This window comes from Anolis sagrei, chromosome 1, assembly GCF_037176765.1.
Source record: "Anolis sagrei isolate rAnoSag1 chromosome 1, rAnoSag1.mat, whole genome shotgun sequence".
NCBI lineage: Eukaryota > Metazoa > Chordata > Lepidosauria > Squamata > Dactyloidae > Anolis > Anolis sagrei.
This window is the reverse complement of record NC_090021.1, coordinates 37,778,565-37,900,460: the sequence shown is the minus strand read 5'-3', so window position 1 is coordinate 37,900,460 and position 121,896 is coordinate 37,778,565. Positions and strand designations below refer to the sequence as shown.

The 121,896-nt window shown below is 40.1% G+C and overlaps 2 protein-coding genes and 1 non-coding gene across 3 annotated transcripts; 2 read left to right on the top strand and 1 right to left on the bottom strand.

The window, feature by feature from the left end:
* The first annotated feature begins 357 nt into the window (after nucleotides 1-357).
* On the top strand, nucleotides 358-23,095 carry TAF1A (TATA-box binding protein associated factor, RNA polymerase I subunit A). Its single transcript, XM_060754219.2, has 11 exons — nucleotides 358-550; nucleotides 3,456-3,605; nucleotides 5,352-5,521; nucleotides 7,599-7,712; nucleotides 8,509-8,707; nucleotides 10,185-10,315; nucleotides 11,824-11,982; nucleotides 13,815-13,881; nucleotides 15,660-15,783; nucleotides 17,961-18,121; nucleotides 22,794-23,095. The coding sequence occupies exons 2-11, from the start codon at nucleotides 3,458-3,460 to the stop codon at nucleotides 22,913-22,915; spliced, it is 1,395 nt and encodes a 464-aa protein (XP_060610202.2). The 5' UTR covers nucleotides 358-550; nucleotides 3,456-3,457; the 3' UTR covers nucleotides 22,916-23,095.
* A 4,161-nt stretch (nucleotides 23,096-27,256) lies between these two features.
* Nucleotides 27,257-50,051, top strand: HHIPL2 (HHIP like 2). Its single transcript, XM_060754220.2, has 9 exons — nucleotides 27,257-27,890; nucleotides 35,991-36,643; nucleotides 38,519-38,662; nucleotides 39,709-40,040; nucleotides 41,347-41,473; nucleotides 42,608-42,753; nucleotides 43,119-43,200; nucleotides 46,464-46,546; nucleotides 48,996-50,051. The coding sequence occupies exons 1-9, from the start codon at nucleotides 27,501-27,503 to the stop codon at nucleotides 49,355-49,357; spliced, it is 2,319 nt and encodes a 772-aa protein (XP_060610203.1). The 5' UTR covers nucleotides 27,257-27,500; the 3' UTR covers nucleotides 49,358-50,051.
* A 3,027-nt stretch (nucleotides 50,052-53,078) lies between these two features.
* TRNAT-UGU (transfer RNA threonine (anticodon UGU)) lies at nucleotides 53,079-53,151 on the bottom strand. The gene has a single exon. It is a non-coding gene; the product is annotated as a tRNA-Thr (tRNA).
* Between the last annotated feature and the right edge of the window lie 68,745 nt (nucleotides 53,152-121,896).

The following is a 121,896-nucleotide window of genomic DNA, read 5'->3' as shown; positions in this document are numbered from 1 at the left end:
GGGCTGGTCCATGAGGTCACGAAGAGTCGGAGACGACTGAACGAATGAACAACAACAACGCAAAGACTTTAGAATAGTCAATAAAACAGAAATAGATGTTTTCTGAAACTCTGCCTTTCTTCATTATCCAGAGGATATTGGCAATTCGGTCTCTCGTTCCTCTATTATACCCTATTTCAATGTAAACCTATTTAGAAATGCCAGAAACAACTTTTCATGGCCACTGGGGGCAGAAGGAGGGAAGCAAGATGCTGAAACTTTAGACCAAAACATCCTGTCCTGACTTCACCCAATCATCAGCCTGCCCAGGTCGGCGCATGCGCATGAGGCGCGAAAGTTTTCTCCCTTAAACGCCTCCGCATCACGTGGTATCACCAAGGAGGACGTCCACGACGCCCGGAAGGAAGATGGCGTCCGCTCTGGCGTCGTGTCGGAAGTAAAAGGAAACGGCCTCAGGGACATTCTATTTTTTGTTGCAGTTAGTTGGCGCCAACAAGGACTGGAAAGGGAAAAAAAAGGCTGGCATTTGGCTCAGCTGGTTGCGGAGACGGTAAGAAGCGAGATTAGTTATGTTTCAAGGTTTCTCCCCAGGGAAGGGATGTTTGATTGCGTCACGTTTCCGTCTTTGCACACAGAGATAGGAAGCTGTAGAGTGACATTCACGTGGTTTCAATGTTAGACTCGAGTGTGTTTTACAAAAAAAATAAAAATACATGTGTTAGGGCTAAAAGACAGGAGAGAGACTGTGTAATAATAACCTACTATGGACTGATGGGACGATTTCCCGTTCCGTTCTGATAACACTACATTTCCTCTGCTGTGAAGCTCTGGGGATGAGAAGTAGCACTTCTGATCTGTGATGGATTGCTTCAAGGCATAGGGCTGCCCTTGGAGACTGTAAAGAAGCTTCTGTTCATGCAGACTAGTTGTTAGGACTTTGTATCTAAATAGTAGAATAATGCAGACTAACTACTATGGGTCTGGAGAACAAGCCCTATGAGGAGCGGCTTAAGGAGCTGAGCATGTTTAGCCTGAAGAAGAGAAGGCTGAGAGGGGATATGATAGCCATGTATAAATATGTGAGAGGAAGCCACAGGGAGGAGGGAGCAAGCTTGTTTTCTGCTTCCTTGGAGACTAGGACGTGGAACAATGGCTTCAAACTACAAGAGAGGAGATTCCATCTGAACATGAGGAAGAACTTCCTGACTGTGAGAGCTGTTCAGCAGTGGAACTCTCTGCCCTGGAGTGTGGTGGAGGCTCCTTCTTTGGAAGCTTTTAAACAGAGGCTAGATGGCCATCTGTCAGGGGTGCTTTGAATGCAATATTCCTGCTTCTTGGCAGGGGGTTGGAATGGATGGCCCATGAGGTCTCTTCCAACTCTTTGATTCTATGATTCTATGAATGCTATGCAGCCCTGGGGGCTGTAGTTTCACAAGGTCTTAAGACTCCCCTGCCAAAGAATCCTTGTGAATGCCTCAACAAACTACAACTCCCAGGACTTCATAGCAATGAACTGGGTTGAACAATGCATTCTGTAGGATGTAGAAGGCCAATTGTGGTCCCTTCTACACTTCTATATAATCCAGATTATGAAAGCAGATAGCCCAGGGCCCTCCCACACAGGCCCTATATCCCAGGATCAGATCCCAAGTTTTCTGTTTTTTCTGATTATCTGGGACTCGTATAATCCAGTTTAAAGCAGAAAAACCTGGGATCGGATCCTAGGATATAGGGTATGTCTGGAAGAGGCCCCACATTATCTGTTTTGTAGTGGATTATGTGAGTTGACACTGCCATATAATCTAGTTCAAAAGCAGATTATCTGCTTTGCAATGTAGAAGGGGCCTGTATTTCCCTTTCAAAAATATCACATGTTCAGTTTCCAGAGGAAACAATGTGTGTTCATTTGGGTTGTTGTAGGTTTTTTGGGCTGTATGGCCATGTTCTAGAAGTATTCTCTCCCTGGTTTTCACCTGCATCTATGGTGCTTCATTTGTTCGCATGCACATGCACTCTTATTTTTAAATATCTCATAAGAAAAATGTACCTCCACCATTTAAAAAAAAAATGTCAAAAGCAACTTGAGAAACTGCAGGTCGCTTCTGGTGTGAGAGAATTGGCCATCTGCAGGGACATTGCCCAGGGTACGCCCGGATGCTTTACCATTTTGTGAGAGATTTCTCTCATGTCCCCACATGGGAAGCTGGAGCTGACAGACGGGAGCTAACCCTGTCTTGCGGATTCGAACAGCCAACCTTCAGGTCAGCAGTTCAGCATTGAACACCTTTGTTTACCCTGGCCTTTGGGAGATTCTTATAACATGCTAGGGAACATACCAATAGGTGCATAAAAATCCAGGCTTTAGTCTATGACTTTCTACACAGTCACCTTCTACACGGCTATATAATCCAGATTATCAAAGCAGATAATCCACATTATCTGCTTTGAACTGGATTATATGTGTCTACACTGCCATATGAACTGGATTATATGTGTCTACACTGCCAGTTCAAAGCATATTCTGGATTTTATATGACAATGCAGAAGAGGGCAGAGTGCTCTCACATCTGCTTGGAGCCTGAAAAAGTTAATTTTTGACTGCTAGAATCAGCTTCCAAAACTTTCAGCTAGTTTGGCCAGTGGGAGTTGTAGTCCCCAAAGCCCTAACTTGTTGAAGCTGTGTCAGAGGGAGGGACCAGAAAGTAGCATTCAGAATTAAACTGGAAGATGAATAATTCACAAGAATCTCAGTCTGTGCTGTTATTACAGCTGCTTGAAAAATTGGAAAGTGCTTGGGAAACATCGGTTCTCTGATGCCATCTGGTGGTTTCATAGGTAGATTACTATTAAAAACCACAATAAAGGAGACAAATCAAAATGCTACATAACAATAAGCAAACATTTATTGTTGCAGATTCTCAAGCCATTTCTGATTTATGGTGACCCCCAAGGGCCCTTACATACATTTTATTTAATATCCGATATTTCTACCCCGTTTCTTCTCTACCCCCAAAGGGGGACTCGGGACGGCTTACATTAGGCAATTATTCGATGCCGCTTCATATAATAATTTTACAATAATACAACACAATTAAAATATATAAAGCATTAATTAAAACAGCCATATAACCAAGAATATCAAGGCAGATAATTCACAATATCTACTTTGAACTGGGTTATCTAAATCCACACTGCTATGTAATCCAGTTCAATGTGGATTTTATACAGCTGTGTAGAAGAGGCCTAAGGCAAATCTATTGTGGCATTTTCTTTACAATATTTTTTCTTCATATCTCTAGCTCACTCTGAGGTCGAGAGAGAGTGACCTAGCTAAGGTTTCTGTGACTGAGTGCAGATTTGAACCCTGGTCTCCAGAGTCAAAGCCTGGTGCTTAAACTGGTACATCTTGTTGATTCTCCTTAAATAATAATTTATTCTTCAAAATAATTTCACAGAAATGGACAGCTTTGTTGAAGGCTTGGAAGATGAGGAAGGGCAAGAGTCCCCAGAAGAAGAAACAGATAATATCTCTGCGCTGAGAGCAACAGATGTTCCAGTTGCAGAACTCTATTTACCTTCCCTCCCAAAGAATTATCACAGCCCAAGTAAGTGTGTCATCCTAGGTTATGGAAACATATTTCCGATTCTTGTCATGGACATTTAACCATGTATACTTGTCTAGGATAATGACGAATGGAACGGCTCTGGAATATGATTTTGGACTACATGGTTTTAATGTTGATGTTTTAACATTGTGGATTTAAATTGTATTTGTTTATTTTATTGTATGTACTTTGCAGGATTGAATCATTGCTTATTGTAAGGCCACTCTGAGTCCCCTCTGGGGTGAGAAGGGTAGGGTATAAACGTGGTAAATAAATAAAAGTTTATCTCTTGTATAAGTCGAGGGCAGGTTTTGTTGCTAAAATTATGGATTTTGCTTTACCCCTCCCTTTAAAAATACATAGAGGGAACATCCTTGAGAAGAGCTAAGGAGAAGGAGAGATTCTTGTTTATTCGAGGGATTACAATGGAGGGATGTAAGTTGTCTACTAAATCTATACAAATACAGATTAGAAATGGAATATAAATGTGGAAAAAGAATGTGAATGTAGCTGGGGGGGGGGGGGGGAAGGCGAGAAGAAGAGCAAGAAAAGCAATCTGCTTCTATTTGGGAACCAGCCTGAATGCAGTGACAAGAGGCAAATGCGGGAAGCTCTGCCATTTTTAATAGGGATCTACTATATAGGCCTTGAGCCCCCTGATGGCGCAGTGGGTTAATTTTATTTTATTTATTTATTTTGGACTTTTATATCCTGTCCTATCTCAACCTCCGCAGGATTTTACTTGTTTCTGAAAGGTCAAGAGGGATGCAGCGGATCTAATTTCACTTGGGAGGGAGTTCCATACCCGGGGGGCCACCACAGAAAAGGCCCTGTCCCTTGTCCCTGCCAGATGCGATTGCGACAATGGGGAACAACGAGCAGGGTCTCCTCAGATGATCTTAGGGCCCTAGGTGGATCATAGCGGGAGATACAGCTCTGAGCTGTTGAACTTGCTGACCAAAAGGTCAGTGATTCGAATCCGAGGAGTGGGGTGAGCTCCTGCTGTTAGACCCAGCATCTGCCAACATAGCAGTTCAAAAACATGCAAATGTGAGTAGATCTTCCCACTTCTGCGGGAAGGTAATGGCACTCTATACAGTCATGGTGTTTAAGGAGCTCCATTGGCTGCCATTCATTTTCCGGTCCCAATTCAAGGTGCAGGTTATCACCTATAAAGCCCTAAACGGTTTGGGACCCACATACCTTCATGACTGCATCTCCTTCCAGAAACTTGCACGTTCCCTTCGATCCTAATAAATGCTGCAGTATTTGTGGTGGAATAATTATTTATGTGTTTATTTACTGTATTTATACCCCGCCTTCAGAGTGGCTTTACAATAGGCAACAATTCAATGCCACATAAAACAGACATATGATAAAATTAAAAAGTACATTAAAAACATAAAATTAAAAAAAACATATAAACATTAAAACCAATTATTTAAAAAAAACATATACACACAATCTGAAGTCATAGTCCAAGAGTCGTTCCAGTTGTGATTGCACATATTCCATCCTCATTTATTGTACTTCGTTACTATCCAGAGGCTTATAAATGCAGTTAAGAATATTTTTAACTTTGGTTTGAGCATTTATAATTGGAGCAAATGAAATACAATTGTTACTTCCACCCATGCTATATCCAGCTTACATGTTGTTGTTTTTCTCCCTGTAAATGCCATCCAAATCCATCATTGCATTAAAACGTATGCTTTTGACATCAAATGTATTTCTTTTTGACTGTAGCAATGATGGGTTTGGAGCCTTCAGAATTTCATAAGTCAAAAGATGACTGCTTACGGTGCATCCATGATGCCCTCTTACAGTCTCAGTGGCAGAGGGCTGCAGAATTAATGGTGAGCTATCTAGAGATGTTGGAAAGCACTAATTGGGCCCGACAGCGAGAAGCATCTGAGGTAAGCAAGCTAAGTTGTCTGACTCTCAAATAGCATGAACGGCTATGAAAGGGGGCATTATTGAAACCTGGAGGCCGCAATAACATTACTGCTGTGATGAAAATCGACATCATGCCACCTTTTGTTTTGTTTTCAGCCAATTTATGGAGTTTTTGTGTGAATTGAAAATATTTAAGGTAATTGTGTCTTGGGTGCATCTACACTGTTGGATCAATAATAATAATAATAATAATAATAATAATAATAATCTTCATTTATACCCTGCCACCATCTCCCCCAACGGGGACTCAGGGCGGCTTACATGAGGCAAGCCAGAACAACAGATTACAGTAAAATAAGATACAATTGCAATAAAATAAACAACATAGCATTAAAGTATAAAACATACATTTTAACACCACTTTTGCTTTGGCTCAATGCTACAGAACCATGGGAATTGCAGTTTTACAAGACCTTTAGCCTTCTCTGCTAAAGAGTGCTACTGCCTCACTAAAGTACAACTGCCATTGACTCCATAGCATTGAACCATTGCAGTTAAACAGGTGTTAAACTGCATTAATACTTTAATGTGCGAGGGTTATCCGGAAAGCAAGGTTTCAAGGCACGTAGCTCTCACAGGGAATTTTCTCAGGGGAAGTTGGTATCACTGCCATGTAGCGGGAAGCCAGCGGAAGTGAACGAGCAGTGCCAGTCATCGGAAGCTCATCGACTGGTGTTGTGGTGAAGGTTAGAGTTGAGCCCTCATTCAATTTCTCTCAAAGTGCAAAGTACTGAAGGGCATGAACACCGTTGTGGTTCATCGCGAAATCTTTCGGGTTTATGGAAAGGATGTAATGTCAAGACAGCATGTGACAAAATGGGTACGGAATATATTGTGAGACCATGAAGAAACTTCAAAGAGCCATCAAAGCAAACATCTTTGGATGCTGACGGTGGGAATCTTGTCTCCTTCATGACAATGCATATCTGCACACCACTCATGCAACACAAGAGTTGTTGACTTCATTTGGTTGGGACATTTTAAGCCACCCCTCTCATAGCCCTGATCTCACACCCAGTGACTATCCTCTGTTCACTAAATTAAAGGTACACCTAGGTGGAAAACACTTTTCTGATGACAATGAGATGAAAATTGGAGTGACAAACTGGCTGAAAAAGGTGGAGGGAAACTTCTATGGCACAGGCCTCAAAAACCCGTCCCATGGATGACAAAATCGATTGAACTGAATTGTGATTATGTGGAAAAAAATAATGTAATACAATACAATCCATGTAAATTTTGCTAAAATATATTCATTTTTTGTATTTTAGAAAAATCTTGTAACCTTACTTTCGGGATGACCCTCATAGATGCACCCATGGTGGAGAGTTTTTAGTTAAATGTCTTAGTGGGGAAGGAGCAGGGTTCTGGTAGGTTTGCAGTGGTTTTGAGTTGTTTTTGATACATTAGGGTGAATGATTGCTGGTTCAAAATATGGGAAATCAGGTTATTGAGAGGATTCTGGAGGTGTCAGGGGCAGCAAACTAGGGGCAGGGGCTGCATTCACCCCTAGGCACACTTTCCCTACTCATGCTCTACACCAGTGGTTCTCAACCTGTGGGTCCCCAGGTGATTTGGCCTACAACTCCCAGAAATCCCAGCCAGTTTACCAGCTGTTAGGATTTCTGGGAGTTGAAGGCCAAAAACATCTGGGGACCCCAGGTTGAGAACCACTGCTCTACACAAAGAGATATTGCACTGACTTCTCTAGTCCTAAAATTTTTTGACATAAACTGAGGTGGTGGCATGTGACTCCCAGATATTATTTGACTGCAGTTCCCATGGCCTTTCATCATTGCCTATGTTGGTTAGGGCTGATGGGAAGTACAGTCCAACAATACCTAAGGAACTATATTTTACCCACTCTTATGAATGGGCAAAAAAAAAATTTCTGTTGCACAACAGGGCCTTTTACATTATGTAGTCAAAATGCCTCTTTTCTTGTTGAAAATTTGTTGATATGTTCATACTCATTTCAGCAGGCCTATTTGCTTTTGTAGCTTTGAACGTGTTTTTTTTTTTAATTCTCTGTGACAGGAGATCTGGAGAATAGGAACTGAAATTTTGCAGCAGCATCCACAGAGTACTGTAGAGGAGGCCAGTCACTTTGCAGATCGGATGAAAAATTTAGGAGTCATAAAATATTTAAAGGTGAGGATAGTTTTGAAGAATGTTTTGTGTGCATATGATTCCTTTTTAAATCCAGAATGCTAATGTTGAGGTTGTGCTGTTTGTTCTTGAGATCTGTAGCTATAAAGGACTTTTCTTCTTAAGCAATATAAACTTTAAAAAAATGTTACAAGAAGAAAGCCATTTAGTGAAACAAGTTTTGTACTTTTAAAGTATTAGAATAGCTTTATATTTATAGCCTTGTGGTTTGAAGCAAGTTATGCTGATGTAATTTGTGTAAGCTGATTTACTATTGTGCTAAATCCAATATTAGGCCACTTTTACACTGCCATATAAAACCCAGATTATATGCTTTCATCTGAATTATATGACAGTGTAGACTCATATAATCCAGTTCGAAGCAGATAATGTGGATTATCTGCTTTGATAATCTTTATTATGTGGCAGTATAGAAGGGACCTGAGTCTTATGTAGGGTAAATCCATTGAAATCAGTGACACCCAAATTACCGTTGTTTTGACCAACAACTCCTATGTATTTCAGTGGACCTGATCAAGGTGGATGTTGTCCATTGCAATCATATATGCCTATAGCTCCAGACTCTTCCTGTGTGCTCAAGTGTTTCCTATTGGTTTTAATGTTATGATTCATTCTGAAGTAACAGTGCTCTGCTGGAGGTAGAAGTGCCATTTGGCACTGAAATTAATTGGGAAGTCTGATGGTATATTGCTGTGTACATACCGTAGATCTATGTTGTAGCATGGTTTTCAGAACTGCTGCTAATAAGGAGTATAACCTAGGCTTAAAATCATTATAGGTTTCTTTGGAACATGCCTTCCATCTTTTGTGCAATGGTTTTCTGGAGGAAGCCTATCGGGACTTATCTCTGGCAGAAAGCTGGCGCTATGGAGAACTCACAGTTGCCCAGGAAAAAGAACGGAAACTAATTCAAGGCTATAGAGGACTGTTGGATTATTATAAGTGGTTAAAGAAGAGGACAGAAATGTTGGAGCTTGGTGAGTTTGTGCCTTTCAAGTAAGCAGGTAGTGCCCAGAACTCTTGTAGTCAACCATGGTTTTAATATTGAGTTTTTATTTATTTAGTTATTTAGTTATTTCTATCCCACCTTTCCCCCCATGGGGGAACTTAAGATGGCTTCCAATAAACCCTGACAAAACCCAATAACTTTAAAAACATGGCAAATGCAAAAAATAAAATAAAAACAATGTAATATTTGTGTTATGGATATAAGTTAAAATACAGTTAAGATATAATAAAAATACTTGTACATTTAAATTACATTTAAAACTAACTATTCTCACAAGGCCCTGTGAGAATAGTTCCCACCAAATGTGCTTGAGTGGGTGATGGGACAGAAATCTGAAACTAAACTGAGAGACTTGTGCTGCAACCTTACATATATTTTACTAGGAAATAAGTTGCATCAAGGTTGATGAGACTGACTACTCATCCTTAGGGTTATGGTATCAGCCTACTTTCCTCTTCCCAAGAGATGGTTAGTCTGTTTTATGATACTGTAGAAATTCTGGGCCAAGATCCTAGTGAGACACTATGTTAGTACAGTGATCTGTTATGCTCATGAAGAGAAGTGATGATAGGAGTTGGATCCTATTCCTAATGTCTTAGGATCCTTCCACATAGCCATATAACCCAGAATATCAAGGCAGAAAATCCCACAATATCTGCTTTGAACTAGGTTATCTGAGTCCACACTGCCATGTATTCCAGTGCTGTTTGGGTTCAGGGAACAAAAATGGCCCAACCCTGGCATGAGCTATGGATACTTAACAGATTAGTCTGTAGTTCAATTTCTTTTGGACCAGAAAGAACCTAGAACAGAGATAGGCATCTGTTCCAAGCACTAGCTTTGGGGGCTTATGGGAGATGTATAAACTGCCCAAAAGTGCACCTCCCTGAAATTTCTAATTTTCAAAATCAGAAGTTTAGTTTTGAGAAGTGGCTATTTTTAATGTTAGATAGCACAGGAAGACTAACTTAAGTAAAAGATGTATTGTCACATGAGGAGGCTTCCTGGCAATTTATCATTTTGGGGCCAGAAAAAAGTGGACCAGGGATTCTGGAGGGTTTAAGGGTGTGGAAAATAGGTTTGCTTTCATCTCAGGGCTGCATCATATGTCTCTGCTTTAGAAGTCTAAAATGCAAAATATAGCAACTATATTTAGTATTATGTATATGCTTATTTTACCATGTATGTATGTCTGCATGGCATTGAATCGTTGCCTATATATGTAAGCTGCCTTAAGTCCCCTATAGGGTTGAGAAAGGCGGGGTATAGATATGGTAAACAAATAAATATTAGATATTTGCTATTTGTATCTTCAGTTAATATTTACTTCCCTCTTTGTTTCTTCTCTTTTTCTAAGCTTATGTCGAAGGTTTTTGAAACAGAGGCTACTGGCTAGCTCATGATTATGTAATTAACATAAGAGATGAACGTCTTGTTTTTTACAGATGAAGACAGCTATGCAAGAACTTCTGTTCAGCAGGAAATGTACAGATTGTACCAGCAGGCTAAAGGCTGCCTTAAAGAGATAATTAAAATCCCTGGAGTTTGGGATCCATTTGTGACCTGTTACATAGATGTAAGTGCACATTCTTCTGATGTAACAAACTTAACCACTTGTTTTGAACTAAGTATTGCTGGCAGTTCAAGATTTTGTGGCACTGTGAGTCATTTTGACATTTTCATAGTAGTTTGTTAAGTAGGCTCCTCAAAAAAAAAAAAAAAAAAAAGCTTAACAAAGATTGGACAGTCCTTACCATTCCTTGTCATACAGTGTTTTCATAGCTCTTGGTTTTGATTTCAAAACGTATTAGGCCATTTCCAACCTACTTAATTTCCAGTCCACGTAGACCATGAAATATCTTGGGAAAATCTACAAACCACTCAGGGCATCTCCACAAAGAGGGCTGTGGCTAATCACAGCATTGCTGTTTGAGGGAATGAACAGTGGGTTATTTCAACTGAGAGTAAAAAGAGAAAAGACGACTAGAGTCAGAGTACCAACCTGTTTATCAAATCACATTTTGGCACTTTTATTCACACCATTGAATCGTTGCCTATATATGTAAGCTGCCTTACATACCCAGACACAATGCTAATTTAGCTTGGTGTTTGTTCTTTGATGTATATCTCAGAGCTGCTACTTCTGGCCCACAGTCTCTTTCAGTTGTAGCTTTTAATTTGAACTACCGTATATACTCAAGTATAAGCCAATTTGAATATAAGCAGAGGCACCTAATTTTACCACGAAAAATTGGGAAAACATATTGACTAGAGTACAATCTCGGGGGATGGGGGAGGGGGGGAATGCAGCAGCTACTGGTCAATTTCAAAATAAAAATACATACCAATAAAATTACATTAATTGAGGCATCAGTAGGTTAAACTGTAATTTAAGTAAAGACTGTCTGAGTAAACAATCATTCTAACCTTGTTCAGTGTAAATGTGCTAACGTATCATTCCAATAATAATAAAGAGAGTAAAATAATAAATATTCCGAAGAAAACTTAAGACCTGGCTTTGGGGTCAAGCCTTCGAATAATAAATATGGCATTGGAATGTGATGGGCTTATGCAACGGGCAATGGACTGATCCTGGATCATGATTTTAAACTGGCGATTTTAATATTTTCAAATTTTGGTGTATTTATAATTGTTTTAATTGTTGGTTAGTGTTAATTGTTATTACTATGTTTGGCATCTAATGGCTGCCTTCTGTAAGCCACCATGAGTCCCTGCCCAGGGGTGAGAACCATGGGGTATAAATGCTTGAAATAAAATAAATAAACAAACAAATAATAGAGTAATAATAGAGTAAAATAATAAATGTGATAATAATAATAGAGTAAAATAATGTAAATGTAATAAAAAATAATAATAACAGAGTAAAATAATAAATAAGTTTGACTCGAGTATAAGGCAAGGGGAGCTTTTTCAACCCAAAAAAAGGGCTGAAAAATTCAGCTTATATTCAAGGAAATACAAGATTCATTCTGCAGAAAAAATTAAGTATCTACAAGAAAGAATACAGTTAGCAGCTTTCAATCACCAGGTTTCTTATGCTGGAACGTTATGTATTTCCCTCAGATGCTGGAACATTATGAAAAGTTTGAAGAAGCAAGAGAAACATTAAATGAGTATGCTTATAATTCCAAATTTCCTTCTAACCCCAATGCTCATGTCCTCTTCTATCAGTTTCTTAAGAGAAGGGGTGAGCCAAAGAAGGCACAGATCTCTGCCCTCCAGGTATGATCTTTAGGCCTTATTTCATGTCTGTTCTGATTAATTTATGATGTATAAAAAACACAAACCAGGCAGTTTGAATTAAAAGCATTCATTCTATTGAAAGAAATCTGGCAATATGCTTTACTTGTGTATTGGAACCCAAAGAATATATAATATTTTAACTGAAGGGTGAAAGTGAATGAAGTACTAGTTTAAAAACATAAATAGTACCTTGCTGAATTGGATTGAAGACCCGCCTGTTCCGACATTATATTTCTATTTTCCAAGAGTGGCATAGAATGCCTGAATATTGTGCATCTCATTGGAACTGTTTACACCAGAAAAAAAAAAAGTGTACCCACTTCTATTCCAGTGTTGTAGGAGGATGCAACATATTTCTGTTTTAACAGAGAAAGCTCCTTTTACATTTTAATGCATTTTTCCAGTTGTGTGAAAGGTGTAAAATGGTTTCTTTTTCCTTGTTTCACATTTCTGTAGTATGATTCTGACCATTTTACTGGAGGGGCACAATATTTCATTTAAAATCACATTTTTGAAAAGATCCCACAGGGGTGACTTGGGAAAGAACTGAACTGCCAAGATCCCACATATTTGATCTCGTGGCTGGGTGCCTCTCTCTTTCTGACCTCAAAGAAAGTGACTTCACAAGTAGGGCTCTTCTTGGGCTCTGAGGAGAAAGACACAGTTTATTTTACTTTTTTTAATGGTGAAGACCCCAATCTATACCCACTTCCATGATTAGTTTCATTTATGGCTGACCTTGGCAGAGGTGTGGATGGCAGCCACAAGAGGAAGGAAGAAGAAAAGTGTTCCCAGTCTGAACATGAGCAGGAGAAATGTGTGGCCATCAATACAATGTCAATGCAGTGTATTACAAGTAGGTGTAGACAACCTCATAGATGAATGTAAAATATAACTAAAGAGTAGTGGTCGCGCAGGGCCCCTTGGTGGCGCAGCAGGTTAAACCGCTGATCTGCTGAACTTGCTGACTGAAAGGTTGGTGGCTCGAATACGGGGAGCAGGGTGAGCTCTCGCTCTTAGGCCCAGCTTCTGCCAATCCAGCAGTTCGAAAACATGCAAATGTGAGTAAATCAGTAGGTACTGTTCTGGCGGGAAAGTAACAGTGTTCCATGCAGTCATACCAGCCACATGACCTTGAAAGTGTCTATGGACAACGCCGGCTGTTCAGCTTAGAAATTGAGATAAGCACCAACCCCCAGAGTTGGACACAACTGGACTTAATGTAATTCCTACCTATATAATATTTAGTCACAAGTAGCTGACTAATACATAATTTTTAAAACATGTTCAGAATGTTTGATAGAAAATATATAGCACAAAAGCATTAATGACACATCGATCATAATACATTTCTGGGAAAACTGAGTGTAAAGCAAGTGCTCCCTGGTTTGGTGGATGTATGTAGTGCTGCCTTCAGTGTTCATGAACTACAGGAATCTAGTTGATCTTTCATAGGGGTAAAAAGGAAAATATGCAAGTGCCTGGTTAAGTGTGCCTTAGTATCTTTGTCTATATATTTTTGGTTAATTTCCGTTTCCTGTATAGTTTTTTCTTTCTTCCCTTTAGTGGTGTCATGCCTCATGCCCCCTGGAATTTTTTTTGTAATTTCCTTTTCTGAAATCGTGGCCTTAATGCTTATGCATGCTTACATTTCACAGTGAAGCCGGTGGCCTATCTAATTCCATGCTATAATTAACTGGGACATAAGCTTCTGCTAATGATTATTCTATTGAAATCAGTTGTGCATGAAATTACATACCTGCCCTCAGATTATCTACATACGTTGACATTTGTCTGTATTTTTTTCTTAGATTTTGCATGAGCTTGTTCCTTCTCATGAATTAATGTTGGAATTTTATACCATACTTAGCAAGTCAGGTAAGACTTCCAAAGTACCATATTCCTTCCTTTAACTTGATTGTTTTAGGGTGTAACTGGCAGCTGTTTCTCAGGGAGAATAGAGGAAAACGGGAATTTTGGCCCCATCTACACTGACGATTTAATGTACAGTATTCCCTCACTTATCGTGGATGTTCCGTTCCAGGACAACCCGCAATAAGTGAAAATCCACTAAGTAGGGATGATATATTTATTTTAATATTTATACATTACTAGCCGTACCCTGCCATGCGTTACTGTGGCCCACATGGGGGTTCTGTGTGGGAGGTTTGGCCCAATTCTGTCGTTGGGGTTCAGAATGCTCTGTGATTGTAGGTGGACTATAAATCCCAGCAACTACAACTCCCAAATGTCAAGATTCTATTTTCCCCAAACTCCACCAGTGTTCACATTTGGCCATATTGAGTATTCGTGTAGAGTGATCCAGATCCATCATTGTTTGAGTCCACAGTGATCTCTGGATATAGGTGAACTACAACTCCAAAACCAAAGGACACTGCCCACCAAACTCTTCCAGTATTTTCTATTGGTCACGGGAGAACTGTGTCCCAAGTTTGGTTCAATTCCATCATTGGTAGAGTTCAGAATGCTCTTTGATTGTAGGTGAACTGTAAATCCCAGCAACTACAACTCCCAAATGACAAAATCAGTTTTTTTGAGTGAAGGGCATGCATCAGGTTGTTAGGTGTCTTGTGTCCACCTAACAACCCAATTCGTCCAGTGGTTTTTGAGTTCTGTTAATCCCACAAATGAATATTACATTTTTATTTATATAGATTTTAGTATTCAGGGGAAATCCTTTTCCTTTACGTTATAAACAAAATCCTTCAGTCACTTTAGTTGCGCAGGAACTTTTAGAAAGCCCTCCACTTCCACTGGGCATATATAAGAAGCGGCATGTACAGTCTAGCCCTCATGCTTCCTTACCCGCCTCTACTGAGAGTCCACCCAATAAACATCTCCGGAGCCACCTCCGGGGCCGCGGTAGCACAGTAGGCCATACTGTGCTACCTTCAGGCCTGGCCCGCACACCAGCCTCCCTTTCTGAGGCCTGTTGGCCGCCAGGTGGAGCTGCTCACCATCCGCCACTGTGTAAATAATGTAATGTAAATATTTTAGATTAATATTTATTAAAAATCCACAAAACAGCAAGTCTGCAAAAAATGAACTGTTAAGTAGCGAGGGAACACTGTAGTTCAAAGCTAGCTTCAAATTGCAGTGGCCAAAAAATAAACTTCCACAAAATAGTGCAAAATAAAGCCCTTAATGTGCATCAGTGATCTGTGGTTTGTGTAATCACTATCCTGGCCTTAAACTGGTTCCAGGATTTCCTATATAATCATCTGTGTGCCAAAACAACTTTCTTCAATACCAGTTTGAAACTGCATTAAATGGTCAGTATAGACACAACTTCTTTTAGCATGAGAGTGATTTTTTAAAGCATGTGAGTTCTTGGGCTGTGTTACAGTGGCAGCAAAATGGCAGCACATTTTATCTTAAAGCTCTTGCTGCCAGTAATGTAACCTTAAGAGAATACTTTTGGCCCTTTTGAAATGGGGAAACATACAACGCTGGGAAACCATCAATCAATCTTGTCATAGGGAAGGGGAGCTCTCGCTCCTGTGCCCCAGGATATCTGCCAAACAGTAAGGCAAATTTGCCATTCATGTTAACCTTAGTGATTGCATTCTCCTCTGAACACATTGAGACTTACTAATGAATACAGAACACCTTAAAACAATGTATTTTAATTGCAGACAAAAATAAACACCACAGGCAGTGCCTGACAGTAATTTTTTCAGTCTTGGACTTTGCTGGATGGAAAGAAAATGTAAAAGCATGGCACTGTTTGGCAAAACAGATTGTGAAAATTCTGCAAAAGTAAGTAAAGCATTTACTATTCATTGTTTTTAAACTTTATTTATATTCTACCTTTCTCCCTGTCAGGATTTAAGGTGACTTTCTTTCACCTGTCTCTCATGATTTCATATTTACCTATGCATCCATACATCAATTGTGTGTGTATAGGTAAAATATATTGTAGACTATATTGTGTCTTCCTACAGAGTAGAGAGCAGTATGTCAGTGTGCAACCCCCCCCCCCCCCCAACATTTTCAAGATTAGTGGAGAGAGTTCTGGTCCCTTACGTTAAAAAACCTTCATGGGAAAAATAAGACACATAACATCTTTGAAAGCCATGGTTCATATTTACAAAGAATAGCTAATCGACTAACTTGTTTTTCTAGAAAAGTATGCTACAGTGGTTCATGAGCAATCAGCTCCATATCCAAGAAGATCTCTTTGTACCTGGTTAAATGTGCATAAAAGTCAGCACTACAGCTCTTTTTTGGCTTCAGGTCCACTGGGAGAGGGGAAAATGATATGCTTTTATTTGATCTGGTTTTATTTGTCATCAAACATACCTTTATGTGTTTGCAAATAAGGTGTTTTTTCTGGGTGAAGGATAGGGGTAGCGAGGCAAAACAAGAAGTGTATGATAGAGCTGCTAGAAGGGGGTCCTCCTTTATAGCCATTAAAAACCTTTACACAAAGGGGTAATGTATATCGCACTGAGAACGAAAGGACAGTGGAGAGTCTGCTATTTCAAGAAAGTTAAAGCTTTGTGTCCAGGTTGTCACTGACTCATACCTTGAGTCTCCGCTAATCTACAACTTTTACAGATAACAGGAATAAAGATAGTTTTCAATATCAAGAAACATGATATGTGTTGTCGAAGGCTTTCATGGCTGGAATCACTGGGTTGTTGTGAGTTTCCCAGGCTGTATGGCCATATCCCAGAAGCATTCTCTCCTGATATTTTGTCCACATCTGTGGCAGGCATCTTCAGAGGTTGTGAGGTTTGTTGGAAGCAAGGCATAAAACCCCACTGAGGATGCCTGCCATAGATGTGGGAGAAGCATCAGGAGAGAATATTTCTGGAACATGGCCATACAGCCCGGAAAACTCACAGCAACCCAGTGATACTGAGATCTTTGTGGTTGTTCTGGTGTTTCATCGTATCATTCATGCGAGCAACTACTGTTGTTGTTTATTCTTCTATACAACCATAAAGGGAAAGGAATCTTGTCATTTTATTTTATCTGACAGCTCTTTGGTGCATGTGTACATGCAAGAGGGGGAAAAGGAGGAAAAGAAAGAAAGAAAAAAAGAAAGAAAGGGTATTGGAATTAATTTTGGTATCATAGTAATAGAGCTCGCTGTACCATCGCACAAAAAATCCTCTCTGTTTATGCAGAGTGGATGGAATTCTGCTCAGGAAAGGTAAATCTCCTTTCTTAATACTGGTAGTATAATTTCTGTTAGAGTTTCTTATTTGTTGCCATCGCCCAGAGTTTTACCATTAGATACTGATATATCTTGTATGTAGACCTACTACATATTCTAAGGTACCTGTCCGAACTAATCTCCCTCTGTGAACCATCTTGGAGGTTAAGATCATCCAGAGAGGCCCTGCTCTCAGTCACACACCCCTTGCAAGTGTGACTGGTGGGGAAGAGAGACCGGGCCTTCTCAGTGGTGGCCCTTCATCTATGTAACTCCTTCCCCAACGAAATTAGATCAGCGCCCTTCTTCTTGGCCTTCAGAAAAAAAGTGAAAACATGGCTGTGGGACCAAGCATTTGAGCAGTAAGCAATACAAGGAACAAACAGGGATTACGTGCAATTGATATTTGATATTGGAATGGCCTTGGACTAGGATTTTTGGATTATGTAATTTTAATGTTTATATTAATATGTTTTTAACTCCATGTTTTAATGTCTAAATGCTGTTACATTTTATGATTTTATTGATGGTTATGTTATCGTTTTCTTGTAGGTTTTCATACGTTTACAAGACATTAAATTTTGCTTTGAATATGTTGGAAACTGCTTTGAGTCCCTTTCTGGGGTGAGAAAAGTGGTATACAAACAAACAAACAAATAAATAAGGGAGCTCTGCAATTTTCTGATAAAGTACAAGATTTCTCATTATCGGTTCATGATTTAAAATCTCTTTGGGCTTCTGCCTCATTTCGTCTTTTCTGGTTTTCCCTTAGCCCTGACAAGCAGCTTCACTGGCTCAGAAAGGAATGGAGTTCCAGAAAGGACTGGTGGCCAGCTTTCCATTTCAGCCTTCATTTGGCAAAACGGAACTGGCAGGAAAATGAGGCTCTAGTGTATGAAAAAGCATTGGTGGATGGAATTCTGCTAGGAACAGGTAAATCTCTAAAAGAAATGTTCTCTCCCTGTATACCAAATAGATCATGACTGGCCTCTTGTTTAGTAATTATGATGTCATATGTCTGATTTTACCTTTATAATCATTGCACCACCGCATTGACCTAAAGTTGACTCCACAAAACCTACCTTTTCAACTGCACAGCCCACCTAGCACGATCAATTCCAAGTTGCCAGAGAGCAGAGGGCAGAGTGATGACATATCAAGCCCTCTTCCTCTAGCTGGGCATAGTGACAGGTGATTCCTGTGGCTGGCTGTTGCAGAGCACGTCATGACAGGCATCCCCTGCTTTTCAAAGGCTTTCATGGTCTATTTTTCAGCAGATCAGAATAATAGTCATGTCTTCTCTTTTGACACTATTTTTTGTGTACTTGGGTTGCTGGTGGTTTCTTTCCCTACCTGTTGACTGGGCGCCATCTACTGTTCAGTCTTGCCCCTGTCTCTGCTTTTCAACAATTTTCACTACTGTCATCCTTCCAAGAGCCTGGAAAAGTGAAAAACTGCAAATACTAAACTTGTTTTTCATTTCACCTGAAAGGACACCTCTTTAGGAATATCTAGTATTACCAGCATGACTCTGGCAAATTTCCAATGGATTGTACTGGAGTTTCTAGAGGTCTTCAGAAAGGTGTTGATAGATTCTAGCATGAGTCTATCATCAAACTCCAGCAAAAGCTGACCATGAAGTTGTGCTGGAGGACCTAGAGATTCCCAGAGAGAACATTTTTATCAAATTTGTGAATAATCAAATCCACAGAAGTGGAGGACCAACTGTGTTTGCCAATTCTTGTATTTCTGACCCATCAGATCAGGGGTCCCCAAACTAAGGCCTGGGGGCCAGATATGGCCCTCCAAGGTCAATTACCCAGCCCTCACTCAGGGTCAACCTAAGTCTGAAATGACTTGAAAGCACACAACAACAATCCTATTTCATCAGCCAAAAGCAGGCCCACACTTCCAACTGAAATACTAATAAGTTTATATTTGTTAAAATTATTCATCATTTTAATTATTGTATTGTTTTAAGTGTTTTTTGCACTACAAATAAGATATGTGCAGTGTGCATAGGAATTCAGTCCTTTTTTTTTTTTTTTTTTTTTTTACAAATTATAATCTGTCCCTCCAACAATTTGAGGGACTGTGACCTGGCCCTCTGTTTAAAATGTTTGAGGACCCCTGCATCAGATAAATGGAATCTTCCTGTATAGGAAGAGGGCCGAATGCTTCTGGACCTTGTTGCATGGCAACTTGGAAATGGCCTTGTTCAGAGGGCTGCATTGTTTGAATCATAGGTTTTGGGATATAGCATCTGTAAACTTAATAGGAACTTGCAGGATCTTGCCCAGCAATGGAAAGGGATAAAATTAGGAAAGTAGAACATAACCATCTTGATGACTTGCTGTCATTGCCAGTGATATCCTCAATGGATCTGTATCATACACTTTTAAGGGCATCTGTGTTTGTTTGATATCATAATCAGTGCTTGGAAATATTCGCTTTTTGGACCACATGATCTTGAAAACACACACACGCTGGTCATGTTGGCTAGGGAGATTTCATGGTGTTGGAGTCTAGAAAAGGTTCCACATTCTGATCATCAGATCAAGTAAATTTCAGAGTTTAAAAGAAGAGTGAGGATTATGGAGAGGCCCAGATGTTTTGGATTGTAATTCCTTTATAATCAATGGTGAATTCAATAACATCTGGAAGGCCATAGAATTTCCTCCTCCTTGGGTTAAAAGAATACATCACCTTGGGTTAAAAGAATACTTTACTCTCCATATGTCACAGTTAGCACCACTGCCATGTCTTGCACTCCTGTCCAATCAGAACAGTAAAGGAGATATTTAAATGGTCAGAGCCCTTGGGCTTGGGATGGGTGTTATTTGTTACTTCCTGCCTTGTTAGCATTTAAAATCCATATAGCTCTAAAACTCTAGTGAGACTGTTTTAGATATTAAGGTTATTTTATTTCCAAAAATCACCATCACAAACTATGCCCCCCCCTCTTTTCTTTTTTTTTCTTGAACTGGTGCCATGAAACAAATTGCTTCCATATGTAGAATAAGCCTTTTAGATTAGTCATTCTGTATTGTAAAGGGAGCACCAGTTCCTATGTGTTTTCCTATACACTTACAGGAGAGATAATTGCTAAACCTTGAGGCTGGCATATGTGTGGTGATCTGTGTAGGCTGGCAGAATTTGGCTTTTCACATAGGAGAACTTCATGCTGTATCCTTAAAGATTGTGAAGCATCTGCAGTTATCCTAAAAGCCCTGAGGAGGTTGTTGGACGTTTGCCCAAACCCCAATTGGTTACACTGGTTTGATCATTCATCCCCAGCCCATAGCAAGTACCAGAAGTCTGAAAATCATGTATATGTTTTCAGTGCTTTCCTGTTTGGTTTGTGTGTGTGTGTGTGTGTGTCAGGAGTGACTTGAGAAACTGCAAGTCACTTCTAGTGTGAGAGAATTGGCTGTCTACAAGGACGTTGCCTGAGGGATGCCTGAAAGTTTTGATGTTTTACCATCCTTGTGGGAGGCTTCTTTTATGTCCCCTCATGGACAGCTGGAGCCAACAGAGCAAGCTCATCCGTGCTCTCCCTGGATTTGAACCTCCAACCTGTCAGTCTTCAGTGCTGCCAGCACAAGGGTTCAACCCATTGCGCCACTGGAAGTATCAGGATCATTTGGGTTCAATATGCACTGCTGTATTGCAGATCTAAACTAGGTTAAGAAACTGGGATATTAAGAAGTTGCTGCAATTTTTCCTTGAAAAAAGTATGTTACACTTCTTGGGTTTCCTTCATCTGGAGATGTTATGATAGCTTGTAGAGCATACAAAAGGTCTATGCAGTTACCTGGCTGCAATATGAATAGGACTAAAATGATTTTTTTTATGTCAGGAGCAACTTGAGAAATTGCAAGTCACTTCTGGTGTGAGATATTTGGCTGTCTACAAGGACGTTGTCCTGGTAACACCCAGGTGTTTTACCATCCTGTGGGAGGCTTCTCTCATGTCCCTGTATGAAAAGCTAGAGCTGCCAGATGGGAGCTCACTCTACTCCCTAGATTTGAACTGCCGACCTTTTGGTCAGCAGTCCTGCTGGCACAAGGGTTTAACCCATTGCACCACCAGGGGCTCAGACTAAAGTGATGGGACTTTTGCAAGCATGTGTTTCTCATTTCTAAATGCTTGATAGACTCTTGGGCACGGAGTGCAAAGATCTGTATAGGTGCTTATCAACCCATTAAGCTCTTCAATAGTTCAGAAACAGGTTGGTGGAGGAGGGAGAATGCTAAGGGTGGGATATGCAGTCTAGTACACACCTTCCTTTAGTTTTTTGTGTGCTTTGGGCAGATGTTAGCCCAGGACTTCCTGTATTGTTAGACTGCAGAGATATTTTTGGACCAAAGAGGCTGTGTTGTGCAGTGGTTGAGTATTAGACTAGGATTTGGGAAATCCAGTTTTAAGTTTCACATAGAGCAAAAGCCTGTTAGGTGATGCTGAACCAGTCATGCCTACCACTTCTCAGTTGTGAATATATGAGGTGGTGGAGAGTTCCATAGATGTCACTATGAAAGCTAAGGCAGACCCACCATTCCACAAGACCTTCCACAGAAATATAAACCCAATTTTCCTAGTTTCCAACAACCTCACAACCTCTGAGGATGCTTGCTACAGATGCAGGTGAAAAGTCAGGAGAGAATGCTTCTAGAACATGGCCATTTGTTGTTCATTCGTTCAGTCGTCTCCGACTCTTCGTGACCTCATGGACCAGCCCACGCCAGAGCTCCCTGTCGGCTGTCACCACCCCCAGCTCCTTCAAGGTCAGTCCAGTCACTTCAAGGATGCCATCCATCCATCTTGCCCTTGGTCGGCCCCTCTTCCTTTTGCCTTCCACTTTCCCCAGCATGATTGTCTTCTCTAGGCTTTGCTGTCTCCTCATGATGTGGCCAGAGTACTTCAACTTTGTCTCTAGTATCCTTCCCTCCAGTGAGCAGTCGGGCTTTATTTCCTGGAGGATGGACTGGTTGGATCTTCTCGCAGTCCAAGGCACTCTCAGAACTTTCCTCCAACACCACAGCTCAAAAGCATCGATCTTCCTTCGCTCAGCCTTCCCTAAGGTCCAGCTCTCACATTCGTAGGTTACTACAGGGAATACCATGGCTTTGACTATGCGGATCTTTGTTGCCAGTGTGATGTCCAGTTTTAAAGAACATGACCATACAGCCCGAAAAACCTACCACAACCCATTCCTTGCCACTATTTATGCTGGCTAAGGACAGTGGGAGTCACAATTCATCAACATTAGCAAGACTGTTGGACAGCACCCATTTTGTTCATGCTTTTTAAATGGCAATGAAGAAGGACAGCTTTCATAATCGAGATTAACATCATATCCACCCACCCCCCATGTAAACAAACACCTGGGAAGATCCACTAGGTTATATTCAGAGCAGTAAAGTGAAGCCTGAAAGATGAAATGGAAGCCAAGTGTCTGTTTCCTTCACATATCACTGTGGATTTGAATCAAATCAAATGGGCCTTTGTCCAATAGAATCCTACTTGCCTTAAATTTTCTCTTTTTAATTTTTCCACTCATACTAATGCTATCTCATTTTTGTTTTGTGTGTGTGTGTGTGTCTAGATTCCAAATATTCAAAGTACATAATTCAACAGAGCCATAAACTGAGGAAGAGGAATATCAAACCACTGAAGAAATTTGTGAAAGAACACAGCTGGGTCAGTTTGAGATTGTCTGATGTTTGATGTTTGAGATTGCCAAGTGTTTTTTTAAAAATATATATATTAAATTATTTTTCCAGATTGTATGTGTGCTAGTTTTTATACAAATCTTCTCCGTAGTGCACAAGGGTGGTACAAAAATGAGACTTCATTTGAAGAAGAAAAAAATAGGTTCCTATCTTATAATAAATCTATTTGAAGAAACACATTGTTCTACTTTGAATTATAGCTAAAATAAAAATCCAGACTCAAACTTTTACAGGAAACAGGTTTTATCACTTACATTTCAAAGTCTTCATGTTCTATATTTCCAACATGCTCTCGAAGTGAGTAGAGGACATATACAGTGTATCACAAACACATGTGCAAAAATCTAAGTGCAAAATGAGTTGCTTCAAGAAATACCTTCTACTCCAAGACTTTTGAAATTAGGTGAGATGGGAAGGATCTATTTCAATAATAATAATAATAATAATAATAATAATAATAATAATAATGATGATAATAATGCAGATTATTATTATTATTATTATTATTATTATTATTATTATTATTATTTCTAGACCACCCTCTCTCCCCAGAAGGACTCAGGATGGACGGTTTACACATAAAAAGGCAAACATTCAGTGCCTCAAAATAGGTACAGACACATCAAAATATTACAAAATAATGAAGAGTAACAACAGAAAACCTAGAACAAAGGAATTAAGTATCAAAAAAGAGAACAACCCCTTAAGACATAACAACTAAAACATAAATAAACTTTACAATGAACACCCTAAAGACAAATTATGAGATATTACATTTAAAATGGCTGACAATGGTGTTTCATTTAAGATGTATCATTACAACCATCTAATACATGTAGATTAGCCAGCAGTCCTAATCCTCTCCATATGCCCAAGTGCATTGGTGCATTTTTAGAAGTTTCTTAAAGGAGAGGAGGGTGGGGGCTGTTTTTATTTCTTTGGGGAGGGTGTTCCGGAGATGAAGCAATCACAAAGAAGGCCCCCTCTCTTCCACTAACCAAGCTTGTGACGGGGTGGGACTGAGAGGAGGGCCTCCTCTGTAGACCGTAGTGCATGTGATGGTCTATACAGAGAGATGTGAATTGAAAAATAGCCTGGACCCAAATTTCCTTCATGTCAAGTGTAGTTTTGTGTGTTGGCTGATTGTATGTCATGAATTTTGGGGGGAAAAATGTCCTAAATTTACCTAAATCCTAGTCCCAACTAGAGTAATCCCATTAAACTGATTGGTGAATAGTGTGCCAATGGATAGGTCTGTCCAGCTGAGACAGTGGCTCTATTCTAGTTGGGACTAACCATATAATTTAGATCTCGGTCATCAGGTAATAATTACTGTTGCTGCTATACATTAGAATTGATTTAAATTTTTGTCTTTTGGCGACCCCAAATTAAAGTGGAAGGCCAAAACATCTGGGGACCCACATGTTGAGAACCATTGGTTTTACCTGTTGGGGGCTCCTATTACTATATTATAAAAGTGGAAGAGAACCTTCAGACTCTGATCTGTTACTGTATTATAAAAGTGGGAGAGAACCTTCCCCACACTGTACCTAATTTTATACATCATTATCATGTTTCCCTTTGCCTGACTTTCCTCTGGTCTAAGCAGCCCCAGATAGTGTGACCTTCCAATTCCTTTAGGAGTTTGGCTGTCTTTTCCCCACTTTACAAAAACAATCTGGTGTCTGGATTAAGGAGCCAGGCTAGAGCTGATGTTATTTATATTAAAATGCAACTCTTAAGCACAAAAGGAAAATCAAGTTCAAATTCAACTTGCTGAGAATTCAATAGCAAAGCACAAAATGTACTGCTGGCAATTGAAAAAAAAAAGAAAAGAAAAGGTTAATTACTTCCAAACTACAATCAAGTGTTTTGTGTGTATGTGATGCTTTTATCTTTCTGAGGCTTATAGGATAGTGTGGGCTTCCTTTGATCACTTGATATCTGCTGGACCTGCAATGTCACCTTCTATCTGTCAGCAGAGAGGGGCCCTGCATCAACGGAGAGAAGCAAGACACTTCCTCTCCTGGCAAATAGCCATGGTATCACACAGGACCCACTGCTTGTTCTGTCCTTGGTTCAATATCGCAGTGTCTGTCACAGAGCTGAGTCTCCTTGGCAAAAATTCAAGGGCATCTTAGATTAAGATCCCATCACTAAGGCTCTGACACGTTCTCATTCCTAACCGCTATGATGGAATGCAGTTGGAAAGCACATTAGAAATTGCCCATCCCAGATGTGATCAATGTGGCCCTCTAGATTATATGTCTTTAATTCCTCACATTTATCACCACTGGCTTGCTGGTAGATCTGATGGGAATTTCAGTGCAGCAACATTTATTGGGCTACATTGTACCCAAACTTCTTACTTCCCAATTTTCTAGTTAGTTGTCAGGGGTTCTATTCACTCATAAAAGTCCTGTTCTTATGGAGGTGTCTCCATTAAGGAACCAGGTATCCAAGAACACAGTTGTAATGGGCTTCTATTCGAATAGAAAAACACGCAGAGACGCTTGTTCTTTCCCAAATAAGCAGGAAGATTTTTCCTTCTCCTTTGTTGTAGCAGTATACAATGTGTATACAAAATATACACACTTTACAGCTTCTTCTCACTACTCACAGCAGCAATTTTCCAAAGTCTCCAAACCATGAGTAACCCTAATCAAACTTACTCAGTATAACTACAACCTATATACTACTCAAATTGCATTAACCACCACACACGAATTACAGTGGCTTAACTCTTTAACAGGTGGTTAGGCCAAAGGTATTAACTCTGCAATCACTTAGAAAATGCCAGGTAATATGAAAAATCCTGACATTAGCATGGCTTACTTTCATAAATAAGTATTAGAAAAGTGCTTTTCAAACTATCTGATGTGGGGGCCTGATATCCCCCCTCTCTCACACACACACAATGTGCTAGGCGCTGATACTATATTTATATTAAGGGGATGCAATGGTTCCTTCATTTCCTGGAAGCTTTCCAGGGACTGGCACTGGTCCACAGACTGTCACTTTGAGTAGCACTGGGTTCCAGTTGTAAAGTCTGCATTGCCCTGAATGCTAATTTGCTGTCTAAATACCAATCTATATATATATATAGGGCACAAAGTAGATTTAACATAATGGTGATTGTGCCTATTTTTTCCTTCTCCAGCCACAAACAATTTTTCCATTATTTCACTTTTTATTGCTAACCATGGTGCTGCATTATGTCTACATCAGTATTGAGATACCCCATGATTACCATTTTTGTGGTGGTGTCAGGGCATAGAAACATTACTATGAATGTAAGTTAGGGTACAGCCAGTTTGCACTTGCATTTCTCATCCTCTTCCTTACTAAAGATATCCTGAACAGACTCCTGTATTGATTCCAGGGTCAAAGGTGGTGCTTTTGATTTGGGAGAGAGACTATTTCCTCAAAAGAAATTGTGAAAAGATACTTTTAAAAAGCTCTCTATCCTTCTCTGTGCCCCCAGATTAGCAATATTAATTACAACAAATGGGACATACAAAGCAGTATTTACACATTTTCTTTGTGTCCGGAGTGGCTTGGGAAACTTCTGGTGTGAGAGAATTGGCCATCTGCAAGGACGTTGCCCAGGGGGCGTTCGGATGTTTTCGATGTTTTACCTTCCTTGTGGGAGGCTTCTCTCATGTCCCCACATGGGGAGCCTGTGCTGACAGAGGGAGCTCATCAGTGCTCTCCTCAGATTCAAACCTCTGACCTGTCGGTCTTCAGTCCTGCTGACACAATGGTTTAACCCATTGTGCCACCAGGGGTTTCTATACAGTAAAATAATTATTATTTCTGCAAACAAAGAAATTATAGCAATACTGATGATTTTATAGCTTGCCTGGATAGCTTCTGGTTTGCATGTTCCATTTTCAAGTGGGTAAAAAAGAGGCTACTGTTAAGCTGTTTTTATTTAAATACCATTGCAAAGATGGAGATGTTACATTGATGTGAATCCAAAGCTGGTATAATGGGAAATGTATTGCTCTGGCCTGCTGATTACCAAAATCCTATTCCTTCCTTCAGCATTCTTAGGAGCTGGGGAAATTGGCAGGGGGAGAAAATCCCACTTCTTTCCTTCAGAACTTGATCTGAGTTTGACTAAGCTCAAGTCAATTAGAGTGACTGAGTACGTAATGGGTGAAAGTGATTCATCTTCGTTCCCAGCTATTTTGCTGAGCTGTGGTATCTTGACCTTTTTTGAACTGGCAGAATAATCCTTTCCTACAGCTAGTCAACCAGATAATGTAGAATGCCTGCTGTATTTGTAACCATTTGCATAGTTGCTGTCTTGGAGTGCCTTCTCTCCCCTTTCCTCCTCCTTTCGCCTTACACACAGAGTGACCTATACCTCCTCCTGTATTGTTCAAGGGCCAGATGGATTTGCGAGAAGGAAGGCGTGGAGGCTTCTGCTGTGTGAGGCGTGGAATAGCAAAGAGGCGGGCTGGAGGCTTGCCTCTTAGCTTTCCAATAGTAAACTTAATGAGAGAGAGAGCGGGAGTGTGTGTAAGCAAAGCTGAGCAAACACTGTGATCTGTGCTAGCTGGGATGTTTGAAGTATGCAGGAGATGAATAACCCTAACCTTCAAGGTGGTCACTTCTCAGAACTCTGTGTCCTCAGAAGGCCTCCAGTCTACAAGACCAGTGTAGGCTCTCATAAGAGCAGTAGTTCTGGGATTTCCTTTCGACCTTCCAGTTTTGTTACCTATTTTGCCATAACCTTGTTGTGTCAAGCTGAGGTCTTGTTGGGACACCCCCAGTGCCTTGACTATGGGCCCCCCTTTCAGCCGCCTTTTCACCTGGAATTCTGCTCAGCCTACGAGAAGTTTGGCTGTTGTGACCAAGACAAGGACAACACGATTGCAGCCAAATATTGGGAGATCATGGATTATGTTGACCCCCAAGCTTACAAACTGTGTGGAAAGTACATCAAAGATATCTTGTGTCAGGTAAGACAGTGGTTATGTGCTATGTGATTGGGCTTTTGATTGTAAATTATTGGGCAGGCGGGTGTATCTATATTGTAGAATTAATGCAGTTTGATAACACTTTCAATGCAGTAACCCCATGCTATGGAATCATGGGAGCTGTAGCTTCATGAGGCACCAACACTGTTTGAAGAAGACCTTGTAAAACTACACCTCTTAGTAGCATTGAGCTATAGCAGTTAAAATGGTGTTAAATTACATTAATTCTTCAGTGTAGATAAGTCTTTTGTGTGTTTTAGAACAAAGATATTATTTTATGAGCAGGCATGTAGTAAAACTAAATGAGTGTTTTGCACCTGGTATCCAAATTTCTCACATATGAAGTTCAAGGTGCATCTACACTGACATCGCTATAACTGTAATGTCTCTATGGCTTGGAATCGTGGGAATTGTAGTTTTACAAAGTATTTAGCCTTCTCCTCCTAATAGTGTTGGTACCTCATCAAATTACAACTTCCATAATTTCATAGCATTGTAGTTTTACAAAGTATTTAGTCTTCTCCTCCAAGTACTGTTGGTACCTCATGAAATTACAACTTCCATGATTTCATAGCATTTAGCCATGGCAGTTTTCTGTTTTGTGTGTGTGTGTCAGGAGTGACTTGAGAAACTGCAAATCGCTTTTGGTGTGAGAGAATGGGCCTTCTGCAAGGACATTGCCCAGGGGACACCCAAATATTTGATGTTTTACCATCCTTGTGGGAGGCTTCTCTCATGTCCCTGCATGGAGTGCCGGAGCTGACAGAGGGAGCTCAACCCATGCACCCCAGATTTGAACTGCTGACCTATCAGTCAGCGGTCCTGCCAGCACAAGGGTTTTACCCATTGCACCACTTGGGGCTCTGCCATGGCAGTTAAAGTGATATCAGCACAGCTGATAAATCATCAGCAACTAGGAGATCTGTCAACCGAAGGTTGCAAGTTCAAAGCCCCGGGTCGGGATAAGCGGTCAACTGTAAGCCCTGCTCACTGTTTACCTAAGCAGTTCGAAACAGCTTTAGCTGTAATTAGAGAAATTAGGTGCTCCTAAAAGCGGGGGAGGTGTTTTATGATGCCACAAAGAAAGAAGATCAGAAAATGCTGGGTGACCAAAAAGGAAGTCCTGACTGCTCTTCTTCATAGAGAATAGAGCAACAGCACCCCCTGTGGCTGGACTCACCTTCCTTGACACCCCCCCCCCCCAAAATCAACAAAACCAGCTGGACACTGAGTCAACAACACCTTTCTGTTCTCTCTATCTGTGTATTGTCTATACAAAAGCGGCATTGAATGTTTGCCACGTATGTGCGCTGTGATCCACCCTGAGTCTCCTTCGGGGTGAGAAGGGCGGAATATAAATAAAGTGTTATTATCATTTGAAACACATCATCATCATCATTCTTATTATTTCTACTTTCTAGCTAGAGGGTAGTAGGGTGCATCTCTTATACCAGCGGTTCTCAACCTGGGGTCCCCAGATGTTTTTAGCCTACAACTCCCAGAAATCCCAGCCAGTTTACCAGCTGTTAGGATTTCTGGGAGTTGAAGGCCAAAAACATCTGGGGACCCCAGGTTGAGAACCACTGTCTTATACGTTTGAAGACATCTTGCAGGAGAGATTATCACTGGATAACAGTTTTTGTGGGCTTCCTAATTGTTGGAAAACCCTGAAAACCTATTTGAACAGTGATAGCCATGCAGAGGAAGAAATGGATGCATACATCATGAGAATTAATTTTTTTTCAAACGGTTTGAAAATCTTTTAAATCATATTGGCCATATCTTGTTGTCCACGCCACTGTTTAGCAACCTAGGTTACTCAAAGGTTGCTGTCATGCTCTTCACAAACTATAAAATATTATTCCCTTAAAAAGTGCTGCAGAAGCCATTCATGGTGAGAATCTGCTTCCAAGTAAAGAAGTGGAATTGTCTTCTGTTGCAGGTTTGTGCCTCGAAACAAAAGGATAATTGATTCTTCCATTTGTTTGGCAAATACAGACAGACTGGGTAACTCTTCAGCGTATAGCAGACTGAGGTTTTTTGTTTTTGTTTTTTCAAAACAGCCCATGGACCTTGGTGTTTTGCTTCTCAGATGCCATGAAGGATGTGTTTAGATTGCATTCCAACTGAGTGCCCAGCAAAAGCCCTGAAAGCAGCCTCAGATCTAACAGCTGGCATTCATGCTTGCGGTACAGTCTTCCTCCAGTTTCAGCTGCTCCTTTGCCTCCAGTTTTGCTTCTCGTCTGCCCAGTTTAGGCTGCCCATCTGGCCAAAGGGAGAAGGCAGGACAGTGAGAACAATAAGAGAAGAAAAGGGAGCCCTTCTTGGCCTCCTGCCTATCCTCCCAGCACCAGGCCAAGAGAATTCCCTTTTTAACACCGAGTCCTGGAGGTCTCTTTGAGCCATGCCAGCACAAAGCAGCCAAAATACACACACCAGGCAAACACTTAATATTCTCCTGGATTAGCTTCCTACAATATTATCTCTGCATACTGAATATGCCCTCTTTTAAAAGGGGAAATGCTGCTAAGACTGTGAAATCAAAATAAATGCTCCAAATAGACAGGATTTGGTTTTTCAGAAATCTTATTTTTTCATAGAAGGATACTGTGGGTAGGAGAAATTTGGAAAATATAGCGTGAGGAGGGGAATTAAAGTCTGCTTTGGTAGTGAATGGAGCAGGGGTCTGCTGGCACATGATAGTTCCGCCATAATTTTAATGTGCTTTGCTATATAGGATGCATTTGTAGGCATGCTGTTGAGGGACATAATAATAATAATAATAATAATAATAATAATAATAATAATAATTTGAAAAAGGAGACGGAGGGCCTGATTCTGGCAGCCCAAGAACAAGCCATTAGATAGAACCAATGCCATCAAAGCCAGAATTGAAAAGTCGACAACAGATCCCAAATGTAGACTCTGCAAGGAAGCAGATGAAACAATAGATCACATCCTGAGCTGCAGCAAGAAGATCGTGCGCCGCAGACAGACTACAAGCAGAGGCACAACACCGTTGCTCAGATGATTCATTGGAACTTGTGCCACAAATACTATCTGCCTGCAACAAAGAACTGTTGGGATCACAAGCTGGAAAAGGTTACAGAGAATGAACATGCCAAACTCCTCTGGGACAAACAGAGTTTTGGAGCATAATACTCCTGACCTCACAATCGTGTTAAAAACAAAGTATGGATCGTTGATGTTGCAATCCCAGGTGACAGCAGGATTGCAGAGAAACAACTGGAAAAGCTGACACGATATGAGGATTTAAAAATTGAACTGCAAAGACTTTGGCACAAACCAGTAAAGCACACTGGGCGCAGTACCTAAAGACCTTGGCCTGCACTTAAACTCAATTGGCACTGATAAAATTACCACCTTACTGTAGGCCACCTTACTGGGACCTGCACGCATTATTCGCTGAAACATCACACAGTCCTAGACACTTGGGAAGTGTCCGACGTGTGATTCAATTCAACAGCCAGCAGAGTGCCTGCTGTGGACTCATCTTGTGTTTCAAATAATAATAATAATAATAATCATCATCATCTTTATTTATACCCCGCCACCATCTCCCCAAAGGGGATTTGGGGCAGCTAACATGAGGCCAAGCCCAAAAATACAATACAGCAAAATAAAATACAAAACAACAGAAAAATTACATCACAACAAAATACATAAAGTAACAAAATAAAATAAAGAGTGCAAAATAACATAATAAAAGTCGAACACAGAGCGCGGGACAAATGCACAAGATAAAATGATAAAACCCTGGATGAGACAGGAATAGAAAAAGTGTATTTGTGAGGAAGGAGCCCAAGAAGGAGGAACAGCAGGGTTAGATCTTCATTAAAGACAGGGGAAAGTGCATCAGGAGGACAGCTGTAGATGGAACAGATGAATGGTCACTCTCCAAAGGCAGATGGGAACAGCCAAGTTTTTAGATCTTTCTTAAAGGCTGCTAGGGTGGGGGCTTGCCTAATCTCACCAGGTAGCAAGTTCCAAATACTAGTTTCCAAGGAATTATTTCTTCAGGATTGTCTGTACTGAGGAGGAAAGGGCCAAATTCCTTCTCCCTGTTCAGATTCACATCCCATTAATTCTGACCTCCCCAAACACTAAACTGATCTCATCTGCAGGGTTTCATTTTTTACAACCTACTCATTAAAATGTAATGGGTAGATAGATGCAAAGAAAAGTTTACCACATTTAGTCATGTCCGCTTTTGCACTTAATCATGCTTGTTATGTCTGAACAGCCTGGCTGTCATCAACCTGGTACTCACCAGATGGATTAGATTACCATCTCCTATTGTTGACTGGGGATGATGAGGATTGCTATCTAGTGAATCTGGAGGATTCCAGATTGTTGCAGACTACACTGCACAAAGGCTGCATAGATCTGTATTAGTGTGTTGTATTTTTTGGTAAAAACCACGACCACTCAGAAATCAGAAGTGTTTCATTACATCAAACATTTTATGTAAAAGTGTGTGTTTGTGTACCTTAAAGTCACTTCTTGACTTATAGCAAGTAATACTCTGAAGTGGCTTTGCCAGTTCCTTCCTCTGATCTATAGCCTATACAGCACCTGGTATTTGTTGGTGGTATCTCATGCAAGTTCTAAGCAAGGCGAAGCCTGATTAGCTTTCAAGATTAGGCAAGAGCTGCTGCCTTTAAAGTATTTATATTGTTTATTGATAATTACAGTAGGGCAGTTTGTATTTCATAGGCCAGTCTGCATGCTTTTATAGGATTGTCAGCTCATAATTTAAAAGCATATTTAAAGAATTAATTATTATCATCATCCTCACTACTATTATTACTTCTGTTGTTATTAGTAAAGGTAAAGGTTTCCCCTCGACATTAAGTCTAGTTGAGTCCAACTCTGGGGGTGGTGCTCATCTCCAATTCTAAGCTGAAGAGCCAGCGTTGTCCATGCCTCTATAACACTCTGAAATCTCTATGTCCTTTCTTTAGATTTTAGTGCAAAGAAAATCTGCTCTTGCAGGGAGAAAAATAAAAAGTTTTAATAGCTCATCCATCTGTAGTTTTCACTGGTAAATTGGGAAAGACTGCTAATCTTGTATAGCTGTAAACTAACGATTATGTGGAAGCAACTTTTCCAAGAGGGGATGAGATCATTATAAATTGGCAGACATAATAGTAATGAGAACCTAAAGGATTCATATTTCAGTATCCTTATGAGGTAGATGTTGGAACAATTTGAGCTGCAATTACTCACTTGCAATCCGACATAGATAGTAATCTTCTGGGTAATCTGGGTTTCCTTAGACCAGGCATGGGCAAACTTGGGCCCTCCAGGGGTTTGCCCATGCCTGCCTCAGACCCTGAGGCAGCCTCCCTCAACCTAGTGTCCTCCATGTATATCATATACCACAAGTTCCAGAAGCCCACAGACAGCATAGGCACTCCAGCATATGTGGTAAGTGCAAGGTTGCAGAAGGCACCATAGGAAATGTTTTAAATAATAGCTGATTTCTACAGTTATTAAAATCACTTCAATTGTCATTGCTCCATCCTAAAGAATGCTGTGATTCATAGTTTAGGAAGATATTAACAAAGAACTCTAAGAACCTCCCCAAACTACACATCCCAGGAGAACGGAGCTATGAGATTAAAATGGTATCAAAATCCTATGATTATATGATGCAGATATTTCTTCAGGCATTTTTATCCTCAATGGATATTAGCTGTATTCTTTAAAACAATAATAATGCAGGAAAGAGGTTTGGACTAGGAAGATGGCATAGGCTCCAAAGGAAATTGGGGGAAGAAAAGTCCTCCTTCTGGGATGTTGTAGGTTTTTCGGGTTGTATGGCCGTGTTCTAGAAGCATTCTCTTCTGACATTTCACCTGCATCTGTAGCAAGCATCCTCAGAGGTTGTGAGGTTACCTCCCAGCCTCTAAGGATTCTTGCCACAGATGCAAGTGAAACGTCAGGAGAGAATGCTTCTAGAACATGGCCATACAACCCGAAAAACCTACAACATCCCAGTGATTCCGGCCATGAAAGCCTTCGACAATACCTAGTCCTCCTTCTGCCAGAAGGACAAATGGACCTTCTTTTATTGCTTTACCCTTTGGAGTAGAATACTCCAAGGATGTAGCTTCCTTCTCTTCTCAAAAGAAAAAAAATGTATTCTTCCATGTGTAATGCTTGTAAAATTAAGCTGTGGCTTAAAAGAATTCGGAGGACTCGTATCAGTTTACCCTCTTGGGATCTGCATCAATCCTAGCCCAGGACATTTTGCTGCATTAGTCAGAACAGCAAATTATATCTCCCCAGATCTATTTAAGATGAGGTACATAATTCCCAAAGATAGCCAAGTTATTTTGACAGAGAGGGCAGAAAATTCAATATTTAAAAGCCCAATAACAAATTAAAAACGCACAACAAGCTGCCCTTTCCTTACATTCATATCTCTTAGCAGAGGTGACTGTCTCATTCTGTCTAATAGTAGCCTGACATTTATAAACAATAACTTCAATTAGGACTCATATATTTGCCATTAGGCAGATTAAGGTGGCTATCTCAGACAACTCAACAGCTGGAAGTTGTGAGAACATACTGGAGAACAGAGCTGTGTATGTGTCTTGGTCTCCTCCCCAGCTCGGGGAGATAGTGTGTGGTAGAAATAATAATAATAATAATAATAATAATAATAATAATAATAATATTTACCTGCACCAGAAAAGGTAGCTTGTCTATACCAGGCTAGACTTTGCCCTTTCTGTTAGGTAAAACACTGTCCAAGAAGGTCAGAGGGTACAATTTGTGGCCATAATAGCAGTCTTGGGGCACCAACATCCATCTGCAGATCTGCACTTTCCCCTTTCCTACTTTAAAGGAGCTTTGGTTGGGGGAAAAAAAGGAATGTTTCACAGGGCCCTTCTACACAGTCCTGTGATAGGTAACAGATTTACCTAATCAGGTTTATTTATTTATTGTGTCAGAAGCGAACCGAGGATAGAGTTGTAATGTATTTAAAAAGCGATTTGCAACATGCAACCTAATCAGGTAAACCCAGATTAATGTGAGATTTCCCAGTTTATTCCGCATTAATTTGACACCTGGAGAGATGTGGACCTTAAGCTAAGGTTTTGGGCCTGTGGGATTGACTCCTAGGATGGGTCAATCACTACAGTCATCCTGGTTCTTCAGGTTCCTGGATGAAATAGTGATTTTTCCAAGGTAATTTAATGGGGTTCATTGTTGGGCAAGGATTCAAATCCATGTCTCCACCTGCTTTAATATTGGAGCCTCTGGTGGCGCAATGGGTTAAACCCTTGTACTGGCAGGACTGTTGATCGATAGGGCCACAGGTTTGAATTTGGGGAGAGTGGGTTGAGCTCCCTCTGTCAGCTCCAGTTCCCCATGCAGGGACATGAGATAAGCCACCCACAAGGATGGTAAAACATAGAAAACATCAGAATGTCCGCTGGGCAACGTCCTTGCAGACAGCCAATTCTCTCACACCAGAAGCGACGTGCAGTTTCTCAAGTCACTCACAACGAGAGAACTAATCAGAAATTATTGTTATTACTGTCTCATCCTTTCTTTTGGCTCTACTCTAAATCAACTCCTTGTTTGATATTGAATATGTAATGTTTTAATATTTTCAAAGCAGAGTATTTAAAGCTGACTCTCCAGAGTATTTATCAGATGACTTTTCTGTTACATGGGGACAACACATTCTAACTGTGTACATTGGCTTAGAGTCTAAATCAGTGGGTTTTAGGTTAACCAAACTAAGTCTGGGCTCACCTAGCTATTTCCTCCAACATATTGCAGCAGTGGAACACTTTTGGCACTTCAGCTGTTTTGGACTATAAATTCCCCAAACCCATGGAGTCTGTGATAATTTGAAATCCAGTTTAGTCAAGGATTCCCTCCCGCTTCTTACAAAGTCAGATTTTTGAGGTTGGAGTACATTGTCTACTTGAGGTGTCATTTTACTAATAGATCTGCACATGTAGGATCTCAGCGAATATTGCAAGCTCACAGCCAGGGTTGGTTTCACAGTCTGCTGACATATTTTTAATCCCTTAACAGGAATGTTCACCTTATGCAGCTCATCTATATGATGCTGAAAACCCTCAGACACCACTTCGGAACCTCCCTGGTCTTTGCTTCGACTACTGCTCAGAGTTTCATCACTATTGCCGTTCTGCCATCACTTTGCTTACGGATGACAAGCACATCCAAGAATGCTGCGAGAGGAACAAGACCCGCTTTTGCAATCTCCTCAACATCCAGGATGAAGACTATTGCTTTCCTGATGTGCTGAAAAATACAGATCTTAATCGCAACTTGGGGTCTGTGGTGGCAGACAGAAAAGGTTGCCTTCAGCTGTGCCTGCGCGAGGTGGCCAATGGGTTGAGGAATCCCGTGCTGATGCTGCACGCCAATGACAACACCCACCGCATGTTCATAGCTGAGCAGGTTGGCATCATCTGGGTCTTTCTTCCAGATGGAAGTCGGCTGGAAGAACCCTTTCTAGACATTAAAAGCTTGGTATTGGCCACCCCCTGGGTTGGCGATGAGAGAGGTTTTCTGGGCATGGCCTTTCACCCCAAATACAAAGACAATGGAAAATTCTACATTTACTACTCTTACCAGGACAAGAAAAAGGTGGAAAAGATCAGGATCAGTGAACTCAGAGTCTCTGCATCAGATATCAACAAAGCTGATGCGATCACGGAAAGGTAACATTTCTCAATAGGCATGCTTCTTTGCTGAGATGGTTCTATTTTTTGTAATTTTTTTCAGGTACTTCTCATTTTTATCCTCACAATCAACATGTGTCATGGTTTAGGCTGAAATGCATGAATCGAGGCTGTATATATCTTCCACTAAAACAAAAAATCCAATCCAGGCATTGAGAAACACAAGTCTATATCAGGTATGGGCAAACCCAGTCCCGGGGGCTGGATGCAGCCTCTTGGGCTCTTTTCTCAGGCCCTCCTCCTTCCTTCCCTCCCTCCCTCCCTTCTCTTTTTACTTGCTCCCTCCCTCCCTCCCTCCCTCTTTCTCCCCCTCCTTCCCTTCCACTCATTTGCCCTTCCTTCCTCTCTTCCTCCTTCCTTCCTTCCCATTTGTCTTTCCTTTTATAGTTCCTTCCTCCTTTCCGCCATCCCTTCCTTCATTCTTTTCCACCTTTTCATCTTCCTTCCTTCTCTCTTTCCTTCCTCCTTCCCTCCCTCCCTCCCTTCCATTTTTTCCTTCCTCCCTTTAGTTGTTTCCTTCTTTTCTCCCTTTTGTCTTTCCTTCCTTTTTCCTTTCCTTCCCCCTTATCTCACTCCCTCCCTTCCCTCCCTCTTTCTCCTTCCATCCTTCCCTTCCACCCTTTTGTTTTTCCTTCCTTCTCTCTTTCCATCCATCCTTTCCTTCCACCCTTTCATCCTTCCTTCCTTCCTTCCTTCCTTCCTTCCTTCCTTCCTTCCTTCCTTCCTTCCTTCCCTTTTGTCTTTCCTCCTTACCTCTCTCCCTCTTTCTCCTTCCATCCTTCCCTTCCTCTCTTTCGTCCTTCCTTCTCTCTTTCCTTCCTCCCTTCCCTCCCTTCCATCCATCACCAGGCAGCCAGTCCTCCTAGCAGGGAGTGCTAGCATGTGGCCCCCAAGTTAGAAAGTTTGTCCATGCCTGGTCTATATCTTCTAATTCCCCCACCCCCCAGCCTGACCAAGGGTTAGGAATGATAGAAGTAATAGTTTTTCATCTTGAGGGGCATTGCTCCTCCAGCTTTGATCATGCAAATGTGTATTATTTACTATAAAATGTTGCAACCACTTTATAGAGGTGGGGAATATGCTGTCTTTCAGAGCTCCAGAGGATGGTACAACTCTCCAAAGCCCTTAAAGCTCTCCACCTCTGCTCGAGTGTCTATAGCCCAACATGATGTCCGCTGGACCAATGCCTTCTAAGAAAGGAGTTACTTGAAATCCTATTATAAATATTTCTCCACTTGTGCTCAACTGCTGGAGATGTGCAAGAAAGCAGAAAGTGGTATCAGTGTGCACAGTTCTTCATTCACATTGCAATAGAAATGATCTGATGCAGAATGATCTCACATGAAAAGCTCTCTAAGCCCATACAGATAACAGTGGTGTGATTCTGCTCAAGAGTTGTTCTAATCTGCTATCTGGGTTTCTTTCTCTGCTTTGGCTGAGGATTGGCAGTGGAGGACGTGTAGTCTAACAAGGGCAATGACCTGTTCACAGAAGAGACTGTAAGTGATTGTCCCCTCTCCCCCGTCACTGGTATGTTGATGATGATAGCAGCAGTCTCCTGACCCTTCTTATATCCTGAGAGGACAAGCTGTGGTCCTCACAACGTCACTATGCAGCCGATAGATTTCAGCAGAAGAACATCATCATCAACAAAGGAATATTCAAGTAGCCTTTTGCTTAGTCTAGGAAAAGTTAAACACCAAATATTATGCAGATAAAATGTTCTGTTTAATGAATAAATATTATCATTTTGAATTAGGAAGGCCTTGAAACTCATCCAAAAGATGCAACTGTCTGTTCCACCGATCTCTTTCCCCATATTTGCTGAATTATTATTATTTTCTTCCACTTTAGGAACCTCTTAGAGATTGAAGAACCAGCTGCAAATCATAATGGGGGACAGATTCTGTTTGGCCTAGATGGTTATATGTACCTGTTTACAGGCGATGGAGGGAAAGCTGGCGACCCTTTTGGTAAATTTGGGAATGCTCAGAACAAGTAAGCAACACAACTTTCCAAAAATGATCATTTCAGTGTGATTGTTCCAAAATTCACCACACATTTCAAAAGGTCATGAGCTCCACTTGATTAAATCAGGCAGCCAAAATACACTTTGACTCAAGGGCTTGTTAAAAAGTATCTTCTTTGGAATGTTCAGTTGTCTTTTTTGAAAAAGGAAAAAAAAAAACAGCTGTGTTTGGTTTAAGGTGAGGGGAAGAAACCACACCAAATCAATCTCCTGTTGGGCTTCTAACATGCATTTGACCAAACAGGCATTTTAAAAACATTTAATACCACATGGAACTGCTTTGTTCTGGAAAAAGAGTTATTTTAATTATAACAATTCAATTTAATTATAACAATTCAATTTAATCATAACAATTGACCTGGGCGTTAGCACAGCTGGTTAATCACCAGCAGCAATAGATCTTACAAATTGAAAGGTTGGCAACTCGAAGCCCGGGTTGGGGTAAGCAACCTTCAGCTCAGCCTACTGTCCACCTAAGCAATCTGAAAAAAGCTGAAAAAAAGCTGTGAGTAGAGAAATTAGGCACCACTTAAGTGGGGAGGTATTTTATGGCACCATAAAATAAATACCATATAATACCTCTATATGTTGTCTGTCCTGTCTGCTTAATGGCATTGAATGTTTGCTGTGTATGTGTTCTGTAATCCGCCCTGAATCCCTTTCGGGATGAGAAGGGCAGAATATCAATGCTGTAAATAAATAAATAAATAAATAAATAAATAAATACATAATTATAATAATTTAGAATTATAATAGGCTTTGCTGTAGCATAGGGAAAAGAGGGAATTGATAAGGATTAGGAGTGGTGATAGCTTTGTTTCAATTTCCCCTGAAGACATATCTGTTCTTCACACTGCCCTTTGAACCTGTTTTGATACTTACTAGTTTCTGATTTTAAAACTTTTATTGCCTTTATCTGTTAGCTGCCTCAATTGCTATTTTTTAAAGAATGAAAACGTAATTATGAATGAATGAAATAATAATAATTATTTTATGCCTTGATTTTCCCCCTCAGGAGTAGTTTATTAGGAAAAGTTTTGCGGATAGATGTGGATGGAAGAAGCTCTGATGGGAAGCCTTACCGCATTCCTCCTGACAATCCTTTTTGCTCTGACCCTAAAGCTCTACCTGAAGTCTATGCCTATGGGGTGAGGAACATGTGGCGATGTTCTGTGGACAGAGGTGACCCACTCACTCATAAAGGAAGGGGGAGAATATTTTGTGGAGATGTTGGCCAGAACAAGTTTGAAGAAGTGGACATAGTTGTTAAAGGCGGAAACTACGGCTGGAGAGCTAAGGAAGGTTTTGAATGCTATGATATCAAACTTTGTCAAAATTCATCCTTAGGTAAAGAAATGACTGGTTATTTTTAATAAGTTTCTTGAAATCACATCTTATTTGTGAAAATATTTGGTCAGCAATCATACTGCAGATGTAATTTGTTGTGCATATTTGGGAAGTGTATAGACACTTCATAAAAATATTGTTATCTGCATTTTAGTTCTCCAGCAAACCAATGAAGAGGTGAAAAATGAAAGTGGTGAGAGATATGAATTGAGATAACGATGTTCGGAAAGGTGCTAAATTATTTCCACTATATTTTTGAAGTGTTTTAAATCCATGCCATCTGGAAGTGGCTTTACTAAATAGGCAACAACCAACCAAAGATCCTACGACGCTGTGTATGTTCATCCAGATGTTTTGGATATCAGCTCCCAGAGTCCTTATCTCATATGGACAATAGTAGGGGAAAGTGAGAGTTGTAGTACCTAGGTTATATGTATTAGTGCAGAGTTTTCCAAACTTTTTATGTGATACACTTTTTTACACATGCATCATTTCGTGACATAGCAATTCTATTTTACTGGCAAACCAAAGGTTAAAGCATCACCTTATAAGAAATGTAGCCAGACATAAATTTTAACAAAACATATCCAGAAAGCAAAGATGCTGCAAAAAGACCAGAAACAAAGGGAAAACAATATCTTCAAAAAACAAACATAGTATTGAATTCCTCCATGAAGTGGAGGCCCCAAATAATATTAAACCTGGCCACTCCTTCACAAAGCTGCAGCTGTGACTTATGAGGAATTACTAAATGGCACCTTTGCACAACACAATAACGCTAATGTGTAATACAGGGATGGGTATTGGGTAACTGTTGTTTCAGATACTTTTGGATACAACTCCATAGCTAATAGTAATACATTGTAATCCAAAGACATCAGGAGAGCAATAGTTGGTCTCCCCACTATATCACCAATATAATGTATTTTTTTCTCCTAGTTCTTATGGATCTGGTGGCCTTATGCTCTCTTGAGTAAGAATTTGATGTAAAATAGCTTTAGAAAATGTCAAATTTTAACATCCCAGTCATATGAAAATCATTTTTTTTTCACTCAGCTATTAAAGATTCAGGAGCCTTGACCTCTTTTGCATATGGATATACTTTATACTATGTATTGTGTGGACTGAGATAGCAGTATGAGAAGCTGAGGAAGAAGCTGGTTAGAATAGTTAACGCTCATGGATTATCTTGAAGTACAATCTCCATTTTTAGGGTGGAGGTCACAATATCTTTTCCTGGTCTGATTGAAAGCTCTACATTACTGAACATCAAACAGACTCAATAGACACTTCTCTCTTGTAACAGATGATATACTTCCAATATTTGCCTATGGACACTCTGTGGGGAAATCAGTCACTGGAGGATATGTCTATAGAGGATGTGAGTCTCCCAACCTGAATGGCCTTTACATATTTGGTGATTTTATGAATGGGTAAGGAAGACATTTGATTCCATTCATTTTAAAATATTTTTTATTGGATTCTGATACACATTCATGCAATTTTTATGTTCAGAATTTTCCAAATTCTGTCCTTTCCACTAAATTTCAAAAATCCAGTACTGGGCTTTTAGGCCTTTTTGGTTTACAGTATTTGTTTTCTGTTAGTATTGATGGCTGCCTAGACCAGTGTAGCCTTCAACTTTTTGAAACCCATTTTTAATCCAAGTATACATTTTGGGACCCATTTTGAAAATTTTGTTACTTTATGTTTGTATGTTTGTGCTACAGCTCAGCAGTACAGGGATAACCTGCTGCCCTCTATATATTTTGGACTGCTGGTCCTATAATTTCTGATCCACTGTCTATGTTGGTTGGCCAATGAGTTCTGTAGACTACACTGTCTCTATTGGCTGGAGTCACACTGGCAACTGGAGGCTACCACATTGCAAACCCTTGTGATATTGGGTCTCAATATGCCATTTGAAGACCAATGTCCTAGTAGACCATCTAATGGGAAAAGGTGACCATGGCAAATAAGCTGGGTGCTTTTGCTCCCAAAGACATTCAGTTCTTTTAAAACCTTTTTATTGCTTAAATTAAGCCACATCCCCTATCTTTGATCCTGATAACTATGTAGGAAAGGGAGGCAAGTTTTTGCAAATTCTGGAGTGTCTTCATGACCATATGCCCAGATAGGCTCTTCTATAAAGAAAATGGAATAACTGGAGAGTGAATGACTTCACTGTGGAGCAACTTAAGACAGACCTCACTGTAGAGATTAATGTAGTTCAACCTTTCTCCAGCACCTATTCGCCACAGGCAGTGGTCAAGATTATGGGAGCTGCAATCTAACTTCATTTGGTGGGCTATATGTTTCCTGCTTGCGGAGTACAGAAATAGGGTGCATATACTTTAAAGTCTTCCTAGCAATGGGAATTACCAAACATACTTTAGGGTCATTGTGGCTTAAGCTTACTTCTGCTGAAGGAAGACTTGTTAAGATAGGGTCCAGGGAGGGGGTCCCCTGTTATCCTTTCCTTACGAAGAATGTACATTTCCCCCTTAACACTAAATTCCATGGAATTATGAAACTATTAAACATAAGGTATTGTTTTTTTCATCCAGTCGACTTATGGCTTTGCAGGAAGATGAGAGAACAAACAAGTGGAAGAAGCAAGACATTTGCATTGGTAACTCTGTAACCTGTGCTTTTCCAGGGCTTGTCAGCTCTTATAGCCAATATATTATCTCCTTTGCTGAGGATGAAGCAGGTAACATTTGTTGCTGTTGTCTTTTTATGTGATGGATGTTGCAACTTGTATGTAGAAAAGGGGTGAGCAACAGGGATGGTTTGAGAAGCAAATTTCTGAGGCCACACAAACTGCAAAATGTATGTGTGTGTGGGTAGGGGAACAAATTTTTTTAAAGATATGATTGTAAAAAATTGATATATTTTGGGAGACAGAAAAAGAGTGGGCCAAAAAATTTGGAAGGATCAAGGGCCACAGAAAAACCCTTGGAGGCTGTACTTTGCTCATCTCTGATGTAGACGAGTTGCAACCCCCTTAACCTTGATTCCAGTTGTGCTTGAAACCATTCATATTAATGGTTTTCCCTCTCTATTTGTTGTTTCCAGGTGAACTATATTTTATGGCTACATCTTATCCCAGTGCCTATGCTCCACATGGCTCAGTTTACAAATTTGTGGATCCTGCAAGGTTGGTACTTTTTAATTCATGCCATCCCTAAGGCATACATTATTATACTGAATGTTGATACCTATCAGCAGTTTGACACCACTCGAACTGCCATGGCTTAATACTATGGAATCATGGGAGTTGTAGTCTTTTTCCTACTCTGTCAAAGAGTGCTAGTGCCTCACCAAACTACAAATTCCAGGATTGCATAGCATTGAGCCGTGGCAGTTAGGTGGTGCCAAACTGCAGTAATTCTACAACGTAGACAGAACCTAAGTCCAAAGATCAGTCCCAAGCAGAGTAGACTTACTGAACGTTGTATGTCAATGGCTATTTAATTTCCGTTGACACTGTGAAACTGTACCATTTGGGCCTTATTGGGCTTTAGGCTGCAATCCTATCCCACATCCTTGGGAGTAAGCATCATAGAACCTGATAGTGTGTGGTTTAGAGTTGGCATGTTTAGGATTTCTGTGTGTGTTTGTTAACAGAGTCAAGCTAGACATGTATATTTTTCAATGGGTCCATACTAATGGGTTCTGCCTTTTTGAATTACAATTAACATACATAGGGTTGCTGTGAGTTTTCCAGGCTATATGGCTATGTTCCAGAAACATTCTCTCCTGACGTTTTGCCCACATCTATGGCCCACATCTATGGCAGGCATCCGCAGAGGTTGTCTCACAACCTCTGAGGATGCCTGCCATAGATGTGGGTGGAACGTCAGGAGAGAATGTTTCTGGAACATGGTCATACAGCCCAGAAAACTCACAGCAACTCGGTGATTACGGCCATGAAAGCCTTCAATTAACATTGCTTGATTTAAGTCCTGCCTTTCTAATGCAGCAGTACATTGTGACCTTCAACAGACAGAAGCTACTATTGCACTCACCGTGGAGCCTTTGCTAGGTATTTAAGTAGTTATCTTTAGAGTTCAAAAATATTATCTTTTTGCTTTCAGCTTCCAGAATTCCCCAACCAGCATGATCATTTGCTGTGAGAGTCTGTGAATTAAGGTCCAAAAGGGGGGTGGTAGAAAGTGCTCTGTTTAAGATGGTTTGCATGCAGTGCAGAGTAAGAAAATGCACTTTTCCAGATTATATGGAGCCAAATACAATTGAATATAATTTAGTATTAAGCCTTCCCACAATAATATCACTAATTTTACATTAAATTTGAAACACATGTTGTCCCAAAGTTCTGTGCATCCAATGAGGTTCTAGTTTTGGACTTGATTGAGGATTCTTCTGCCTGTGCTGCCCAGTAATACTGAAATAATTGGATACAGTCTTAAAAACCTAAATAATAACAATACAAATTCAACACAGTCTTTCTCTTAGTTCAATTGATAAGTACAGCCCCTTCTTAGTTTGGTTCACACACACTGGACCAAATTAAGTATTCATAGATGTTACAAAACCAATTTGTTTGTTGTGGAGCATGACAGTGTTCCCATATGGTAAGGGAGGATAACAGGAGCTACTACACCTAATTCTTTATCTTCTTTGTATGTCTACAACTAATTCTTGCAGTTATTACAGCTTGTGAACATTGAGATAATCCTGTCCAGGGTCCACCATAATTTAGAGAAAGAATTGGTCTGATGCCTGTTTTCCATTTCATTTACTTTGAGCAATTCCTATTTTTTATGAGTATTTTCACATATTCTGCCAGACAGCCTTCCTAAACTGGCACCCTCCAGACAAGTTGGAGTACAATTCCCATCATATTCAATTTGCATGGCAAGTGGTGCATATGAAAGGTGCAAGTTCAGAAAGACGGCAATAGAAAATCTTGTCTTCACTGGTTTCCCAAGGAAGGTTGGTTCACAGTTTACTCTGAGAAATCCACCGTCTGGAAACCAGATGAAAATGCATCTTTGTGTGGTACTTATTTTGGTTTGTATTTATTTTAAAATTGAGACTGAGCGTAGAATTCGGCTGAAATTCAGGAAGACGTCTAGTACAAACAGGAAGGCTGTTGACAGAAATTAAATAGGTAGAGGTTCCAAGTAATTGCAGGCCACATTAAGAACAGCATAAACAAACCATATTTTCATATCCTCTGTTTCTTTATTTCCTTTTGTCAATGGGTATCCAGAAGGCAAATATATTACATTAATCAGAGCGTGAAATAAGGAAGTATTGATCCCATCTTTCAGAGAAATATGGAGGCTTTCCTAGTACAGGAAATAACCCAGAAGATAAATAGAGTACAGCTTGTATTTATGATATTGCTTCTCTGCATGATAGATGGCTCTATACCAATGCTAAGGGACATTTGGACTTCAAGCTGTTTGAGATTACACTTTCAATATTTCTTTACCATTGGGAATGCTGTTTGAGGCTTCTGGGAGTTAAAGTATACCCGGAGGACCAACATTTCTCACCACAGAATGCACAATTGACATGTATTGTATACAATGGTGCCCACAAGGTTTGTTTTGAAATGTGCTATCATTCACCAGGCCAGGTAGGGCAAGTTCAGTTTACCTATCTGAACACATCTCCCTTTATGAGCCAGTTAGAGCACTAAGATAAGCTGGGGAGCTCCTGCTCTTGGACAGGGCCTTCTTAGTGGTGGCCCCCCGGCTGTGGAACTCCCTCCCCAACGAGATCAGATTGGTCCCCTCCCTCCTAACATTTAGAAAACAACTCAAAACTTGGCTTTTAAAGCAAGCATTTGGGGAGTGAAATGAAGTAGTTAAATGACAATCTCAGGATCGGTGCAATGTCTAATGTTTTATGTTTTATGCTTATGTGTATGCCCAATGTTTTATAGTTTTAATGGTTTTAATCTACAGTTATATGTTATTTTAGATTTGTAATGTATTTTACGTTTATATGAGGCATTGAACTTTGCCATCACTATGTTGTGAACTGTTTTGAGTCTCCCCAGGGGTGAGAAAAGTAGTATAGAAATGAAATAAATAAATAATGATTATTTTTAAATGTGTATTTTGTTTTAATTTATGTTATGAGTCAGGAGAAAGACAGGATATTGACAATAAAATATGTGGCTGGAGTGATGGGAGTTGGAATCCAACACAGCTGGATGGTATCCAGTTGGAGAAGGCAAAGATGGGATCTGTTTCTGAAGTCAGCTGTTGTAATGAAGAAAGTTCCTTCTGGTTTCCTGCCCTCTCCCCACCCGAGAGAGCCTCCTGAATGAACAAAGAGAGGCAATATACAAGCTGCATCTAGAAAGAGTGTCAGAAGAAACCAAGCTTTTTATCCACTTTCAGGTGTCCACATATGATATTTGTGATTGAATCTGTTTTCTAGGAGAGCTCCACCAGGGAAATGCAAACAGAAGCCTGTTCCAGTGAAAACAAAAAGCAAGCGGATCCCATTCACCCCACGCACAAGTAAGTCAATAGTGTTTGGGTTTTTACATTTTGTTTTGACTCTGTAGTACAGATGCCAATGCATACTGGATCTGTTTGTCATTTATTTATACAAACGGTTTATACACTGTCCTTCATCCTTATGGCTACCGGGCTGAGGTAGAATAAATATTACTATAAATAATCTTTATAAATACACAATGTAATAAAAATGAGAAAATGAAATCAATTACAACATGTGGACAGTATCATAGATAGCTAAAGGTTTCCCCTTGACATTAAGTCTACTCGTGTCCGTCTCTGGGGGGTGGTGCTCATTTCCATTTCTAAGCCAAAGAGCTGGCATTGTCCATAGACGCCTCCAAGGTCATGTGGTCAGCATGACTGCCTGGAGTGCTGCTACCTTCCTTCCAGAGCAATACCTATTGATCTACTCACATTTGCACGTTTTCAAACTGCTAGGTTGGAAGAAGCTGGGGCTAACAGCAGGAGCTCACCCCGCTCCCCAGATTCAAACCACCAACCTTTTACTTTTTATTTTTTCTAATTCTTTACTTTCAGTCTAGCTATAAGAATACATTACCTTATTACTAGCCATCTCTCTCCCAGTGAAGTGTTAGTGTGGTAGGTGAAGAGTAAATTTGATCCGAAGGGTCCTAAATAACATTCATTATATAGTGGATTGTACATGTCCTCCCCCTTCCCAAAATAACATTGTGATTGATTTTCCTTATGTGGTACAATTCTAAATTTGAAGGCAGTCTGTTTCGGAGAAATTCCAGACATAATGATAGAGATGATAGTCTATGGGAGTGTGCCACAAAGCAGTCAGTGCTGGCCTCCTTAGTTTGGGTACCACTGCTCCAAAGCCGTGGTGATGCAATAGATTAAATCCTTGTCCCTGCTGAACTGCTGTCCTGAAGGTTGGTGGTTCGAATCCACGAGATGGGGTGAGCTCCCATTTGTCTGCTCCAGCTTCCCATGTGGGGACATGAGAGAAGCCTCCCACAGGATGGTAAAACATCCGGGCATCTCCTGGGCAGTGTCCTTGCAGATGGCCAATTCTCTCACTCCAGAAACGACTTGCAGTTTCTCAAGTTGCTTCTGACATGAAAAACACTGCTCCAACGCAACCATGGGAAAGCTTTGGTGGCATCTGGAGCCATCTAGGAATGGTAGGGAGCTGCAAAAATAGCTATAAGGACCACAATATTTTAAAAGAAGGGATTTCGCAATTAGGGTACCATAGCAAAAAAGGCTCTTTCCTATACATTAGAACTTTCCAAACATTTTGTGTTGGTGACACACTTTTTAGACATGTATCATTTTGCATCACAGTAATTAGGTTTTACCAGCAAACAAAAGGTTAAAGCAGGCATGGGCAAACTTCGGCCCTCCAGGTGTTTTGGACTTCAACTTCCCCCATTCCTTCAATTTCCCCCATTCCTAACAGCCTGAGGCTGTTAGGAGTAGAAGTTCAAAACATCTGGAGGGAGAGGCCAAGCTTAAGCGGCTGAGGGTAAAAAGGAAGGGGCCTGAGGCTGTTAGGAATTGAAGTCCAAAACACCTGGAGGGCTGAAGTTTGCTCATGCCTGGGTTAAACCAATTCCTTATTTATATACATAAAAATGTAATGTTTGTTTGTGGGATTAACATAACTCAAAACCCACTGGACGAATTGATACCAGATTTGGATACAATACACCTATTAGGCCAACAAGTGACCATCACTCATAAAAACACTGAAAAATACAACAGAAGAGATTTAAAAAGCCAAAAAATAAAATAAAAATATTACAATACATGCGCAAAACCACATGTATATATGCAAACATACATATATACATATATACACAAATATATAGACACACAAAGCACATATACACACACAGACTGGGCCACAGCAACATGTGGCAGGGAGGGGTTGGCTAGTACAATATATGGATACATTCATAAATTGCAATAATGAAATGTATCTCAGAAAGTGAAATCGTGGTTCTGGGACCAGGCTTTTGGACAACTGGCATAAATAGCATTCTGGATATGGATTTGGAACTCGACTGGAATGGTGAAACGGCTACTAATACCGTTAATACTATTTTTATGGTTTTAATTAATGTTTTATTTATTGTTTTAATTGCTGTTATATTGTTATGTTGTGTATGATGGCATCGAATTGTTGCCAAATGTAAGCCGTCCTGAGTCCCCCTTCTGGGGTTGAGAAGGACGGGGTAGAAATACTGGAAATAATAATGATAATGATAATGATAATAATAATAATAATAATTTACATGTAACACACTGCAGTTTGGATAGCTCTGCTATACATTATGGCTCCTCTTTGTTCCCCATTCCTGGTACAATATGGAAGGGATTTTTTTTTTGTTAAAGGCCTTGTCAATTTGGCTTCAAGCTAAGATCTGTGCCAAGTTAATTTGCTGAAATATTTGGGGGGAAAATCTGTTTACAGAGACTGTCCTTGAAGTTCTGAAAGAACGTCTTACTACGACAACGGAGCCTCCCAGAACAGGATTGAACTCCACGGATGCACCCCAATCTCCTAGGAAGTCTGTATCTCGCAAAGACTCAACTAAACACAAGCCAGCTAAGGCAGATAAAAAGCAGCAAACGGCCCAACTGCCCAAAGGGTCCAAGGCAAAAAAGGAGAAGAGTCCTTATGCGCCCAAGGCTGCAACGTCCTCTCCAAAGCGAAAAGGCTCACATTTAAGGAGAGGCAGAAAGAAATCTCCCAAAACAAGGTCAGCAACTAAGGTGAAAACACAGGCAAAGAAAAAAAAGAAAAGGAGGGTGAACCTAAGAAGCACACTTTGAATTTATAATGCAAGTCAAATAACCAAGTGATTGGAAGGTAGATAGGATTGCTGGGAGACTAGTTTTCATGCAAAATATGTGCATATTCAACCACAGCATAACACTGCTACCTGTAACAGATGCAAGGCATACATTTAATTAAGAGCTTGACTGCTCCAAACAATATCTAGGTTGTCACTTGTAGAAATTTGCCTCAATGGCCATTTTTTTTCCAGTTCAAATAAGTAATCACAATTTACTGTTATGCTCTACAAGAGACTGTTGTTGTGTAAATGGTATTGGTTTTGTAATATTTGCTGATCATCATGGCAAAAAAAGCAGAGATGGGACTCAGGTGCCCTAAGGCATTTTTGTACTAAAACTCCCAGAATTCTCCACCATTCCTGATATTGGCCAGGATTGCTGGGAAGTATAGTACAATGTCAATAGGGTGAACTTACTCCTTGGAGAAAGAAAAATCTGACTTTTGTGGCATAAAATGATTGACTCTCTTAATTTGAAGAAGAGAAGATTGTATTGTTCACCTTATGCAAGCATTTGTACAACAAGAAACATAATAAACAAAATTAACCAGCTATTTCTGTTTTAATTGTCCTAACTGGGCACTTATGGTTTCTTTTATTCATATGCTACAGGAGACATCTCTTTCTCTCCATTCAATTAAATATCAGACAAAAATAAAGATATCAAAATATGTCTGCTTCTTTGAGTTCCTTGTAAAGCGTTAAATAACGTTCAGTAAAAAAAAAAAAGGTCTACTCTCCATCATGAAAATAGGCATGTTTCTACAACACATTAAGGATAACAACAACAACAACAACAACAACAATTTTATTTATAGCCCTCCACCATCTTCCAGAAGTGACTCGTGGCAGCTTATAGAACAGCACATATATAATGTTTAAAGGTAACATATTTTGCATTTGGCACATATAAAGATACTTAGGTGATCCCTCCATGTCCAAGTATGATGGTCTTCCAAGTGTAGTGCCTTGGCGGTGGGTACATAGGTAACTGTGGAGCCCTATTTTTGATTCACATGTTCTTCTGCAGTGAGGACACCGGTTTCCAGGTGGAAGGCAGTCCCGGTCAGAGTTGGCTTGATACGCCTTCCTCTTGGCACATTTCTCCCTTTTGCCCTCCATTCATGCCTCTTCGAATTCCACAGCACTGCTGCTCACAACTGACCTCCAAGAGTGCTCAAGGGCCAGGGCTTCCTAGTTCTCGGTGTCTATGCCACAGTTTTTAATGTTAGCTTTAAGCCCATCTTTAAAACTCTTTTCTTGTCCACTAACATTACGGTTTTCCATTCTTAAGTTGGGAGTATAGTATCTGCTTGATGGTTATTGGGCATTTGGACGACGTGGCCTGTTGAGCAGAGTTGACGGCGGAGGACACCGGGATTGTGGCGCAGCTGGCTGAGTGTCAGCTGCATTAAGATCACTCTGACCAAAAGGTCATGAGTTCGAAGCCAGCCCGAGCTGGAGTGGGTGTCCAGCCATTGTGTAGCCCGTTGTCGACCTTTGCAACCCGAAAGACAGTTGCATCTGTCAAGTAGGAAAATAAGGGACCACCTTGTGTGGGAGGCTAAATTTAACTAATTTATGAGGCCATAAAGAAAAAAGACTCCGGGGAATGTGGAATGCGGAAGAACTTCATCGGTGTCGTTGATGGACGATGAAAAGCAGCAGCTCCTCTGGCGGCCAGAAAAAAAAAAAAGTTAAATAGCCTCGGCGTATTTGTGTGTTAAATGTTTGTCAAACTGGCATTGAATGTTTGCCATATATGTGTTTACTGTAATCCGCCCTGAGTCCCCTGCGGGGTGAGAAGGGCGGAATATAAGAACTGTAAATAAATAAATAAATAAATCATTGCTTCAATACTGGTGGTCTTTGTTTCTTCTAGCATGCTGACATTTGTCTGCCTTTCTCTCAAGAGATTTGCAGGATTTTTCAGGGGCAATCTGATGGAATCGTTCCAGGAGTTGAGTGTGACATCTGTAGACAGTCCACATCTCACAGGCCTATAGTAGGGTTGGGAGGACAACAGCTTTATAAACAAGCACCTTAGTATCCCTATGGATGTCCCGGTCCTCAAACACTCTCTGCTTCATTCGGAAAAAAGAGCTCAGGCGGTGTTGTATTTCAGTGCCAATGTTGACTTTTGTGAAATAAGAATGACTCACAAATACACAGAACAAAGGTAAAGGCTTCCCCTTTCATCTCTGGCTTCTGGAGACAGTACTCAACTCCAGCCATGGGGAGGTGCTCTTTCTCAATTTCCAAGCTGAGGAGCCTGTCGTCTGTAGACACTTCCTGGCCATGTTGCTGGCATGGCTGCATGTGTGCCTTTTATTACCTTCCCACCAAAGATGTACCTATTGATTTACTCACATTTGCATGTTTTTGAACTGCTGGGTTGGCAGTGGGAGCTCACCCCAACCCGCAGCCTTGAACTGCCAACCTTAGGTCATCAGATTCAACAGCTCAAAGGTTTAACCTGTTGCACTAACATGGCTCCCAACTGTCCTCATGACTCCATAGCATTGTTTTCTTTTTCATTGCTGACAACTTTGGTGTTTATAAAGAAGGAATTCTAAGTGCACCTTTGCTGCTCCGCATTACATTCAGCAGCAAATACTTTTTAGGAATTCAGGGTTTTGAGAATTGAGATGCAAGTTAGATTCGATGGTGCTTTAGACTCGAGTAAATATGGGTATTTTCTTTTCCCATTATTTGGAATCACACAAATACAAATATCCACAGCTTTCTTTGCTGACATGCAATGCTGAGTGACAGGGCTGTCAATGTAGAATACCATGAGAAGTTCACAGAATGAGAGAAGTCCCTGAACCGTGTCCTCGCTTCTTGAGCTCTGACTGGACAACAAATCTCTTCTAAAATAGGTATAACACTATTCTTAATATGTGTCCAACATTATATTTATTTATGAGAAATATTTATTACTTATGTTTCTATTCCTAGGCTCCAAAATTGATGTCCAATGTTATAGATCATGCATGGGAAAACTTGGGCCCTCCAGGTGTTTTGGACTCCAACTCCCACAATTCCTAACAGCCATAGGCTGTTAGGAATTGTGGGAGTTGGAGTCCAAAACACCTGGAGGGTTGAAGTTTGCCCATGCCAATGTTATGCTTTATGATTACCAAGCAGCCTTTCTCTTTACCAAGCTGGAAATCTCACAGGTTAAAAGGACCTGCTTGCACATGGTGGTTGAAGAAAATTTTGAATTTTAGAAGAAAGCTAAGATATAAACTTAATTAACAAATACAAATAAAGTTTTTTCCCCTCCCAATTAATCTGCTGCCACTCACTCACAATGAAGATCTCTTGCTCTGCACCACCATCTGCTGGCTGCAGCCTGGAACTACACCTCAAAACTGCCTCTCCTTCTGTTGAATCGCCAAACAATAATTTCCCGGATGAAATCTAATTATTATTTAAACTTTGGATGCATGCCTTCAAAACTAGAGCTCATCTAAGTCCTCCACCTCTCCAATTAAATCATAATAATGGTTTGCGCCAAGGAAGCTTTAGGGGCTTGGGAAATAATGAAATCACCCCCCTCGAGCGTTTTATAAAGGAAAGAACCCGCGATTTATCAAACTCTTTACAATCAGTGTATTGTGTTGCACAGCTTTATATTTTTTTTAGATTTCCTTGTTTTAAAACGGGGAAGTAAATGAGTAGGAAAAACACAGAGGCCCCAGCGAGGATCGAACTCGCGACCCCTGGTTTACAAGACCAGTGCTCTAACCACTGAGCTATGGAGCCACCTATCAGTTCTGCTTATACAAATCAATGGTACTGTGCTATTGGACTGACGCACTCACATTCCAAGTCTGGAAAAAACAAAGCAAATGGATGGAGGGTGACATTGCCTCTGGGTTTATATGTTTGTTACAGTTGAGATACATTCTGGTTCCTTCAATCTCTGAACACGGAACTCTTGAGAGGGCATTACAAGGGAGCAACAAGCCTCTGGGAGGGAAGGGAGGCTTAGCCATCACAGGCCCTCTTCCTTCAACCACTGCTTCTTAAACTGTGGGTCCTTAAACTGTGGGTCCTGACCCCAAGTGGGGTCCCTGTAATTCAATGTTGGGGTCCCCCCAAAATTAGCCAGAGGCAAAGGTTTCTGTATCCCCCCACGAGTGACTCCTTTAGACGTTTACACAACTTTGTTGTGTAATGTTTACACAAACTCTCTAGACCAGTGGTTCTCAAACTTCCTAATGCCATGACCCCTTAATACAGTTCCTCATGTGGTGAGCCCCAACCATAAAATTACTTTCATTGTTACTTCATAACTGTAACTTTGCTACTGTTATGAAACATAATGTAAATATCTGATATGCAGAATGTATTTTCATTCACCAGACCAAATTTGGCACAAATAACTGATACACCCAAATTTGAATAGTGTCATTTGAGAGTTGTAATTGCTGGGCTTTATAGTCCACCTACAATCAAAGAGCATTCTGAACTCCACCAACGATGGAATTGAACCAAACTTGGCATACAGAACTCCCGCGACCAACAGAAAATATTGGAAAGTTTGGTAGGCATGGACCTTGAGTTTTGGAGTTGTAGTTCACCTACATCCAGAAAGCACTGTGGACTCAAACAATGATAGATCTGGACCAAACTTGGAACAAATACTCAATATGCCCTAATGTGAACACTAGTGGAGTTTTGGGAAAATAGAGCTTGGCATTTGGGAGTTGTAGTTGCTGGGATTTATAGTTCACCTACAATCAAAGAGCATTCTGAACCCCACCACACAGAACCCAGATGATCAACAGAAAATACTGTTTCCTGATCGTCTTTGGTGACCCCTCTGACACCCCCTCATGACCCCCTCAGGGGTCACGACCCCCAGGTTGAGAAACGCTGCTGTAGAAGATGCTTCGGCTGTACTTCACAAAAAGGAAAAGCAGCCTGCAGTGCTTAGCAAGTCTTGCACATGCTGATTTATTATCACTAAATGTTTGATTTTTTATACCTGTGATATTTACCTAAATATCCAGAGTCATGTAAAAATTTCTCAGGCAATAATAATAATAATACTAATAACAACATGCCCCTGGCAGAATATTTAAAGGAAAGCCAAGAACCTGCTTTAATTGAAGTTAATAATTGGAAACTTCTCAAACAAAGAGTCAGTACAAGAAAACTGCACTATAAACCAGAGCTGACAGCTGGCACAACAAAGCATTGCACGGGCAGTTCCTTGACAAAATTGAAGGAAAAGTTGATAAGGAGAAAATCTGGTTATGGCTCACGAATGGAACCCTGAAGAAGGAGACAGAAGAAGGCCTGAGTCTTGCAGCCCAGGAGCAAGCCATCAGAACAAATGCTATTAAGGCCATGATTGAAAAATCAGTGGATAACCCAGCATGTAGACTGTGCAAGAAAGCTAATGAAACCAAGGACCTTATCCTCAGCTGCTGCAAGAAAATTGCACAGACACACTACAAACAGAGACACAACTCTGTGGCCCAAATGATTCATTGGAACTTATGTCACAAGTTCTACGTGCCAGTAGTAAAGAACTGGTGGGATCATAAACCTGCAAAGGTAGTGGAAAATGAACACGCAAAAATACTGTGGGACTTTCGAATCCAGACTGACAAAGTTTTGGAACACAATACGCCAGACATCATGATTGTGGAAAAGAAAAAAGTCTGGATTATTGATGTCGCCATACCGGGTGACAGTCACATTGAGGAAAAACAACAGGAAAACTCCACCGTTATCAGGACCTCAAAATCGAACTGCAAAGGCTCTGGCATAAACCAGTACAGGTGGTTCCAGTGGTCATCGGCACACAGGGTGCCGTGCCAAAAGATCTCAGTGGGAGTTTGGAAACAATGAACATTGACAAAATCATGATCTGTCAACTGCAAAAGGCCACCTTACTTGGATCTGCACACATCATTTGAAAAGAGATCACACAGTCCTTGACACTTGGGATTTTGTGATACGAAATCCAGCATATATATCTCGTTTGCTGTGACATACTATGTTTTTGTGTCAATAAAATAATAATAATAATAACAACAACACAATACTCACAATCGTGTTAAAAAACCAAGTATGGATTGTCGATGTTGCAATCCCAGGCGACAGCAGGATTGAAGATAGACAACTGGAAAAGCTGACACGATACGAGGATTTAAAGATTGAACTGCAAAGACTCTTGCACAAATCAGTCAAGGTGGTCCAAGTGGTGATTGGCACACTGGGTGCAGTGCCTAAAGACCTTGGACTGCACTTAAACACAATCGGCGCTAACAAAATTACTATCTGCCAACTGCAAAAGGCCATCTTACTGGGATGTGCATGCATTATTTGCTGATACATCACACAGTCCTAGACATTTGGGAAGTGTTCAACGTGTGATCCAATACAACAGCCAGCAGAGCGACCTTGTTTGCTGTGTACTAATCTTTTTGTGTTTGAAATAATAATAATAATAATAATAATAATAATAATAATTTCCTGATACATCATACAGTCCTAGACACTTGAGAAGAGTCCAACATGCGATCCAATACAATAACCAGCAGAGTGTCTGCTGTGGACTCATCTTGTGTTTCAAATAATAATAATAATAATAATAATAATAATAATAATAACAACAACAGCAGCAACAACAACAACAACAACAATACACTTTATTTATATGTGTTGTCGAAGGTTTTCATGGCTGGAGTCACTGGGTTGCTGTGAGTTTTCCGGGCTGTATGGTCATGTTCCAGAAGCATTCTCTCCTGACATTTCAGCCACATCTATGGCAGACATCCTCAGAGGTTGTGAGGTCTGTTGGAAACTAGAGGTTGTGAGGTCTGTTTATATATCTGTGGAATGTCCAGGGTGGAAGAAAGAACTCTTTTCTGCTTGAGGCAGGTGTGAATGTTGCAGTTGGCCACCTTGCTTCTTCTTGGGCTACAAGAATCAGGCCCTCGGTTTCCTTTTCTATTTGTGAGCCACAGCCATGTTTTTTCTCTGTCAATTTTGCTCTCATTTTTCCCCAGGAACTGTCCATGGAGAGCCTTCTTTTATCAGTTTTCTCTTCTGCTCTGCATTGTATTTTTATGGCATTCACTCTGTCTTTTGCAGTTGAAGCAGTTTTCTACTTTGACTTCCATCAATGTTGGTTCTTGACTGCTTTTCACATAATCTGCCAGAGCCTGTTTATCTTTTTCTACCATTTGTTTCACTTGCAGAAGACCTCTGCCTCCTGATTTTCTGGGCAGGTAAACTCTGTTGACATCACTACGTGGGTGCAATGAGTAGTGGATTGACTTCAGTTTTCTTGTTTTTCTGTCCAGATCACCCAGTTCTGTTTGTGTCCAGTTCACAATCCCAGCAGTTTATCTGATGACGGGGATGTTGCTGTTGTTGTTGTTATGCCACTTTCTCTCTCTTAACGACACTCAAAGCAGTGAACAGTGTGAAAAACAATACCATATAGAATTAACACCTACAACCTGTAAACACTAAACAGAATTAAACCTAAAGATAACTAAAAATGAATAGTTAAAAGCATTCAAAACATTAAAGTCTATTTAAAATACATAAAACATAAAACACCACATCACACCCCCTGACTGAAACATTCTTCCGAATTGTCGAAGGCTTTCATGGCTGGAATCACTAGGTTCTTGTGGGTTTTTTCGGGCTATAGAGCCATGTTCTAGAGGCATTTCTCCTGACGTTTCGCCTGCATCTATGGCAAGCATCCTCAGAGGTAATGAGGTCTGTTCTTCCGAATTGTAAGTTTCAGGTGTATATATTTAACATACTTGATAGTTATGCATGCCTCCTTATTGAAGCATCTGACCAATAATCAGAATTATATACTAGGTGTGAATTAATAATTCTTTATTAAAACTTACATTGGCAACAGATCCTAACTGATCAAGATATCTCAAAACCACTAGGTGGTGCCAAAATATAATCCTAATTTTGAAGTGCCACTAGATTCAAAAAGTAAAGAGAATTTCACATGTGTTTTAAAAATAACACTGTGGAACAAATTAGTGTTTTAAATTTACTAGACAGCTCAACATGGGAAAAATGAATGCCGTATACTCTGTCATAAACATTTCATTTGATTCATTGGAGGATTTAACTGTTTGTTATTGCTATGCAGCTTTCCCTTTCTAATGCATCCATTCTCTCACCACGTTATATGCATCTAGCTTGCTATTTCCTACAATGTTATCAGCATTAATTTCTGACTCATATCAAAAGCTTATCTAGTCCAAGCATTTAGTACACATGCTGCCAAATGGATGTGTTATGGGAAACCCACTCTGATCCATACAAGTTCAACAGCACCCTTCTGCTCATGTTACCCAGTAGTTGAGAGGCATACTATTTATTTATTTGTTTTATTTCTTATATTTTCGTACTTTATTTTTATATTGCCTTTCTTTCAGCATACTCAATGTACAGGGTAGGATTGAAATATCAGCCTGAGAGAGTATCCTCACTTGTGAGCCATGGAACTGGGATGAGCCCTATAACTAAGCAAGAAGGTAAACAGACAACAAACAATAAACAGACAACAAACAACTTTGGCCAAAGGAATGACAAAGCACAATACTGCTTTCAGTCTGACATACTAACAGCACTGGGTGAGATAGAGTTTATTCCAAGTATCTGTATTTTATAGAACTTCAGAGTTATATAAAGTGCACATGAGCAATATCTAATGCATATGTGGTTATTCTTATTTAATCTCTATGTGACCCACACAGAATGTATCCACATTTTGTTGTTTATTTGTTCAGTCACTTCCGACTCTTCGTGACCTCACGCTAGAGCTCTCTGTCGACTGTGGCCACCCCCAGCTCCTTCAAAGTCAACAGTCACTTCATGAATAACATCCATCCATCTTGTCCTTGGTCGGTCCTTCTTCCTTTTTCCTTCCATTTTCCTCAGCATCATGATCTTCTCCAAGCTTTCCTGTCTTCTCATTATGTGGCCAAAGTACTTCATCTTTGCCTCTAATATCCTTCCCTCCAGTGAGATGTCGGACTTTATTTCCTGGAGTATGGACTGGTTGGATCTTTTTGCAGTCTCAGAATTTTCCTCCAACACCACAGTTCAGAAATGTGAAGACCTTGACATTTGGGAGTTGTAGTTGCTGGGATTTATAGTTCACCTACAATCAAAGACCATTACGAATGCCACCAACGATATAATTGGGCCAGACTTCCCTCACAGAACCCCCACGATCAACAGAAAATACTGTGTTTTCTGATGATCTTTGGTGACCCCCTGATACTGGTCTGAAACCCGACATCTGACTGAAGATGTCAGGTGTTTTTACCTTAAGAACATCAGCTAGCTGCAAAGTTCAAGCATGAGATGAGGACAACTGTAAAGCCAACAGTAACAGACTGTAACATGAATAATCTCTATATTTTGAAATAATTCCCTACCATTTATGGGGTTAAATGTGTCCCTTTGCAGGGGCATTAACAGAATATTTGGGACTGGGGCAGAAATAACATGGAAATAATAGGTGTTTCCTTGCTGTTGTGCTATCTGTCTGTAACAGCTTTGTTTCTGAAATATTTGGTCTTGTGGAATTAATAGAGGAGGTTTACATCGTTTTTGGATAAAGGCTTGCCCTTATAATTGCTTTTATATATATTCGTTCTGATTTGAAGAAGACCTTGAGGTCAAAACAGATTACTTTAGGAATGTTATTAGCTGATACCTATATTTTCATGAATGTCATTTTATGTTATCTATATTGCCTCATTTAAATGAATATTGATTTCTTATTCCACCTATCTATCATTTATCTATCTGTACATATATTGCATTATATTTTGGTACCTATTATATTATTATAGTTTTAGGCCTTTGTTTTTTCATTTTTTCGACACCTTCGGTGTTATTTACCTTGTGACCTTTGCATAAGTAAATAGTAGATTTTTGAATCTTCTAGAAATGGTGCTGATTCATTTTTGGAGTGTGGATAGAAATACAATATCAGTGGAGTATATTACAGGCAAGTGTGGCACTAATGCAATGAATCCGTGGCAGTTCTGGGTCTGAATAGTCTGAATTACAGTTGGGTTCTTTCGGTGGTTTAGACAAGCCCGTAATTAGCTGCGATAGTTCTGCACGTGGTATGTGGATGTTGGGAGCAGAGCACACAACACTGGGAAGTGTCCAGATTTGCCCACATTGTTTCTTGGCTGGCTGCTGGGCCAGTTGCCTTTTGACCGGCATTCACTCATTCTGCAATATTTATGTTCTAGGCAGGGCTTTGTTTTGTGCCTTGTTAACATCGTTAGATTTTGTTAATATGTCACAACCTTTAGGGTGGTAGTTAGCACGAGTCCTGGATCTGGGAACTGGAGATCCATGGCCACCAGTCATTGGGAATGGTATATGGGGCTCTCTTCAGGAACAGAGTGTAGGGGTGTAGGTGTGCATGAATTTACTACATGGCTCAGTGTCTCTAAGCCATCCCCTTGTGAAGGAGGCATGAGTGGTCATTAGGGATGAGACACCTATTGGATTAGGAGCCCCTGGTGCCGCAATGGGTTTAACTTGTGCACCAGCTGCACCCATATTTTGGGAGGTCTGACTTGGCCACGATGGTCCACGCTCTGGTTACATCCCATATAGATTACTGCAACAGACTTTACATGGGGTTGCCTCTGAAGACTGTTTGGAAGCTCCAGTTCGGAGTACGGTACAGGGAGGGTACAACCCCATTGTTACACCAGCTCCACTGGCTGCCTATTAGCTTCCAAGTACAATTTGAAGTGCTGGCCTTGACCTATAAAACCCTAAATGGTTCCGGCTCAGCTTACCTGTCCGAACGTATCTCCCTTTACGAACCCCCAAGGACCTTAAGTTCATCTGGAGAGGCCCTGCTCTCAGTCCCACTCCCATCGCAGTCACGCATGGTGGGAACGAGAGAAAGGGTCTTCTCGGTGGTAGCCCCACGGCTGTGGAACTCTCTCCCTAATGAGATCAGGTCTGCCCCCTCCCTCATGATCTTCCGGAAGAAACTCAAATCCTGGTTATGGGATCAAGCTTTCACAGAATAGATTGTTTTAATGTTTTTAGCTGACGACAATGGATTGATTTGGAAGATGATGTGAAATGGTGAACTGTTTTAATGTATTTATAATTGTTTCAGTGTATCCTAAATGTATATTATGCTTTGTTTTTATTATTCAGCACTGAATGGTGCCTGTTGGTAGCCATTCTGAGTCCCTCTTTGGAGGTAAGAAGGACGGGATAGAAATGCTCATAATAAATAAATAAATAAACCCTTGTGCTGGCAGGACTGAAGACTGACAGGTCACAGATTTGAATCCAGGGAGAGTGCAGATGACCTCCCTCTGTCAGCTCCAGCTCCCCATGCGGGGACATGAGAGAAGCCTCCTACAAGGATGGTAAAATATCAAAACATCTGAGCATCCCCTGGGCAACATCCTTGTAGATAGCCAATTTTCTCACACCAGAAGTGACTTGCAGTTTCTCAAGTCGCTCCTGATACGAAAAAACAAAACAAATGAACAACCTACTGGCTTGCTTCCTCCCATCATTCCAAATGAATCTGGCACTGGGCCAGATTAACAGGGCCATCAATCAACAGACAGGTTTGTTGAGACCTGAATCTGTACCCATGCATTGCCTAACTGCATCTACCACCATAACCAACAAAAGTTGTGGCCTTATATTTTCCAACATTTGTCGACTTCTAACATCTGTCAGCTATTAATAATCATTTCTCAATTATACGCATCTGTCAAGTGTAACTGTAACATTAATTATAACTTATCTCAATTTATGTCAGCATTGCGTCTTATTTCCAATCTGAAGGAACTCACCCTGTTCACACAGCTGGTCTACAATGAGAATGGCCTTTACTAGAATCACTATACTGCACTGATGGGTCTTAAATTAAGAAAGAAAGGATTTATACTTAAAATATACATCACACCAGTGGTTAATTATTGATTAAATCCTCATTGGGTTTGATTTCTGACAGAGATTATGACTAAAGGCAAAATGATAAATTAATATAGTGTGGTTTTCAATCAGCAACTGTTTTAATGTTTATATGTATTTGTTCTGTTCTCCACTTTTCCATCTTTCCTTCTAATTATACTGCTCACAACTGAAATATTACAGGGCACTTCTTTGAAATCCTATATTCTGACTTATAAGAATGACTTATATTAAAAAGAAAAAACCCATTATTACCATTGAGTGTCAGAGTAGCAAGCAAAGCCCTTTGTGAACTATGTCAAATGGTGAGTCAACTTTTGAATTTATTCCCATAATAAAGATTATAAATATGATTGTATTTGGAAATGCATTATCCAAAATGGTCCACATGAGAATCCATAAATGCTTAGCACATTGTAATTGGTATGGAATTGCTCTCCCAAAGCCAGTAAGGGGCTTGTCTAAGTCAGCCAAAATATCATACTTCACATATTTTAGACCACAATGAAGTAATTTGCTGGCCTGCGTGCAATTCGCAGATGTATGTCTACATCGAGTGTGATTACCTCTCACTTAGATTTATTTTTGGTACTCTAGCAAAAGCAAACTGAGTGGTAACATAGCACTTCTGTCATTCTTTGGGTCAGGAGTATGGAGCTCAGCATTTCCTAAAATGCTACAGAATACAAAAAACCAAGTTGGTAGAAATGATACATGTGTATGCTTGCTGACGCTATATGATTTCTCACTGTCAATCTAGTGGCTGTAATCAATAGTTTTATTGAGCAGTGGCAGTTTCTAATGTTATGGAAGCACATTCTGGGATGACTGAGAGGTATGGGCTCTAGTGGATTCATACTTCAGCAAAGTTTTTGTCAGTGTTGCTGAAGTGAATGGCACTTCAAGGCTAAGCTAACCGTTACCAGGGGATGTGTGAAGAATCTGCTCTGACAACCTGTTTTTCATGCATTTTACCTACAATGTAATTTTTGCACTATCTGCAGGCTGAATGAAATTTGCACTCAGGAATTTGTCTGCTTTCTCTTGTCAGAAGCGAATTGAGGGTGCAGTTATAATGTATCTAAAAACAGAAACAAAGTTAATCTTGGCATCTTACTAAATGTCCTTTGACCAGAAGCTGGCCACTTGGAGTGACTCTGGTGTCGCTGTGAGAAGGTCCTCCATTGTGCATGTGGCAGGGCTCAGGTTGCATTGTAGTAAGTGGTCTGAGTTCTGCTCTTCTCCACACTCACATGTGGTGCACTCCATTTTGTAGCCCAGTTTCTTATACTTAGCTCTGCATCTTGTGGTGCCAGAGCAGATTGTTCAGTTCTTTCCAAGTTGCCCAGTCTTTTGTGTGACCAGGAGGGAGTCTCTCATCTGGTATCAGACACGGATTGGGCTTCTGGGCTTTCACCTGCCACTTGAACGCTTGCTGAAGTGTTCCTGCCAATATCTCTGTAGATCTTAGAAAGCTATTTAAGGCATTGGCATGATGGCTGATATCTGAAATGAGGATGGGTCAGAGATATCAATGCCTTGGTCCTTTCATTACAGGCTGCTATCCCTGGCAGATGTCAGGTGGTGCAATACCAGCTAAACCAGCATTTCTCAACTTGGGGGCTGGGAACCCTGGGGGGAGGGTCACGAGGGGTTGTCGGGGGGGGGGGGGGGTCACCAAAGACCATCAGAAAACCCTGTATTTTCTGTTATCAGGGGTTTTTTTTGCCCAATTCTATTGTTCAGAATGCTCTTTGATTCTAGGTGAACAATCCCAGCAACTACAAGTCCCAAATGCCAAGGTCTATTTTCTCCAAATTCCACCAGTGTTCACATTTGGCCATATTGAGTATTCGTGCCAAGTTTGATCCAGATAGAGATAAAAAGGCCCATTGATGTGGATTTTTTAGATAAATACATCCCTAAATTTACAAAAGTCTTGAACAGTGATGTAGTTGTCAATTGTGAAATGCAGGTGATCATTTTTTAATAGTTTTACTGCATCAGCAATAAAACTATTGAAAATAATAACGATATAATAACAAAATAATTATAAAACTCCATCAAACTGAACCAACCCTATAATATTTCATGTTAATATTCACCACTATAATAGATTCCTCTGGAATTTCCTTGCATTTCTTGGAGGTTTATATGTGAAGTCCATCCTTGTTACGAAATTGATAAAGTGATATCAAATTAATTCAAATGAGCAGATGAATTCCAATGAGGAGATTTCTCCATACTCCATCCGTTTATCCAGCTATGTAAGATCTTTCTGGGATTTTATGTTATGCTGCTACCTCTGGTCTTAACAAGAAGTAAATATTATGCTGTAGGGAAGAGAACTAATGAGAATATCAGCAAAGTTCCATATTTGTGTACGGTTTGTACATTAACTCTATAACTCCATCCGTGCAGGCGTTCCTTGTTAACATAGCTGTGCCTGCCCATGCAAGTCTACAAATGCTGTATCAGTCTCTATCAACATATCTGCGTTTGTACATAATATTTGAATTAAAAAAGGAAAAGCTCCAAATAAATCCCACTGGGGATTTGGTTCCACAGATTATTTCTGAGACACCATTTATCAGATTGTACTCTTGACTGGGAAAATGCATTTCATTCCACTTCTCGGTCCTGTGAGTTACCGGTAGTGAAAAACTTTTGAGAGGGATGTCAGATTGAATCAACATTTCTGCAAATCGAAAAGTCCCAGTGCTTCATCCTGGCAAACCATTGCATCATTACACTGGACATGGACAATATGTCTGCAAAATCATAACATTCATTGTATTTAATAAATAATATAATTTAATTTTTAAAAAGCTTTCTAATGGAACAAAACAAGGTTTGCAAATCTAAGAGGCTGGGATTTGATTCTTATTTTTCTTGTGAGGTAATTTGAAAGTAAGTTTGGCGAATGTATTTTATTTATCATGTCAGAAGCGAATTGAAGGTATAGTTATCATGGATTTAAAAACACAAACAAAGTTAAAAACTTGGCATTACACTAAATGTCCTTTGACCAGAAGCTGGCTGATATCTGAAGGCTGAATGAAATTTGTACTCTGTAGTTTGTCTGCTTTATTTATTGTGTCAGAAGCAAATTGAAAGTATAGTTATCATGGATTTATAAACACAAAGTTAAACTTGGCATTATGCTAAATGTCCTTTGATCAGAAGGTGGCCACTTGGAATGCCTCTGGTGTCACTGTGAGGTCCTCCACTGTGCATATGGTGGGCTGCATTGTACTAAAAGGTTTGTGGTTTGCTCTTCTCCACACTCGCATATGTTGGACTCCACTTTGTAGCCCTATTTCTTAAAGTTATATCTACACCTTGTGGTGCCAGAGCACAGTCTGTTCAGTGCCTTCCAAGTCGCTCAGTCTTTTGTGTGCCCAAGAGGGAGTCTCTCATCCAGAATCAGCCACTGATTGAGGTTCCGGGTTTTAGCCTGCTACTTTTGGACTCTCACTTGCTGAGAGATTCCTGCGAGTAGCTCTGTAGATCTTAGGAAGCTATTTCTTGATTTAAGGCGTTGGCGTGCTGGCAGAGATGTTATTGCCTTGGTCCTTTCATTATTGGCTGGTACTTCCTGGTGGATGTCAGGTGGTGCTATATCAGCTAAACAGTATAATTTCTCCAGTGTTGTGGAGTGTAGACACCCTGTGATAATGCATCATGTATCATTAAGAGCCGCTGAGTGAATGGATGATGTGGGAAAAACATTGGAAGCAGCCCTAAAAATAAATCCCATGTAAGGAGTAACACAATCAGAAACTGATTATTAACAGGAGTGAAATGGTTAATTAAGAACCATTCTTTGGTTCATTTAAAAAGAATTGCTGATTTCTCCTGTTGTCGGCACAGGAATCATTAGCAAAATGGGGTGGGGGAGTCTATGCAGCTTGGTTTTTGAAGATATCACAGAAATCAGTGGACAAAATGTCTAAGCCTGGGGCACTTCCAGATTGCATCTCCTTAATTGCATTAAACACTCCAGAGCCATCTGATTGTCTGGCTGCTCCACCATCTGCTCCATCAATTTCTGCAAGCTGTACTTGAGGAGGGAGAAGCCAATTGCTGTGCAGTTGCAAGCAAAGGCCCCCCGGCTGTTTGGTGATGGGAAGGACTTTGCTGAGGATGGAAAGCCTGATTCAGAGAGAAGCAGAAGGCATTTGGGGCTCATTAGTTTTGATTAATCAGGATAAAATATAACAGTATCTTTTGCTCACTTTGTAGAATTCCTTAGTTGCTGTTTTGTAAGCTATGACTTTGGTAGGACACAAGGGCTTCAGCAATAGTAATGTGGAGTTTAGATTAGACTTCTCTGTAAAATACCCTATGCTTGCTTTTCATATATGGCGTATATATTTTTATTGTAGTACGTTTGCAATTATATTTGCAAATTATATTATGTTAGCATATATATATATATATATATATATATATATATATTTCTAAGAATATCTTTAATTCAGCATTTAGAAGAAAACAAACAGGGGTGTGAAAGGCTAGAATTTAAATTGTGTCTAACCCACAGACAGTCAGAACCATATGGTCTTCCCTCCATGTATGTGCTTTTGACTTTTTGCGGATTTGATTATTCACAGATTTGATTAAATTGGGTTCTCTAGAAATCTCTAGATCTTCTAGTATGACTCTGTGGTTAACCTCCTCCAGTCATGCTGGAGGACCTAGACATTTCTAGAGAGAACACCTTTCTAGGAACCTCTAGGTCCTCCAGTGCAAGGCTATGTTCAGCTTTCAGCAGAAAGTCATGTGGGAAGACCTAGAAATGCCTAGAGAGGTGTTCTCTAAGGTAAAAAAAGCTATTTTTTTCTTCATGGTTTTTCACTTTTATGGGATTCCCTAACCCCAAAGAATGTGGAGGGCTGACTCTAAACTGGATGAAGTCCAGATGAGTATACTATCAGAGCAGATTCTTCATGTATCCCTCCATCTAGCCTTGTTTTTAAAATAAATAAATCTCTGCTTGACTATTACAAAGAGACCCATCTGTACAAGAAGGGGTATAGAAGCAACAAGCATTTATTTACATTTACTGGGTGAATCATCTCTCAAGTTGTCATGCATTATCTGGATTGCCTTATAGTTGCTTGCTCAGCATATGGTTGGCTGGTGTAAGTGATGGGGTCATAAAAGCTTGGCGACATTTATAGGTTTATATTAAGGCATATTAAAACAAATTATCCCATAAAAAGTGACACTGTTTAATATAAATAAAATGTAGTTTATGTTTCTCTGGTCTGTGCATCTTGAACAGTGAGCTGCCTGCCTCCACCACAGAGAAATAGGTCTGGGTGCAGATTGTGCCTGGTGAGTGTATAAATCAGGCCAGAGGCTTTGAAGATGTTTTCACATAATTGTAGTGCACACATATCTTGATATAATATAAATAATAACTTTCTTAACTTGCCCCTTACCATGCTGTTTCCCAAAGGGGTCCTGGACCGAGGACAATTTCTTCCCTCAAAATCTGGGGAAGGGTTAGTGGCCACCATCACACTACTGAGCTTCATAGGTGACACACACACACACACAAAACCTAAACATGAAATGGAAGAATATGACAACAAAGCATAGGACAAAATCTAAAACACACAAACATGCAATATCAAAATCAAAGCAGAGGACAACAATTTTGAGATGGCACGGCCGAGCCTTTGGGAAAGCTATATTGCAGTGGTTCTCAACCTGGGGGTCGGGACCCCTGGGGGGGTTGTGAGATGGTGTCAGAGGGGTCGCCAAAGACCATCAGAAAACACAGTATTTTCTGTTGGTCATGGGGGTTCTGTGTAGAATGTTTGAGCCAATTCTATAGTTGGTGAGGTTCAGAATGCTCTTTGATTGTAGGTGAACTATAAATCCCAGAAACTACAACTACCAAATGTCAAGGTCTATTTTCCCCAATCTCCACCAGTGTTCACATTTATTGAGTATTAATGCTAAGTTTGGTCCAGATCCATCATTGTTTGAGTCCACAGTGCTCTCTGGTTGTAGGTGAACTACAACTCCAAAACCCTTCCAGTAATTTCTGTTGGTAATGGGAGTTCTGTGTGCCACGTTGGGTCCAATTCCATCATTGGCAGAGTTCAGAATGCTCTTTGATTGTAGGTGGACCCTAATATATCCCAGCCACTACAACTCCCAAATGATAAAATCAATCTCCCTCAACCCCACCAGTATTCAAATTTGGGTGTATTGGGTATTTGTGCCAAATTTGGTCCAGTGAATGAAAATACATCCTGCATACCAGATATTTGCATTACGATTCATAACAGTAGCAACATCAGTTATAAAGTAGCAATGAAAATAATGTTATGGTTGGGGGTCACCACAATATGAGGAACTGTATTAAGGGGTCGTGGCATTAGGAAGATTGAGAAACACTGCTATATTGTCTGGCTTCACTCAAGGGCTATCTGATACCTTCTGTTAAGGTGAAGACCCTTAGCAGACAGTGACACTTTAGGCAAGGTGAAAAGATAACCAAATGAGTTTACTGAAACAAGATGAATAAAGGGTTAACTCCACTTGGGACTACCATAAGGTAACTTAAACAATACATTACAAAAGGAGATGTTGCTGAAGTAATCTTTCTGGAATCTTTGAAAGTCTCTTGCCCCTGGTGCAAAGCGATGGTTATAAACTGTCCCAATCTACTTCCTTGTGAAGCATAGGCTGGTCAAAAGCTTCTGTTGTCCTTTGGACTGCTGGTATAAAAACACTCCTAAATGCAGTTGCTGAGAATTCCTGTCTTTTTATTGCTTGGCTTAGGCTTACCAGACAATGCATCAAGCCTCTAGCGACTGTAGAAAAGGGAGAGTCCAGCAAGAGAGCTCTATACAGGGAAATGGAATAGACCAACAAAGGCTGGCCTCTGGGGGGTGTTATGTTCCACCCAAAAACTAATACAAAGGAAGATGTCTACACTATTGGGAAAATCTATAAACAGGGGAACTAAAGCAGAGGAGAGGAAAAGGCAGAACCAAGACTTCACAAATTCAGGAATCTAAAAAGCACTAACTTTTTGTTTAAAGGTAGGACTAAAAAATATGGGAGACTATAAACATTTACATCTGGATCCAAACTGATCTTAATTTATGTGCCAGGTGGAGTGCCCCACTGGAAAGTTGTAGCCACATGCCTCATCTTACTTGGCAGGAAAGCCACACATCTACTGAATGTAACCGCTCTTAAAATCTTACATAGACCAAGCTAACTAATCTAAATAGCATCAGTGTTATGGCTCTATCAATGATTCTCTCCCAAGGGGGGAAAAAATAAAGAAAATTCTTCCATTATACAGGCATTTGAACAGACAATCATACTGCTCAATCTGGAAGTGAAAAACATTTTCATGTAGTCAGGATTACTTTTTGGCTACATTTGCTGCATCAAAATCACTCAGGAATACTTGAGGAAGGATGCAAAATATGATTTACAAGGACAACTTTGCAGAACTTGGCAACAGCTGTCCAACTACTTTTGAACTGCAATTGAGTTGATGGGTTTTTAATGTTTTGGCCTTATCTGAATGGTTAAATACAGTGTTCTCATTTCAATATATTGGGGGCTGGAGCTGGTAGGAGGAGTAGGAAATATCAGGAGTTTGGGGATGTCTTCAGTGAGTGTGAAGCAGAGAATGTGAAGTCAGCCCCCCCTCCCATAGGTCCTACAATTGTGCTATTGATTTGGTGCTGAGTGTCTCTATACATCGAGGATGCCAGAGCTTGCCGCTTTCTTGGAGTTCCTGGAGACCAATTTATGCAAGGGGTTCATCTGTCCATCACAATCACTGGCCAGGGCTCCTGTTTGTGAAGAGGAAATCTGGGGAATTGCATTTGTGTAATGATTACCCTGCTTTGAACAATCCCTTCAGTTTTCCATAAAGATAAGAGTCTTCTGTTTTAAATCTTTGATGATAATGGTCCAGACCCTAAACTGGCTGTGCTGACAGACTGCGCTGTGACAGTCGAACAAATGAAGCCTCCCAGAAGGCAGAACTCAGTCTTCTCCTGCTAGACATAAGTTATTTTACGCCCCCCCCTTAAATTTATAAATATTTTTGTCAGTGAGCAATCAACCCTCCACATTTGCTGAACCCATACCATGTTGACAAATTGCTATGACACCATGCTGCCTCTAAATAGCATTAAAAAGAAATATACATCCTCACGCATCTCTTTTCTGCATTAATAACCATACTTTTCATGGACTAGAACCCCATGGCTGTGTAAAAATTGCAGAGGGAAATTACTGATTGGAAAAAACCTTATGCAATTTTTCCTGACGTTAGGAAAAGAAGTGCTTGTCAGGATTTTACAACACAAAGCAGTCATGTAGCCCAGGGTTCCAGTCTCCGACTTAGTCATCTTTAGTAGCAAAGAATTCAACAATAAAGTACATTTTGACGCATGTTCCCAGGGATTCTTGCGAATAACTCATTTGCTTTGAGTTCTGGTTGTAATTCTGATTATAACATTCAGCTCCTTTCAGGCCTAGGTGGGTTTGCAAGGTCATGTTGTGGATAAAGTGCTTTCTTCTGTATGGATAATGGATTGGGAAGATAACTCAGGAGTCATGCCAGATTTCATAGGGCAAAGTATTTACTTCAAATCATGAGGGCAAATGGGTGACTGCTGCCAGATCTGACAACAACTTGTCTTCTTCCCTGATGCTTATCATGCTAATCAGTTGTTTCAGGTCATTCAATTTGGAAATTGCTCCTTTTATATTGAAAAGGTCACAGAATGGTAATGAACTCTTTAGCATCATCACTGCATTTGTGTTTCAGTAATGTTATTGTAGTTTGCTTTCTTATACATAAAATATGGCAGTACCCAGTTCTTGTGGGTTTTTTCGGGCTATATGGCCATGTTCTAGAGGCATTTCTCCTGACGTTTCGCCTGCATCTATGGCAAGCATCTTCAGAGGTCATGGCAGTACCATTTACTCCATCCTGTTTGCTTCTGCTCCATGATAGGTAATTTTTTAAAAAAAACCTAGGAAGCTATAATTGCACAAGTAAGTAATTACATAATGGCACTATTATAGAACCAACCAATCTCCTACCTAGATCATGAAAATGAATAGATGCCACACCACTTCCAAAGACATTTTAGATATGCTTTTCTCTGTAAACTAACACTTGACTGGTTCTGCTTTTGTGTATTTTATTTATTCTTTGCACTTTTCCTGAACTCTGGAACATTTCTGACCAGTTATCATTAGTGAGATTATATTAAATTGCACCATTGAACTACTCCCTGAAGAAATATTAACCAAAAATACTGGCGAACAGAGAACAGTGGTCTTCTTGGGAACTTTGGGGAACCCTACTGTCCATTCAAAGGCTACCTTTACAAATAGTCAGGTTTCTGTAGTGGAGGCCCCTGGGAAATTTTTACCATATTTATTTATTTATTATTTTCTTGCACTTATTGACCGCCCCTCTCAGCCCGAGGGCGACTCATACTCACTATGCTCCCAATATCTCAATGAAGAAGAAGAAGAAGAAGAAGAAATTTGTACTATTCCACTGCATTTACTAAGCCATGGTGGTATAGAAGGTCATTGATGGATAATTTTAAATGAGAAAAGAATTGATTTCCAAATGACCCAACACCAATAGAGCACGGTACAGCAGCAGGATTGCTATGACTTTGTGCAATAAACTCCAGACAAAGATTAACATAGTATATTTGTTGTGTAGCAGTGTTGATTGATAAGCTCTGATATATCATTGAATAATATCTATGGGGTAGACTTCAAAGACATAGCTGCGTAGGTCTAGACTCTAGAATATCACTGCAAAGGAATCTTGTACCACCTCAGATCTTGACAGAGAGAACAAAGTTAGTACCGTACTATAAGCTTTCATAGGCTAAGTCTCAGATAACATCAGAGGAAGTAGACTCAATCTATGAAAGTTTATACTACCAATTTCATTCTTCCAGCCTCTAAGGTGTTACAAGATCCCTTTGCATGCTGAATAATACCTGCTAGGAAGGATTTTGTATTGCTGTGACATAACTGAGATGGTTTTAAACAATTGATTTTAAAGTGGAGATAATTGATTCTAGTGTTTATGTATATTTATAGTTTATTTTATGTTTCGGCATTGAATGTTTGCCGTAATATATGTTGTGTTCCATCCTGAGTCCCCTTCAGGATGAGAAGAATGGAATATAAATGTTTTAAATAAATAAACAAACAAACAAATAAACAGATAAATAAATAACTGTGCCCAATGTCCATCCCATATCAGTGAAATTCAGGGCAACACAACATCACAGTATCAGATTGATTTTATGATTTATTCCAACAGGAGAGATTGAACCACAAATCAGAGAGGAAGTGTTATTTCCATAGTTTCACATTATCAAATTTTATTTTATTTTTAAAAAACCACGTTAATTAATTTTTAAAAATGGACTGGTGGAAGAAACAAAGACCAATGAAACATGAGATTGACATCCCAATGAAGAATGATGCAAGCTGCGTGTCCTTCATTCTGGTGTTTGGAGAATTACCACAAGATTATGCTAAAAGATTATACTACCTAGGAAGATCAGCCTGAATTCATTGTATTTCAGGACTTAAAAAGCCAAAAAAGCAAAAAGACGCTACAGAGCATGTGCACAAACAACTCTCCTGACAAACAAAACACACAATAGCATATCCACACTCTCTTGTGGACTACAGCTCCCAGAATCCCCTAGACCAGGCCCTTTAGGAGAGGAGGATGATGCAAATGCACTGCTTTCAAGCTGCAAGCATTCTTCTCCTTGGATTTCTTTGATGCCATCCCAATCCCTACATATTTCCAATTTCATATTCCTGGACTGCAACTCCCAGCAATTCTCCAGATAGATTAGATAGAGATAGATAGGTAGGTAGATCTATCAGGAGGACTGCCAGGAGTTGCAGTCCAAGAATAGGTAGAGAAGGAAAAAAGGGGAGAAAGAGGAAGGGAACAAAAAGGGAGGAAGGAAGGGAAGAGGAAGAGAAGGAAGGAAGGAGAGAAAGAGGGAGGGAAGGTTGACCACATCAACATGAGGAGGGTACAGCTAGTGAATAATAAAAAGAAAAAAATGCATGTTAGTTTCAGAAGACAAGAAAGCATATTGAAATCTCTATCCACAGATCAGCTCTCAAGTCAGGAATGTGCAGCGGTAGGCCATATTCCATGACACATATCTCAGTATAGACTGAGTAAATTGTTGCCATATTTGAAAAACATACAAACTTCAGTGGTAGTGTGGGAAATATGCCCATGAAAATCCACTCAAGATAGAAAAGTATATGAAACTTATGGCCTGCCAACACTTGGTGTGATAAATGAAGCAGATTCATAATTCTGTCATATGATGCTTTCTGCTAAATAGAGAGGAATTTCAGACATGTTTTTAGGGTTGTTATATACACCACATGTGCACATTCCTAACACTGTTAGATACTGAAAACCTAGGTTGGGTAGACCTACTGAGTTAAGTTAATCATGATTAAATTCAGTACATTCTGTTTCAATGAATCTACTCTAAGGGTGCTTCCACACAGGACTAAAATCTGGTTTACATAACCTGCTTCAGCACAGGTTTCAGTCCCTACTTCCCAACAAAAAACCCAGCTTTCTCCAACAAAAACCCACGATGGCTGTGGAGACGCACATCCGGGTAGTCCAGGGACTACCCAGGGGTGAATCCCCATAGGCCCAATATCCCATTAGACCCAGGCATTTCAGGGAGACCCGGATCTAATGGGGTATCTAATTAATTAATAATTAATTCTAATTAGCAAAAGTGTTGTAGGCCTTTTGAGGTCATCACAATTTGTGAAAATTATAGTTATATCCCCAGATTTGCTTACGGGATACAAACTGGCAAGTTAATAGTTGATTCTCACATGTAACTTTTTCAATGTCAGATCCCTATATTGTTTGTCACTCAGTGATGATGTACAGTTGAATAGGAGTGGTTATTTAACTCTGACTCTTTAGATTGAGGGATTGAGGGTCTGTTGTTATTTGCCAGGTGATCAATAATTTGTCTGGGGTCCTTTTATGACCTTTAGGTCACTTAGGAATCATTATGCATGCTCATAATACCACACATACAAAGCTTTCTACATTATCTTATACTCTATAACACCATAATATTTATAGATTTCTGGGTTTCAAGTTGGCAATCAAATGAGCATGGTCTGTAACAACTAGTAAATGTTTCAATAATATGAAAAAATCACCGGCTGCAGGACAAAGTCCTATCTAAAGTCCTCATCAATAAGGGACAGTGGGATGGGACAAAATTGCACCACAGCAACATCACCTCTCTTTAGAATCCTTTTACCTCCAACATTTAACAGATAGTAACTTGGAATCTTTTACCTCCAACATTTAAGAAATGATAATTCAGACACATGTGGCCAAGTAACATCAGAGTGTGATGCATATGGTATGCATTATTAATGAGGAAGAACACACAAGTTAAGAGAAGCTGCACCAATTTGCTTTTGCCTCAGCCTACATCAGTGGTTCTTAACCTGTGGCCTGTGGACCACCAGTGAGCCATGAGATGAAAATCTCATCCACAAGCCTCCTTACTCTTTATTTTATTTTATTATATTATATTTTATTATATTATATTGTTTTGTTTGTTTTGTTATTTTATTTTATTTTATTTTATTTATTTTCACACCACCTGCCACTTCTTCCCTGTCACTGGCCATGGCATATGTTCTGTATCAGAAACTAGAGCTGATGTGGTCTATCTAATGCTTTTTTCTGAATCAGCACCCCAAATTGAATCTAAAGTTGTATTGTTAGCATGGAATCCTTGCTGTTAGCTGGTCTGAGTCCCTCTACAGAGGTAGAGAAGATCGGGATACAAAAGTTTTAAATAAATAAATAAATAAATAAATAACTGATTTGTAACCCTTTTGGTACTGATGTTAGAGAATGATCCCTGGGCAAGTGGTCCCTGGTCAAGTAGCTCCCTGGTCAAAAAAAGGTTGGGAACCACTGGCCTACAGGGAAAGGGAAGATTTTACTCCATTCCCTGCTGAGTTAATGGAGTGCAAACTACCTTTTGCACTTTGAATTTAGTCTTCAGTAGTTGGAGCAAAATGAGATGAAAGAAGGAAGGTAAGAGGAGAAGAAAAGTAATTCTGACATTTTTTTAAAAAACTGAAGAACTGTGACAATAGAATAATAATTTGGACTGTCCTTGTCGAATTGGGGCAATTGGAGAGTATGGTGGCACAGTCATTATAGTGCTATAATTCTGCATCAAATGCCATGGCTGCTTTCTATGGGATCCTGAGGTTTGTGATTACAACTATCTGTCAAAGAATTCTAAGTATTTCTCCTTGAATCAGATATTCCAGGATCCCATAGATAGAACTACGGGAACATTACTGGAACCGTAGACTTATGAAGGTTTCCTAGTGGAGGGGCTGATGCTTAAGAAGCAGGCTGAGTGGTCAAATTTTTGGTCATGTCAGGAGCGACTTGAGAAATTGCAAGTCGCTTCTGGTGTGAGAGAATTGGCCGCCTGGAAGGACGTTGCCCAGGGGACGCCCAGATGATTTGATATTTTTATCATCCTTGTGGGAGGCTGCTCTCGTGTCCCCGCATGAGGAGCTGGAGCTGATAGAGGGAGCTTATCCGCCTCTCCCCAGATTCGAACCTGCGACCTGTCAGTCTTCAGTCCTGCTGGCACAGGGCTTTAACCCACTGCGCCATCGGGGGCTCCAGTGGTCAAATGATGGAAGAAGAATAAAGGCGAGGCACTGATTAAGGTACTTCCTGGGCCTTTTTATACTACAGAATTATAGTGCTACATTCCAGTTTAACTGCTACAGATGCACCCTATGCGATCCTGGAGTGTGTAATTTGTTGAGGCACTAGAGCTCTCTGGTTGGGAATTCTCTACATTGTCTAGGCTTTCAAAGTATTTTGCTATGGCAATTAAGGTGGAACATAATGCTATCATAATGTAGTGTGAAAGGTACAGACCCATTGTGTCAGGAGGTCAGGTTTCATCACCTCATGTAATTCCACTTGCAGAAGGGCCTTAGGTGGGAGGAATCTGATCCTGGTCCCACAAGTTTCTTAATGCATATTCTAGTGTTTCAGAGCTATAGGTTTTTTTTTAAAATCCATTATTTTGAGGGCTGGTGATTTTTTTTATTTTTAGTTTCTCATAGCCTATCCATTTCCCTAAGTAATGATGCATGCTACATCAACTACATGTAAGCAACAGTTTCTTGTGATGTGTACACAGACCAATTGTGTTCATAAAATTGTGGGAAAAATGCTTTCCTCAAGATCTCCACCCTACTGAAATAGGCCTTCAAGTAGCCCCAGGACAGACACAAGTGACAAAATATTTGTGTGTACTGACCTTTATTCCTGTTGACGTCCCTTCTGGTATGTGACTGACATTATTGCTTCTGCAGTCTTTTCTTTTTTGGCAGTGCTATGTCCCCCTAGGACCAGTTATGTAGATGGAGAAATAATCCATAAAGGTTGAATAGCACTCTCACAGTTTTCTTTCCTTTCTCAAAGCTTGTGAGTGAAGAACAAAAATGGGAGAGAAGTCATTTTGTAGCCAAACATGAAGTTAGAACTATATCAAGAGGTAAAACGATGAATGAATTTGGCTAGTACATTATCCTCATAAGTGCCATCATCCTAAATTATATTACTCAGTGTTTTTAAATAAGGGAATAGTGTGGTGGGAAAACAATTTATTTCTTTAATGCATTGTGGATTTGTTTTATGGTCATTTTGTTATATTAGATTCCAGAAGAGGAGATAAATTGGTCAGCTGCCACATTTCATAGCCATTAGATAGAAATATCAAATTTTGCTTCTATTGACTTAACCCCATGATAACAAAGTGTGAGTGCAAGATGAAATTCAGGGTTAGCTCTCTCTTTCTTATCCAAAAAGGAGGAATTGTACAAAATGGCTTACATAATCTGAGGGTACTTCCACACTGGGTTTAAACCTGCTTCGGAGTGGGTTAAAGAAACCCGCTCCGAAGCAGGTTTAAGTCTCACGCCTCCTTCCCCAAAATCCAGGCTTTCCCAGGTGGGTGTCCCCATGCCACCCTGAAAACTTGGCCACCCCCCCCCCCAACGGTCAAAATAAAAGTCGTAAAAATAAAGAACAACTTACCATGAGGCTGCCTTATTTGTTTGTATTTTATCCCCTCCCCTCATTTGTATATTTGCATAGGAAGAAAAGAAAAATAAAAAGAAATGTAGAGAGATACATTATAGCAGAGTTTTGGAATGCTTTTGATACATTGTAGCTGTCTGGATTGTAGCTTGGCTGGTGGGAAAGGGAGGGAGAAAGATCACGAGGTGACGTCCAGCAAAGTTCTGGAGATTCGCTGCTGCAGACCAGCTCAGGCTGAACAGCTGAGTTGGATGTGTGTACATGTTTGGGGGTTCGGAGGCTATGGGGTTGGAGTTTCTGCTGGTCCTGGGAGGCTTGAGGGAGGCTGTGAAGATGCTGTCCGTTGTCCTTTGGAAACTATAATTCCCATGGGGACCAAACTATGTCTTCTTTTGATTAGGGGTGGGGTTGGGGATCTTTGATAATAGACATTATCTAGAGACCATGTCCTATGAGGAGCGTCTTAAAGAGCTTGGTATGTTTAACCTGCAGAAGAGACGGTTGAGAGGAGACATGATTGCTATGTTAAAAATATTTGAAAGGCTGTCACCAGGAAGAGAGAGCATGCTTGTTTTCCACTGTCCTGGAGATTAGGACTCGGAGCAATGGGTTCAAAATTACAGGAAAGGAGATTCCACCCAAACACTTTTGACCGTAAGAACTGTTCAACAGTGGAACTCACTGTGTTGGAGTGAGGTGGTGGTTTCTTCTTTGGAGGCTTTTAAACAGAAGCAGGATGGCCATCTGTTGAGGGTGATTTGATTGTGGTTTTTTTTGCATGGTATGGGGTTGGACTAGATGGCTTATGTGGTCTCTTTCAACTCTATTATGGGATACTAATTCTCTGCTAGTCCATTTCCTGGAATTACAGCCCTAGAGCTGGTTAACAAGATAATTTAATACTATAATAAATTATAAATCCCATAATTCTGTAGAATGGGACCATAGGAGTTCAAGTTAAACTTATCACTGTAGTGGTGCAGATCCTCTCATAAATATTTCTGGTAATAAAGGATACTGGCAAAAATAGGCAATCAATTGCTATTGCTGTCCTCTATATATGGGTTGCCAGAAGAGGGAGCACATGTTCTATCATTTCCTACCAGTTTCATTGACAGAGGATTTCTGCAATAGTTCCTTCTTTATTATGGAACTTGTTATAAAAAAGTTATTTTCTCACATTTTCCCCTCCAGGTGCAGACATAGGAAGAGAAAAATTGTTGTGACTATCTTGATCATGTTTAAAAATTCCGCTGTCTGTTTTGAATCTGTAAATAAAACAGAATACAATCTTTCCTATTTGCTTTTGAAAAACGTACTACTGTATTTAGAAATGGAATAGTTTTAAACAACAAAAGGAAATGTGAAAGACAGAACAAATAAACCTATGTTGACTCCTGGTATAGACTGTGCTGCATTTCTTGGTGCCAGAGTGCAGTCTGCTCAGTGCCTTCCAAGTTGCCCAGTCTTCTGTGTGCCCAAGAGGGAGTCTCTCAATTGGTATCAGCCATAGGTTGAGGTTCTGGGTTTCAGCCTGCCACTTTTGGACTCTCATTTGCTGCAATCATGGCTACATCACTAAGTAAGGTTTGGGCAAAGGTAAGGTAGCAGCAGGATTTGGACATTTTTTTTTTACAGAGATTGAGAGACAAAGTATGCTTAGCAGACCTAAGGGTATATATTGAAGTCATAGAACTGGAAAGGATTGAAAGATCCCTCGATGATGATGGAAATGATGATAATGATAATAATAACAATAATTACTTACTCAACTCTCTCCATGGAAATACCACTAATACAATCAGTTAAAACACACAACTCAGTTAAAACATCAGTTTAAAATAATATATATACTCAATACATATTAATATGTACTGCCTCTGTGGGAAGGTTAAAGAGTGCCCCATGCAGACATACAAACATGCCAGCAAAAAGATCGGAGATATCTACGGACAGCAGGCTCCTTTGGCATGGAAAATGGAACAGGAGCAGCTCCTCATAGCAGGAAGTTGAGCATCACCTCTCAGACACCAGAGATGGAAAAGGAGAAGGCCTTTACCTTATCTGTGTATTGCATGTTTATGTAAAAAGGCACTGAATGTTTGCCTTATATGTGTACTGCAATCCCCTCAGTCTCTCCAGGGAGATAAAGTGAAATATAAATAAAGTGTATTACTATTATTTGAAGAAAAAAGGAAGAGTGGCCGACCAAGGGCAAGACGGATGGATGGCATCCTTGAAGTGACTTGATTGACCTAGAAGGAGCTGGGGGTGGTGACGGTCGACAGGGAGCTCTGGCGGGGGCTAGTCCATGAGGTCACAAAGAGTCGGAAATGACTGACCAAATGAACAACAACAACTATTATTTGAAACACAACAAGATTAGGTCACAGCAAACAAGATCACTATGCTGGTTGTTGTATTGGATCACACGTCAGACACTTCCCAAGTGTCTAGGACGATGTGATGTATCGTGTGGGCCTTTTGCAGCTGACAGATGGTAATTTTGTCAGCTCCAATTGTGTTTAAGTGGTCTTTAGGCACTGCACCCAGTGTGCCAATTACCACTGGGACCACCTTTATTAGCTTGTGCCAGAGTCTTTGTAGTTCGAACTTTAAATCCTTGTATCGTATCAGATTTTTCATTTGTTTCTCTTCAGTCCTCCTGTCACCTGGGATTGCAACATTGATGATCCAAGCTTGATTTTTTAACACAATCGTGAGGTCAGGAGTATTGTGCTCAAAAACTCTATCAGTCTGAATTTGCAAGTCCCAGAGGAGTTTGACATGTTCATTTTCTGTAACTTTTTCAGGCTTGTGATCCCACCAGTTAATTGTTGCAAGCAAATGGTATTTGTGGCAGAAGTTCCAATGAATCATCTGAGCAACGGTGTTATGCCCTTGCTTGTAGTGAGTGTATTAGCATTATATCATTTTTACATTTATTGTTTGCCTAGTTGTGTGTCACCCATCCCACGTGCTTTTCATTTTACTTGCCTACATGTAATATCTTACAGCACTCCCTGTTGAAATTTATATTATGTTTTTGCCATACTCTCCAATCTGTGAAAGTCATTTTAAATCCTGATTTTATCATTTGGAGTATTGGCTACTCCTTCTAAATATGAGATTTGAGATGCATGTCTTCTATTCCATCATACAAGTCATTTCTAAAGTTATTGAACAAAACCTGGCCTAGGAAAGAATTTTGTGGCATTTCACCAGTCAAACTATTAAAATTCATCTAACCGCAGCAGCATCTAGCCCACATTTTGACCAGCTCATCTGTGAGAACATCACGGACGCTTTATCAAGAGCCTTGTTAAATTCAAGACACAATGCAACCACAACATTTCTCTGATCAACGAAGCTTGTAACTCTATAAAATAAAAAAGAGGTAAGATTAGCTTGGCACGATGTGTTTTTGAGAAAACCCATGCTGCCTTTTAGTAATCACAGCATTCTGTGTAATGATGTGTTCTACATTGTTTAATGATGTGTTCTACAAGCTTGTTGGTTGTTCACACCATGCTGACTAGCCAGTAGTTGTAGTGATACTTTTTCTTTTCCATTTTGAAGTTGAGTACAAAATTTGCCTGCCTTCAGTGTGCAGAAAACTTCACTTACTCCCCAGGAATACTAAAAGATTATAGATTGCACTTGCAAGTTCCTTTAATACCCTTCAAAGTATTTACTCTGCCTTGGATACTTGACTTTGTTTAACATTGCTAGGTGCTTCTATATCAACTCTTCCCCTACTTGGAGTTGTAGCCTCTCTTCACATCATTTATGTACTTTTCATTATCTTTTCCATAATTATCTGGACCTGTTTTCTTTACCTTTGACTACAGAATACCTGTGTTATGTCAACTTTGGATGATAACAGTCTAAGGAAAGAAATATGGGCTAATATGTACATGTGGTATTTTATTTGAATTTTATTAGCACAGCTAATTCAAGTTTATATGCAGAAGAAAATCTAATCCCTATTAGGTGCTCATGTGAAATATAATATTGCTAATCTAACAAAATGAGTGTCTTTGATGTTTTGGCCTTTGTTGAAGGTCACAAGCAAATGAACTTGTGCATCAGATGATGAATGTTGCTATAACAGTTGCATGCAGCATATTACTCTGAAGATCTAACATTTAGTGCTTCCCCCCGCCAGCTGCCTGAGAAAGGAAAAACAGGGAGAGCAAGACAAATTCCAGAGACAAGGCACTTACAGGGGTAAATCTATTATATGTCAGAGCTTAGGACTAAGAATTCTCTGAACTGAGATTACATTGGCAAAGCCTGCAGTTTCCAGATCTTCATAAGTGTTGCATATATTCTTTGAGAAGACTGTTCTTCCTTCAGTTCTAAACAAGTATGTTTGTGTATGTGTATGTGTGAGAGAAGAACTTGGAATCTATTAGGGACTTTATTCATTAATTCATTTATTATTTATATTCCACCCTTCTCACCCGGAAGGGGACTCAGGGCGGAACACAGCATATATATGGCAAACTTTAAATGCTGGAAAAAGAATTCATTATATGCATACATAAACATTAAAAAAAATCTCAATATTAAAATACACTGTTTTAAACCATCTTGCTCATCTTGCCAATTAGATTTGCTCATCAAATCTAATTGGCCTGGTAAAGTTTCCTATTTCTGCTTTATTGCACTGTCCCAAAAGTTTGGTCCCACAGCCAAGTTTTTACCATCCTTCTGAAAGACAGGAGGGAGGGGGCCGATCTGATCTCACCAGGAAGGGAGTTCCATAGCTGGGGGGCAATCACCAAGAAGGCCTTCTCTCTAATCCCCACCAATTGCGCCTGTGACAATGGCGGGATGGAGAGCGGGGCCTCCCCGGAGGATCATAATCTCTGCAATGGTTCATGGGGGAGATGCATTCGGACAGGTAAATTGGGCTGGGTTCGTTTAGGGCTTTATAGGCTAAAGCCAGCACTTTGAATTGTGCCCGGTAGCAAATTGGAGCTGGCGTAACATGGGAGTTTTATGCTCCCTGTATGCTGCCCCAATTATCATATGAACCTGCGATTCTGCTACAGCCGGGATATCACTGATATTGGATACATACTGAGTTGGGCAGCTTTGATTTCACATCTCCCTTCATTAGTCATTCGGATTCACCAGACTGTGGTCTTGTGATTGTAATCCCACATTCCCACAGTTCTGCTATTCTTTAATTTCTATTTTTAAGCACATTTTTGCATTTCCTGAACAGCCCCATTGCACCTTGGTAAGTGATAGGAATGTTGTGGGGTTGGGAACTATTGAAAGCTTTTATTCATCAATGGTTAGAATGACCCCCTGGTAGAGCAGTGGGTTAAACTGCTGAGCTGCCAAACTTGCTGACTGAAAGATCAGTGGTTCAAATCCGAGGAGCAGAGTGAGCTCCTGCTGTTAGCCCCAGCTTTTGCCAACCTAGCAGTTCAAAAACATGCAAATGTGAGTAGACCAAAAGGTACCGCTTCTGTGGGAAGGTAATGGCGCTCCATGCTGGCCACAAGACCTTGGAGGTATCTATGGACAACACCGGCTCTTCGGCTTAGAAATGGAGATGAGCACCACCTCCCAGACACGACTAGACTGAATGTCAAGGGGAAACCTTTACCTTTACCTTTACCTTTACCTTTACCTTTACCTTTACCTTTACCTTTACCTTTACCTTTACCTTTACCTTTACCTTTACCTTTACCTTTAGTATCACAGGGAAAGAATAGACTGGCAGTGGGAACTCATAGCATTATACCATCTCACAAAATGTGCTGGTTTGCCTGCCTCTTGTGGTACAGTTTTGAATCTTAACTGGATGGTTTTTATTTTGTCTCTTCTTTAAAGTAACCAAAATAACAAAGTATGTCAAATTGTCTTATGCCATTGTCACGAGGGGAAATTTATCATCCATTTCTCTGTATCCAGGGGAAAAAGTGTTGGAATTTTTGACATTCAGTCAGAAAGAGTGTGAAAACCCATCACATAGCACAAAGTGTTAAATCTGTTATGTCTTGTTTCCCATCCATTAGTTGTCTGGGGGAAAGGGCATGTTTTATTGAATCATTCCTCTTTAGCAGAACAGTGCATTTGTGTACTCATTTTCTTATCCTGGTTGTGTGAGAAAGGTTCTGTCTCAGAGAAAAGCAAACGAAAAGCAAACCACAACTGGGAGAATTGTGCTCAATGTCATTTCCATCTTTCCAGTGGAGTGAGTTATCTGAATATTATGGCTGCTAGTGGTTTTTACTGTTTTTAAAACCCTGAGGACAATAAAACTTATTCCAGGGCCTGGGAAGAAGCTGAAAGACACATATTATTTTGATGGATCACCATAAAAGAAAAGCAGTGTGTAGTCATGATTTATAATGGTCTTTTGCTAAACTAAGTCCATCTCTTTCTTTAGTCCAGCTGGGCACTTAATGAAAGAGCCATTTGCACTGAAGGTGCAGATCAAAAATGTTGATTTTAGGACTGCTGGACATGCCCCCCATTTCCTCAGCTCTACCTCTGGAAAACTAGAAGATGTATTAATACATTTTGAGCCACTCATTACCAGTATAGTATGTACACATAAAAAGCAGCTGATAATAAAATTAGCTTACCAAGAGTTCATTTTAGCATATGACCTATCCTCATTTGCTTGGTATAAACCCTATGGACTGACATGTTTTCCGGCTGCTCCATCCACACAAAAATAGAATATGTGGCTTATATTATTTGTGGGCAGCTTTGGGTACCTTTTTGGTCATCAAGGCAATATCAACTATAACAAAATTGCAGATAAATTTATTTATTTATTTTAAACTTTTATATCCTGATCTTCTCTACCTCCATAGAGGGACTCAGACCGGCTCACAGCAAGGATTCAATGCTAGTAATACAGTCTAAAAACATCATACAATAACAGCAAGTTAAAATACATATAGATTAAATTACAAATAAGCCAAATCGCCAAGATAAAATCATGTCCAGCTCAGTCCGTATGTGTGGTCGATAACTTTGTTCTGTAGCCAGTCACAACCATTATTCTGGGAATGCTTCCTTTCATAGCCAGGATTTCACTATCCCCCTGAAGGACAGGAGGGAGGGGGCAGATCTGATCTGAGAGTTTCATAGCCGAGGGGCCACCACAAGAAAAGGCCCTGTCTCTCGTTCCCGCCAGACGCAATTGTGAAAGATCCAAGTATTGATATATTGTCGAAGGCTTTAATGGCCGGAATCACTGGGTTGTTGTAGGTTTTTTGGGCTGCATGGCCATGTTCTAGAAGCATTCTCTCCTGACGTTTCAGACCTCACAACCTCTCAGGATGCCTGCCATAGATGCAGGTGAAATGTCAGGAGAGAATGCTTCTAGAACATGGCCATACAGCCCGAAAAACCTACAACTCAAGTATTGATATTTAGATCTGGGGAGAAATAGGGCTAATGTTGTTTGAGGTTTGGTATCTGTAATTTTTTTGAAGTATCCATATGACATTTGTATTTCCCTAGATTACTCACTCTCAGTTTCCTTTGACAGCTGAAAATTATTCCCTCCCTCCAATTGTTTTTTTTTTTAATATTCTACACATATTGGTTCAAACAAGTCCTCATAGGTACTTGTGCATTTATTGTTGTGATTCAGGGCAGGTTTTGGCCACTTCCCCAATGAGGTGTATTGCACTATAGCCTGTACTGTTTGCATGCCCTACAGTTCCAAGAATTGGTAGGAAGAGCCCAGTTCTGGCACCACAATTTAAGAGGGATATTGACAAGCCAGAGGAGAGCAACTAAAATGATCAGAAGTCTGGAGACCATGCCCAATGAGGATCTGTTTAAGGAGCTGGGAATGTTTAGCCTGCAGAAGAGAAGGTTGAGAGGAGACATGTTAACCATGTATAAATATGCGAAAAGATGTCATTAGGAAGAGGGAGCAGGCTTGTTTTCTGCTGCCCTGGAGACTCAGAGCAATGGGTTCAAATTGCAGGAAAGGAGATTCCACCTGAACATTAGGAAGAACTTCCTGACTGTAAGAGCTCTTCAACAGTGGAACTCACTGTGTTGGAGTGAGGTGGTGGTTCCCTCTTTGCAGGCTTTTAAATAGAGGCTGGATGGTCATCTGTCAGGAGTGCTTTGTGCTTTTCCTGCATGGCAGGGTGTTGGATTGGATGGCCCATGGGGTCTCTTCCATCTCTATCACTCTGATTCACTATGAGTTTAAGAACAATTAAATTTACGCAAAATATGAGAACATACTCCTACCTCAGCAAACCATGCTTCCAGTTTTTTAAAATTCCAGTGAGCTTCTAAAAAATTGCTATATTCAGCAACAAATAGCCCCCTAAAAAGAAGAGAAAGGAGCCTATGGCAGGGAACAAGTGGACATGGAAGTGGCAATAGTTTGTAATCCCTGATGAAAACAAAAGGCCTATACCGTGACAGCTCCCTCTTGTTTTGACCAGTCTGGAAGACAGGTTTCAAAGAACAGATTTTGCAGAATTTGTTGTCTAGGCCAATGCTACTCAAAATTGTGATCTGTGGACAGTTGCCACTCCATGAGCTATTGGTTACCAGCCCATGTTGAATTTCCACGATACTGTGCAAATATGAAAATGTTGTGGCAGAAATATGGTAGAGGTCCCTAACACATCTGGAAAAATGGTCAGTTTGCCACAATGGATAGCTCAAGAAGAAATGTATCTGCACTCCACTGTTATAATAGTTTATATCATCTTAAATTATATTATCCCATCCAATGGAGTCCTTGGAGATGGAGAGTGGTAAGATACTTAGAATTCTCTTCTAATTGTGTGGGAAGTGCATCACTTGTCTATAATGCATAATTCTGAGTACCCTATAATGATATCCCTTTTAGGGAGTATTATATCTTAGACATCTTGACTCTGGAAAGTCCATTAACAAGGCTAAACTGGGAAGTAACAGGAAGAGAAGTATTGAAGTAAGCAAGCAAGTAGAGATATGAGACCTCTGAGACAACCATTGGTAAATATTACTATTCATTCTAAATATCTGTATATAATTGTAACTAAACTAGACGATTGAAAACCTATTCAGGAAAAAGCCTCTCAAATCTCCAGGTTTTGCTCCTGTACAAGACAATTTTATTTTTGTAGATTTACAAGACCTTCTCCCCATGAGAAAGTATTTGTAAAGGACTCATGGCATTACCAAAGACTTTATATTCTCACTCCCCCTGCCAGGTCAGTTTAAATTAGTCCACTATTTCTTGAAATGAAATGCACCTCTTCATAGCTGTCTGTATTATACTGCAACTAGTAAAGATGGCTATTGCCAAGAAATATAACAGTTTTTAGGTACGAGATTCACCAGAGATCAATTAAAGCAGGAGTCCTCAAACTTTTTAAACAGAGGGCCAGGTCACAGTCCCTCAATCATCCCTCAAACTGTTGGTGGGCCAGATTATAGTTTTAAAAAAACATGAATGAATTCCTATGCACACTGCACATATCTTATTCGTAGTGCAAAAAACATTTAAAAACAATACAATAATTAAAATTAAGAACAATTTTAACAAATATATATTTATTAGTATTTCAATGGAAAGTGTGGGCCTGCTTTTGGCTGATGAGATAGGATTGCTGTTGTTATTGTGTGCTTTCAAGTAGTTTCATACTTAGGTTGACCCTGAGCGAGGGCCGGGTAAATGACCTCAGAGGGCCGCATCTGGCCCCCGGGCCTTAGTTTGAGGACCCCTGAATTAAAGGAAAATAGGATGCTAGCATCAAAAGAAATAATCTTATGACCTCGTCATATGGGCTAAATTGCCTGTTGTACTCTGGTTCCTCCTCCCTTTTGTGACAGAACCTGCCAGCTCCCATCCCACAATGCACATCTACTTCCGGCAGGGCTCCATCACAAAAGGGAAGAGTAACTGATGTATGCAGCTGATGTATATGTGTATATATGAGTGTTTGCATATATATGTGGTTTTGCACATGCGTTGTAATGTATTTTATTTATTTTTTTAGCATTTTAAGTATCTTCTGCTGTGTTTTTCAGTGTTTTTATGAGTAATGGTCACTTGCTGGCCTGATAGGTGTATTGGGTCCAAATTTGGTGTCAATTCGTCCAGTGGTTTTTGAGTTATGTTAATCCCACAAATGAACATTACATTTTTATGTATATAGATAGAACAATAGCTAGCAGTAAACATAGCACAATTGTGATATATAGTGGTAACACCTACAAGGCAAAAGAATTTAGTTGTGCTTTCTATTGTATTAATTGACTGCTGAAATGACCTTACTTTAATCTGTTCCCTCTCACTTTATTTCTTTTGTCGTAGGCACAATAGCTGTGTTATGATAATAGAAGTTAAGCATTTTATGGTGATAAAGCTTTACTGCCTCTACAAGCCAATGAACCTTTCATATTTTTAATCAATAAGCAAATACATGACTTGCTTTCTCTAATAAATAGCTGACACAAGTCAACCTCTCACATTTAGTTCTGAGGTAATAAAGAACTTTGTGACTTATCATATTTCATGTCTTTTTTCAGTCCGGGATCCTTGAAAACCAAGTTAGGAGCTGGACAATCAAGAGTCCACATGTTGTTTCCTAGTTGCAGGGGCAAATGTTTCAGGCCTCTGTTTGTTTTTGTGCATGAAACTGCTTACAGGGCAAAACACAAGTGGTGCCTATTAACTAGAACCTGGAAGAATTACTTTTTGGGTGAGAAATTCCATTGGCTGTGCCCAGCCCAGGAGATTCGGGGCTTAGACCTTGCGATATTGAACAATGGTTAGCTTTTCTTTGGAAACTTTTCACACAGTGAGGTTTACCACAACTTGGAAAGCTTACCCTTTTGTGTCTTTCCCAGAAGATACATTTCACATGACATCAGAATTTGAAGAAATGTTCACCACACAAAAATGATGGAGCAAAATCACAACATGATGATCTCATCACATCAAAATGCACCTGAAAATTGATTTTAGACTTTTGCTTAATTTGTTTAATTTTCTCTCATCCAATTTTGGCTTTTGTTTTCACTGCAGTTTAAGACCATAGGTGGGAGGTAAGAAAGATTGTAATAGAAACCAAGCAGTAAGCCTGACTTTTATCATTCTTGTTCTGATCTGTACTTTGAATGTGTTTTAATGGTCTTTAACTGTGGAATTTTAATACTGTTTATATTTAATTCTGTGTTAATGTTTGTATATTTGTATATTTCAAATTGCATGCAAATGGTTAAGCCTCTTTGAGTCTCCTCTGGGAGAGATGAAGTGGGGTATAAAATAAATAAATAAATAAATAAATAAATACTCACATAAAATGAATACACTTACGACCTTATCAGAAAGGCCCATGGATTTGCCCTACATCAGGCAACTCCATGGGCTCCTGGTGGGGGGCATGGATAAGCAGCCGCTTCATGCTCCGCATCACCTACTTTACCTCTGTCCTCATCCCGTGGGGAGAAGCGTCACTGCCCGGCTTTCCACCATTGAAGGGAAGGCAATAAGGAAAGGGCTTGGAGGGAACTGCAATGGTCCTTGGGTATCTACTGGGGTTTGGTTTCAGGACCCCCCCCCCCCCCAGTCCCACACATTGATACCAAAACCCATGGATGTTCAAGTCCCATTATATGAAATGCCCTGCCCAGCTTATCTCTCTGAATGTATCTCCCTTTATGAACCATCTTGGAGATTAAGATCCTTTCGGAAGGCACTGCTCTTGGTCTCATCTCCTTCATAGGTGCGGTTGGTGGGGACAAGAGACAGGGCCTTCTCAGTGCTGGCCCCCTCAGTTGTGGAACTCCCTCCACAGTGACATCAGATCAGCTCCCTCCCTCCTGACCCTTATCAGTGCATTAAGTGAATGTGGAATGGTGCAATGATAACTGGAATGGCCTTGGATATGATACTGGATTGTGTGATTTTAATAATTTTAATGTTGAAATGTTTTTGCGGTTGTTTTAATGTATATGTTTTATTTGCTGGATATGTGTTGTATGGCATTGAATTGTGCCTCTATGTGCGCTGCTCTGAGCCCCCTTTGGGGTGAGAGGGGCAGGATATATATGGCAAATAAATAAATAAATTCCAGAGAAAAGTGGTGTTGTTTATATAAAATGGCAAAATCAAGTTTTACTTTTTAGATTTTTTTGCAGTACTTTCAAGCCATGGAATCCTCAAATGTAGAATCTGTGAAAATGTCTCAAATTGAAGGAATGCCACTCTCACAATGAAGCTTTCATTAGGAATTCATGTCAACCTTGGTGTTGAGATGGAGAGAAGGAGAGTGCTTTTGGATTACAAGTCAGTGGCTTGACGCATTTGGATGGTTTTAATGAAAAAGGAGCAAAAAGGATATTATATTAGTCATTTTGGACAAACAGGAAGTTAAAGAGTTACTTTTTTCAAAATTGCAGTTATAATAGAAATCGACCACTTTCTTGCACCTATTTTTCAAAAGCAGCTTTCTCAGCTGTGAACAGAGGTCTTCTATTGTCAAGTAACCAAGGCTGCTTGAATTGACTTTTGATTGTAGCAGAAGAGATAGTTGATGCTCTTCTCCTCTATCTTTCCCCGCTTCCTGCTATATAACCTGGTTGACAAAGGCTTCTTGCCCAGGTGGAAAGTACTAGCTGATGTGTGGGACATGCACTTTTGATACAATCCTAGTTCTCATGCACCATTTATGGTACAGTAGGATGAGCACCAGCCTCGTCGCTCACACCATGAAGCTGCAGGATTCCATCCTTGTACAAAACCACAGATTAAATCCAAAAGCAACCTGACTTGGGTCCTATTCCTAACTCAGGCTAGTTATAATCATTTGGCCATATTTATCTGGAGAAAAAATCCAATTGAAGACAGTGGGATTTACTTTTGAGTCAGCATACCCAGGAATGCAGGGAGCCCCCGGTGGTGCAGCGGGTTAAACTGCTGAGCTGCTGATCTTGTTGACTGAAAGGTTGCAGGTTCGAATCTGGGGAGTGACATGAGCTACCACTGTCAGCCCCAGCTTCTGCCAACCTAGCTGTTTGAAAACATGCAAATGTGAGTAGATCAATAGGTACCGCTCCGGTGGGAAGGTAACAGTGCTCCATGCAGTCATGCCGGCCACATGACCTTGGAGGTGTTTATGGAAAATGCCGGCTCTTCTGCTTAGAAATGGAGATGAGCACCAGCCCCCAGAGTCAGACACGACTGGACAATGTCAGGGGACAACCTTTTCCTTTACCTACCCAGGAGTGCATCTGCATTGTAGTATTAATGCAGTTTGACACTGCTTTAACTGCCATGACTCAGTGTTGTGGAATCATGTCAGCGGTAGTTCTACAAGGTCTTTACTTTTCTCTTGCTTGTGTCTTACCAAACTATGAATGCAGAGCATTGATCCATGACAGCTAATGTGGTGTCAGATTGCATTAATTCTATAGTGTAGAGGCAGAACAAAGTTTTGGTTTTAAATTGGGTAACCAAGAATGGAAGGTCAGGCTCCTGAAACCTTGGAGGCCCATCCCAATGCACAAAGCAAATGCCCTTTAGGGGCTGAAGAGGGGACAAGATGAGCCAGCTCCCCTGGCTCATCTTAGGCTAGAAGAGGCCTCTTATGAGTCAATAACAATCTGTCACCCCAAAATATGGTGAAAATGCCCCCATATCCCCAGATGGCATTTTGGGGACCCCACAAGGCTCCTTAGCACCACAAAAAACACCCTTTGGTTTATAGTTGAATTTGTTTCCTATTTTTTTGTTCAGTGACATTTTTTCACTTGAAATTGTGACTGGGGAAGGAGGAAAGGGACACCTTGAAATGAAGTGAGAGTAAGAATATTTATTGCGTGTTTTGTGTTCGAAATCTAATGAGGGAAATATATTTATCAGTCAATTGTCAAAGAATGAATGAATCAAACAGGATCCTCAATTATTGCAGGGCAGACTCTGCAGTGGCTGATAAAGCACTTCCAAAGATAACATCTAGAGGTTTCCTCAATATGTCTGGCTCAATAGGGAGATTATTGGAGTATTAATGTTACATTGTTGTGTCAAATTCAGACAAATAAAATGGCTTTTGTCCCCATCTGTTGTTAGCCCATATGGACAAAATGTATTGGGCTATCCTGGTTGTATTCTATTTCAATTAAATAGGCTGAGATAAGACCTATACTGTTTCTCTAGTATAGAATATTTGACAGCACAGGATGAAAAATTATTCTGGAGTATGCCAATACGCTTGACAAATGAAATCCATCAAGAGCTTAAATGAAGTCTTGTTCTTTAATCTCCTGACTTTCATTAGAGCATGGAGCTTTCATTTTTTTTTTTTTGTATTTATTCTCTCCCTGTCCTGCTTTTTGGAGGACATTAAAACAAGGACAAACTCTCTAACTTCTTTGTCCAGTAAGAATGCCTTTTTTGAAGTGGGGTTTACTGTATTTTTTATTAAAATAAAGGTAATAATAATAATAACAACAACAACACCACTTTATTTATATTCTGCCTTATCTCCCCAAGGGGACTCAGGGTGGATCACAGTACACGTACACAGCAAACTTTCACTTCTGTTTTTGGACAGACAAGACAGAGACAAGACAGAACGGAAAGGAGTTATGTTGTGTTGAAGTCCAGTTTTTTGGTGCCTTGGAGGTTGTGCTCAAAGGGACTCAGGGTGGCTTACATACAAAAAGGCAAGCATTAAATGCCTCAGGTGAGTACAAATGTATCAAAATAACACACAATAAAGCAACAGTAATAACAGTGAGCTTATGACAAAGAATTAAGCATTGTGATGAAAAATAAAACAAAACAATCCAATAAGACATAGTTAACTAAAACATAAGTAAACATTACAACAAATATCCTATAAGCAATTTAAAATACAGTTCCATCAACAGACAAAGACATTTCCATTTCCCAGAGCTTTGATTGCTAACTGGCTCTTGTACAAGGTCTTTTAATGTTTTGAAGTCAGAGTTTTAATGGCTCTTCAATTGTTTTAAATTAATATTTTGTCTGGAGTCCCATTTTGGGATATGGGATATAAAAATAATATTATCAATAAACTAGCACAACTGGTAGTCTTCCCCTGCCACAATTATTGACTTTTTTCTCACAATCCCAGCTTCTCCACTTTCATAGGCACGGTTATATTAGTGCCAAATCCAATAGAATTCCAGTGTCTGTTTCCCTCAGGCCTCATCTACACTGCCATATAATCCAGATTATCAAAGCAGAAAATCCACATTATCTGCTTTGAAGTGGATTATATGAGTCTACACTGTTATATAATCCCCTTCAAAGCAGATAATCTGTATTTTACATGGTTGTTTAGAAGAGGCCTCAGTTTTGGTATAGAACTAGGGTTCCTTCTACATTGCCATATAAAATCCAGATTATCTGCTTTGAACTGGGTTATAGTGCAGTATAGACTCATATAATCCAGTTCAAAGCATATGATGTGGATTATCTGCTTTGATAATCTGAATGATATAGCAGTGTGGAAGGGGCCTTGGTTTTAAACATATGTCTATTTATAACCAGATTTTTAAAAGTTAAAAAAGGGAAAAGAATCCTGGCTCACATCACATTAGATTGCAAATCAAACCTGTTTTTTTTGTCATGTCAGGAGCAACTTGAGAAACTGCAAGTTGCTTCTAGTGTGAGAGAATTGGCCGTCTGTAAGTATGTTGCCCGGGGGATGCCCGGATGATTTGATGTTTTTATCATCCTTGTGGGAGGCTTCTCTCATGTCCCCGCACGAGGAGCTGGAGTCGATAGAGGGAGCTCATCCGCCTATCCCCGGATTTTAACCTGCAACCTGTCCTGCCGGCACAGGGGTTTAACCCACTGCGCCACCGGGGGCTCCAATCAAACCTGTAATAGCTGGGAATTCTGGAAGTTAAAAACCAATGAGTAACTTTTCCCGTTTCTGGGTTTGCTAGTCTCTAATATACTTACGATTGCTGTCTGACCTACAAACCTCAAGTACTATTGTTGGCTTAACTGCTAGCAGCTCAAGGAACTAGCTGTTAATCCACCTGTTTCCTGGGTGAGTGAAGCACACGGTAACGTGCCTGGAGATGCTGGAAGACGATAAAGATGTTAGGATGAGATCGCCAAGGAGGTAACACCTGTGCTCTTGATGTGATTTTTTTGGCAGCCTGTCAAAACCTTCATGCTCAGGACTATTTTTAAAGAGGCTAGTTTTCAGAACTGTGGCATTCTAGGTGCCAGAGCACAACACGGCTCCACTGAACCTGGAGAATCTCCAGAAGCATTCAATATAAACTGCTGGCGTGCTTGGCTTTTGCCATTGCATGAACAATTCTATCTAATCTTCTGGAAAATCTAATTTGAAAAGTGCTATATTTTATCAAGCTAAAAGTCAAGTAAGCTTTTATTTTGCCTCGTGTTGTTAGATGTGTTCAGGTTGATCTGATGTAAGGAGACACTATAAGTCTTCTTGGTGTGACTTATTTATTTACTTATTTATTTATTTACCACATTTATATCCCACCTTTCTCAACCCCAAAGGGGACTTAGGGTGGCCTTTCAAAGGCAACAATTCAATGCCATATATTAATACATCGGTAAATAAACAAAAACGTTAAAATTAAACTCATTAAAACATCAATCAAAATCACATGATCACATTGTTTTCCTCTGAGGATGAGGTTCTTAAGTTTTTATTTACCATGAACCTTTAAAAATATATTTTGTTGCCATGGGCCACAAGAACTTAACTGAAGATTTTAAACCCTCATCAATAGGTATTTAAAGGTATTTAAAGTTGCTACTCATCATTGCTACTCATTTAAATACCTAGGTATTTAAAGTTGCTACTCATCATTAAATTTAACGAGAACTATTGTTCTTAGCTACTGCTATTATGAGGACCTGACTGCATTTTCGTTGTTGCAACTAGTCTTATAAAAATCATTTTCTTACTACTATGTATGTAGCTATGAAGGCGGCTTTTTGCTATACGTGCAGTAATGTCATGTGCTTTCTCTCAACCACTTGATGTCATTCACTTGTGTGTTTTCACTTTGTCCAGAAGTAGCAAGCACTGAGTAATTGTTTTGCTATCAGTTCTTTTCATAACTTTTGAATGGTTTGAGATTCTATAATGACATTTCCTTGGTGGCAAAGGATTCTTGCTCTTTGAGATGAATGTATAGCCTGCCTGGCTGCTTTCCTTCCTACCTACCTATCTTCCCTCTCATAAAAGCTAGTAGCATTTATTCAAGCCTCCGTGAGTCCCACGTGAAGATATTGTGACTCCTTGTGGGTCCATGGACCACAAGTTGAGAAGTTCTGCTGTAAGGCTCTGGATACAAAGGCCCCATTTACACTGGAAGAAAATCCAGTATAGCAATTGCATTAGCTTGGGGTTTCCAAACGATGCACTGAGGCTAATATGTTTTAATCCAGGTTTATTCCAGGTTAAAAAAACACTTGCAAAGATCCGGATTTTCCAGAAAGATCTATATCTTTGCAGGTGCTGTGGCACTGAAGACTGCCATCTGGTATTGCCATTCATGGTCCCAGATGGAGTCTCCACAACCATCTTATGCTCCCTGTGCTCAGACACCTTGCAGAGGTGGAATGGCAGTGATTCCTGAGCTTCTCTGCATCCTGGTTCTACACAAAAATGAGGGAGAATCACCCTTACTGTCACTGCAGGATGTTCTCCTCCTGGATCTGCATCATTCAGGGCGTGATGGCGCTTTGGAGAGTGGAGGGAGGTTTCCCACTGCAAAGTTCCATCACATCCTCAGTGATGCAAATTGAGGAAGAGAAATGCATGCTGTGATGGTATGGGCAATTGCCCATTGTTGTTGCAGGAAATAGGGGTGCAGAGAGGCAGATGTTTGCAGTCACATGTGGCCACAATGTGGTTTGAGCCACATTTTGTGGCAGTGTGTAAGTGCCCTAAGAAGAACCATTGAATTGTAAAACTCACTACCTCTGAGGATGCTTGCCACAGATGCAGGCGAAACGTCAGGAGAAATGCCTCTAGAACATGGCCATATAGCCCGAAAAAACGTACAACAACCCAATTGTAAAACTGTCCATTCTCAAAGGTTTGTTCAAAGTACAGCATGGAGTAGACAAGTCTAGCCTTCCTACACTGGCACTCCCTTTCTCTCAGATTCACACCAAATGGATTGCTGGCTGTCCCCACAATGAACATGATTTCTACTGAATAATGTTTTGGCTTTTTGGGGGCTTTAAAGTGACTTTGCTTTCCTTTGGGCAAAGCCAGGGTGTGTTTCAGAATTTGCTGGAAACTTTGGAACATCCTGTAGCTTCGAGGCAATCTGGACAGTGGAATCATATCTGTTTTGGCTTAATATGCTATCCAGACTGGACACTGGTGCCATTATGCCTGTGTCACCACTGCCACTGCTCCCAGCTGGCTACGGAACTTTGTCCAAGCTCCGTCCAAGTTTCCTACAAGCTTCCCCCTTTCTGACAGCAGAGGTGCTGCAATGGCCAGGAGCTCCGTGGCTAGTTGGGGATAGTTGTGACACAGAAGAGGTGAGATGCAGCCTGCTCCAGTAGATGCCCTTCTGGGCTGTCAAGGCAAACATGCTGAATCTAGGGTTGTTCTGGAGCATATTTAAATTGCTTGGTATAGATGAGCCCTTCCAGAAACTGTGTAGATGGTGGAATGAAGACAAATATTTCAAACCTTGGACAAACTAATGGAGAACAAGGTCCTTTAGGCAAACATGTTACTAAATTAAAGGCTGTCAATACGTGCCTCCACTATATTTTTGTTATACCGCTAGTAAACATAATGATAAGCTCAAAAATATTTTTAAGCATCCAGAATGAACTATTTTCAATAAATTTTACCTTCTTCACGAGGCATGTGTGTGTGTGTGTTTTTTTTATACAGAAAATAGCACATCTGTTATATTAATATCAAATGTTTAATTATATTGCTACAATTTTTTCCATGGCCCACTTATTTGATGAAATATTGCAGTTTCTAATGCTGATGGGAAAAGAAAGTAACAGCTCATGTCTCATTTAGTTATGGAAAACAAAAAGCAGTTCTCTACACAGTTCATTCTGATTAGCTTTGAGCCTTAATGATGAAAGCAATTTTTCTTAAGCCGGACCACTTGATGGCAGGAGAGAAATCAGGAGTTATTAAACAAACCAATTTTGAAATCTTCCATACTTATATGCTTCCCATGAGCACACTAACTAAAGCAATCATACAGCATTGACATGACTTTGGGCTGGAGTTGAACTGAAATTGGTCAGAAAACAGTTTTATGAGAATTTTCATAGTAATTCCCATTTTATGTCTGGGAACCTTTGCAGTTTCCCCCTATCTCCTCTGCCCAATTAATCAGGGCCATTATTTTAACCAGTAATGCTGCTCCATAAAAATATTTTTCTAAGACATGTTCTGAGATTTAAAAAGCACTTGAATGGCTGGGGAATTCACTCCTTCCACTCACACATGGAGAAAAGTTCATAATATGCCTCCACCTGCCCATGTTCCAAGGATATATTATTGATACGTGGATGAAACACCTGCTCTCACTCAATATAATTCTGAGTTTTCATATTGCCTAAACAAAAGGTCATGGTCCATGGGCTCTTGAATGAGGAAGGCATGATTAGTTTCGGCTCATTTAGAAAATGGGGAAAAATTAAATTAAGAGGCACACTGGGTTCCCCATAGATCTCTTTGGCTGCCTAGTGCCAAATCTGGAGGTAGTCATCATCAACGGAAGGATGCCAAGGTGATGAATGGCTGTAATATATCAGAGTGGCAAGTGTGAGTCAGAAAAGACACTGGTGGGTTTCTAAGAATTTGGAATGTAATCAGAAAGACGTTCTGAAGATAATTACTTAGCAAAAAAGGCCGCGTTGGCCAAATTCATGTAAATCAATTAGTAGAGAGAAATACTTCAAAAGCACAAGTTAATTCTCACATCATGAGAGCATGTTATTATCAAACATTTTGGGATGTTCTGTAATGTGTTCCAAGAGCTTTGACAACAGAAAAAGAGCTGCCCTTCACAGCTAGGAGGAATATAATTTCAGACCCCCGGTATGCTCACAATTTTTATGACATGCTACATGCCATACTTCTTAAGGCCTTTTCACACATAACATAAAAGCAAACCTAGATTGTTGTATGGCAATGGCAGAAATCCTTCAGCCTTCCAGATTTGTACTGCAGCCCAAAGTCAACATAGCCAATAGTGACATGTGATGGGATTTATTTACTTTATATCCTGCCTTTCCCCCCAATATGGGACCCATGGTAACCAAGAGTTTGAGTTACTACCGAATGCAGTTAAGGATATGGCCAGTAAAAGAGGCATGGGTGATAACCAACAATTGTTTTTCACATTGAAAGTATTAATATAAATCAGTTTTAAAAATGCAGTCAAAATATAAATATAAATATCAGTTTAATACAACCTGAATTAAACAACATTCTGTACCAGTCACTTTTGTGACTGGATAAGATTTTGTAGTCCAGCAATATCGGGAAGATGTCATGATTGTCATCCCTGCTTTATACAAATAAAAGCAAATTATGGGCTCCTCCAGATGAGACAAGAGTTCCTGTTAATGTTGGGCTGCTGTTACTGGATCCCACCTCCCACTCATGCTCCTGGATGCATACATTGTCGAGGTTGTTTTGGAGTTGTCTTACATATACTTTGTTATGTCTGGTTTTGTAGTTTATATTTCACAACTTTTGGGGTGGTTGGCATGGATCTAAGTCATGGATTAACATTGGGCATTGGTAACAAAAAGAGGGCTCCTTTCAGGATTTCAAGTGTGTGTATGGAGTTAGATCTGGGCACAAGGTCAGTTGGCACATGCTAGTCACAGAAGAAGTTATCAAGGGGCAAGGGAGCTGAAGCCCATATGGTTTCTTCCTTGTCATCCCAAGGGTTCTGGCAGTGGATTGGAGTTTGGGGCTCACCAATCAGCAGGCAGGCTGGTTGATGCCTGGATCCAGAACTCATGTACTTGGGCCAACCGTATTTACAGCTGCAACCAATAAGGCTGTGGCCTTTTTTATTATTGAGGAATCCGTCTTGAACATATAACTGTAAAAGAAAGGAAAAATGGGATGACTTGAAGGAAGGAAGATCAGAGAAAGAACTCTGGGTCAAAGGCCATACTTTCATTCATTATTTCATTATTAGGGGCCAAGAAATGGCTATAGATGTGGAATGTACACTTGCTTATTTCAGAAACTCCTAGGATAGAAACACACACACACACACACACACGACTTCATGCCTTGGATTTAAAAAAAAGCTAGTTTCAGAACCTCATAAGAAATATTCTAGATGCATTTAACAGTGTGTAATTGTGCCGCTTGTTGGCAGACGTTATTTCATACTACTGGGATATCAGGTTGGCTATAGCATATAACCTATGGGAGACAAAAGGTATATCATATAGGTACTTTAAAAAATCAATTAAGCATCTATTTTAAAATTCTACAGGTACATACACAGCTACCCCCAATTCCTAAAACCATTGACCAGTCTGAAGGAAGTCTATGACTACTATACAAGTGTCTCTGTATGAAAAATATGACAGAAACATATTGAAATGCAAGGAATGGCTATGGAGATAATTAAAGTGGGCACAGTAGCTATATTGCTATAGGAATTGTATTTTTGATTACACGATGTTCGTGCCCTCCTATAATGTTTAGTTTCCATAATTCAATGTTATTACACAATGGGTTTCACCTTGTCGTCTTCTCCTCCATCATTGGTCATCAGTAACAGGATGGTCACGGCATATGCTGAGCTTAGTTTAACACTAAAGAGAAAAAGATGACAAAGATGCTGTTTCTGAATGTTTTATGGTGTAAGTACAAACACATTTTCTCTAAATAGCCATACCACCAGCATTTTTGCCCCATTTTGTGGCTTTTATGCATCACATGATGCATGGCAGACCCTGTGACATTCCTCCCAAATTGGAGGGGAAGTGCCAAAATTTATTTATTTATTTATTTATTTATTTACTGTATTTCTATGCTGTCTTTCTCAGCCTGGAGGCGACTCCTCCAGTCTTCCACTTTCTCCTACACTACGGGGAGGAAAGTGTAGTTTGAGTAGCTATGACTGACCTACCCACACTTTCCTTCTCCTTTTGCCACATGATGGCAGAAAGGGTGGCAGGGCAAATGTGATTATATTCAGTCTTGAACTATGAGCAGGTTTGGGTTGTGAAGATTTCTGAATCAGGGCCTATGCCTTTATCCCACAGTTAGTTAGTTCTGATTAATGCTTCCAGTTTTATTTCCAAGTATTTCAGGTGTTTTGCATTTTTTTTGGGTTTCTTTCTAAATAATGTGGATAAACAATTTCACATCATGGCTCTTACTCCTGCTCTGGCAGTCAATTCCATATTGGCAGTGAATGTGCTGACTGTGCAATAAAATGAATAATTCAATGGCAATAATGTGTTGCTTATTAAATATTGTTTTCAAAAAAAGAAGAAGAAGGAAAAGAAAGACGATGAATAGTGCATTTGCTGCTTATAGAGCGACATTGCTTCCTGATCCCTTTCCACAGAAAAACTGATTTGGCAGCTGTAGGTTTGTTAAAGTTAATTTTCCTAACAGCTGTCGCATACATAAAGAGAGCAGGAAAGATACTGCATACAGTTAGTGATCCAGCTTGAGCTGCAGGCTTCACATTTATATCAAAATCTGACAATTGTATATAAATTTTGGAGTACTCAAGATAATACAAGATGGACAGCTTGAAATCTGGTGCCTGCGTTCAAGTACTTTGATGCAAAGAACTGCGTGAGCTTTTCTGGGTGTTGCGGTAAAGCTGGAGTAGAACCAATACAAATGAATGCAACATTACATAAACACACAGGAAGGTATCTTATACCAGGGCTCCACGCTGGCTGGAAGAATCTGAGCACCAAAATAGAAATGTTTCTCAACTCTTAACTGTTTCTCAACAGTTAAACAAAAGTTTTAACTTATCAGCAACAATGCAATATGTTTTGTAGTGAAATCAGCACACATGCAGCCTCCCAATGTTGCATGCACTCCTCAAAGCACCAATGCAGGGCATTCTTGAAGAAATCTTGCTATTCAGCAGTTACTATCGACAATGTCAAAGCCGTAATTCAATAGGACAATGGCCCATTGTTAAACCGCTTTGAAGAGCTCCAAAGTGCTGTTTATGTCATACAGTGTTTTGATCTTCATCTTTTTTTTTTACTATAAGTTCAGTGGGTGATCATCTCTGAATTTTTAATTGGAACTGGATAAATCACATTTGCTCCAGGCTTTTCCAGCTATTACTAAAATGATCCAGGCATTGCAGGTGTTACATAAAAGCTAGGACTTGCAAGAAATGTTGTACTTTGAAATTATTTGTTTCCTCTTTTGTATCAAGAGGAATCCCCCAGTTTCACAGATATGTTAGAACTTGAGAAGAGGAGTAGCTTCCTGGCATTGCAATAGTTTCCACAATGGTTAAGATCTTTCCAGTTTCAATGCTTCAACCCCATATTGCTCTTACAGGACTGGTTCTTGCCATTGATGGCCACAGTTAAACCACTGACCTTGCAGTCTATTATTTTTTTGGAGAAAGCACAGAAAATTAAAGAGAGACTTGAAAGGAATTAAAATATACAAATATTGAGTATTTGCAGTGTGATTTCCCCATGCATTAGGCTTGTGCATTTGTATAGAATCCGTTTCTGTTTGTTTAATTCGTAAGCCCCCTATTTTCGTTTTCGAGTACCTTCCATAAAGGGGGACCTTTCCGAATGAGCCTTTTTGTTCCGCATCCAAAAATATGATTTTTTAACCTATTGGCCACTATGAGTGGGCTTCCCCAGGTTCCCCTTCCCCTCAGTTTTAGGGCTAGAGGGGTGAAAATTGCCACACATGGAGGGCACATCTCCCACTCTTAGCCCACCAAGTTGCATAACGTTTGGGTCATTCCCCGATTCTTAAGGGGTTTCTTCTTTCGATAAACAAAATCTCCCTTAAATCATTTCCTCTTTCCCCCTTCTGGCCCCACCTCTAACTTGTCCAGGAGCAACAGGAGGGAGGCATGGCAGGGCACCATTCCTTCCTGCCAAATGTCAAACACCACACCCCACACACACAGCCCAGTGCCCAGCCCCACTATTTCACTTCTTTAACTGATGGCAATGGGGTGGGTGGGAATTCCCTTCCCCTTCCCATCATTTTTGGCAATTGCATGGTTTCTTTTGGAGCTTCTGCCTTGGGTCCTTGCTTGTTGCTGTTGTTGCTGCTGTGCTGGACACCTTCCTCCTCCTCCTCCTCCGTTTCTCATGCAAGGAAGGCACCTCCTGTCCCCTTCATGGCTCTTACCCTCTCCTCCACCCTTATTGCTGCTGCCTGGCTTACTCTAGAATAAGAGGCATGAAGGAGGAATAGGAGGGGGGCTGGAGGTGCCTTCTTTGCATGAGAGACGGAGAGAGCAGCAGCAGCAATGGCCCAAGGTGGCAGCTTCAAGAGCTGAGGAGGAGGGAGGAGGACAGGGCCTTGGTCACCATGCACTCTACAAGGCATTTTAAGGAGGCTTCATACTTCCAGATAAGGAAAAGTAATGACCTCCTGGAAGAGGAGAGTAAATGAGAATTTACTTTTTGTTTGCTGGGGGATTAATAAAAGGATTAAACTGTATTCATGAAAAGCAGGCAAGGAAACGGTATCTGGTCCCTCTTTCTTTCCTTTCAAGCTAATATTCATTCCCTAGGGCAGTGGTTCTCAACCCAGGGCTCCCCAGATGTTTTTAGCCTACAATTCCCAGAAATTCCAGCCAGTTTACCAGCTGTTAGGATTTCTGGGAGTGTTCCTGTTTTGTGCTCCCACCTAAAATGAAAGGAATGAAAGAACGAATGAAACAGGAGAAACGAGTATTGCACACATCTCTACCATGCATTTCTACTTTTCCACTGGTGTTGTTATTTTTCCACTGGTGTTGTACTTTTAATTGATTTTATCGTTTGTGTTGCTCTATTATTTTTATCCACTGAATGAAGTAAAGTAGTAAATCTGTAAATCTCTAAATAAGTAAAATCCCATTGGGTTTAGTGGGACTTACTTACTTATAGAACAGCATACAACAGATTGTTCTTTAATTTCCCACTCCAGAAATGATTTACATGGTTTGCATCGCCTCAGCTACTGTACTGCATTTTCTATAGACACATTTATTTCACTGGAACACTGATTCAATTGTTGGCAATGAGTAATCATCTAAGGGCCCATCCAGACGGTACCTTTATCCTGGGACCTCCCGCAGCAATGAGGAGGGTGGCCAGACTCTGTTAATCCGGAAGCAATTGCAACAAAAGGCAAAAAAGCAAGATTTCCAGGTGTGGTAGTATTGTGGCTTTTAGCCAACTATCCGGATATTTGCATGTCTGTATGTCCCTGCAATTGAATATCACAGGATTTTTTGATCTTGATTTGTTCCTGGGTTTTTGATGCTTGTTCCTGATTGGTGAGTTCCTAAAAAGAAGGTGATACTTGAGTAGAAGGCAAAAACGTTGTCCTGGGAAGAGGAATTTCATCTGTCACCTGTTTAATAAATTTTGTGGCAGAAAAAAAGTTCCTGGGGTACAACAAGTACTTTCACAGTAGTACACAATGAAACAGGAACAGACACTTTCAAAACAGGAACAGAATATCATCATTACTATATTTACTCAGACCTTGTTGTGTGGCCGTCTGTGCAGACAGGTCTCATGGTGTAATTGTGCCAGGGAACAACAGGATGATGTTGGCAGGTTATACATGTTGGTTCCTCATTGGGTGTATGCTGATAACATGTGTACAATTTGTGGCAAAAACTTACTACTCGCTGTTGGGACATGGATGTGCTGGAAAGGAATGTAAATACCAAGAGCCAAGGTCATGCAGGTGGCTAATAGGAAAAGCCATGTGTAACCCAGGAACAGCTCCAGGTTGTCTGATGCCACAACTACACAACCAAATCTGTCTGGATAGATGGCCAGGCAGCCTGTAAAAAGTGAGAATAATGACAAAGTTTTGTTCCTAGCTTGAAAGTGTGTTTCATTGTGTAGTGCTGAAACTTGAAACATGTGGAGGACACAGTTTTTTTGATCTTGACATAAATCAGAACTTTTGCAGAGATTTGGATATCAGCATATCCACATATCCACTAATATGGAAAGCCGAATAAAAGCCAGAAACAGGACCCTGTTGTTGAATGCTCTAAAAATAGTAGATAATGACATAGTTCCTGGCTTTAAAATGTGTGTTCCTGTTTGTGTACTGCTGACTTGGGCAGTAGTGGTTCTATCCCATGAGGTTTGTAAGTGTGGGAGATACTTCATGAAACATCTGGAGGGAACAGTTTTTCTGGACAGGACAAAGAACGGAACTTCTGTGGTTCACCGTATATCCAAATGTCCACAAATCCGCATATCTGCATCCCGTGATGTTTTTTCAAAAAACCCCTGCTGGTTTCCAGCAGAAGTCCTGCCTCCTGCAGCCATCTTGGGAGCCTCTAAATCTCGGAATAAAGCATGACGTCTGGACAATTGAGGCAGAAAACCCGGGACCAACAGGTGTGTATGTGGACCTCTCCTTAAGTCCCAGGATTTTTTGCTCCTCACTAAAGCCCGTGATAAAGTGCAGAAATGGAAAAAAGATGGCATTTTGCTGCTTAACAGAAGGTTTTGCTCTCTCAGAAGCATTATATTTATAAGCAAAATATCCAGTGTCTAAGCGTAGCCATCATCAATAAGACGAAAAAAAGCCAGAATTTTCATGTGTGTGACAAATTATATTGTAAAAACAACCTTTTGAACAAAACAAGATTTATCCAAGAATGAAAAACCTTTCACAAAGTATCTTCAGACAAAGGCTTAGGGAAAAAGCCATTGAGATAAAATACACATAATATCTCATTCTTCGGTAAAGGCCTGCGGAACATATCATGGCCATTTCCTTCTGAATGCTTTAGCAGGGCTGTCGCTGAATTTATTTCAGGCATGACAAAGTTTGCAAACAAGCTTTCAAAGTCTCAAATGGGAATTTGTTTAATAAAGAAGGGGTCAAGAAGAGGTAACTTACTATAGTTTTCTTTACTATTAGACTCGATTGGAGTTTGAGCAGTAATTCAATTGCATTCTTCTCTCTCCTGTTATTTCTCTTTCTCTTGGGTTCCTCCAGGCGGAACATTGAAGGACATGATACAAAGAGATGTTCCTTTGTGAAAATGTTTGTTTGCCATAGCATGTGATTTTGCTCACCTATATATTTTGCAGTTAGTGTGCCTTGTTTTGAGATTGGTCACTGAAAAATTAATATGGTCTTAATTTACATGGAGGACCTCCTTGCGGCAACACCAGAGTGGCCAGATACTGGTCAAAGGACATTTAATCAACTACCAAGCTTGCAAACTTTGTGTTTTATCTGTTTGTTTGTTTGTTTGTTTTGTTAAAAATGTAATACAAATGTCTGGTTGCTTCTGACACGATAAATAAATAAATAAAATTTGCATGTCTGATTGCTGAGGCAAGTATCTCTGGCATTGTTTTTTTGGACAAAAAAAAAAGAAGCTAATCTTAGAGAAAACACATTCTCATTCATGTCTAGTTTGACTTAGAGATCAGTCTGTTTAGTTTGTCCTCCAATCAAGCAACAGATACACTGAGCAATGTAAATAATCTATTATTTTATTTATTACAATTATTTTATTTTAAATTATTTTAAATGGCACATTATTAGAAAGTTTCCAGGGTGATGTATGAAAAATATTGCCACAAATCTATAAATATGGTAGGTTACTTTTAGATGTCAGGTGAAATAAAATGTTTGACATTCTCTTCCTAATTCCTCTGACACAAGTTTCATGTACGTTGTTGGATCCTGGGCTAACTGCTTGATTTCAAGGACTGCTCCAGTTATGATTAAGCCTGGAACCAACCCAATCCAATATAAATATGCACAAGAGTTGTCTAATGTTTACATATGTTGTTATAATGTTGTTTTAAGTAATTGTTTAATTGTTTTTAATTGTTGATGTTCTGGCATGGAATAATGCCACTCACGTAAGCTGCCCTGACTCCCCTTCGGGTTGAGACGAGCAGGATATAAATGTTGTAAATAACAATAATAAACAAATATCACCTATAAAAGTAATAATCCAGACACCACTTAAGCAGATTAAAAAATAAGACTACAACAAAAAATAAAGCACAATTTTCTGAAAATAAATTCATCAACAGGAAGGTATTAATCTAAGTGCTGAAAAGAATGTAGTATCTCTTTTGTGTCACTGTGCTTTTCCATCAGATTTCTCCAAAATGGTCTTAGCAGTGCAAGTAGAGGAAATATCTTCAGAACATCAAAGGAGATATGAATTAATTTTGAGGAACTTTTCCACAAGGTGAGATTTCCCTTCAAACCTCAAGTAGTAATGGAAGGTAGTGATGAAGATGCCATCTCACTTGGATCAATAGCACTATTGGGCTCACTCTTTTCTTCCTGGGTCTAATGAGTTCCAGATTCTGGTCTTGTTCTTCATTATGTTTAGTTCTGTTCTTCCACTAATATGAATAATCCTTGGTACTTTATGAAATTCCAAGTCCTATGATTCTTTGAAGAACCCATGAGACTAGAAACAAAAAAATCTTGTGGAATCTGAAAGACAGAAAAATGTCACATATTTTTGTGAGATAGCATCTGACCCAGCAGATACCAGCTTTGAACATCATACTTCAGTGGATGCACAAATCCTCTGCTGTAGTTATTTCATAGAATCATAGACTTGACAGATGGCCATCCAACCTCTGTTTAAAAGCCTCCAAAGAATGAGCCTCCTCTACACTCCAGGACAGAGAGTTCCCCTGCTGAACTGCTCTCACAGTTAGGAAGTTCTTCCTAGTGTTCAGATGGAATCTCCCTTTCTGTAGTTTGAAGCCATTGTTCCGCTTCCTAGTCTCCAGGGCAGCAGAAAACAAGCTTGCTCCCTCCTCCCTATGACTTCCCCTGACATATTTATACATGGCCATTATGTCTCCTCTCAGCCTTCTCTTTTGAAGGATAAACATGCCCAGCTCTTTAAGCCACTCCTCATAGGGCTTATTCTCCAGACCCTTGATCACTTTAATTGCCCTCCTCTGGACACATTCCAGCTTGCCAATATCACCCTTCAAATGCAGTGTCCAGAATAGGACACAGTATCCATGTGTTGTATGACCAAGGCAGAACAGAGGGGGAGCATGACTTCCCTGGATCTAGACACTATACTCCTATTTATGCAGGCCAAAATCCCAATGGCTTTTTTAGCTGCAGCATCACATTGTTGGCTCATGTTTAACTTGTTGTCCACAAGGACTCCAAGATTTTTTTCATACATACTACTGTCGAACCAGGCGTCCCACATTCTGTATCTTTGATTTATGTATACTGATGCTGAGTTATGTGGGGTATATTTTGAAACTAGTATTTTGAAAGTGATGCATACTAGCATAGTGCAAAACGTATATCCTGATTTTGTGTTGTTAGTGTTCAAATGTGATTATTTGAATCAGCTCTACATTTCAATTGAAACCATCATATTCCTTTATATTGTTTCACTAAGTGCACTGCCTCTTGATGAAGCTATTCTGAGCATATTAACAATTTGTTTACATCCTTACAGTATAACAAGCCAGTTCTTAAGTTTATATGGTTTAATGATACTTGGTTGGTATGATTATTATTCCTTTATAGCTGCTCTCTAATCTCCAGCATTGTGCAATAAAAACCTTTACTGTCAGCAGCACAGCTTAAAGGCATTTATGATATTGTTCCAAAAGTAACAATGACATCCATTAAAGAGGCATAACAGAACACTCAAGATAACAGGGCAGAGCGTATGATTTTAAACAGTTGAGAACAACAACAACAACAAACAAGTTAACTCTAACTTAAGAGACTTTGGGCTACTTGAGACATTAGAAAATTGCCTGTGTGGGCCAACCTTGGAGGATGGAACTGAGTGAGGAAAGTAAATTTCAGTGACATTCAGTTATAACCCTTCGTTTCCAGTGGTGATTTATGAATGAGCATCAGACACATTTTCCAGCCACTCTGTTTGTTTTTGTTGGTGTTCAAAGCTGGTATCTGATGCTATCTTTTCCATGTAGTTGTATTTACTCTATGCTCTACCATTTAAACTAGCACAGTCCTTTCATGATTCACTCTTGTCATAATACCACTGGGACAGGCAGCCTCAGGCTGGGGATGGTGAAAATTTCATTTCACTGTTTTTATATAAGAATTTATCAAAATCCATACATTTTTATGTTGCGATGGGAAGAACTTGTATTTTTTTTGAGAAATGGAATGTAGGATAAACCATAATGGCCAGCACTGTCCTGATCTTTCACACAATCGTAGAATAGTAGAGGCGGAAGGAAGACTCAAAGGCAACAACAGCCCCCACATTTGTGCTCTTGTCATTGGCTGGCTTTGTAGTACAGTGCATGTGCATAGGGTCTTCCCACAGAGCTGTGGAACCAGTGAAACAGGTCTTTAGAAAGCAACTGGTTTTGCACAGCAGAGCTGACAGCTGATGGTGGTGGGAGTCCCGGGACTGAGGTTGGAATCATTTCCATCACGTACTTCAGTGCTGATGGAGCCTCCGGTGGCGTAGCACGTTAAACCACTGAGCTGTTGAACTTCCTGACCAAAAGGTTGGTAGTTTGATGCTGGGGAGCAGGGTGAGCTCTCGCTGTAAGCACCAGCTTCTGCCAACCTAGCAGTTTGAAAACATGCAAATGTGAGTAGATCAATAGGTACCACTCTGGTGGGAAGGTAACGGCACTCCATGCAATCATGCCGGCCACATGACCTTAGAGGTGTCTACAAACCAAACCGGCTCTTTGGCTTAGAAATGGAGATGAGCACCACCCAGAGTTAGACATGACTAGACTTAATGTCAAGGGGAAATCTTTACCTTTACTTTACTTCAGTGCTGGGAATCTTATGGTACTCCAGATGTTATTGGAGTTCAACTCCGAGCCATCATAGCCAGCACAACCATTGGTGAGGAATGCTGATAGGTACAATTTAACAACTTATAGAAACCATAGGATTCTTCCTATCATATTTTTTTCCAAAGGAGAGGGATCTGAGCAAGGTAATCACCAACATTTTTCTATGTTGTGAAGTGGGTGTACTCTATTAGCTTGCTGCCATTGGTCATTGTCTTCCCAGGGCAGTGGAAAATTGGCCACCTGGGCAGGGTGTACAACAGGCAGTATATGCAACTCCAGAAGGGATTAGAAGAGGAAGAAGGGCAGTGACAGGAGTCTAAGGGTTGGGGCAACCTGGAAAAGGGATCCATGGTAGTTAGCTTGAAGAGAAAATGGAGATGTGATATAATAACCATCTTTAGATATCTGAATAAATGCCATGTAGAAAATGTAGAAGTAAGATTGTTTACTTCTGCTAATTTGAATTATAAAAAGATCCCCTCTAAACATCAGAAAGAACTCCCTAACCGTGACATCTGTTTGGCAGTGAAATAGAGTGCTTCAAAGAGAGAACCCCCTTCTTTGGAGGTCTTTAAATGAAGGCCTTAACCCAGGACTTCTTTTATTGGATATTCCTGTGTGGCACAAAATTAGACGACATTTCCAACAGTGAATTTTATATTGGTTCATACAAGGGTCTCTCCACTTACCCATGATGGCTAAGGAACCTTCAGCAAGAGGCTGCAGTGACTAGGATGCTGTATTAATATTTTTTCTGTCAGGATGTGGGGATGTGGTCTGTAAAGCAGAATGCAGTAATTTCTAAGATGAGACCAATTCCAGTGGTTTCCTCTGTGGTATCATTAATGTGGAAAGTACTAGCCTGAGCAGAAGGTGATATCACCACTCTCTGCTTATAGATTTTCCAGTTTTCCATTAGTGCTCTCTGTCTCTCAATTGAATAGTTGCACAAGTTTATTTATTTATTAATCTATCTACAATATTTCTATCCCCCCTTTCTCTGCCGTAAGGTGACTCAAGGCGGCTTACAAATTGGCCGCAATTTGATGCCATAACAATCCATAGTATACAATTAAAAACAATAAAACAACATTATAAAATCCATACAAGACCATTAAAATATATATAAAAAACAATGTCTTCATGTTCATCTCATTTTCTAATAGCATTGTCTAGGCCGTTCCATGTTCCGTTCTTTCATAGTTCAGTGTTTATTTATTACGCTGCATTTCCAAAGTCTTGTTCAAAGAGCCTGGTTTTTACTTTTTTCTGGAAGGTCAGGAGGGAGGGGGGCGATCTGAATTCCCTAGTGAGGGAGTTCCACAGCCAAGAGGCCACCACTGAGAAGGCCCTGTCTCTTGTCCCCACCAAACGAACCTGCAAAGAAGGTGGGATTGAGATCAGGGCCTCCCCAGACAATTTTAAATTCCTAGATGGTTCATAAGGAGAGATACGTTTGGACAGGTAAGCTGGGCTGGAACTGTTTAGGGCCATGTTTGTTGGTCCACATATGTGAAACCAGAACAGAGCCAGCTCTTCCATTAAGCAGAGTAAAGCAATTGCCTCCGGCATTAATGCTAGCGGGTAGCAAGGAGCTCAGCATGCAAGAAATTATTTGTGACAAATAATCTAATTGAGAAAAGGCTCACCCTTTTTGGCGGGGGATGGGGAATAGGGGACCGGGGACAGGTGATGGCAGAATAAACTGTTTCTCTTGGTACTAGGAATTTTATTGAATACTCTGGGGAAGAGAAAGGTTGTTCAGTTATTTAGTACCAAGAAAAACCAGAAAAACAAAGACCACTGCCATCAGCTACTTATTAATCCACCTGAAAGACCCTTTAGTTGTTATTCATGAAACCCTGCTTGGAATATTCCTTGTCCTATATTTGCCAGATTGATTGCTTCCTAGTCTGCCAATTTCCCTGTGTATTTTATTATTTACTTCCTCCTGCAGTGCATGCTTGTTCCATCTGATCTTTAGACATATTTCTTGATTCAGCTCTTGACTGTTAATTGACTATGTATCATGATCAAAGCTCTGATGGATCGATGCAGCCAGAGGACGTGTGTAGGACTCACTTTCCATTCTCTGTGTGATTGGCTGCTCATACTACAGAGCTGACAAGAACACAGGGGACTAGTTATCTTTGTGATCTGTTCCCCAGTGAAACTAATATACCACTAATTCCCAACTGTCATGGGAAGATGACAATACTTCATTACAACGTGGATGCCCATAAAAATATGGGGTGCCAAGCTGTTGGATTGTCAACACTTCCCTTCAGTTATGGTGCCCAGAATTGGACACAGTATTCCAGGTGTGGTTTAACCAAGGCAGAATAGAGGGGTATCATGACTTCCCTGGATCTAGACGCTATACGCCTATTGATGCCATTGGCTTTTTTAGCTGCAGCATCACATTGTTGGCTCATGTTTAACTTGTTGTCTACAAGGACTCCAAGTATCTGGTCTCTGAGTAAACAATAACCATGTATGAAGAAAACAAAACTCTGAATCACTTGCTGAAAACAAAAGCCTCAATCACTTTCAGTCAGTTCAGCAATTTCCAGAATGAAGATGACCACGTGATATCTACCTGTCATGTTGTTATTGGAGATGTGAAGCCAGTCAGAAAAAATACATATTATCACAAATATGGTTGAACTGAAAGGGATTTCAAGTCAGACATCTGAAAGTTAAATATTCAAAAGGACTGGATGGGCATTTATACTTAAGTTTTACTTCATGTTGCATTGATGAGGAATTTTGCAAATGTTGGAAAGTTCTTATTTAAAATGTGCTGAATATGTGGTAAGTGGCTACAGACAACATCCACCCATAGAAGGAAGAATGCTTTAAAAAAAACTGCAACAACCACTGTCTATTACTTGCACTATACATTTTGCTAAATGTCTGTTCATGTTTCATGCTACTGGAATGCTTTGAAGGGATGACTTCAGAAACTTTTCTATGAACTTTTATAGCAGGGTACTTTCCCCCCCTAATGTCTAAACTTGTGCTAGAAAGCAGTGGATTAAAACTGACAGGGGAATGTTCATTGAATAAATGTTCAGGTATATTAAAAAGTACAACTCTTTAAAATAAAACCTCTTATGGATTCTTGTTGATAGTAGTGATTGCCCAGGTCACCCTTCCCTCAAATAGCCACACTCTCATCAGTGTTTGATTACAATCCTGATTTTCTATAACCATCATGGTCATGATGCTTGGGGATAAGTTAAGCTCTAGTCCAAATGGACATGGAAAACATCAAGCCAAGAAAGTTTGGTCTAGGTCCTTAAGGCTGCAGTATCTATTTAGATCAGTGGTTCTCAACCTTCCTAATGCCGCAACACCTTTATACAATTTTAGATGTTGTGGTGACCCCCAACCATAAAATTATTTTTGCTGCTACTTCATAACTGTAATTTTGCTACTGTTATGAATTGTAATGTAAATCTCTGATATGCAGGATGTATTTTCATTCACTGGATCAAATTTGGCTCAAATGTCCAATACACCCAAATTTGAATATTGGTGGAGTCGAGGGGGATCGATTTTGTCATTTGGAAGTTGTAGTTGCCTGGATTTATAGTTTACCTACAATCAAAGAGCATTCTGAACCCCACCAACGATGGAATTGAACCAAACTTGGCACACAGGACTCCCATGACCAAGAGAAAATACTGGAAATGTTTGGTCGGTATTAACCTTTAGTTTTGGAGTTATAGTTTGCCTACATCCACAGAGCACTGCGGACTGGAACCACGATGGATCTGGGCCAAACTTGGCAGAAATACGCCATATGCCCAAATGTGAACACTGGTGGAATTTGAGGGAAAATAGACCTTGACATTTGGGAGCTGTAGTTGCTGGGATTTATAGTTCACCGACAATCAAAGAGCATTCTGAACCCCACCAACGATAGAATTGGGCCAAACTTCCCACACAGAACACCCATGACCAACAGAAAATACTGTGTTTTCTGATGGTCTCTGGCAAACCCTCTGACTCCTCCTTATGACCCCCCCCCCCAGGGTCCTGACCCCCAGGTTGAGAAACACTGATTTAGATCAAAGAAAATACCATTAAGATAGTCAATGTGGTAATGTGGTTTAAATTCCAGGAGGCCTGGGTTCAAATCCCTGCTTATCCATGAAAACCCAGTGTGTGACCTTAGGCAAGCCACACTCTTTCACCCCCAGAACAAAGGATCAAATCTTGTCAAGAAGCCTCTGAGATAGAATAGCCATTACAACATAACAACAATAACAAGAAAGCCCCATTAAACCCAGTGAGATGTTTCAAGATGCTGGCATCATATCTATGCATCTGTCAAAGAATCTATGTGGGCATACAAGGGTTTCATGATTACTCTGCCCTTGTACAGACATGTACTTGTACTACTGCTACCGTGTGTGTGTGTGCATGTGTGACTTCCTGGACATCACATGGGGCTTACAAATCATTTGAATCTGCCAATTGTAGTGGGAGTTAAGTGAAATGAATATTCAGTTCAGGGAATGAAACAGAAATTGCATTGAAGGAAAAGGCACATGGTTACAGCTAGGCTATGTTGGAATATATTGACAGTCATAGCAAATCTGTCACTAGAAGAAGGAACAGAAATTGAGCAGGTGCAAATGAATCAGTAATGTTCTGTATACCATGTCATTGGTTAGTCATGCTGTGATGTTTGTTCACATGTTAATAGATGAATAATTGAGCCCTGTGTGGGCTTCTGATTGATTTCAGTTGTGATACTGGCTATCTTCAGTACACTCATTGAAACAATTGTAACTGAAGTCAGTATGATTAATTTAATTCCACTGAGTTCACTAAATTATTCTAAGAACTAAATCAAACTCAAACTTATAGTTTCTGAAAAACTTTGCTGAAAAAATCAAGAAGGTCACACTATGTAAGATGTGACTATAGCTACAAAGGGAGAGGAGCAAAATAAGGGCATTGCCTGCCCTAAGAAAAAATATCTCTGCCAAATGATTTTTTCAGTCCTCAGATTTCTAGCATTATTATTTTTTTTGAAAACTTCAATTTAAAGTGAAATACAGTTTAGGCATCCAAAGGAAAAAAAAACCTAGTAGTTACAAGGGAATGTGAACAAAATGAATACAGATGATGTTTTTCATTGTTGCATTTGCTGCAAAGATAGACATTTGGGGACTGAATGAAAATCCTTAGTTTGAAGGTTGAGCCCAATTTTTACTCCTATCCTGTGGTTATCCCCCTCCCCAATTTGATGCTCTCCAGATGTTTTGGATTTCACTTCCCATTAGCACCATCAAACATATCTAATAGTCAAGGACGGAAGGAACTGTAGTCCAAAATTTCTGGAGGGTTGTAGGTTAGAGAGGCTGATATATCTCATTATAGGAAGATATGGGGGTTCAGAACAGGGTACAGAAAGTATGGCCTGAAGCCCCTGTTTTTTCAGCCAACTAAGCTGCCAGAATATGGTGCTGGAGAAAACTTCTACACATATCACAGATCACTAAAAAGACAAAGGGATGAGTCTTAGAGCAAACAAAACATGAGTTTTCATTAAAAGCAAATATTACTAAATTGAGACTGTCATACTTTGGACATGTAATTAGATAATGCTACTCATTAGAAAAGATAACAGATAAGATAAATATAATAGTAAAGATAATAAAAATAATAATAATAAAGTGGAATATAGTAGAAACAGGTAAGTTAATCCACTACATGTGGATTGATTTAATAATGGAAGCCACAACTCTGAGTGTCCAAAAACTGAGGACAGCTGTTCGTAACAGGATCACCTGGGGCTCCTTCATAGGGTTGCCATATGTCAAACTCAATCTGACAATAAAAAGGAACATCTAATCTCCACAACACTGCCTACCCCACAGATTTTTTTTGCCCCAAATAGCCTCAAACCATACAGAAACAACTCCAAATTCATGGTTTTCTGTCTTCCACCACCAACAAACCTCCAAAATTGCCCACAATCAGGCCAAAATTAAAACTGGAAATTACATCAAATTGCCTCCAGTTCCAGAAAAACATGCCCATGTTTCCCATCAAGGGTGCACAGGATGACAATTGCCCATCAACCTGAGTCTTAGAACACCAATAATTGCTTATTCCAAGCCTTGAATATGACTAAATTCAGACCTAAGCCATTATTCACAACAAAGAATGAAATTATGAAATGACATAATTAGAAACAGACTACTTAGTTCTATCTCTCAGTTTTGATTAGTGAAGTACTAATCTGGAACGTTATCTGGTACTTTCCTGTCTAATTTGGTCATCCATAGTCACCACAGTATCAACGTTGAATTAATGAGTTTTAAGTGATCTCCACACCATGTTGGACCGCATCTTAAGTTTCTAGAGTCTTCCATGCATACATTGCAAACATTTGCATGCAATGTATGCACAAAGTAGCAAACATATTATTGCAGACATTAGGTAAGATTCTGATTCTGAATATCAGCATATAATCTGAATTAAAATAATATAGGTGTCAGGGAGACACAGTCTTGCCAAAATGAAATAGTAGTTTTTTCTCCTATTGATAACAATGGAAAAGTGAATCATCATATTGGCTAGACCGCAGCCAATGAATAACAGATACATTCAGATGTTACTTTGATATCTCTGGGATGCTCCCTTGCCTTACCTATGTGCCTCCCCCACCGCACTTTGTGCTTACCTGTAAGTAACAAACATTAGCAATAACAGTCTAATGAAGCCTTCATTTCAATTTCCCACAATTCCTGGAGACAGTGCCAGATTTAAGACAAATGGGCCCTGTGCAAGTTTTATGAAGACCCTTATATGGGCCCTGAAGGAGGTAGGTCTACACTGCCTACTTTGCAACACAATCCCATAGACTATAAACTCTATGTATTATTGAAGGCTTCCATGGCCAGAATCACTGGGTTGTTATAGGTTTTTCGAATTACATGGTCATGTTCTAGAAGCATCTAGAACATGGCCATATAGCCCAAAAACCTACAACAACACTATAAACTCTATAATTTTGTCTTGAATCACTCTGGAACAAAATGCCTTCATATTTTGAATTACATTACACAAGCCAAATCCATTATAAATTTTTTTTGGCAGGGAGGTGCCCCCTCCTCGCCAACGGGACCTTGTGCTTAAGCACACCTAAGCACAATGGTAAATCTGACACTACCTGGAGAACTGCTCTATTGTATTGTGAGGCCTTTCTGCACTTTAAAGTTAGCCTTGGACAGGACTCCAAGGGTCATGTAGTGAGGGACACCTGCCCCCATGTTGACAATAGGTGACTAATAACTTCCATGTCAGTTAAGTAATGAATTCACTTCCAGTTTTAGTAGATTTTGCCATATACCGTTCCCTTCTCTTGGTGTGTGTGTGTGGGGGGAGGGTGGCATTTTTGTAGCACTCTCCTTCAAAGATTCTCTATGACGGCATCAGCAATAGGCTCTGCTCAGAGATGGGAAAATATACCGTTTTAGCCAGTAGCTGTGTTAGATGCTAGGGGCATTCTGGAAGTGGCAGTCCAAAATAAATCTTTCCAAATTAAGTGTCTCATGGGGTGATGGGATCATGGATTCTTTATAGGTACACACTGCATATTGCAACTGGTGTACTAGGCAACAGATTTAGAAGTATATACCAATTGACTTCTATCTGAGTGTACTTGATTTTGACTCATGGGTAAACATGTTAAATCAAATGTAAATGTAATAACACACTACAACCCAGTAGATTATACTCAGGTGTAAGCAAATGCTGAAGCTCTAAACATCTAACATTTTAATTTCAACTGCCAAAAGCCCATACAGAGATGTATTGAAATTGGTTTTATAGCAACAACAACAACAAAACCCAAGGCACTGCAAAGAAATTCCACTGAGCTAGCAGGCAGTGCCTTTTGCATTTATGAAGCCATCTCATCAGGTACATCTCTGCCACCCCCTGCAATTCAAGAAACAGTTTGTTCTACACTAGTGCTTATCACTACAGGGGAGGACAATGAAACATCAGACACCTATATTAAACCATTTTTCTTCAATGACATCTCTTTTCAGGCACAAAGAAAGAGATCCAGCTGGTCTCCTTCCTCATGAAGAGCCTAATGACAAGAGCTCTCTAGAAGAAAAAAATTGCACTCATCTCTCTCCCTCTCCCACTCATATGATTCCAAAACATGAGAGGCTTTACTATCATAATTCCACACACTTGTTCCATCCTCATTCTTTGTTCTCACCAAAGTAGGTCATTCAGGTAAGTGTTCTTTCCACCTCTTTTAGGAGGCATTAATTTGAATGGAGAAATATATGCTAAGGATAATGTCGTCATTCTATGTCAGGAACATTTGTACACTGCTTCATCTTATGGCATAGAACATTATTGAACCCCATCAATGCGTGAGCCCAGATTTGGAGGGTGCTGCTTCTGAAGCCAAGTGTGAAATATAGGAAGATCTTTATAACTGCAGAACCCAGAGCTGTGATTTTTCCTATCCACATCTAGAAGAAAATGGACTCTTGAAAAATCCAAGAGGTAATTCTATGGTATGCTTCCCCTAAAAGTTATCTTAGAGTTTCTTTCTTGCTTCAGAATAATAGTTGCATAAAAGCAAAATATAAGCAAATCAATATTGTTCATTGAATAAGGTCATGGATGAGAATGCTTATCAATTCATTAAATCTATCAAGATTATAATTAGAATGCATTAAGTGCCTATGTAATCTCCCGTGTGTCCCTTTTGTATTGATAAAGTTGCTTAGAAAGGATTCATTCTTTTTTTCTTATTAAAATATCAGTTCTTACTTCCTGTAATTTTCATTCAAGCTTACCCATGGCAGATGGAAATGGCAAGCAATCCAAAGTCTGGTTTTAGGTTGAGCAACATTTTAGTAGCACTGAGACTATCTAAAAGTGTGTCGAGAAGTAGTGACTGGTGGTTTCCATAGCAGATGAGCAGTGAATCCATTTTGGGTTTTAGTCTGAACTTGAAGAGAGTTGTCCATATTGCTGAACCTAATTTGTGGATTGGGTTCAGTGCTAAGGAACTTCATTTGAGGTTCAGGCTATAACCCAGAGTGGATCACCACCCCAAGTGGCCTGTTTGGTGGTGACCTTCAGGTGAACCTATCATTGGGTTTTCTTTGCAAGATTTGTTCATGGGGGACTGCCCTTGCTTTTATCTGAAGAGAGTGTGACTTGGTCAAAGCCACTCATTGGGTTGCCATGGCCGAGCAGGTATTGGAAGGCCTTAAACCTTTCAACCATATGTTTGACCTTGTCTCAAGGTAGAATATGCACTTATATACTTGAGTGACATGAGAACTTCTAGGGCAGAAGATCAAAGTTTGGAACTCACTGCCCCAGAACAGACTGTGTGGCTTACAACATCTGTCCTCCGAGACAGGGAAAAGTTAGAAGGCTCGGGAGGAAAACCCAGAATATTGTTGCTACTGCCCTCCTCCACTGTGCTCGAGGTAATTACTTCATTATGACTCATCGTAGGGCCAGTTCTGGTCTTTCTTATTACCTTTGTGCCTTGAAAAGCTTCAGTTGCTAATTTATTCAAATCAATCCACTGTTAAAAGACACATGAGGTGACCAGGCCAGATTTTTCTCATTAGTTGGAAACTGCAGTGTGGAGAATATCAATATCTTTGCTTTGAGCAATTTTGTACATGCTCCTGGTCAATGGGAGGCAAATATGACCTTTTGAAGATGGTATATTCTGTGATTTTCGCTTCAAAAGATGGGTGGTGGCATCACATGCACTGACATGTGCAAATCACTGCATCCATTATGGCTGCATCATAATCCAAACCTTCTGAGAACTGAAAGTTCTCTGGAGGTAATAGAGATAGGGTGAAAACTGGAACTGTGGTCCTCCATATATTGTTGGATTGAAGTTCTCACTATCCATGATTCTTAGCTATGTTTGCTAGGGTGAATGATGGGATTTGATGGAGGCACATGTTCATTTCCTGTAGGTTCATAGAGAATGAGAGAAATAATATTATAGTGACTTGCAGAACATGATAAAAGTCAGGCTTGCAGAGAAATCCTGGAGTTGTAATTCAGCCACCTCCCGCCTCCCCTTTTCCAAGCTCAGGATATTTGTTAACACACACTTGTACTTAATTCCTCTCAGGTGTTCAGAGGTGTTTTGCAGAACAAACCCTATCTAAGATAGAAATCAGACTGTAAAACTTTACTTTCAGACTATGACAGTTGGGAAAATCAGATATGAAATGGCAGTAGAAGGTCACCCAGCTCTTGATGTCTATATTTAGCAGGATAGGAGAACTTGATAGGTGCCACTCTGTGTTATCTCAAGGGGGACAAAATGTGACCATGCTTTGCATCATTATCAATGCAGACCTTTCAGGTCTAACCAGTGTCAGATATATAAACACCAGTAGCTTGGCACTCTTAAAACAGATTTGGCTTAAGCCTCATTTCAGTCAGATTTTTGGGCCTGTTGTAGGATAGGACTATTATCGTTACCATAAGTACCCATCTCTGCTTGGACTTGACTGGGTGAAAAGTCTTAGTTCTCCTCAGTCTTTTGATGATTTCTGACTCAATCAATGATTCCATCAATAACGTTTTATATATATTGTGTCCTTTGGGAGTGTTCAACTGAATTAGATTTTGGTAGGTACTGTATTTATACTATTATGGTGAATCTGATCCTTCCAGAAAGTTGTGCCAGGGAACCACTGCTCAGCAGCACCCTTTGGTCTAAGTATTTCACACAGTTACACATTGTCCCCTATGTTGTAATCTCTTATGTTATAAGCAAGTTCTGGATGGGATGCCTGGAGGTGGCATACATCCCACTGGATAATTGATTTCCACCCTTGAATTAAATGAAGGTGATGGGAAGGGAACTGGAGCTTTGAAGGCCATCAACATGTAGATGATGTATCATTACCATGAATGATCTTGAATTAAATTTTGAATTAGATTGTTTGTGTGTAGAAAATTGACTTTTGGATGAGGACTTAGGGTTATATTCCTCATGAAGGATCAGAAATGTAGTCTGGGGCTATTTTTTGTCCTTTTGCTGTTTCTAGACAGTCGGGGGAGGGGTGACACTGACAGCAAGAGATACAATTTGCCCTACCACATTAATGTAATGTATATACATGGGCCTGCCCTGTTTTTAAGATCAAATATGACATTGCAGTTGAAGGTCACCCAGTAATTACTTCTGGTCCCACCACAGCTATGGATCCAGTTGGAACTCTCTCCCACAGTAGTCTGTGCTGGCCACCATCTCTGTTCTCTTTGCTTTGGCAGGGAAATATCTTATTTAAACTGGCAATTGTAAAAGTTGAATAATTGCAGGATGATTCCTTAATGATGTGTGTGTGCTTTTATTGATACAGTTATGTTTTAAATGCTTTTAGGCTGCTTTGAATAACCTTTTAAAATGTATCAGATTATTTAATATTTTATTTACTTAACTTCCATGGTATTCTGCCAGCTATGAGAGAAAACAAAGATCTCTGTGAAATATTATTTTGATACCTGCACTTTATGAAGTCTTTTGGAGAATTAGATGTGATTTTCCTATGGAGAGGGAGTTTTTTTTTTGTACTGGGGAACAGTATTTCATATGCAGAACATACTGTTCCATATGCAGGAAAGCTTTTCTGCACAAAATTAACATTTTGTGTAGAATACTTTCCCCTAGACCTTAGACAACTGTGAAATCTTTGCCATTGGCTCTGTTCTTGCAGTTAAGAAACTGCTTTAATCTGAAGGGAAATGAAGAGTAACACATATCCTATCCATCTCTAATTCCAAAGTCTGAAGAGGACTATAACTGTAGCTATAGAGCTCCAAGTCAGGGTTTCTCCTCACATTGTGCAATTGTGCACAACTGACCACAGGTACAGATCCTTTTTCATATTTGGTACTCAATGTGTGAAGGTCTGACTTACACTGGAATATTGTGGGCACTAATGGGGCTCATGAGATATTGTTGTCTCGCCTCTAGTTTTAGCACTTTGTAGGTTCAGGCAAATCCATGAAAAGGGCTTAAACAGAAGGCTTTTGGAGATCAATTAAAGATAAACGGCTATCAACAGCGACATCAGTGGCCTTGAGAAGGTGCTCATCAAGAGTATACAAATAGTAAAGAGAAAATGTTTGTAACTCCCTTGGTTAGGGCTTCCAGGTCCCACTTGCTTTAGAAAAAGGGTATTATACCTTTTTATTTTTATTATTTTAAAATACTTTAAATGCTGTATTTAAAATACCTCAAAAGAATGATTAGTTTGCCTGTAATCAACTCATTTGAATTTATTCAGTGTTTATATGTACTGAATTTCTTCAACTGTAAGGTGCACCCTGATTTCACTACCAGCACTACCACCACCCCAAATACATAAGCAATTTTAAGACACACTCTATTTTAGAGATGTTTATATAGAAAGAAAAGTGCATCTCAGAATTGAAGAAATACATTATTACTTTTTTAGACGACAATTACCAAAATCCCCCAATCACTATGGTCATTAATCATTGTAATAACAGAACAAAAATTATTTGTATTTTTGTAAACTGCAATTTACAGTAGCCATTATTACAGCTATAAGGTATTTAGCATTTTACAGTTCAATGTTTTCTAGTTATAAGGTGCTTAGAGTTTTAATGATTTTGTCATTTGAAACTGCCATAAAGCTGTCTGGTTATTTGTACAGAAATGTGATATATAAATGGAATAATGCATATAGCATGTTTCCGGTAACTTATATTAGGGAAAAAAGCTATTAAAATGGCAGTTGATAATGGAGCTATAATGGTGGGGAACCCCATCAATAACTATCACAATTTTTCTGAAAGCCACCTGCAAGTTCCTTTTCTTTCCAACAGCTTCTTTCCAACAGCGTCATACCGGGAGCATACCACCCCTCTGTTATGTCAGCTCCACTGGCTGCCGATCCAGTTCGAAGCACAATTCAAGGTGCTGGTTTTGACCTACAAAAACCTATACGGCTCCGGCCCAACGTATCTGTCCGAATGCATCTCCCTCTACGTCCCACCTCGAAGTTTGAGATCTTCTGGGGAGGCCCTGCTCTCGACCCCACCTCTATCACAAGTGAGATTGGTGGCGACGAGGAGCAGGGCCTTCTCGGCAGTGGCCCCCCACCTGTGGAATGCACTCCCCAGGGAAATCAGGCCATCGACATCCCTCCTCTCCTTCAGAAGGAAATTAAAAACATGGTTGTGGGACCAGGCTTTCAGGCAATCTGGCAATTAGACAAGGACAATGATGACTAGACAATATGGAATGAATTTATGGACTCTGAGATGGTGAACGCTGAGTACTGACTGGTTTTATTGATTTTATTGATTTTGTTGTATAAAGTGACTGTTTAATTGTTATAATTGCTATATACTTGTTTTATCCATTGTTTATGTTTATGTTGGCATCGAATTGTGCCTTTTGTAAGCCGCCCTGAGTCCCCCCTCAGGGGTTGAGAAGGGCGGGGTAGAAGTGCGTGAAATAAATAAATATTTATTATTGCAAAAGCTGCCAGGAAAGAAAAATTCTCAGGGGAGAACTGTTACTGTGTGAAAGTGGTATGTGTGGGGCTGTATAAGCATCTTTCCCACCCACTACATTTTCCACTCTCATTTAGTACAATATTAAAAACTCTGGAAACTCACTAGGTGACTTTAAGCACCTCTGAAGAAATCTTGCCAAAACCCCCTCTGAAACACGAATCAGTGTAAGTTGGAGTTAGGCACACAACAGCAACAACAACAACAACAACAACAACATGTTGGAGATCAGCCTGAGACTCCTGAGACTGATGGATTCACTGATGATTTAGAGAGGATTGTGAGATTGCCTGTGCGATTTCCTGGGGCTCAAAGGGATGAAGATTCAAAATCAGAGAAATTATGCTTCTCTCTGTGAGAAAGCTGACTTGGAAAATGCAAGGCTTCAAAGTCAATCAGGGGAGCCAGAAACTGCAACATTAGATAAGAGTTGGCTGAAGAGATAAGTGACATGGAAGGCTCTCAGGAGAAAACACCTGGAGTTATGGAGATCAACAAAGGTCTTTGTTTACAGATCAGAGCAGAAAATAGGCATCATAGGTTCAAGTGCTTACGTGGGAAAGTTAAGGAGAGAATTCGTGGGAAAAAACATGACTTCATGGGTGCTTATTAATTAGCAAGTTGTTTAGCTGAGAGTTAGTTCAGGCAACGTAGCATTCAAATCAGAAGCTAGGCCTGAGTTCTCTGGTCCTTGTCTCAA

Bases quoted from the DNA above. Each gene is read 5' to 3' on its own strand.
- TAF1A (XM_060754219.2), top strand. From the start codon at position 3,458: ATGGACAGCTTTGTTGAAGGCTTGGAAGATGAGGAAGGGCAAGAGTCC. The intron at 8,708-10,184 runs GTGAGTTTGTGC...TGTTTTTTACAG, and splicing joins GACAGAAATGTTGGAGCTTG to ATGAAGACAGCTATGCAAGA. The intron at 18,122-22,793 runs GTAAATCTCTAA...GTGTGTGTCTAG, and splicing joins TGGAATTCTGCTAGGAACAG to ATTCCAAATATTCAAAGTAC.
- HHIPL2 (XM_060754220.2), top strand. From the start codon at position 27,501: ATGCAGGAGATGAATAACCCTAACCTTCAAGGTGGTCACTTCTCAGAA. The intron at 36,644-38,518 runs GTAACATTTCTC...CTTCCACTTTAG, and splicing joins GCTGATGCGATCACGGAAAG to GAACCTCTTAGAGATTGAAG. The intron at 41,474-42,607 runs GTAAGGAAGACA...TTTTTCATCCAG, and splicing joins TTTGGTGATTTTATGAATGG to TCGACTTATGGCTTTGCAGG.